At 59.1% G+C, this 131,092-nt stretch overlaps 1 protein-coding gene across 3 annotated transcripts; it reads right to left on the reverse strand.

Moving 5' to 3' along the window:
* Positions 1-49,611: 49,611 nt before the first annotated feature.
* On the reverse strand, positions 49,612-120,552 carry OLFM2 (olfactomedin 2). Of its 3 annotated transcripts, none has more exons than XM_065419465.1 (7): positions 120,436-120,552; positions 100,710-100,715; positions 87,307-87,456; positions 73,500-73,655; positions 59,112-59,331; positions 55,105-55,211; positions 49,612-50,289 (listed from the first exon to the last, which is right to left on the reverse strand). In XM_065419465.1, the coding sequence occupies exons 1-7, from the start codon at positions 120,550-120,552 to the stop codon at positions 49,612-49,614; spliced, it is 1,434 nt and encodes a 477-aa protein (XP_065275537.1). The 3 variants fall into 3 exon arrangements, with proteins under 3 accessions (XP_065275537.1, XP_065275535.1, XP_065275536.1); XM_065419463.1 differs by lacking the exon at positions 100,710-100,715 and adding an exon at positions 116,319-116,344 and having other exon boundaries at positions 87,307-87,442; positions 120,415-120,552; XM_065419464.1 differs by lacking the exon at positions 100,710-100,715 and having other exon boundaries at positions 120,415-120,552.
* Positions 120,553-131,092: the final 10,540 nt, after the last annotated feature.

The raw sequence follows: 131,092 nt of genomic DNA on the forward strand, positions 1-131,092 counted from the left end.
CTAAGCTCCAGAGGTCCCAGGTTCGATCCCGCCCGCCGACGACTGGGGTCTGTTGGTGTTACACAGTGCCCTCTGGAGCCCTTCACTGCGGGTGATTCCCTGACCGTTTTCCTCGGCCCGACTCCCTGGGAACCCAGGAATTCGAGCAGTTGATTAAGTGCCACTTTGACTGCGGATGCACAGACTGTCCCTGGGCGGCGTGAGATGCTGCAGCAGCAGCTGGTGGATTTGACTGAGCCAAGCCATGGGGTTTTCAGCTTGCCAGAGGGGCAGAAAGCACCGTTCAGAGAATCCAGCAAGAGCTTGTGTTTGCGCAACTGGGGCCCCGACCCAATCAGTGGCGCTGGCAAATCTGGTGCCAGCCCTACTTTCTGCTGCTGGGTGGGGGCGGGAAATCCCTGAGGAGCTGACCTCGGCTCTTTCCTTCCCAGCAGCAAGCACAGCAGGCAACTGGCATGAAAAATGGGGGAAGGCCAGATGTGGGCAAGAGGACACCAGCTCCAGCTCCCTGTCCCAGCCTGGCGTGGGGAGCTGTGTCCCTGCCCTGGCCGCGCAGACCAGGGGCCGTGCCTCTGCCAGGGAGCTGGCAGTGGGCTTGGTAACAGAAGAGGGGCTGGCAGTGCGCAGGGTGGATGGCGCGGTCCTGTCACACGGGGTGGTGCTCCCCTGCCTCTCGGACGCACCCGGGGATGAGCTGCTGCCGCGCTGCCAAGGCTAGGTAAGGCCCTGGACAGGTTAACGTGGAGCCTGGATTCCCTCGGCAACTGATCATCCTGCTCCTGGGGGGAGAAACCAGGTCCCCTGACCCCTGGCAATCACTTTGTTCAGAGCAGTGCTGCCCACACAGGGAAACTGATCCCAATGCTTTCTGGACACGTGCCGCTCGGTTAATTAACACCGAGGCTCTGCTGCACAGTGGCAAAGGCAGGGGGTCTGTTGCATTGCTCAGAGGAGAGATTTGTTTTGCCGCTGCTCAGCGTCCCAGCGGAGGGCAGGGACTGGAGCAAGTTGGAGGCTCTGGGCCCCATTGCCAGTGATGCTCGGGACCCTTCAGACAGCCCCTGTAGTGTGACGTGTGTGGGAACAGCCCCCTGAGACTCCCCCCCGGGCAGGGGCTCCCTGGCTGGGATGGAGCTGACGTAAGGGCCAAGCTGCGGCTGTTCTCTGCTTCCCAGGCGCCGGAGGTGACAGAGCGTGAGCTCCTCCCGTCTCTTTGGGGATTTCAAGGGACAGGCCCACCATTCGCTGAGTGCAGACTCTGGGGCTGTCTGCACACAACCCTGCACTGGTTTGGTTCAGCCAGTGCAACCGCCCCGTGTGGACGCCCTTATTTCAATTTCAGAGCGACTTGTCTCCGTTCAGACTATCCATGTTCCTGACTGACGTCAACGAAACAGAAATAAGCCCGGTTTAAAACAAAATGTGGCCTGTGGCATCGGGTTAACAAAACCAATATGAAATCGGACCTTTTGTTCAACCGGTGCAGCTCTGCTTCGTCTTCAGGAGAAAAACAGGCCAATGGGGTTAAATCACTTTGAAAGTTGGCTGAGTTAAATCAGTCCCTCCCCTCTGAGTGCGGGCTCGGATTTCAGTGTCAGAGTGACACGCATCGATTTAGCTAGCACCAGGAGTCGATTTCTTCGTGAGTCGTAAGTAAATGGCTATCCTGCCTCTGCAAACCGGAATGGGTCTCCATGCACACAAGGGGACTTCACTGATTTAACTAAACCAGTTTAGTCAGATTTCTAAGTTTCCCTTAGTCCCACGGGTGCAATTTTCCCATGTAGACAAGGCCCCTTCCCCCCGGAACACCCTCCCAGCTGCCCACGGCTGTGTCCGAGCAGCAGGGGCGCTGAGCTCTGGACAGAAGGGGTTTGGCCGGGTTTGTGCCCCCCCCCCATGTGCTTTGGAAGCGAGGTGCCGGTGCAGGCAGCCCGGTCTCCGGAGGCTTTCCTCAGGCAGCCGGCATTCCCGGGGATGTCGATATTATAACCCAGCTCCTTCCCTTCTCCCCGAAGGGATCAGACGGTGGGTTGATGAGATGCAGGCTTGATTATCGGCAGCTTCCCTGCCTGTGATTGATGGGGTGCTGACGGCTCCCAGGCTAGGCCTGCTCTTCAAGGAGACTGCGCTTTTGTCAATGCAGCTCATTGCAAAGAGACGCAGGAGCCACCTGGTGGGATAGACGCCTGAGCTTGCCCTGTTCTGCCCTGTCCCCCACCCGGCCTCTCCCTGCGCCAGCCAACTGAGGGGCGCCTTTGGAACAGGATGGCTGAGAGCAGCTGATTGGAAGTGACAAAGCACTCAATGCCCAGATGGAAATGGCTCCTCATCAAAGCGGCGTGGTTAGCAGAGATCAATGGTAGCGCGGCGGGGCGGCAGAGGAGCTGAGGATGAGGAAATCGGAAAAAAGGAGGGGGGGATTATCTGCACTGCTCCTGCTGCAGTTCTCCCTGCAGCTCCAAGGCCACAGCTCTCTCCTAGGAGGCGTCAGCTGAGCTGCCCCCGAGAGCTCACACAGGGCTCTGGGGTAGAGCAGGGACTTGCACCCCCATCTCCTGAGTCCCAGGGCCTCAATCACAAACCCTCCTCTGTTAGCTTCCTGGGACTCTGAAAACTTTGTCACTGGATCAGGACAGAATTAAGGGCGGCATCAAATGGACTCTCAGAGAAGAGTTCCCAGGCCTGTTGTTTCCGCAGCGCTGCCCGAGAGATTCGTGGATTTGTAGGACTGAGCCAGGTCTGGGAGCTTCCGTGGTCCCTCTGGCTGGTGCAATAGCCCTCAGCAGACTGCGCGTCTCATCCCCAGTCAGCCACACACACAGACACACCCTTAACTTTCTGCACGCAGAACCCTAGCAATGTCGGGCTGGAAGAGACCTGGAGAGGCCAGGTCATCTAGGCTTTCCCGCTTGCTGAGGCAGGACCAGTAAACCTGGATCACCCCTGACAGGTGTTTGTCCAGCCTGTTCCTAAACACCTCCCGTGATGGGGATTCTACAACCCCCTGGGTAACCTATTCCGGTGCTTAGTTAGCCTTAGAGTTCGAATGTTTCTCCTGGTATCTAACCTAAATCTCTCTCACTGCCAACCAAGTCAAGTTTGTCTTCTCCTACCCTTGCTGGATGTGAAGAGCGATCGATCACCATCCTGTTTATAACAACCTTGTCCACCCCCGAAGACTGATGTTATGTCCCCCTTTCAGCCTCCTCTTCTCTAGACTAAACATGAGCCAGCCTTTTAATATTTCCTCACAGGTCTGGTTTTGTTCCTCTCCTCTGACTCTCCAGTTTGTCCCCATCTATCTTAGAGCCCAGTGGACAGAGGTCTCCAGCTGAGGCCTCCCCAGTGCCGAGCCGAGCGTGACAGTTACTGCCCATGTCGTAGATATGACGTTCCTGCCCCTACAGCACCACTTGGGTCCTGCTGGCTTCAGTGGGAGGAACATGCTCAAATGCTTTGCTGAATTGGGGCCTCAGAAATCCAGCCCACATCAGTGTGGGATTCCACCCCAGGTCCGTAGTACCAGGCAGCTATGGTGTGTCAGGACAGCCAATGGAGCTCTCTTTCTCTGCCAACGTACTCAGCATGTTTTATGAGTCCAGAGCATTGCGGGGAGCTCCTTGCCAGGCTGGGGGGGAGACAGGCAGAGAAATCTCTTGGGAAGTAGCCCACGTCTCATGCTCCGTCCCCTCCGCTGTATATTTACCGACTAGCCCCTGCGGGAACCAGACATTCTCACCTGGATCAGGACTGTCTGAGAGAAGCCCCTGAGGCTCCAGGAATGTTAATTTCCTTGGAGAGCAAACATCCCAGGCCTGTGGCGGGGGAGTGAGCTATAATTTATATCCCCAGCTCTGCCAGCACCGTGCCGGGGTAGACTTGGAATGAGCATCTCATCTGTATTCCGGGCTGCGGCCTGCTGGGCTCTCACGGAGCAAATTCCAGCTGAAGCTCATGAATAAACTCTCTTTGGCACAAGGGAAGTTTTATTCATAGCTCACTTCGTGAGCCACCGAAATGAACACCCCCCCCCCCCTGATTTATCGTTAATCTCAACGGTTAACGCTGAGAGGCTGTGGGTGAATTTCAGGCGTAGTTTAGCTCCCAAGGCGGGGGGAGGGGCGGCACCCAAAATGCATCTCTTTAGCCACATGCTCCCCACCGAGGGCTGAGACTTCACCCAGGACCTGCCCCTCTCTGCCGCCGTTGGCTGAAGGGGGGTGAAGGGGCCCCCATGACCCAAGGTGCCCAACTGCCTTTCAGCCTGGCTTTACAGGCACAGTCAGGCCCGTGTCACAGACCGGGAAGTCCAAGGGGCAAGAATGGAAACCGTCTCTAGTCTCAAGTGGGGAGGGAGAAGGTGTTTCCTGACTTGTTTCCTTGTGGGTGAGGCCCTGAATTGTGACCCAGGAGAGCTGGAGTCTGTTCCTACCTCTGCTGCCGATGCCCTGTGTCTCTCTGGGCTCCGTTCCGTGCTGTGGAGTGGGGGTGATGAGCCGTCTGGCAGCGTTTCTGGGCAGGGACGCTCTCGCCCTGCGTCTTTGTGCCCCTGCCTCTCTGATCCATCCGCAGACACCTGGCTGCAAACCCAGCCAGGTGAATCTGTTCGCTCCTGTTGCCGTGAGCATCATCTGGTGCACAGCCCAGCGAGTGACTTTTGTGCGAACTGCAGCAGAGGGCCTGCCTGGGCCCTGCCTTCTGGTTCTTTTCCCACGTGCAAAGAGGGAGCAAAGCGAATGTGCTTTGTTCAGCAATGAGGACGTCCCTGTTCTGTGCCCCGAAACGTTCCTGGGCTGTAACGGGACCCCTTTTCCTCAGGACAAGGAGCCGAGGGGCTGTGGCGTGTAAAGTCTGACATCCCTCGGCTTCTCAGGAACGGCACCTGAGCTGCAAACCTTCCCCTGGGCTTTACAAAGGGTGTAATTTCTTCCCTTCTCTGCGGGGCACTGACGTGCCTACGCGCCAGGCGCTGGTCACAAGCAATGGCCAAAGTGACGACGGGGGCCTGATTTAGGACACCGTAATGGGGTCTGAGTTCCACAAAACGCTGCGTGCCCGGCCTTTGGAAATCAGCCTCCTTCAAGGTGTCTGAGAGCTGGCGTCTGTTCCCAGTTCTCCTCCTGACTCCCAGCTCAGTGCTTTCTCCACGGGGCTGCCTCCGGGACTCTGGCAGGGATTCCTGAGTCACTTCGCCTGTCCCCAGCCCTCTGGTGTCACCGCGCGAGGAACTGGAAAGAGCAGAACGTTCTGCCGTGAGCAGGGAACACGCTTTGTTTGCGTGTGGCCATTTCCCCCCCACTTCACTTTGACAGGGCTCTATCCGTGTCTAAAGCCTGACCCGTTTGTCCTCCTCTTGAGTTGCTTGCAGACCGTGTTTGTGTGCCCTGCATTTAAAGGGATCAGTAGAGGTCTGGTTATGCTAATCTGCCCAGCAGCTCTCTGGATCCTAAACACTGCACCCGGATTAGCAACGTCACACTCAATATCCCGCATCCTTCATCCCCGTCCGTGTTCCCCCCACCCCACACACACACACTCGCCGAGGCTGTACGTAACCTTGCAAACTCTGCGCTTTGTTCTGGCTTCCAGGGCGCCGCGGATAAAAACCAACAGCTGTTAACATTCAGGGAAGCAGCAGGTTCTTCTTACTGCGGATGTAGGCGTGACTGGAGCGGCTATCCCTTCCGAAGTCTTTTCAGGAAAGAGAAGCCACTTAGATGCTGCTGTGGCAGAGTGGCCGGCCCCATTCCCCTCCCCCCACCTTGGTTAAATCTCAGGGACACAGACAGACAATTATAAAGTTAGCAACACACTGGCGTGTAGCTCCGTGGCCCTTGCAGAGGGTTTTGTGTCTGAATTCACCAGGAACAGCAGGTCCTCTGGGCCTGCTCCTTTAATCTTCATTTGCTGCACAATTAAGTCTAAGTGCATTCAACATTCCAGCCTTTTCAATGGCCCATGGGCCCTGCTTCACAGAGAGATTCCCCCCCACGCAGTCGTACGTTATCCTGGAATTGTGTTTGGATTCTCACCGATGAGGTGGAAGATTGTTGGAGGAGAGCCAGCCGGGGAACTGGGAGGCAGGACAGTGACGCCACATTACACCGTTTTTATGGCAGCACCTAAGGAACCTAACGGAGATCTGGGCTTCCTGGGGCCGGGTGCCGCACAGCCACAGTCAGAGACGGCGCCGTGCCCAAAAAGCTTACGGTCTAAATATCAATCCAAAGGGAGGGGAAAAGAGCTGTGAATGAACCTCAATTATCCCCCGTTGCAGACGGAGAACTGAGGCCCTAGACTAAGGTCTAGGTTTGCTGAAAAGCTGTGGCGTCCGAGCATGTGAACAACCTGGACCTAAGTGACTTGCCTGAGGTCACACAGCAAGTCTGTGGCAGAGCCGGGCATTGCAGCCAGGTCGCCTAAGTCCCAGCCCAGGCCCTTCCCCACAAGCCAGGCCTCCATCGCTGCTTGACCAGCCATTAACACGGGAGAGTATCGTTTTGCTGAGCTAAGGCACACTTTCAGGCGTGTATCTGTGATGTAGGTGCCTGCCTCCCATTTTCCAAGGGGACCAAGGTGCTGCGCTGCCCTGCGTGGCACTGAAAGGCAGGGGGCGTTGAGCTGCCAAGGGGCAGATTTTCGGAGGTATTTAGGCACCTAACGCTGCAGTGAGGGGCCAGTGGGGTTGTGAGAAGCGCCCGAGCACTTAAATCCATGGGAGTCAGGCGCCCCGTTGGCTTCGGTGCTTTGAAAACCACAAGGCGTGGGTGTATCTCTCTAAAGGCTATTGAAAGTCTGACTCTTTGGCACCTAAACCTCCCTGACTTTCAGTGAGACTGAGGCGCCTAACTCACACCTCAGCTCCTAAATCCCATAGGCGTTTTGGGAAACATTCCCCGCCCCCGAACAGCCTGGCTGGGCTGGTGGGATAATAATGCATGTCCTGCTCTTTGCAAACCTAATAACAATTATGCCATTCGGGGCAAAGGGCACCAGCTCTGTCTTCGGGTTGTCTGGTGCCCTGGCCCCGGATCAGCCACTAGTCTACTTTGAGAATGAAGCTACCCCCTTCCTTTGCCTGGTGTGACTGCATTACCCCCTCCTCTGGCGCTGGCCCGGGGCCCGCCGGGGAGGCAGGAGAATGTGATTGCCTTCCCCAGAATGTAGATTGAAACGCATTCAATTTTTTAGTCTTCCCCTAACCAATCTCCCAGCCCTGACAGCTGGCTACAGCGCCTGCATCCTGAGCAGCTCCTCACGCCTGCGAACCATCAAAGGAGAGGCTGGTAATAAAGTGGCTGCAGGTCTGTTTGCTTAGCTATTCCAGTGGCATCCTCGGGGGAAAGCAACGGGAATTGTCTCTGAAAGCCTGGGGCTGACCATCCTGCCCCTGCTCATATATACTTGTGTCTCCAGCGGGGCTCTGTGCACGCCAGGCTGGGTCACAACACTCCGGCTCTCTGCAGCCTCAGAGACTAGAAGCAGAAGGGGGGAGAGAAGAGAAGGGCCAGGGTGTTCAAAGGCGCTGAAGTGTCCAACTCTCACTGAATTTCACTGGCTTGCAAAGTCCATTGGGAAACCCCGCCTGACTCAGGCGCAGGGGGTGAGCCCAGGGTGGTGTGCTGGTGTTGGGATATATAAATAGATATCTCAATACTGTGACAAAGTGGGACTGTTCTTAATGTTTCCTCTGAATACTGTGTGGGTGCCTCAGTTTCCCCTATGCATTTCTTAAGTCTCTAGGGGGTGAGATTGTTGCAGAGCAAAGGGCCAGTGCACATAAATGGCCGACACTCTATCCCTGGCAACAAATGGCTGGGGCCCTTCCCCCCTGTAAGGTGATAGCTAAATGTGTTGGAGAACAAAGAGATCAGGTGACCTCCTGGCCCGGGAAAGGGACAAAGCCCAGAGGAGGAGGGGCTGGAGGGTGAGTTCGTTTGGAGCTAGCTGGGGATGAGGAGTGAAGTGCAGACGTGGGTGTCTGGCTCGCTGCCCCCCAGGATGGACACGGCTGTGGGGTCCTGCTCTTTGTACCTACAAGCTCTGTTTTAGACCATGTTCCTGTCATCTAATAAACCTCTGTTTTACTGTCTGGTTAAGAGTCAAGTCTGACTGCGAAGTGGGGGTGCAGGACCCTCTGGCTTCCCCAGGACCCCGCCTGGGCGGACTCACTGTGGGAAGCGCACGGAGGGGCATATGCTGAATGCTCCAAAGTCAGACCCAGGAAGGTGAAGCCGTGTGAGCTTCTTGCCCTGAAGACAGTCTGCTCACAGAGAGGAGACTTCCCCAGAGTCCTGACTGGCTTCATAGGGAGCAGATCCAGAACAGCGCCCGGGGACTCCGTGACAAATACACATTGTGATTAATATATCCATGTAATACTTCCCGGCTCTCCGAGCTCTGGTCAAGTGTAGGTTGTCTCTTGGTCTATCCAAGGCCGTGATCAAGTGTCTTGATGTTTTTGGTCTTTTGGCCTCGAGATGAAAACCTTGCCTTTGGTTCTGGGACCTTGAAGTGAAAAATTTGTCTATGTTATAGGGCATTGAGGCCTGGTGTGAATGATGCGTGCTTGACATGAATGTGTGCGTTGCAAGTTAGCAACCCAAGCAAGGACTTAAGGTCAAGGACTATTAGAACTCTTTGTGCAAAACCAATCTTATGTTCTGAGAAAAATACGGAAAATCATTCAAAAGGAAATAACACCAGCTGGACGGATATAAAATTCCTGTTAGACCCGCAATAGCGGTCTCCCTTCGGGATGGGAAGCAGGCAGATACCGGACACAGTGTTGGTATATAATACTCTAAATGCTCTTTATTGATTACAAAACAAACCTTACTCACTTCACATTCACACCCCTACCATACTGTATCAGAGTCCAAAGATTAGAATGGTCCCGATGGCCAGTCAAGGTTCCTTTAGTCCGGATAAGATCATAAGATGTGGGGAGCTGGCAAAAACCACATCTATATTCACACGGGATTCTGGATCAATAAACGACTCCAATTTGCAGAAATCATAGGCACCCATTTATAGTCCATTCTGTTGCGTCATCGGTTGTTTGCCTTTGTTTACTAGGCCTTCTACCCGCACAATTCCAAAGAGACAGTCCTGGGCGGGCCACCATGATCCAAGGGGGGCCAGTTCCTGCAATTCTTATACGATTTTATATCCTGCCCTCTACCTCCTTGGGCTGGGGTGTTTTGTCCTCTACCAGGACCTCTTCCTCTCTCACGGTATCCTGCTCTATAAGCACTCTCATTGGAATATGTTATTGCTTCAACAAAAGGTACTCTGGGTTTCAATCCTTTTACCTGGCTTCCCCCTTTCATCATTCGTCGGCATACTATCTAGTGCTCCAGTGCATCTATAAGTTAACCCCTCATCCTGGGCTGCTTGGTTCACCAAATTAGTAGACATCGCTAATAAATTTCTGTCCAATCCTTCAAACACATTGTCTCGGAGTGTGGGGGAGTCAGGGCCCTGCACCCCCCCACTTCCTGCGATTCACCGGGACTCTCAGCCAGCCAGTAACACAGAAGGTTTATTAGACAACAGGAACACAGTCTAAAACAGAGCTTGTAGATACAGAAAACAGGACCCCTCAGCCGGGTCCACCTTGGGGGATGGGGAGCCCAGACCCAGGTTCTGGGCCTCCCCCTGTCTCCCCAGCCAGCTTCAAACTAAAACTCCCTCCAGCCGTTTCACCCAGCCACACACCCCGGCCCCTCCTCCAGCCTTTGTCCAGTTTCCCAGGCAGAAGATGTCCCCTGGCCCCAGCCCCCTCCTGGGATCAGGGTACGTACTGGCCTTCAAGTGAAGTCACCCCCTTATATCCCACCAGCATCTAGTATCAACGCAGACAGTAAACTAGTAAAACTCCCACGCAACATTCCCAGGTTAATACTCCCGACTCCATCACATCCATCATTCCAAAATTCCCTCTGATTCAAATCACCTGCCATCAAAGAATCAGCTGTGACGTGTCTGGCGGCCTCCGCCCTGGGATTAGTCACCAGTTGTATTTCTCCGGCCAATAATCCCAGTGTTATTCTCTTTAACAGGTAATCCCTGGATAAATCTCCAGGCTTCATGTAATCTGCACTGGATAACAGCTTCCTGGGTCTGTGACCTCTCTCTCTACCTAACAGCGTAATAAATCGTGGTATCAGCTGGTGTGCTTCTGGCTGCCTGTCCAAAGCATTTTTCACTCGATCTACTGCCTGTCTAATTTCTCCAGCAGTAGCTGCCCTGATTAACCTGTAAGATTCACTCATATTTAAATTCTCTGTTCCTCCTAACTCTGCCCACTGTACTAGACATGTAGCTAATTTTTTCATATTCACTGGGCCTAATGACTTTCCCATCAACTGTAAGTCTGACGAACTCACAGGAATTATTAATGTTTGCTCTGACTGTATCTCCCCCGCTGCATCCTTAATGGTTGATCTCCGTTCTGTCATTGCTACAGACTTTTCTGGCTTAGGCTCTCCTGGCCAGTTTCTTATTTCTTCCCTCAATTTAGTATAAAGCCCCTCTCGCGGTTGGCCAAATTCCCTTTTCTCTTGACCCCTTTGCAGATCCTCCCCACACCAAATATCATTGGAATCCAAATCCAAATCCAAATCTCTCTCTTTTTGACACACAGCCGCAACTTGCAGCTCCTGTATTTTCACTTGCTTTTTCAATGCGGCTACAGTTTTCTGGCACCAAGTGTGAGAAACGCTTGTGACCTCCTCTTCCTTAGTCAAATCTTGAATTAACTGTTTCATTCCTATCACTTGATGGTCTAATTTATCTTTGTCTGCTTTAATCTTTTCCCAATCCATCAGGCTTTTCTCCAATTCCCTGTTTTATTTCCCCATTTGTTCTACCTGAGTTTGCATTATCTGTGCCTGCCTCACTTCCCGCTCCAAATTTTCCTGGCAAGTTTTAAAATTCTCTTGTAATGTTTGTAACTCTCGGAAAATAAGATGGTTTTTGCACAAAGAGTTCTAATAGTCCTTGACCTTAAGTCCTTGCTTGGGTTGCTAACTTGCAATGCACACATTCATGTCAAGCACGTGTCATTCATACCAGGCCTCAATGCCCTATAACATATTACATGGATATATGAATCACAATGTGTATTGAGATGTATACATATATCCCAGCACTGGGGTGGGTAACACACGTGGTCTGGGGCAGCAGAAAGAGCTCCTTCTCTTAACAATCAGAATAAACATAAATGAACCAGGGCAGCTGCTAATGCAAAGGGGGGGGGTGAAACACTCCCATTCCCGCTGGGTAGCCTTTTACACTCACTTTGCAGGAGACAGAGGGCAACCTGGAGAGCAGGTGTACCAGCCCCAAAGAGCTTACAGGGTAAGTAGCTTGTTCACACTAAAAAAAGAACAGGAGTACTTGTGGCACCTTAGAGACTAACAAATTTATTAGAGCATAAGCTTTCGTGGGCTACAGCCCACTTCTTCGGATGCATATAGAATGGAACATATATTGAGGAGATATATATACACATACAGAGAGCATGAACAGGTGGGAGTTGTCTTACCAACTCTGAGAGGCCAAGTAAGTAAGAGAAAAAAAACTTTTGAAGTGATAATCAAGATAGCCAGTATAGACAGTTTGATAAGAAGTGTGAGAATACTTACAAGGGGAGATAGATTCAATGTTTGTAATGGCTCAGCCATTCCCGGTCCTTATTTAATCCTGTGTTGATTGTATCTAGTTTGCATATCAATTCCAGCTCAGCAGTCTCTCGTTGGCGTCTGTTTTTGAAGTTTTTCTGTTGTAAGATAGCCACCCGCAGGTCTGTCAAAGAATGGCCAGACAGGTTAAAGTGTTCTCCCACTGGTTTTTGAGTATTATGATTCCTGATGTCAGATTGGTGTCCATTAATTCTTTTGCGTAGAGACTGTTCGGTTTGGCCAATGTACATGGCAGAGGGGCATTGCTGGCACATGATGGCATATATCACATTGGTAGATGTGCAGGTGAACGAACCCCTGATGGTATGGCTGATGTGATTAGTTCCTATGATGATGTCACTTGAATAGATATGTGGACAGAGTTGGCATCGGGCTTTGTTACAAGGATAGGTTCCTGGGTCAGTGTTTTTGTTCAGTGATGTGTGGTTGCTGGTGAGTATTTGCTTTAGGTTGGGGGGTTGTCTGTAAGCAAGGACAAGTCTGTCTCCCAAGATCTGTGAGAATGAGGGATCATCTTTCAGGATAGGTTGTAGATCTTTGCTGATGTGCTGGAGAGGTTTCATCATGTGGTGCATAAATCGCTGGGATCAGAAACGTTCTGTCAGGGGGTGGATTCCGCTGGGCTTTTCTTGGGGAGATCACCCCTCCCCCCCGCATTATCACCCCTCCCCCCCGCATTTCCATCCCTCATTATGGGGATTTGTTCACACAGACCACACTTCAATGCAGCAGTCGTGTCCTGGGGACGTCCCTTCACAGGCCGTCTCAATGCCTCAGCTCCGTTCCCATAAGGACCACAGCGGGGCAGCTTCCCCAGCCACTGCTGACATGCAAACCAAGGCTTCACGCCTTGCAATGGCCCAAGGAGCCCAGCGTGAGATCAGCGGCGTCAGTGAAGAATGTCTCCGTTAATTCGCTGACCCATAGGCAGGTGTGTGACTCTGCGTGTGCTTTTGGGCACGTGTGTGTGTGTGTGTGCCACACACGACTGCCATCTGAAAAATGAGTTGTTGCCATAGAAGTGAGTCGCAGTGGATAGTGCTGAAGACAGGAGCAATAGTGATAACACAGAAACTGTGTGTGTGTGTGCGTAACACTGTGTGTGTGTGTGTGTGTGCGTGTGCGCAAGCGAGCAACACATGGCTGCAAACAAAAACAAGCGCTGGCTCTCGACACAGCAGCGGGGACCAGTGAAGGCAGTGGCAGTGCTGGTGACAGAAACGTTCGGCGGGGTGTGATGGGGTCATTCATTTAGCCAGCGCAATAACTCGCAGCTGGAGAGGAAATCACGGCTCAGCCTGACGTCATGAGCGAGGAGGGTCTGGAAGCAGCCAGGCCCCAGCTCTCCCGGCGTGGAACTAATTGGCAGGTTTCTCTGACCGCGGCCATTCAGCCCAGGTGGGGATCCATAGCTATCAATTACCTCCGGCGCTGATCAGTCCTTTCGGCTGAACGTTCCCTGCTTCTGACGGATGATAAAGGCCTCCCGGCGGCTGGGACTGGCGGTGGCCTTAGAAACACAAGGGGGTCCCTACAGGGGCAAACAGATACTGGAAGGCAGCATGAAGAGCGATTTACAGTCCAGCCGAGGGCAATTGCTTGAGGTTTGGTGCTTTCCTTTACGGGGACTGTTTTAAAGGTGACAGTTATACGCGCCTGCTGTGAACCGCTTCCCGTCCATAAATAAGCCTCAATTATCACGCTCACACTGCATTTGTTAGGGGAAGGTCCCTGGCGGGCTGTGAAGGGAGCAGCGGCTGCAAACACAACAATAAGTCTCTGCTGTAAACATGATTAGTGTGTATCCCCGTGCAGGCGGGAACGGAGGCAGATCTATAGCTGCTTAATGATGAAGCAGGTTATTAATGGGGGACTCGGTGTTCCATGAGCTGATTTCCCTTCTGGCTGCGATTCCAGCCGGTCTCGGAGCAAGCGTCACACAAAAGCTGTTTGGAGTTTGCAAAGTTAACATCCAGGGTCTCCCAGGCATCTGAGCCACAGCAGGGTGTGACGAAGTGGGACTGTTCTTAATGTTTCCTCTGAATACTGTGTGGGTGCCTCAGTTTCCCTATGCATGTCTTAAGTCTCCAGTGTGCATACATGGTCGACACTCTGTATCCTAGCAACAAATGGCTGGGGCCCCTTCCCCCTTGCAAGGTGATAGCTAAAGGTGAACAAAGAGATCAGGTGACCTCCTGGCCCGGGAAAGACAAAGGCCAGAGAGGAGGGGCTGGAGGGGGTTTCAGTTTGGAGCTGACTGGGGACTAGGAGTGAGGGCAGATGGGGTTGTCTGGCTCGCTGGGCCCCAGGATGGATCTGGCTGAGGGATCCGGTTCTCTGGACCTACAAGCTCTGTTTTAGACCGTGTTCCTGTCATCTAATAAATCTCTGTTTTACTGGGTGGCTGAGAGTCATGTCTGACTGCGAAGTGGGGGGTGCAGGACCCTCTGGCTTCCCCAGGACCCGGCCTGGGCGGACTCGCTGTGGGAAGCGCACGGAGGGGCATATGCTGAATGCTCCGGGGTCAGACCCAGGAGGTGAAGCCGTGTGAGCTTCTTGCCCTGAAGACAGTCTGCTCCGAGGGAGAGGAGGCTCCCCAAAGTCCTGCCTGGCTTTGTTGGGAGAAGTTCCAGAGCATCGCCTGGGGACTCCGTGACACAGGGCATGTGGGAAAACAGTGCTTGCAGTTGTGAGCCTGAGAGATCTGGCTTCAGGTCCTGGCTCTGCCATGGACGCCCTTGGGCAAGCTGCTGCATCTCTCTGTACCTAGTGATCCTTCCTTTCTTCTGTCCCATTGTCCAGTTAGACTGTAAGCTGCTGCTGGGGCCAGGGACTGTCTCTCACGCTGGGTCCGTGCAGTGCTTGGCACAGTGGGGGCCCTTGCGCTAACAAGCCTCCAGGCACTGCTAGAATGGGCTCACATAACGTTGCATCGCTGTCTTTTCTGGAGAGTTTCAAAAGCAAGCGAGGTCTCCTAACCGCACAACACCAGAGGGGTGTTTGCGTGTGGATACACACACATCTGCACAAGCCCTGACACATTCGGTGCTAACAAGAAGGAGCGGGGCTGTTCTCAGCGTCTGCTGATGCTTCCCAGGACATGGGAGCTGTCAGCTGTCCAGGGAGCTGTGCGGATTCTTCACCCAGTCTCAGGCATTTTGGAAATCCCTTCATCTTACGTGGGCTTTTAATCAAGGCGCCTGAGTTTCTGAACTGCTCAGTCGCGGCTCAGGCTGAGCCCCGCCAGGAGAATTCTGCGGCTCCTGCAGCACGTTTCCAGATTGAGCTCGCTAGCTTCCCCCGCCCGGTCCCCAGCTGCGATTTTACTTGAATAACCAACTCGGCTCCTGTTCGGTTTGATCCTTTGCAAGAATGACAACAAGCTGCAAAACCCCGTTCGCAGAATAAGTCATTGAGGGACGAGGCTAGGGAGGGAGCCTGTTTTCCAGAAGAGTTTCTACATGTGCAAGGCTTGTCTTTGTGGGCGGTAAGGCCTAGTCTAATACACAAGGGGGGAAAGGAGGTGGTTTCCATCTTAACAGAAATCTCAGCTGTAGGAAGCAGTTGAGCACTGGAGCAGCCGCTGCACTGTACCGCTCCTGGTGAGTGGTTCACTACATCGTAGCCACATTGACTGGTGTTAGTAGTCGTAGCACCATCAACGGAGATTGGGGACCCCGTCGGGCCAGGTGCTGTGCAGACACAGAGCGAGAGAGACAGTCGCTGCCCATAGAGTGCACTGTAGACAAACACAGGAAAGATCAATAGCCCCATTTTACAGATGGGGAAACTGAGAAGCAGAGAGGTGAAGGCGAAGGCTGGGGCTGGGAACTAGGGGGCGCCATTTCCATTGGATTTGACCCCCGCAGGGTCCTTTAGGAACCCCTGGCCAGCTCACAGAGGCACTGTGGGACCTTACAAGAACGGAGGAAGCCCAGGTGGTAGCCTGGACTCCGGAGACTGTGACACGGAGCTAACACCTCTGCCCTGCCTCCCAGGTGGGTTGTGAGGATACACCCACTGGGGATGGAGCTGTGTATGTACCTAAGAGAGATGCTGCCCATTGGAGAATGCTGTGACAGTGTAAACAGCATGGAGGGGAAGGAATTTGTAAAGATTTAGCTCCCGGAGGGTTCCACGCTGACTGGGCCTGCGGCTGTGCTAGTGGTGAAAGTGCTGAAGACAAAATTCCACCAGTAAAGCAATTCTGGCCGTGTGCGTTCACACCGGGGCACCTTTCTCCTTGGCACGCCCCCTCCTGCTCACGCCTCTGAAACCAGTGCTATTCCCCACGTGGCAGCAGCTATGCTGGAGAGAGCTGGGCTCATTGCATTGACTGGCTTCCTCTGACGCCGCCGACGTTGTTGTTATTAATCAGAATTACAGTAGCCACAATGGACATCAGGGCCCCATCGCGCCGGGCGCTGCACAGATGCCATCTGAGATCGAAGCTGCATTGCGCCAGGTGCTGCAAACAGCCTGGCTGAGACCGGGGCTCATGTTGTGCCAGGCGCTGCCCAGACCCCCCAACCAGGATCGGAGCCTCGTTGTTCCAGAGGCTGCCCAGACGCAGAGCGAGAGGCAGGCCCTGCCCCAAGCCATCCCAGGCGGTACAGACAAAGGATGGGCAAACAGAAGGGTCGTGAGTCCAGTTTACAGGCTGGGGGAGAAGAAGCCCAGAGACATGCGGGGACTTGCCAGGGCCACACGGGGTGTCTGTGGCAAAGCCAGGAAGTGAATTCAGGTTCCTAAGTTCCATTTTAGGGTGTGAACAACAGGACCAGCGTGTCCAAAGGGACCCTGCTCCCACCCCAGAGCTGGCAGCCCCCAGCCCCAGCTGGCCTGAGAGGAGGTTCAGCAGGGCAGCTGGAGTCTGAACCGGCAGGTGCAGGAGCTGACCGTTACTCCCAGGCGCCTATGCCTGGCAGCCTGGGTAAATTATTGTGGCGCGTAAGGCGCCATGGAGGGAATTACAACATACAGGGGCATTACGCAGGAACCAGCGGAGCGTGTTGCAGCCTGAGCTGGAATAGAGACATCGCTGTCACATCCTCTGGCTCCTTCCCCTGCCCCACTCCTCGTCCCTGATTTAACATGTGTGGCGAGTCTTTGAGCGCAGAGAAGTGCCCGGCCCCATCGCTATGGATCCAGCCTCACCAGCCCGTGTGGTTAGCAAGATGGGGAAATATTCCATCTGGCTGCACCAGGCTCTGCGGGGTCATTGCAGGGTAAGAAAAATTTAGTGGTTCCCCCTCTTCCCCCACACAGCTCGGGGCTGGTCTAATGTTGTTTATTATGCTAGCAACTAGGAGTCCAGTCATAGACCAGGTGCTAGGTGCTGTAGTGCCTAGGCACTCCAGCCACGGACTAGGACCCCGCTGTGCTAGGGGCTGTACATTGTTTATTAGGTGTATTACAGTAGTGCCTAGGTGGTCCAGCCATGGACCAGGCCCCTGCTGCGCTAGGGGCTGTACATTGTGTATTAGGTGTATTACGGTAGTGCCTAGGTGCCCAGACAGAGACCAGGACCCCGCTGTGCTAGGGGCTGTACATTGTGTATTAGGTGTATTACGGTAGTGCCTAGGTGCCCAGACAGAGACCAGGACCCCGCTGTGCTAGGGGCTGTACAAACTCAGAGCAAAGACCCTGCCCTGACCTAAGTCTAAGACAAGAGACGACAGGTACAGCCAGACAACGGGGAGCACAACGAAACAACAGCCACTATTAAGCAGCGTTACAGGGTGCGGGCTCCATCCACAATCTGGCCCTGGATCAAAACTCCATTTTCAGTCTCACCATGTGTTCTTGCGGGGCGGCTGCACCTGCCCGCTTGGCTGGTCTAATCACAGTGATTTAGCTTCAGTTGCTGCTGACGCAGCAGTAAATGGAAAGACGCCGCCCGCGTGCGCCTGACCGTGGCTGTGCCAGGCCTGGAAACCTTGTAGGGAGGAGGGTACAGAGCTCGGCAAGCCGGGCAGGCCCCAGGGTTTCCAGCTCCTGCAATAGCAGTGGGCAGGGGCAGGGGAGTGACCGGAATGGAGGCCGTGTTAGCTCCGGCGGCAGCACAATTCATTCCCCAGCCTTAGGCAGAGACGGCGCCATAAATCACCTGGCTCCACCGCTGCGGAGCTGAGCATTTAAAGGCGCGTGTGCGATGCAAACCCCATGGACGCCATCGCTCAGCGAGCGCCGGGGGCGGGAGGGGGGGAGACAGGCTCCGGGAGGGAGAGCAAGTCACAGGGAGATGCTGGAGGGACCAGTGGGGTCTAGGCGGCATCGGCAGAGCTAGGCATGGAGGGAGCCCAGGGCTGGGGTAGCAGGGGGTTTGTGAGTCAGGATTGAGGGGCAGCACCAGAGCTATGTGCATGTTGTGGGGGGAACCCCCAGCTTTGCCGGTGCCCCTCAATCCCGACCCGCAGCCCCCTGCTGTCCCAGCCCTGGGTTCCCCCCACAGCACCTCTACTGCTGCCCTTGTCTTCACCGCCCCACGGCGCCAGCCTCTTCCTGTCAGTTCTCCCCTCACAGGAAACGGGTCATTAGGATTCACGGCTCTTTACAGACTCCTGGGAATTCGCCTCCCGTTTCCTACAGAGCTTTGTATCCCCAGCGCCCTGGGTGAGGGCAGGCCGCCCCTGCCCCTCTGCAGAGGAGGACAAAAGGCCTCGGACACATCCCAGCGGGGCTGTGGGTGGACCGGGCCTGACGTTCTCTGGGCTCCCCGCCTAGGAGCAGCTGGGCCAGGCCCTGCCGGCTAATGCACCCGGGTCTGGGGGGGCTGGCGCGTTGTTCCACACAGGGCAGGCACCCTGGGAGCGCGGCTAGAGCCTGGCGGACCGATGGCCTCCACTGACCCCTATGAAACACCCTGCACATGACACATGTAAGGCCCCGGCGGCTGCTGGGGTGCGAGAGAAGGTCATGAGTCTCCCCGTCGGGCTCTGCCCTATGTCCCGAGGCGAGGGCCGTGGCTGGCAGAGCTGGGGGCTGGAGTTTTCACCCCGAGAGGAGGGGCAAAAGGGCTGCAGCTTGGGGAAGCGGCTCCTCTTGCAGGCAGCTCCCAGCAGAGGCGCAGGGCTGCGAGGGTGGGCGTGTTATGGCTTGTATGGCGGGGACCACAGGCTGTGTCCCAGGGCCCTGTCTCTGTCCCTCGCTCGCCATCGGGACCTCTAGGTGCGCCTGTGAGCCAGGCATGAACAATCCCAGCTCTGCAGCGGTCAGGGAGGAAAGAATGGTTTAATATTTCTTCTCGGATTCCTAGCTACAGTCCGGGGCTGGGGGGGCGGCGTGAGGGGAACAGCCCCCCCAGCCGTGGTATGGCTCATGCCTGGTGCAGATTCAGCTGCAGCTCTGCTCAGCCCCATCCTGGTAATGTCCTGGCTCTCCCACACGTTCTCTGTGTGAGGGGCCCTATTGGCCCCATGTGCTACCTGCTCACTCGCAGCGTCCCCCTTCCTCTCACCGCCGTCTGCTGCGAATCAGACTCCTCCGGCAGCCCGTAACGCCGGCGCGGCCAGGAGAGACACGGCAGCCGGGGTGGGGGGCGCGATCGCGGATGCTCTGCCACAGATGGCTGGTTAAATGCTGTCCATTAGCGCCGGGGAGGGGGGGACATGCACGGAGACAACAGCTCTGCTCCACGGAGCGGCGGCAGTAATTAGAGAGAGCGATGGGCTGGCTGCATTCAAAGCCACTTAAATGTGGGAAAACCCTCTGTGTCCCCGGCTTATGCATGCGCTGCACCAGCTCCTCAGCGTCGCGCCTGTCCGAGGGGCGAGGGACCCCTGCCCTGACCCACGCCAGGCGCCCAGCGCAGGAGCTGCGATGACATTGACTCGCTTGGGCAATAAGGCTCATTTGCAGCCCAGGTGTCCTGGGAAAGACACGTCCTTCCCCACACTACCCCCTGGCAGTGGGTGCAGGCAAAGGATGCCAGGGCTAGGTACGTGCTGGCGAGGGGGCCCAGGGATCAGAGTAACAAGATACCATGGTGGGTATCGAACCCAGGACCACTGGCGCCTGTTTGCGTCAAGCACACACCTCAGATGCAGCAGCCGCTAGAGGGCCAGGTGGATGGGTGCACTCTGCCGTGGGAAAGGGAGGGCGTCTGGCCATGAGCTAGTCCATTGGGGCCCGGTTTTCCAAAGTGCTCAGTTCGGGACATGCTTTGGAAATCCAGCCCTGGGAGTCCCCACCCAAAGGGGCCTGTTCCAAGCCAAACCAGCGAGCCGCCCACACCGTGACACTCGCAGGTTACAGAGATTTGCCTGGCTGGGGGGCTGCAGGCCCCTTTGCGAGCACAGCCCCGGGGGTGGAAATCCAGGAACACACTTTGTCCCAGGTGCAGTGAGATGAGGCGTGTGCATTGCAGCTGCTTGCACTGGGCCTGGGCTGTGTCCTTTACGTTCGCCCAGCGCTGGGCTCTGTCTACCCCGCCTGCCCTGCACAACACAGACAAATCGACAGAGCTAACGAACCCCTCGCTCGCCCTCCCGCCTTCCCGGCGGAGCCTTTCCAAAGTCTCAGCCCGATCAATCCTCATTACATAAGCTCAGGATCTCAGCGCGGCCCAGAACCAACGTGGCATTTCGTGCCGGCTTGCAGCTGGCTCCGTCCTTGTGCTGAAGGTCGGGAGTGACCGCAGTCAAAGGAAGCCGGCAGCGGGAAGGGCGGAGCGGCACTTGCAGGCAGACTCGGGCTGGGTTCTGGGTCGATGGACAGACAGCGGGGGCTGCTATCCTGCAGTGCAGGGGTAGCTGGCAGCACAGGGATCCTGTCTGTCCACTCAGCAGCTGCTAGAGGCCAAGCCAGAAGAGCCCATTAGCTCCAGCCTGGCCTGCCTAGCACGGCTCCCAGGGATTCCTGCACCGCACGAGAGACGTGCTCAGCACCGGTCACCTGTGGTCCAGCTACCGTAGCTCAGGCTGGTCCTTCTCGGGCTCCTCGGCTAAGCCAGGTGAGCTCACGGCCGTGACACCCGCCGCCGGGGCCGGCTTTAGCTGCCAGCTCAGCACCCCCCGCCCGGGGCTGTTCGGGAACTCAGGTGCACACGTTCAAACCTGGCTCCCGGGGCGGGTGCTGAGCCCCTCTGGAGGACTGGGCCCTGGGTGTTTCTGCGCCTTGGGCCGGTGGGGCCCAGTTTGCTGCAAGACGCCCTCTTTTGTGACACCGCTAGCATGGGGCTGTTCTGTGAGCGGGGGCTGGATTGGGGCACAGGACACCTGGGTTCTAGTCCCAGTGCTGACCCGGTGTGTGAGCTGGGCAAATCCCTGTCCCTCTCTGTGCGTCTGCCTCCCCTCCCCACCACGTCTAGTTAGACGGAGCACGTCGGGGGCGCCGGGTGCCACGGGGCCTCACTGCGATGCCGACACCAAACAATAACTGGATTTGCATTTAAATCTCCTAAACCCAGCGGGATGCCTCAGCGGGGGCGGGGCTGAATCAGCAGCAGCAGCGGCACTGCGTAGGGTTTTTATCACCCACAGCCGGGACGGGGAGATTTAGAGGAAGCCACCAGCCCCAGCAGCAGGGGTGCGGCCTGGCCCGGCACACACCAAAGGGACTTTATGGCTGCTCCGGCAGAGGCGTAATGAAGAGCCATCCCTATGGCTGAGTCAGCTTGGAAGGACACGTCGGACTTTTAGGGCCTCTTCCCACAGGCAGGACACCAGGGATGACCCCAGGCTGGGGTGCTGCTTCCAGGGCCTATCTGCCACATGCGATGCGCTCAGTGCTGGGGGGGAGCGCATCACCCCGCACCCTGAGCCCAGTGGGCCAGACTGGAACAGGAGCTTTGCGGCTGCATGAGGTGCAGGGTAGGGGCCCTGGCAGTGCTGGCTGTTTGGGTCCCTCTCTGGGGCATTCACCCGTCCCCCACCCCCATGACCTGCCTTTGGTGGCCCCTGAGCCCCACTCCTTCAGCTGACCAGGTGGCGTCGCGAAGGCCCTGCGGCCATGGGCAGAGCTGCTGGCCCTCGCTCCACAGCATGTTTATTTAGGGCCCCGCCGGCACGGGTGCCACTGATGCGCTGGTTTCACACTGGAAGCCGCTCCACAGGCCAGAGTTGATAGCGGCTGAAATATGGCCCCATTGCTCCAGCTGGTGAAATACCCGGCAGAACCCGGACTCAGCGCTGCTCTCCCCTGGCCAGGCACAAGGCTCCTGCACCGCGGCTTGGCGGGGAGCAGTCCCTTTGGGTGGCTCCAATTCATTCTGCTGTGGGGCTGGGGGCTGCAGGACGCCACCTCTGAGCGGGGGCAGCCTAAGGGCTCACGGGCTGCTCATTTCACTGTGCCCACCTGGGGGCTGGCACAGGTGGTTAAACTGGTGCTTGTATCTCCGGTTCCTGTCCGGTGGGTTTATCCCTGACAGGTAGCCGCGGAAGCGCGTTGCTCTGTCTGCACTGGGTCCCTCGTCTATTAATGTGTTCTATCCGGAGACTGGCTCTCTTCATTAGCTCCTGTCACTCCAGGGCTATAAAGAACTGTAATTGCTACAGATTGGTGCCTGCTTGGTCTTCAGCTCTCCCCTCCTCTCCTGGGCTTTGGGGAGTCGCTGTGTGTCTGGGCAGCACCCGGCGCGACGGGGCCCCGATCTCGGTCACCGTGCGTCTGGGCAGCGCCTGGCCCAACGGGGCCCCGATCTCGGTTGCTGTCGGTCGCCATGCGTCTGGGCAGTGCCCGGCGCGACGGGGCCCCCGATCTCGGTCGCCATGCGTCTGGGCAGTGCCCGGCCCGACGGGGCCCCGATCTCGGTCACCGTGCGTCTGGGCAGCGCCTGGCCCAACGGGGCCCCGATCTCGGTTGCTGTCGGTCGCCATGCGTCTGGGCAGTGCCTGGCGCGACGGGGCCCCCGATCTCGGTCGCCATGCGTTTGGGCAGTGCCCGGCCCGACGGGGCCCCCGATCTCGGTCGCCATGCGTCTGGGCAGCGCCTGGCCCAACGGGGCCCCGATCTCGGTTGCTGTCGGTCGCCATGCGTCTGGGCAGTGCCTGGCGCGACGGGGCCCCCGATCTCGGTCGCCATGCGTCTGGGCAGTGCCCGGCCCGACGGGGCCCCCGATCTCGGTCGCCGTGCGTCTGGGCAGCGCCCGGCCCGACGGGGCCCCGATCTCGGTCGCCGTGTGTCTGGGCAGTGTCCGGCGCGACGGGGCCCCGATCTCGGTCGCCGTGTGTCTGGGCAGCGCCCGGCCCGACGGGGCCCCGATCTCGGTCGCCGTGTGTCTGGGCAGCGTCCGGCGCGACGGGGCCCCGATCTCGGTCGCCGTGTGTCTGGGCAGCGCCCGGCCCGACGGGGCCCCGATCTCGGTCGCCGTGTGTCTGGGCAGCGTCCGGCGCGACGGGGCCCCGATCTCGGTCGCCGTGTGTCTGGGCAGCGCCCGGCCCGACGGGGCCCCCAATCTCGATCGTTGTGTGTCTGGGCAGCGCCCGGCGCGACGGGGCCCCAATCTCGGTCGCCGTGTGTCTGGGCAGCGCCCGGCCCGACGGGGCCCCCGATCTCGATCGCTGTGTGTCTGGGCAGCGCCCGGCGCGACGGGGCCCCGATCTCGGTCGCCGTGTGTCTGGGCAGCACCCGGCCCGACGGGGCCCCGATCTCGGTCGCTGTGTGTCTGGGCAGCGCCCGGCGCGACGTGGCCCCAATCTCGGTCGCTGTGTGTCTGGGCAGCGCCCGGCCCGACGGGGCCCCGATCTCGGTCGCCGTGCGTCTGGGCAGCGTAACTTTGCTTCATCTTTCTCCTGTCCCCTCCATGAGAGGATCCTGTTTCTGGTGCTGGCTCCAAGCACTCCCCGTTCCGATGCTTTGAGGGCCAGGAGCTTGCAGTAACACACACACACAGTCCCAAGCACAAGCGCAAACACACACACACAGAGGCACAAACGCACACATCTAGAGATGCAGCTGGCAGAAGCAATAGGAACACCACGGTTGTACTGCAGAGCGCACTGGTTCTCCCAGTGTCCCCCCAGTTCCATGCCAGCCCCCCTTCCAACTAGCAATACAGAGATCAGGGCCCCGTCGCGCCGGGTGCTGCACAGACCCCGGCCAAGATCGGGGCCCCATCGTGCCGGGCGCTGCCCAGACCCCGGCCGAGATCGGGGCCCTGTCGTGCCGGGCGCTGCCCAGACCCCGGCCGAGATCGGGGCCCTGTCGTGCCGGGCGCTGCCCAGACCCCGGCCGAGATCGGGGCCCCGTCGTGCTGGGCACTGCCCAGACCCCGACCCATAAAGGATGGAAACATACATACTTGTTGTGGATGATGTTAGATCGCGAGTCCTACAGAGGACAGCTCGCTGACTTACCAGATCAGCGGTCGGGGTCACCGGTGTGGTCAGACGTTGGCTGCGTGTGTTCATTCAGCGCGCTGGCCCTGCTCTGCGCAGGTCACGGAGACAGCAGACCTCAATTAAACTGCCCAATAAATCCACAGACTCGGTTTCCAGCGAAGGCGCCCAGCCAGGTTTATTCGTGACGGTGCACGGTAATCGCACCCGGCAGACTCTACGAGGAGACTACGCGTACGCCCGTGACAATGGACCAGCTCAGTCCGTGGTGGGACTTTCCATTTCCCCCTCAGCTGGACAAAGACACCCCCTCTGAGATACCTCTTTATACCCCAATACAAACAAGTTAGTTCTGCCCCTCTTACATAGTTAGTTACTGCCCCGAGGTCGCCAGTGTACAGGTTGGTTCGATTAAAACATCTCCCTTACGTACTGTCGTCCTGACCTGCTCTTTTAGGAGGGGTCAGTGCGTTCCTGTTATCCTTGGGGAATGTGTCTGCACCAGCCACGATATCCGGATGTCCTGGTACCATATGATAGCGGGATGTGTTTGCCTGAGCGCTCTGTGCCTAGCACTTCTTAGGAATGTGTATTTCTGCAATATCAGCCCTGTTCTTCCAGAGTCTGTGAGCAGGTTCTGCCTCCTACCCGGCCTCTGATACAAGGGCTCTTGTCTCTGCCTACTACACTTGTTCAATGAAAGCCGAGTGTCTGATGTCACCATGAGTTGGGGCCCCGTGCACAGGCCTATGGTGTACCTGGATTGAGGAGGGGGGGCTCTCTAGGTGCCCAGAGAGATGGAAGCAGCCCCCCCCACACACACACACATTGTCTGTAGCGCTGCACTTTTCCAGCTCCCCACTGTCAGGGCCCCCATCCTTGCACTAGCTGAGCCCCACACTCCGCCGTGCATTTGTCCCCTGGGGGGCACCCCCCACGTTACAGCTGGGCTCGGCGCCTGGGCAGACGCCGGGACCCCCCCAAGGTCACACGAACCGTCAGCAGCAGGAAACTGAACCCAGGTGTCCTGGGCCCTGGGAATGATGTTGCACCCTCTCGTCAATGACTGGTTGATAAAACAGGTGGAGCCGGGCCACCCTAATCCCTGGGCCGCCTTCCTGCCCCTTTTCCCACCCCCCAAGGGCAAAGGAAGGGGGCCGGGTGTGTTTCCTTGGTACCCCCCAAACACTGCCTGGGGCATGTTCTCCAAATCGATACCTGCAAAGAGCAGCTTTATCCCTTCTCATGCTGCTGTTGCTATAGTGACGCTAAGATCCCTCCTCGCAGAACAAACTTTATAGCAAACGTGGAGACTGGGAGAGCCCGCCCCCCGCCAATGCCTCAGCAGGGACATGAACTCTGGGCTCCCTCGGCAGGGGGTGCTCCAGGCTCTCCAGCACCCGGCACCTTGCACCAGCACGTGCAAACTAGGTGCGAAATGCTGCTGAGCCAGCATCACACTGGTGTTCAGAGCCGCACCACAGTCTGTCTGGTTCTCTCAAAGCCCCAGCCCCTGTGCCCGGCCCACATTCACAGCTCAGCTTGGGCGTGAAAAACAAACTGGGGAGGAAGTTTCTGCCCCTTGGGACCGCAGAGAAAAGTGCGGGAACGTGGCCCCGGCAGGCTCAGGAACTGGACAGTGAGTGGAAGGAACCTGCTGATGATGATTCATTTTATGATTTCATGATGTGGGCACCAGGCACAGGGCAATGCAGAACCAGGCCCTGCCTGCACTCTTACCCCAGAGCTCCCAGTCCTTTGCCCCCCGCTAATCTGGGAACACCGGCTCCTGGTATGACCCCGCCACGGCTCTGCAGCCCTTGGTGCTAAAGCAAATGACGGCTGGGAAGCCGGGGTCGTTCAGCGCCATGGCCAGCACCTGTGTGTAGCCAGACAGAGCTTGCGTCTTTCGCCAGCAGCACCGAGCCGGCTTGGGAACCCCTGGACCCACAGACCCCGATTCCCTTCCACCCAGCACCGTCCACAGCCACTGCACTAGGGCAGGGTGGGCACAAAGTGCCACTGTTCGCACCCAGGGTCATGTCCCACCCCCTCTGGCTGGGCCCCGGGCAGCCGTCAGCCCATTACACCCGCTTGGCGTCTCTGTGAAACCCAGGCAGCAGTAGCAGAGACCAGCCCAGGCAGCAAAAGCGGGGCCGTGGGCTCGGAGAACTAGCCCGCGCTGACTCCACCAGAGCAGGCTGCCTGTAGCCACCACGCAGAGAGGCTACGCCCAGGAGCCCTGCCCTTGGGCCCATGGCAAAGTGGGAGCGTGTGCACACGTAAAGGTGTGCATGCACGACGTGAGCGTGTTAGTGACTGCACACAGGGGTGTGCGGGGGCTGTGCATTGTATCCTGGGGGGGGAGAGGCCCGGCCTTTCTAACTAGCCCAGGCTGATGCGAGGCACGGCGGTAACGGGTTTGTGGGCGTTGTGTTTGCACTGTCCCCCATTTCCTCTGGGGAGGCGCCTGCGAGTTTAACGCCGTCATTTGTTCCGGGGAAACATAACCAGGCGGCTGTGCTTTGCCAACCCCCCCAGGAATCGCAGAAGGCCGAGCCTGATCAGGGTACCGGCAGCCAGGCTCCCCGGAGACACAGGTCTACGGCCCAGCAGCAGCTAGGGGATTCGCCCCTGTGCAAAGGCCCCAGTGCAGTCCCCGTGCAGCCTGGGCTCATTCTTCACAGGGAGAGCGGCTGGGAAGGGGGCGGCAGGGCTGAGAGGCAGCAGACAGGGCGTTGTGCAGGCTGAGCGCGTCCGGGCTCTGATGTCGGGTTGTCGATCGATAGCGCTGCCGGCGTCCTCATTTGGAAAACAAGGCTTCGCAGCACCTTGCGGCAGGAGCGTGCGGGGGAATCGATCAGTGGGGGCTGCAAGGACGGGGTGGCCGGTCAGGGCAGAGTGGGGCTGTCACCCCCAGTGACCGGCCCCGGCTGCAAGGAGCCGTGGGGCCCAAATCTCTGCAGCCAGCTGGCACCTCGCGGCTGCCTCGCCAGAGAGGAGGTGGCCCGACCTGCTGCTCCAGAAGGCTGGGCTCTGAGCACCCGCGAGGGCCTGGGACAGTCCTGCTGGGCTGGGCTCTAGGACACACAGGCAGAGAAATCAGCCGCACCTCCCCATGCTCAGACGCCGCCCTGGGTCCCCACTCAGTTCCAAACAGCTGCCCAGGGCAGCCTGGGCTGACCCTGCTGCACGGCCCTGCTCCAGTCCTGGCACCCAGGTCTGTCACGTCCTTGTCAGCACCAGCATGAAGCGCTGCTGTGCTGGGCTTTGGTGCAGCATCACCAGCTGTGCTGGGAGAACCGGTGCCCTCAGCCCCTGGCCAATGCCACTAGCCCTGCAATGCCACAGCCTGCCCCTACCCCTGCCCCTTCATCCCCCCCACACCCACCGGCCTCTCTCCAGCGCCTCCTGAGGGGGGGTGGGACGCTATGAACTAGCCCCCTGCACGCTCAGGCTGGGGGCGTTGCTCCAAGTGTTCCTGGCAGAGCCGGCTGCACAGAGCTTAGTAGGTGGCAATTGGGAGCCCCCATCTGTCTGGGCCCCATGCACAGGGGGTGGGGTGGGGGGCGTTAGAGCCCCCAGGGCCCAGACGGGAGGCCCCACAGCACCTCCCAGCTACTGGGCCAGTTTGTCTGGCCTAGCAGCTGCTTTGCCCCTTGGAGGAGAATTTCATGAACTCAATTTATCTGCAAACGCTACCTGGCTCCTTCCCTCCCCAACCCAGCCCCCCCCCCCCAGTAATAATGCTGGGCACACCCACATGCACTGTGCACCCCCCACACACACGCCACAAACACCCCCCCACACACACACACACGGGGGACACATTCATTGGGTGCACACACGCACACGCACACACACACACTCTCTCTCTCTCTCCTGCATGGTGCTTTGCAATCACCACAACCATTTAATCTCTCCTAGCAGCCAATAGCTAACAAATTAAAGCTCTTTGCAGGGCGGTGGCTCTCTGGACTCAAGAGCAGCAGCTGCCGCTCCAACCCAGCGCTAGATTAATATTCATGCCCACAGCTTGTTTAGCTCCCGCAATTACCAAGCCGGGGAGTTTTGGCTGGGCCCTAATTGCTAAACAACTGGCTGGGGGCGTCTTGTTTACTGTGTGCTGCCCGGGAGCAGGAGCGGATTGCCACGCCGCTGATTACATTTTGAATTTGCCCTTTTACAAGAATGCTGTCCCGGCTCGCAGGGAACGAGGTGGGGGCTGGGAACGGTGCTGTACAGCAGAGAGCAGGGATTGCCCTGCATACGCCATAACCTGTCAATGCTTGAAGCACCTTCCTGTGCAGAACAGGAGTCGTAATGGGAGAGCAGCCTTGGTGGCTACAGGGCACTTGCCCCGCTGCTCTGAACTGCCTGGTGAGTGCTCCGTGACCCAGTCTCTTGCCTTCCCCCGGTGCTCCTCCCTCAGGTGCTCAGCCCACCCCCTGGATCCTCTGTCCATAGAGAGCCACTTCCGCTCCCTGATGTCCTGGCTGGGGAAACCAGCCACCTGCCCCAGCGAATCAGCGGAGCCCACTTACCCCTCTGCCAGCAGGAGCGGTGCCTGCCGACGGGCACTGAGGGGCTTGGGGAAATGCAGCCGGCTTGGTACCGCACACCGCTGGGACACTGACAATCGCACAGACCGTCTAGTACTGGCCTGACTGCGACGCCCAGACACCCCACTGTGCTGGGTGCTGCCTCAAAGAACTCCCAGCCGCGCCAGACCCGTTTCACACCCGGAGAGATCCAGGCTGGATTTTCAAAGGCACCTGGGCTGGGCCATTCTCTGACCCTCGGTGACCTGTCCAAGGTCACAGCCGGCATCTGCAGCACTGTCAGGAATCAAATACAGAAGACCCGAGAATCCGTCCAGTCTCGTAGCCCCACGACTGTTCTTCCCCAAGGCCGTCAAGCAGCCAGCCCAGGCCATTTTCCCGCTGTAGATTTCTCTGCCGGAGGCTGAGCGGGGCTGGGCGGGTGTTTCATGGCCTGTCCCCTCCCCGGTGAGATTCCAGGCAAGGTGGGTGATACACCCGACCCCGGGCCAGCATTTCATGGGGTTCAGAGGGCGAAGCAGCAGCAGAAAGGCCAGTAACCTGCAGCCGCCCCTGGGGCAGCCCGGCTACGCAGCGCTTGCTCCGCCGTTTCCTGACTGGGTGGGAAGTTTCACAGCCAAAAAGAGCAATAAAGAAGCGACAGACACACAGGCTGGCTCTGGGCAGCATGCTCCCCGCCCCCGCCCGGCTGTGTTTAATAACGGTTTCCCCGAGACGTGAGGAGCTGGCTGGTGTTTCTCTCGCTCACCGTCTCCAGCAGCCCACGCATTCCTGGCAGCAAATTAAACTCCCTGCCCGCCCAGGGAGCCCAGGCGCAGCGGGAACTGGAGCCAGCGGGGAGCCCAGCTGCCCTGCTAACAGGTGGGGGGCGAGCAGAGCGCAGCAGGGGCTGGGCTGAGCCGCAGAGCGGAAAGGCATTGCTCCAGGGGCAGCGGCACCCTGCAGGGCGAGCCTCAGCTCACTGCTGGGTCCGGTGCACGGGGGCGACTGCCACTCTCTGAGCCCAAACACCAGCAGTTCGCACTCCGCTCTCACTGCAGCTGCCAGGCCCCTGGAAATGGAGTCCATTGGACAGGCTCAGGGTGGCTGGGGAGGGAGGTGTGAAGCCAGGTGCCTGGGGGATTTTCTGGTGCCGCCGGCATTCCCCGTGGGCTCCCGGCCGCCTGCCCAGAAAGAGGGGTAACGTAGGGGGGACAGGCAGCTTCAGCCAGGCTCTGGTGGGACTGAGCTGTGAGTCCCTTCCAGCAAGTGCATTTTAACCCTTTCCTGTCCTGGCTGCATGATGCAGCACCATCGGTGCTCACGGCCCACGGGGACCTGCCTTCCCAAGCGCTCAGCGCCTGCACTGGGGGCTGGAGCCAGGTCAGGGCGCTTAGAGCAGCCTCTCTTCTCTTTAAATCTGTGGCACACAACTGGAGCAACCCTGCCGTGTGGGACCTGCCCTGCTCCAGCCAGGGCTGCAACCATGGAGCATGTGGCTGCCGAGAGCCGGGGAGGGCGGGTGCTGGAGGGAGCGGCAGCTCTAAGAGCCCACACGGATTCTGCAGGGCGCTCCCTGTCCTGCAGCCGTGGTGCCAGCATACGCCCTGGCCCAGCTCTCCGCACAGGGACCAAGGCTGCTGTCCTGCTGGAATTGGGCAGGCTTCATGGGCCAGAGCCTGAGCTGCCGGACGTCAGCGCTGCTGACTTCCAAGAAGGGCTGGATGGCGGCTGGTGGACGCCCCCGTGCATGGTACCTGGGCAGGGATTCTGCGCTGAAAGCCCAACAGCTGCCAACAGGGATAAATGCAAAGTAATGCACTTTGGAAAACATCATCCCAACTCTACCTATACAATGATGTGATCTAAATTAGCAGTTACCACTCAAGAAAGAGATCTCGGAGTCATTGTGGAGAGTTCTCTGAAAACATCCACTCCATGCACAGCGGCAGTCAAAAAAGCAAACACAATGTTGGGAATCATTAAGAAAGGGATAGATAATAAGACAGAAAATATCACATTGCCTCTATATAAATCCATGGTACGCCCACAGCTTGAATACTGCGTGCAGATGTGACTGCTCCGTCTCAAAACAGATATATTGGAATTGGAAAAGGTTCAGAAACAAGGGCAACAAAAATGATTAGGGGGATGGAACAGATTCTGTATGAGGAGAGATTAATAAGACTGGGACTTTTCATCTTGGAAAAGAGACGACTAAGGTGGGAGATGATAGAGGTCTATAAAATCATGACTGGTGTGGAGAAAGTAAATAGGGAAGTGTTATTTACTCCTTCTCATAACACAAGAACTAGAGGTCACCAAATTAAATTAATAGGCAGCAGGTTTAAAACGAACAAAAGAAAGTATTTCTTCACACAACGCACAGTCAACCTATGGAACTCCTTGCCAGAGGATATTGTGAAGACCAAGACTATAACAGGGTTCAAAAAGAACTCAATAAATTCATGGAGGGTAGGTCCATCAATGGCTATTAGCCAGGATGGGCAGGGATGGTGTCCCTAGTCTCTGCTAGAAGCTGGGAGTGGGTGACAGGGGATGGATCACTTGATGATTCCCTGTTCTGTTCATTCCCTCTGGGGCACCTGGCACTGGCCACTGTCGGCAGACAGGATACTGGGCTAGATGGACCTTTGGTCTGATCCAGTCTGGCCATTCTTATGTTCTTATGGGAATTCTGCAGTGTTCTATGCTCCAGAACTGCCCCCTTTCTGTGGGGCGGTCACATCCCAGCCTGACCATGGCCTCCGCAGTGGGTCTGGAGGAGGCGGCAAACAGGCAGCGAGAAAGGAAGGTTTCAAAGGTCCTGCAGGACTAGCATTGCTGCGAGGCCCAGCCAGATATTGGAGTGCAGAGCGACTCCTGGGAGAGAAGGCTGCTCCTCTGAGTGCCGATCAATAGCAGTCGAGCTCCTTGGTAATTTACCTATCGCCAGCGGAGAAGGAAATAATGAAGAGGCCGGCAGGGGCACGAGCACGCCCTAGGGAGGCGAAGACCCGGCTGCTGTCCGCCAGTTACTGCAATGGCGCTGGAGTGCAAGGCTGATTCAGGCTCATCTCCCCCTCCGGCAGCGTAGTGGGGCCAGAAGGGATCTCTGCCCGTGCTGGCCACACACTGGCTGGCACCGAAGTGGTGTGGCTGGCTCTGTGCCAGCCCTGCCCAGGGTAGAGGGCATGAATGCACTGGGCTGTAGTGCTAGTCCCCGGTGCTGGTCCCTTTGGGGCATACGGGGACCAGGCACAACTTAGAGCAGCGAGAGGCAGGAGGCATGGGGCGCTGGACCTAGGACTCCTGGGTTCTGTTTCTAGCTCCAAGCTGCTCCCCATCTCAGTCTTGGTTTCTCCTCCTGCCTTTTGCCTGATTAGACTGTCAGTTCATTCAGTGTCTGTGTTGCATCCAGCACAACGGGCCCCTGATCTCAGCTGTGCCCTGACGCTCCCATCCCCGAGCCTCCGGCCCCGGGACATGACGAGTCCCCTCCCTGTTAAAAGGTGAGCTCGTCCCAGCTACACTCCGGGGCGCGATTCAGCCACTGCAGTGTCGGGACCACCCCAGCACGGCTGCTGCTGCGACACGTCATCGCCGTGGTTCGCACAGCTAGCCAGTAAAAGGGCGATGATTTACAGTCGCACTTGGAAGCAACTTACGCTCCTCTCCTGGCACATTAGGCCGGTGGGAAGCAGAGGGCTCGTTAAAAGGAAATTGATTAATCCTCTAGCCTGCAGTGTCTTTTCTCGAGAGAGCAGCAGCGCAGGTGACACCAAGCTCACAGGGGTCACTTCTACTTGATGTCTCACATTTCAGCAGCACCTACCTAGCACCCCCCATCCAAGACAAGGCTGAACCATGCGGGGAGCTTGCCCAGACAGAGGCTGAGACGGGCCCTGCCCTGAAGAGGCTGCACCCTAAGCAGCCAGAGGAAGGATTAGCGCCAGAGAACCGAGCCCCAGAGAAGCCTCGAACTTAACCCAGCTCTCTGGAATCTCAGCCCAGTTCCTGAGCCGCCACCAGGCCAGCCTGCCTCTCCTTGCAGCCCCAGCTCAGCCTCCCCTTTCGTGAGCCGGGCAGCGGGGCGCCCAGGCCAGCGGGACAATGAAGCCCTTCCACCGGGAAAAACCGTTAAAAGCAAACTTTGCCAACAGTCTCTCTCTGGCCGCCGTTACCCGCTGCCTCTGCAGCTGCATCACACACCCAGGCAGGGCTCAGCACAATCAATTTCCTTCCCTCATGCATGAAGCTGGAAAATTAATGACCAGAGAGGAAGAGTGGCCCTGGTGTAACTCTGGCGACAATGATTAGTGGGACCACCTGGGGAACCCGTGATTAAAGCCCAGCGCGGCTGTGGAGGCGTGGCTGGGATCCAAACACCAGCAGAAACCCAGTGTCACGTGGGGGGTTGCAGCAGCAGCAAGGGTCTGAAAGCAGCTGCCTCACTGCCCAGGGAAAGGACGGTGCCCACCGAGAGCCACCGAACCAAACGGTACGCCCTGGGGACGATGGAAACCACTGCAAGCCAGGGGGAGCAGCCGCCCCCCAGCCCCAGCCCCAGATCGGCCGTGAGGAGGCAGAAGTCTCTGGCCAGAGTGGACGGACGGCAGCAGGTGAACGTGGCTCCAGGGGCAGCACCATGAACGCGGTGGGCACCCATAGCCGGGGCTTTGCCGCGGTGACAGACCCTCCCCCGCATGGGGATAATGACTGTCCACAGTCACAGCATTGCTGGGAGGAGAGAAACACCCCCCCCCCCCCCCGAGCGGTACAACCAGAAACTGGCTCCTGCCCCCCGAAAGGAGAACCAGGCCCATTCTGGGTACAGCCTTGTGCCCCGCGCGCTGCTCGCTATGGCTGGGACTCACCCCGGCATGAGGCCGTGCCCCCCCGTCCCCCCAGGCAGGACATGGAGCTAGGCCCAGCAAAGCCCCCTTGAGCGCTGATACTTCATCCCTGGGCACCTCCAGCATGGCCTGGCCGTCTGGAATAAGTGTCAGGAAGGGACGGGGTGGCCCCCGGGGGTTCTCTCCCCCCTCCCAGTCTGGAACTATGGGGAACATGACCAGGGTGCTTTGCTGTTCTCGGCCTGGAAGTTGGGGTGATTAATTCTCCCCCCCCCCCCACCCCAGCCTGCACCTCGGCTAGCTGCAGCCCTGCCGCTATAAAAACCTTCGGTGGAGGAAGGCAGGAGTCCCAGCCCACTGGCCCCTCTCCTCCGTTCCTCTGCGCCCGGCGTCGATGGCCATCACCGCTCCTGCGATAACAACGCCCCCGACTGATTCCTGGTGCGTTCTCACACGACAGTGCGGAGCCCTCTACGCCCTCCTGCCTGCGCTTCGCTGCCGCCTCCCGTGAATTCCCAGGGCGGCTCTCCCGGGCTGGCACGGGTGGCATTCCTAAGAGAGGCAGACGCCCAGTTCAGGGACCGTGCCTGGTGTGCATGCGCGTGCACAGCTCGCTTACACGCCTGGAGCTTGGCCACACCCTCTCTCTTGCACACTCCCCTCTGCCCCTCTCCGCGCCAGCCCTCGCTGCTCACACTAGAGCGGAGTTGGCAGCCGGGTGGAGCCAGGCTCCCGATCGAAACCCCCCCTCCAGTTCGGGAGTGAGTCCCAAAGCCCAGCTGGGCTCTGCATGCAGACGGCCACCGGGGCACGCCCAAATCTTGGCCCCTATAACCAACAGCTGTTGGAAAATGGCACCGTAGTGCCAAGGCATGGCCCACCACCTGTCGCCATCCTGGGGCAAAGGAGACAGAGCGGGTTTCACCATTCCCCCAGCGGCCCCCTGGCTTGGAGGAGTAACAACAAACACCAAGTACCTAGTTTCCATCAGCTGCACCCCCACTATACAAATTGTTCCAGCCCCCCCTTGTTGTACTTAAAGTACTGCACAGGATCTTCTCAGGGGGAGTAAGGCAAAGCGCCACATTCATTGGTAATACATGTATCAATCCACACTGTATCACTTAGAAAAGTTAGATGCCTGCAAGTCACCAGGGCCTGATGAAATGCATCCTAGAATACTCAAGGAGCTAATAGAGGAGGTATCTGAGCCTCTAGCTATTATCTTTGGAAAATCATGGGAGACGGGAGAGATTCCAGAAGACTGGAAAAGGGCAAATATAGTGCCCATCTATAAAAAGGGAAATAAAAACAACCCAGGAAACTACAGACCAGTTAGTTTAACTTCTGTGCCAGGGAAGATAATGGAGCAAGTAATTAAGGAAATCATCTGCAAACACTTGGAAGGTGGTAAGATGATAGGGAACAGCCAGCATGGATTTGTAAAGAACAAATCATGTCAAACCAATCTGATAGCTTTCTTCGATAGGATAACGAGTCTTGTGGATAAGGGAGAAGCTGTGGATGTGGTATACCTAGACTTTAGTAAGGCATTTGATACGGTCTCGCATGATATTCTTATCGACAAACTAGGCAAATACAATTTAGATGGGGCTACTATAAGGTGGGTGCATAACTGGCTGGATAACCGTACTCAGAGAGTTGTTATTAATGGTTCCCAATCCTGCTGGAAAGGCATAACGAGTGGGGTTCCGCAGGGGTCTGTTTTGGGACCGGCTCTGTTCAATATCTTCATTAACGACTTAGATATTGGCATAGAAAGTACGCTTATTAAGTTTGCGGATGATACCAAACTGGGAGGGATTGCAACTGCTTTGGAGGACAGGGTCATAATTCAAAATGATCTGGACAAATTGGAGAAATGGTCTGAGTTAAACAGGATGAAGTTTAACAAAGACAAATGCAAAGTGCTCCACTTAGGAAGAAAAAATCAGTTTCACACATACAGAATGGGAAGAGACTGTCTAGGAAGGAGTACAGCAGAAAGGGATCTAGGGGTTATAGTGGACCACAAGCTAAATATGAGTCAACAGTGTGATGCTGTTGCAAAAAAAGCAAACATGATTCTGGGATGTATTAACAGGTGTGTTGTGAGCAAGACACGAGAAGTCATTCTTCCGCTCTACTCTGCTCTGGTTAGGCCTCAGCTGGAGTATTGTGTCCAGTTCTGGGCACCGCATTTCAAGAAAGATGTGGAGAAATTGGAAAGGGTCCAGAGAAGAGCAACAAGAATGATTAAAGGTCTTGAGAACATGACCTATGAAGGAAGGCTGAAAGAATTGGGTTTGTTTAGTTTGGAAAAGAGAAGACTGAGAGGGGACATGATAGCAGTTTTCAGGTATCTAAAAGGGTGTCATAAGGAGGAGGGAGAAAACTTGTTCACCTTAGCCTCTAAGGATAGAACAAGAAGCAATGGGCTTAAACTGCAGCAAGGGAGGTCTAGGTTGGACATTAGGAAAAAGTTCCTAACTGTCAGGGTGGTTAAACACTGGAATAAATTGCCTAGGGAGGTTGTGGAACCTCCATCTCTGGAGATATTTAAGAGTAGGTTAGATAAATGTCTATCAGGGATGGTCTAGACAGTATTTGGTCCTGCCATGCGGGCAGGGGACTGGACTCGATGACCTCTCGAGGTCCCTTCCAGTCCTTGAATCTATGAATCTATATGCATATGAGATATTACATTCAGGCACTCACACACTCACACACACACACACACTCTCCGTCTTGTTGTTACCAACTAGTTGCTCCCCTTAACTTCACTGGCCAAGTCAGTTAGATGGGGGAGGGGTGGAGCCGGGCTTCTGCTGATCCGGATCGATGCTCCCATGTTGACAAGACGAGACCCAGGGTCCTCTGCAAGACACCTCACATTTATAGCAGCTTCCCTCTCATGCAAATCTATACCAGATTAAAAACCTGTATCTGTGTCTGTTGGTCCTTTGTGCTGCTTCTTTCTGGGTGTTGTCCCAATGCTGTTCAAAGAGGGTGTTTTCAAAAGAAGGTGCTCACTTCTAACCCCCCAGGCGGTCAATATGTCTGCTCTTCTTTAGTGAGCCCACTTGACAAGTTTTATTGTCCTTGGGTCTGGCTTCCATCCCCTCTCCAACTGTTGCAGCTGTCTGGAGGTGCTGCCTTCCACGCCTTCCTCATTCACACCTCGTTCATTCAACAGGGCAATTGATTACAAGGGGGTGGGGAGTAGGGTGACCAGATGTCCGGATTTTATAGGGACAGTCCCGATATTTGGGGCTTTGTCTTATATAGGCGCCTATTACTTCCCCACCCCCGTCCCGATTTTTCACACTTGCTGTGTGGTCACCCTAGTGGGGAGATCTTATTCTACTCCTAGCAAAAATACTTTTTTTTAACATTATACCAAGGCTCAATACAAAGTTTTCTATATAAGGATCTGATACAAAGTTGTATGGAAATAGAGGCATAATACAAAGTCATATGAAAGTTATGTGAAAATGCTTAATGCAGAGATTTATCTACACCCTGCACTCAGCGCCCCTAGGCCAGAACCCCCCTGCTCCAGCAAGTCCTGCTGCGCCAGGCTCTGGCCTGACCAAAGCCAGGGCTGGGAGCGGGACAAGGAGCGCTTGGCAGGACTCACTCGCCGCTAGCACGGCCAGAAGGGACCACTGGGATCAGCTAGGCAGCTCTCCGGCATCGCACCGGCCCAGAATCGTTCCTAGTGCAGCTCTCCCCGAAAAACAGCCAGGCTTGATGTGGTCAGCATTGGAGAATCCACCCCAACCCTGGGTAAGTTGTTCCGATGGTTAATTTTGAACGGTGAGAGAAATTAACACCCGATTTCCAGTCACAATTTGTCTGGCTTCAACTTCCAGCCGTTGGCTCAGGTTAGATCCTCCCCGGCTAGACGGACCCGTTGACATATTTAGCTATTTATAGACTGGCATCAAGTCACCCCCGAACCTTCTCACTAGATGAAGCTTCGCGACTAATACACTGGACCCTTGCTAGAACGCGGGATTTGGGATCCACGTGCGGGACCACGTTAACCACATTAAAATGTATTTCAATGAAAGTAATTAAATTTGGGATCCATGGCCATGACCGCGTTATATGCGAATTCGTGCTATATAGACGCGCGTTCCAGCGAGGGTCCGGTGTAATTTAATCCTTCTCGTAGCTCTTCTCTGAGCCCTCTCCGATCTATCAGCCTCCGTCCCCCCAGAACTGGACACCCTCTTCCAGCAGGGAGAGTGTCTCGGAGTGTGGGGGAGTCCGGGCCCTGCACCCCCGGCTTCCTGCGATTCCCCGGGACTCTCAGCCAGCCAGTAACACAGAAGGTTTATTAGGCGACAGGAACACAGTCCCAAGCAGGGCGTGTAGGTACAACCAGGACCCCTCAATCAAGTCCTTCTGGGGGGTTCAGGGAGCTTAGACCCCAGCTTGGGGTTCCCTGCGTTGCACCACCCAGCCCAAACTGACACTAAAAACTCCTCCAGCATCTCTCTCCCCCCTCCCCTCAGCTCCTCCTCTCCTTTGTCCCTCTCCCGGGCAGGTGTCACTTCTCCCAGCCCCCTCCTGGGTCAGGTTACAGCTCAGGTAGCTTCCTGCAAGGGAAGTCCCCCATCCCCAGTGTAACCCCCCTGCAACATTCCCAGGTCAAATCCACCCGCTCCCTGATCTGTCACAGATGGCACCAGCACAGCAGCCCCTTCTGCTCTCGCTGCCTGGCTTTCTGCCAGCCCCTGCCTCTGGGCTCCACCTTCAATTAGTGCTTCTCCATCAGGCCTAGGGCTCCCCCCAGGTGCAGCCTAGTGGGTTACTTCGCCCCTCCTGAGCCACTGTAAATTACCCCTTTGGGGGTGGGGTGAGCACCCCGTCACACAGCCAGACGACGGGGACGGAGCATGTGATGGTCTGTTTGTTCCCTCTGGGGCACCTGGCACTGGCCGCTGTCAGTCACAGGAGACTGGGCTGGATGGACCCTTGGTCTGACCCAGTCTGGCCGTTCAACAGAGAAGTGACCCAGGCTGGACTGCCCCTGGGGACACACCCGTGCAGTGAGGATTCCCTGTGGACAGTTACCTTAGGGCACCTGTCAGTTCGCTGAGCCGGCTTTTAACCATTCAACGTGTGCCATGGGATTGGCGGGTTTTTAAATCAAAATATTGCGCGTCCCAAGACAACTGCCCTGTGTAAACCTAAGTGTATTGTGCCAACACTGTTACCTTTAACAACCCAACTTGAGATCTCGTCCCAGGAAGCCAGCCGTCAGCCTGACAGGTGCGACTGTCCCCAGACCCACGACGATCGGCTTACTCCTCCAGGAAAGCTGAGAAAGAGGCCCAGCTCCTGGTGACTCGTCCGCTGCTTTGGCCAGTACGGGCACTGCCCACTCCAGAGCCAGAACAAACAAAGCCAAACCTCTCTACGGCTGCTAAAAAATCCCCAGTTCGGACTCCGAAATGTCCCTGCCTTTTAATGGGGCTGTGAGACGAGGCATTTCCTGCCGGGGACGCTAGGCTGGCCACAGGTCGGAGTGCTGCGCCCCTGCTCGGCAGATCTTTTCCCAGCCTCTGTGAGAATTGCCGGGAGTCCCCCAGGTGCTGAGAGACAAGAGCCCTGGTCAGGCTGGAGCAAGCCCGACGGGAGGAAGAGGAAGCTGCCGAGGAGGGAAAGCCCTGGCCGCAGTGTAGCGCTTTGGTTTGAGGGAGGAGAGGGGTGTGCTGGATTGCTTCCTTCAATACCCCCCTAGCCCATGTCCCTGCTCCTGCACCTTGCCTGCATCTGCACCGTTTCCCCCGCCGCTGGCCTGACAGAGCCAAGCCACTGCAGCGTTCTCGCCAGGGGACCCTCCGCCCGAGCCCCAGGGCAGCTGGGAGGGCCATTCCCAGACACATCCCCACTAGCCCTGGCACCTAAAATGACAGCGGGGCTGCCTGCGTGCACACCCAGGGGATTAGGAGGCTCGCCCCAGCTGCGGTGGCCAGGCAACTATTTTTAGGTGCTAGTGCAGGTCTTTGCAGACTGGAAATGGCGCCTCCCAGCTGCGGGGTTGACACATCTGCAGAGACATGAATTTAGCTTCGCGTGTGGAAGGAGCATGGGCCCCCTTCTGTGGACCAGGCCCAGAGAGAGAGTCTCCCGCTGCAGCAGAGCCAGGAATTGAACCGAAATCTCCCGTGTGCAGCCCACAGCTTTGCGCACAGCATCCGCGAGCGCACACGTGCTTTAACCTACGGCTCTCGGCGTGCATTACAATTGCTGACACCAACGCCCAGGACAGGAGTCCCTAGTTCTCATGGGTGGAAACTGAGGGGCAGGTGGGTAGATGACGTAGCCAAGGTCACAGAGAGAGTGTCAGTGGCAGAGATAAAAATCTCTCTGCCTGCAACTTGAGTACTTGGATTTCTGTCCCTGGACGCGGCCCTGCAGCACGTGGAGGGCTGGACATTGCTCGGGCATCCCAAGCGCTGCCTCCTCTGTCCCAACTTGCCGATTCCTCGTCAATTGGATTAAATTTTGCATTTAAAGGAGGCCGCGGCAAACACAAGCCAGCCCAGCACAGAGGCGGGAAGGAGCCGGGCTCTCACCAACATCTGAGCAGAGTGCCCAGGTCTCCGGTCTCCAAAACCCTCCCAGCTGCTTCTCCAGCACATAAGCACATAATGGGATTAGCAGGGATTAGCCGCTTATCCCCCCTTGAGCGGGGAGCCAACAGGCCATGGACCAGCCAGCCTCTCCTCGCTTCAATCCAAACGCGGCCCAGCATCAGGATAAGGGAGGGGTCCAGAACTCAGCCCACAAGCAGCTGGTGCTATCAGGAGCCCACAGCATTCTAGGAAAGCCAGGGAAAAGTGTTCCCAATAAATATACGGGCCAGATTCACCATTGGCCTGCACCTCATTGTGCCACCATTTCCACCAGTGCAAAGTGCCAAGCACATCCAGAGCAGAACAGCAGGGCCTGACATCCCCCTGGCTCCAGTGCAAACGGGGGCACAAGTTGCAGGGAAGTGGCAAATTAGGCTCTAAAAAGGGGGGGGGGCAGCCCTGGAGCATAAACTGTAGGGAGCCCCCAGCCCTGGGGCTGGGAGGCACTAGATGCGCACAGGAGTTGAACTGGGGGTGCACAGTCAACCTGTGGAACTCCTTGCCTGAGGAGGTTGTGAAGGCTAGGACTAACAGGGTTTAAAAGAGAACTGGATACATTCATGGAGGTTAATGGCTATTAGCCAGGACGGGTAAGGAATGGTGTCCCTAGCCTCTGTGTGTCGGAGGATGGAGATGGACGGCAGGGGAGAGATCACTTGATCATTACCTGTTAGGTTCACTCCCTCTGGGACACCTGGCATTGGCCACTGTCGGTAGACAGGATACTGGGCTGGATGGACCTTTGGTCTGACCCAGTATGGCCGTTATGTTCTCCTCAGCCCCACCAAAGGATAAGTTCTGCCTGCCCGGTGTGGTGCTGCTCACTGTCGATGGTGCAGACATTGCACTACTGTTATGCGGTGCCAGTGGTACTCTCGGGCTTTGATCCAGAGACCACCACAGACAGGCCTGTGCCTCGCACCCTCCTGCGGGCTCTGAAAGGATCCGTTCCAGCCCCTTTCGGTAGTAAAGCTACCGCCCAAAGCAATAGGCCGCATGGCTGCTCAGAGATAAGCCAGGTGGACTGAGGGGTTTTCCCTGCTTGCAAACGAAGGGGTTCGGAGACCGGTAGCATGTTGCTGTTGGCGAGAGAAAGCCGGAGGAATGGTGAGCAGGCATCTGGAGGAGCCGATCCGGGGAGAGGGGGGCCTGGGGGCTGTTCTGCAGGATGTCTCCCCGCTGATGACGTAGGAGGCAGGTGAAACCAGGCTGAGATTCCAGGCACCGAAGCAGGTTGGCGGCATCCTGGCTTGGAGGGATCTCTCCTGCCTCACAGCCCTGAGCACGGAAATCAGTCACAGGCCTCGTTCCCCCCCCACCTCTCTACAGCGGCGCTGGGGGGCAGCCGTTCCCATCGCCCCCAAGGGTTACAATTTGGTTCAGTGACTCTCGGCACCCCCCTTGCACAAACTGTTCCAGCTCCCCTGCCGCTCGGGCTAGAACTGCTCTGCAAGCAGCCACTGCAGCTGGGAAGGGAACCCGGCCTCCCCCACCTCTAGCCCCATGGCTGGAGTCTGGGCCAGGCCGGCTATTCCCCAGCCGCTCCTCCACTGCTAATTGTTTTGTAAATAATTAAACTTTTATCCTGAATTATTCACAGCCTCCTTAATATCAATGCTCTGTCTCGTGGAAGAATCCATTATCTCTGCCAAGCCAGGCTGCTGCTGCCGACTCCCTGTGCTGGCCGAGGGGACTCCGTTCCCTTCCCCACACGCCCCCCCCCAGTCGGCGCTAGCGAAAGGTTCTGGATTCTCAGCCCTAGAGGCTGGATCCTGCTGGTTACACCGACTGGGCAAGCTCCCCCCGTCTGCCCCCACAACAAAAGCCCCACAGCCAGGGGCAGTAGGGTGACCAGACATCAAGTGTAAAAAAATCGGGACAGGGGTGGGGGGTAATAGGAGCCTATATAACAAAAAGACCCCAAAATTGGGACTGTCCCTATAAAATCGGGACATCTGGTCACCCCAGGGGGCAGCCACCCTGGCCTATTCACCCTTTGCCTTCGCTGCAAAGGCCAAGTGCATTTGGGTGCTGGGGCCCACCCAGCTCCGCTAACGCGGGGGCCATCTCTGCGACTGGCCTTAGCAGTGCCGGAGAGGGGAAGGGCGCCTGCCCCCCCGCTGTCAGCGACCCCCAGAGCCGCCTGCCCACCCGCGCGGCTGCAGCACAAGCCAGTCACTGACTGAAGGTGCCTTGAACCTCCCTTCGGAGTCCGGCTGTCAGAGATTCCGAGGCCAGAGGGACAGCTGTGACCTGCGGCCCGACATGGCCCCAAAATAATCCCACTTGCCTCTAGAGCAGATCTGGCAGGAGTCCAGCGTCCACTCCCGGGCTCCAGCTCTGATGGGAGCCTGAAGGTCTAACGCACCCCCCCGGCCCAGTCACCCCTCGGGGTGGGGCTGTTACGTCCTTGATAACTGGCCTCAGGCGCTGGGTGCCTTGCAAGCAGCTAGCGTTGAAAGAATTACTCTCTGCAGACCCCCACCCCCACCCCTCCGGCCCATGTGAGCTGCCCTTAAACCCAGCATGTTCCTGTCTTAGTGCTGCTGGGCCAGAGCCTCCCTTCGAGCCCCCGCGCGGCCGCCCAGAACGGTAGCCATCCCATTGGATGACATTAATTTGCAATAGCTGCCGTATCAAAAACGGCTGAACCCAAAGCTGAATCTTGCGCTAAATAGCAATAAAAGCCACAAATGGATTTTAAAGGACCCATTTAAGTTTTGTTCAGCCCAACAGGAGCCACTGAGCCGAGACCTGCCCGAGATTTTATCATGGGAGACTGAGCCCCCAGAGATGACGACAGCGTTAGACTGGTTATTCCCTCAGACACTGAGCAGCGGTCGCAGACGCCTGAGGAGGACGTTACTTAGTATGTCTGCTCCAGTGGGTAGGGAACTGGGCTGGAAGCCAGGACACCTGGGTTCTAGTCCCAGTGCTGCCGCGTGTCGCTGGCCTCTCTCCCATCGAGTCAGGGTGTACACCTGGCAAGACAGCCCAGCCTCTGAGGCAGGGCTGTCTTGCCAGGTGTGCGTGCAGCGCCTGGCGTTACGGGGGGCTGATTTTGGTTGTACTGCCGTAGTGCGAATGACAACAATTTGCGCGGTCAAAGCAGTGTGTGGGCATTAGTTAGCTGATCTCCACCAGCCCACTCCTGTGAGATGTCACCATCACGGTCACCCCTAGAGGAGACTGGGGACCCACTGCACCGGCCTGTGGGGCAGAGACTGTTTGTTCATTCTCTGAGCACCTGATACAGTGGAGCTCGAGTCTTTGATTAGGGCCCCTAGGTACTATTGCATTGTTAATATCCCCACAGTACAGACTGGGAAACTGAGTCACAGAACAGAGGCAGGATAGGAACTCAAAGCCACCTGCCTCCTGGCCCTGTGCCCATTCCTCCACAGCACGCTGCCTGAGACAGGGCAGCCTCCCGGGGAGAAACAGTTGCCTCTTTGGACGGGGTGTGTAGAGAGTTTCTGCCTCCCATGTCAGATATTTCCAGCTGCAGAGATGAGCAACATGCTGCTAAGCACCAGACTGTTCTCTTGCTGTGTGCCCAGGAAACAATCCTCAGGGTGGATTTCCTACCAAAACCCCCCCTGCGATGCCCCCCCCCCGAGTCGAGTAGCGCAGCCGCTAGAAACTCGACCCCGCGGTACCCTAAAGCCAGCGGGCGCCAGGTCTCTCAGAGCAGAGCCGTTCACTCTCAGCTCAGTCACGGCTGGCAAGTTCTAGGCTCTACCGGAAACCCTTCTGCCAAGGGGCCCGGCAGCCTCGAGGGGCCCTTTAACAAGGCTGGCTGGAGCCGCTAGCCAGTCTCCCTGGTACTCCTGCTCTGAGAATGAAATAAATGCAACCCAGTGCTCTGGTCGCCCGCCCCATCCTGGCCATGCTGCCCACAGAACAGGGGAAATGAAACGCCAGAGGAGAATATGGGAAACTCGAGAGATGATTACGGCCTCGGGCTAAGGAAACCCAGGCTGATGTGCCAGGAGTCCCTTGAACTCTCAGCCCACCTCCTCCACCTGGTACCCGGTTCACAGGAGCAGCTGTTCAGAGCTTTCTGGCTCCTCCTGCCCAGTCTCACCCTATGGTGTGGCTGCAGGCTCAGCTCATCCCCCTTCCGTGATCACTGCCATGTTACCTCCTCGAGGAGCTGGCTTGGCAACCTTGCACCCAGCACCACAACACCCATGCACCCACCTTGCAACGTTTGTTCAACGTCACTGCTCTGCGTGAGCCAGGCCCAGGCTGCTAGTCCCACTTTATAAGCAGGAACTAAGCCTCACAAGGGCTGAACTCAGAGCCTTAACCAAGATCATGCACAGTCTACAACACAGAAAAGGGGACCCTAGCTTCCAAGTCCTAAACTAGTGTCTATAACCACTCCACCAGCCTCCCTCTCACCCCTACTAACTCATTCAAACAATGAAAACAAACTAACCCAACAAACCCCTTACCTGAGAGAATCAGCACTCACATGACAACCCTTTCCTGTTTTACTGCTAGCCACACACCACGGCCCAGCTGTGCACGACTGGGATTATGGTTAGGGCGACCCCTCACTCAGGGTATATTTCATACTGTTCTTTGGCCCTTTTGCTGCACATTCAGGAGAACCGAATTCCATTCCTCACCACTCCAAACTTAAATGAATTTTTACCAAAATGACCAAAACTTTCACAGTGGGATGGTGGGTAACAAAAATGCAAATGAAGCCTGGGCCCGCTCCACTTTTTCCCTTAGACACCAGCAGGGGGCAGGATAGAGACAGCTTAGGTCCAGATCCTCCCATTAGTTTCCCTGGGAGCTGAACAACCTAAATACCCGTAGTCCTCAGAGCCCCCGGTATGGGGCTTACATCAGTCTTTGGCTAATGGCCGTGCTCCCACGCTAGGGGTGCGCATGGATCAGGACAGTCTCACTGCGAGTCCCTGGTACGGGGGGGTTGCCTCCGCGCAGAGAGATTCTCTGGTACCAGCTGAAATCCACTAGCAACATCAGGGCTGGCGGCCCCAGCAAACGTCTCCTTCACGGTTAAACACCAAGGAGAGAGGCCCACGCGGAAAGGGGAGGAGGGGACAGTGGTTGCTGAGGTGAGGATCCCCCTTGACTGTCACTCGGCTGGGGACGCAGCTCGTCAGAAATGAGCTGGGCCCTGAATCCCCCTTATTCATTGGCCGTCCCTGACAGCCTGGGTAATTGTTTCCCTGCAGACGTCACCCTTCACCAAAATCAATTAAAAAGAAAAACAATCCTGCTCTGTGGTTTGCCCGGCTCTAGCGCAGGCTACATGCACTGCTGCAGTCCCATTTATCTCAGCCTCAGCTCAGAGCCGGCGTGTGGTTAAGGTACTGACCTGACTTGGGAGAGCTGCCTTCAGTTCCCAGCTCTGCCCCCAACCCCCCGGGGGGCCGTGGGCAAGTCACCACCGCTTTGCTGGGGCTCGGTCCCACACCTCTGCCTTTGGCTGGTCGGTTTAGAGGGGAAGCTCTGGGAGCCAGGACCATCTGTCACTCTGCATGGCCCCAGCCTCGGTCAGCGGTTGTAGACACCACAGCTACCTACAACTCCTCGCCTGCTCCTTCCACCCAGTGGCCCTTCTGGTCTGGTTCTTCTGAGGAAGAAGCTATTTATAAATTCTCTCCCTTTTCTGATGTTCCCCAGCGCGGTTATAATATCCCTGGCATTGGAACGCGGTGCATTAAACAAGCCCATAAACCACAGCTCCAGCACCCACCAGGCCCTCAGACAGGCTGGTGGCGCATCAGCTGGTGAAGATGGGCCGTTAATGCGCCCTGGAATACCGGAGCCGCGTCCTGGCACTGCGTCATACAGAGCAATGAAGCCCTTTGGAGCTGGCAGGGTGATTGCAGCCAGCGCAGTCCTGCAAGCCCAGCCCGGCTGCGGCACGAACAAGCATCAGGGAACAGAATCACCTCCCAGGGGCCCTGATTGCAAGCAAGTTACTCCTAGGAACCGGCTGTGGGCCCAGCACCAGGCCTGGCCCCCCACCCCAAATACCTTATCCTGGGCAGGGCCTGGCCCAGGGTCACTAATTACTTTGCACTTCAGCCCTCGGCCTCACCAAGTGGACCATTGGTTCAGAATACAGACTTGGCAGATAGATAGATAGATAGATAGATAGATAGATAGATAGATAGATAGATAGATAGATAGATAGATAGATAGATAGATAGATAGATAGATAGATAGATAGATAGATAGATAGATAGAGGGTGTATGGGGATAGATAGATAGATAGATAGGATGGGGATAGACAGACAGATGGGTGTATGGGGATAGATGGATAGATGGGGGGGTGGATGGGGCTAGATAGATAGAGGGGGGATGGGGATAGACAGACAGATGGGGTGTCCATGAGGATAGATAGATCGATCGATCGATCATGGGGCTGGCTGAGCCTTTTGCCAGGGGGTGACACGTATTACTTACACGGCAGCAAGGGGGCGCCAGTGACCCCCGATTCTGGCACGCCCGGCTCCGGCTCAGACAGGCCACACCTGGCGGGGTCACGGGAGGAGGGGGAGGGAGATGGCACGTGGCCCGGGCTGGTACAGGGACTCAGCACACATGGCACCAGAGCGCACAGGCATCAGTGCTGCCAGGCTGCGCTAAGGAGCCAGGTCTGGCCCAGGGCAGGAGTCCCGCTCGACTGCGTCACGGGCCACACAGCCGCCTCTATCTCCTCCAGCCCCACATGGCCGCCTCTGGCTAGCCAAGCCGCCGGGTTTCCATCGCTCTGAGCACAGAGCCGCATGAGCGCCCTAGGAGCCCCTCCGTCGCCCTCCCGAGCCGAGCTGGGGCGGCTATTGGAAGCCGGTGGCTCGGTTTAGGCGCAGCCAGGACAGCGGCGTTGCGACTGGCTGGATCTCTAGTCCCTGGGGGGCAGGGACCCGCTGGAGTGAAATTGTCTGGCCCTCAGCCTCGTCGGGGGCCATACAGCAGATGTGGCTCTCGAGAACCGGCCCAGTGAGAATAAATCCATTGGGGACAAACCCAGGCATGATGCTGGGCCTGAGCCAGGGCCCAGCGCCCTCCTGTGGCGCCGAGTGCCGCTCTCCTGATCACACCAACAAGCGACAGCGTCTTCGCAGGCTAACAAGTGTCCAGGCGGTTGTGCTGAGCCTTTTCTGCCGCGCTGGGAGCGTCCCCGGGCAGACAGTGCGGGGGAAGGCCTGGCAGTGGAGGCTGGAGGATTATTGCTTGCCGAGGAGTGGGCGGCACATAATCCCTCAGAGCTGGGTTTAGCTGCACTCAGGCACCCCACTGCCCCCACACTGCTAATCCTGGGATCAGGTCCAGGCTGCTGGTGCAAAGAGGAGTTTGAGCGAGCGTCGCAGGGTATCTGAGCCAGTCTGTGTTCATCGTCCATCCCCTGCACCCCAGTGAGCCTGTCCGCAGCCTGCGTGTGCTGGGAGCTTTGGAGCCTGGCCCCTGGAGAACGTGGGCTTTGCCTTTCTCCTACTGGGGCTTCCCTCCCTGCTCTCCAAATGAGGGACCCCTCCAGCAAACAGCCTCTGCAAACAGAACAACCGGGGAACGGCACGATTCAGCCCCCGGCCAAATGTCACTGTTTCCGCAGCTAAACTCGTCCATTCACTTTACATCGAGCTCCCAATGCAAAGGGAGTCAGTTCTGCAGGGAAAGATGGGATGTGCCAGACTCAAGCAAGGCAGATCCAGCAGTGCCCAGGACCAGACAGTGTCCTCTTAACTGAGCGGGAGTCAGTTTTACTACCAGAGACCCTTGAGGCCCCAGCTGAGACCTCAGCCCCGTCGGTCCAGGCGCTGCCCAGACACACGGCGACCGGGATCGGGGCCCCGTCGGGCCAGGCGCTGCCCAGACACACGGCGACCGAGATCGGGGCCCCGTCGCACCGGGCGCTGCCCTGACACACAGACCGGGATTGGGGCCCCGTCGCGCCGGGCGCTGCCCAGACACACGGCAACCGAGATCGGGGCCCCGTCGCACCGGGCGCTGCCCTGACACACAGACCGGGATCGGGGCCCCGTCGCGCCGGGTGCTGCCCAGACACACGGCGACCGAGATCGGGGCCCCGTCGCACCGGGCGCTGCCCTGACACACAGACCGGGATCGGGGCCCCGTCGCGCCGGGTGCTGCCCAGACACACGGCGACCGAGATCGGGGCCCCGTCGGGCCAGGCGCTGCCCAGACACACGGCGACCGAGATCGGGGCCCCGTCGCACCAGGTGCTGCCCAGACACACAGACCGGGATCGGGGCCCCGTCAGGCCGGGCGCTGCCCAGACACACGGCGACCGAGATCGGGGCCCCGTCGCACCGGGCGCTGCCCAGACAGACAGACCGGGATCGGGGCCCCGTCGCACCAGGTGCTGCCCAGACACACGGCGACCGGGATCGGGGCCCCGTCGGGCCAGGCGCTGCCCAGACACACGGCGACCGAGATCGGGGCCCCGTCGCACCAGGTGCTGCCCAGACACACAGACCGGGATCGGGGCCCCATCAGGCCGGGCGCTGCCCAGACACACAGACCGGGATCGGGCCCCTGTCAGGCTGGGCGCTGCTGAGGAGGAGAAACACCCCGTGTATGGGGGGCAGCCAGAGGCCCAGACGCCACGTACGCCCCATGCATGTTATCAGCTGTAGAGGGGTACCACCAAGGAGCCCCAGTCCTGGAGCAAGACCCCATTGTGTAGACGCCGTACGGCATGTATTGGGTGTATTACAGTAGTGCCTGGAAGCCCCAGTCACGGGCCAGACCCCGCTGTGCTGGTCCCTCTGCGCAGAACTACTACAAGAGAACAGAAATGTTACAATCCGTGGCGCAGTCAGCCTAACGCAGCCACCAGCGAGGACTCTGGGTGACATGGGAATAACTCAATAATAACAAGGTGCTAGTTCTGTTATCGTATTTTTATGTCTGGGTTTTCATACTGACCAGTAGTTTACCCATAGAGCATTTTAAAATCGATCCTTTCTAACGCTTGCCAGTATTTTACTTGCAAGTATCATTTTTAACATTTATCATTTGAGTTGTATACATTTTATCTCTCTCATTTTTACATTTACCATTATTCTAGCTGGGTACGTGTGTGCTTCGGTGCTCAGCTTAACGGCTGCTATTATTTCAATATTTAACTTTGGCTGTCGAATTTTTACATTTCTCACCCCTCTGGTTATATACACTAGGTGTATAATGCACTTTTTAATGTTTGTGTGCAACTCTCACGTATTTCTATATTTACAGGGGTGAATTCCCCACGGGAATTAGAATCCCGCGTCCCCTGCACAGAAGCAGAGAGGCATGGCCACAACCGGAAAGAAAAGGCACAAGCTCCATTAAATGTCAAAGAGATCATTTTTATTTGCCACCAAATATAAAATAAAATAAAATAAAATAATTGGCCTTGGCTCCAATGAAAGCAGACGAGATCCATGCGTCATGTCAACCACAGGAAGAAAGAAAAAAAACACAAAGAAGAACCTCTGGGCTTTGCTTCATGAAAAGAACGGTCGATCCCGAAGTGTAAAAAAAGAAAGAGCGAAGAACCGAGTCTGGCAGCGGTTTCACAACTCGCCCGAAGTCTTTATGACATGGAAGAGCGTGACGTTGTACACGACCTGGTGGCCATTGTTCCACGTGTACAGCACCCTCTCCCGCGGGTTGTAGTCCAGCATGGAGATGTGGGAGTACTGGTTGTGGAATGGGATGTCCGTGTACTCGTAGCTAGAAGTGTTTGTGTAGTAGGCAAAATAGATCTTGGCCCCGGCCAGGTGGGAGTTTGTGACGTAGAGGGTGCCGCAGATCATGAAGGACTCGCCAGCACTGCGCTTGGGGTAGCCAGTGTCCCAACTGCGCAGGATCTCCAGCGTCTGCGGGTCCACCTTGCTCACCACGATGTTGCCGGCGTTCTGGTTGGTGGTGTAGACCGCCCACAGCCCGTTCTCGTCCACCATGAAGTCGATGTCGGAGAAGCCCCCCCAGGAGTAGGGGAAGGTGTTGTTGTAGCCGGCACTGTTCAGGCTGCGCTGCACCAGCACGCTCCGCGAGCGGAAGTGGTACTTCACCACGATGTTGCTCTGGTACTTGTTGTAGTAGAGGGAGCCGTTGAAGACCACGTGGCCCGTCCCGGCCCAGGGGTGCGGCAGCAGGTGCTGCACGAAGTTCTGGCCCGTGATGAAGTCATTCAGGGTCCGGAACTCCAGCACCCGGCGCCCCTTGTAGTAACCGTCCATGTACCAGACCTGGGCGGGAGAGACCAGCCACGTGGTTAGAGGGGGGCAGTGGATCCCGGGGGAAATTCACCCCTGTGTGGGGCCCAGACCCCCCCGGCCCCCAACCCCGTGTGCAGCCTGGGCCCCTCACCCCGTGTGCGACCCAGCACAAGGCCTGGGCCCCCCCAGCCCCTGGGCGTCTTTCCAGCCCCTGCGCTGCAGCGGCATCAGCACGGCCGCCTCCCCCACGCCGCTCCCTCCCCGCACGGAGCAATGACTCCCCGGGCTCCCAGCCCTGCCTGCCTGGGCAGCTCCCCACGCCAGAGCAGGACTTGGAGGTTTCATGAATTCCTGGAGCTGCAGCCCAGGCTGAGTACAGGCAGGAGCCTTTGGGGCCGGCCAAGCCGGGGCTAACCCAGCCGGCAGCCCCCCGGCCTGTCACACCGGCTTAAATGTTTAGAGAAGAATGAAAGGGGAGCGGGCGCGAGCGCCCCCCTGAGCCCCGCAATGCTGGGCCCCGCGTAGACCCCCAGTAAAGTCTATTGGCAAAGGCCCTGCCTGCTGAACGGCAGCTCCACGCATTAAACCTCAGGTGGAAACAGGAGAGAGCCGGGCAGAGACGCCAGCTCCAGCTTCTGGCCGAGCTGAGGGACCCCGGCTCCTCAGCAGGGCTTACTGCCGTCATCTCCACCTGTGCAACCCACGTGACAGGCAGCCACGGGTCTGTGAACACTCCCGAGTCTGGCCCCGAAACCAGGCGATTGCTTTTAACACGAACCCTTCGGGTTCTTTTCCGTTGCCTGGATCTCGAGGTCTCCGGGGTCCATCCGGTAACCCCCAGGGCTGTTTTTTTAATGGAAGCTGAAGGTCTCCGTCGCTTTCACAAGAAGCGCTGAGCACTCTGTGCTAGCACCTCGCGCAGGCCAGGCTCGACGCGGCCGGCGGCCCCTGATCTCGGCGGGATGAGTGTCACTAACAGGAGACGTGCAGAGCCCGGGCGAAGGGACTTGACAGAAGAGTCCCGCCCTGCCTGGATGAGGGGAGGCTGAATAAGCCATCCCTGCCCTCGCTGCTTGGCCCCAGCATGAGCAGTGAGGGGAAGAAGCTCTCTGCCCCTGGGCACCGGGCCCGGCACGCACCCTGCAGCTCTTGGGCCAGTCCCAGCGCTTGCCGCTCCACGGCAGAGAGACGTGGCCCTGCCCCACGCCGCTGCAAACAGGACGCTCTGCTGGGTGCGTCGCTGCCGCAGCGTTCGGGGTCTCCCAGCAATAGGGAGAGAGAAATCCAACGAGGACTGGGGAGCAGACGATTCCCCACAGGCCGGTCGGGGGGGAGGGGGGGGGCAGGGCCTGGTGCTGGCTGGCTTGCTGGCCTTGGGCGTTATTCCATGCCTGTTTCAGGCCCCAGGGAATAGGGGAGGAAGGGGTGTAACACACGGCAGCCCCGGGGACTTTACGAAGGCTACGCCCATTTGTGCTAGCTGAGGATCTGGCCCCAGGGGCCCGACCCACCGCCCGGCCCCTTGCACAGCCATGTATGCCAGTGAAAGTGAGTGGCCCCCCCAGCAGGGTGCTGACTGGGGACACGAGGCCCAGGGCAGCAGAGAACGGAGCCCCGTGCGCTCGCACCCCCAATCTTAGCACAGTTCTACGTTGTGGCTGGAAATGCCACTGACCCCCAATTGGCCCAGCCAGCCCTGCTCCCCGAGCGCCAGCGCCGGGCTGAGCCCGGAGTCCAGGCACAAAGGATGCCCAATCCCCACTGGATGCTGGGGAGAGTCACTGGGGCTTGGGGGCTGGTTTGGTCCTTTGAGACTCCCCCAGGCCTCTGCCCATCTGGTTTGAAAACGCAAACCCCACAATCAATAAAAGGCCAATTGCTCTGCCGCATGTTAGAAATCCAATTTCTCCCAGCGGCCATCCATCAGCCCCTGCCGCTCCCCCGAGCCATACATAAAAACGTGCCATTTGCAGTGACACGCAGCTCTCCCATCCATCCTGAGCCCTTGCTAATGAGCCAGGCAGCTCGAGCTGCCAGCACCGGCCACGCTCCCACGCAGATCCAGAGCTACGGTGGCCTGAACTCTGGCCTCCTGGAAGCCTCTCTTCCTTCATGAATTCAAATGACCAGCAGCCCCGGCTACATCTCCATTGGTTACCAGCCACGCCGGGTGTGCTTTCGCTCTGCTTCGGGTGGGTGCTGGGACAGCACTGCTGTGCGACGACACACCCACTAAGCAATTCTTGGGGTCACCCCTGTAGTATCGCCAGCATCGGGCCCTGACGTGCTGGGTGCTGCCGACGCAGAGCGAGAGACAGCCCCGCCGGTCTGAACAGGAAAAGGAGACAAGGGAATGATGCTTGTCCTGAGGCCCAGAGAAAAGTGACTTGCCCAAGTGCTGGGAAAGAATCCAAGAGTTCCCTGCTCTAAACCCAGACCCCTCTCCTCAAGTCAGGGCTGGAGCCCAGGAGTCCCGGCTTCCCTCCCTCGATGCAGGAATAGAACCCAGGAGTCCTGGCTTCCCTCCCTCGATGCAGGAATAGAACCCAGGAGTCCTGGCTCCCAGTTTCACGTCCTCAAGCACTAGGTTCAGTCCCTCTCTTTGACAGCTTATGGCCTTTGCAGCTGGTGGGGGTTGCCGAGGACTCCTCCAAGCCCGGAGGCTCTGGGCTCCAAGGGTCACTGATTAACACGAAAAATTGGATGAGCAGCGCGCGGGGAGCAGCACCCACATGCGGGCAGCAACATAACATTGCGCCAGCTCTGGCAAGACTCCACCACTGGCTTGAGTGTGGAGGGCCTGGTCTAGCGCAGTCCCACAGCTGCCTGGACGCAGCCTCTGCTCTCCTCTGGGGCCCGGGGCTGGGCTGTGTGTGGCAGGGGGTGGGTGTGCAGGGCTGGCCGTCTGCTCCAGCTGGCACCATCCCTACACAAACAGCCCTCGCCTGGAAGGGCCAGGGCAGTGAAGCACCGTTGCATGGAGCGGAGAGCAAACACCCTCTGCAAAACGCCAGCTCCCCAGGCATGCGGGGCCAGGTGCATCGCCACCGGGAAATGCACAGAACCATGCGCCCCTCTGGGTAACTTCCCCGCTCCCCCAATCCTGCTTCTGAGGCAGCACCCATCACTAGCAGACGTGTCCCCAGGTGCGATGCACAGCCCCATGGAGCCCCGCCCCCTGCAGCCAGCCTGCTACAACGGGAACAGCTCTGCCACCGGCTCCAGCACGCCTCTGGCTGTGTTTACAAGGCCCTGGCTACAGGCCTGCATGGCCAGCAGGGGCGTCCCTCATATAACCAAGGAAGGACATACAGAGAAGTAAGGCCCCGATTCCCCCTGCACGCGGCCACGCGTGATCCTGCACTGAAGTAACTCACGGCGCGAGCTGCAGCCGTTGGCGTTAGTCTGGCCCCAGTTTCCAAGTCAACAAGGCCTAGGGTATCTTTAGGCTTCAAGACACCATCGCCGGGGGGCATGCAGCACGCTTCCCTGCCCCCACCCCCTTCCTAGTACATGTTCCCAGTGCCAGGTGATGCCAGCGGAGGGTCTAACCCGCTTTGTACCAACGTGTGGCCAGAGGTTACTCCTAGCGCCAGGCTCACTCTCCGGCTACGCACGTGGGACACGCTGCTAGGGGGCACCCAACACCGTTTGCAGGAGGTGCAACAGAAAGACAATTAATGAGAGAGATGTGGAATTAGAAACAGGAGCCTCTGCTTCTGCTCCACATTGTTAATATCCTCCAGCGTGCAGCCCTGGCCCTCCTGGCAGAAAAGCTGGGGTGCTGGGGTGCTTGGCTGCCGAAAAGGGCTGGCATCTCTCACGGGGACTGGGATTTCTTTACACTAGTAATTGCCTCTCTCGAGCTCTGCTGGGCTCGCTGCGCTGAGACGCTGAGCTCTGCAGAAGGAAGACGCTGCACCTTTACGGGTGTTTCCCAGAGTTTTATTAGCTCTCCCCACCCTCCACAGTCTACAACGTTAAACGGGTTTTCGCTCTTTCTGCAGACCGAACGCTTGGCGAAGTTTTAAGAACTAAAGCGGCACCATGATAGAAATGCCTGGTGTGCCTGATTTCAGAGCTGGCTGAGCGTCACCCCCCCCCCCCCCCCCCCGCCAGGCTCATCTCCTCTGGCCACTGTTACAGGCGGTTTTTAAGGGGTGTGTGTTTCCCATTGCCTGGATTAAAGGCTGGACTGGCCCTGGGCACGGAAATAGACAGAGGGGGGCTGGAATTGTCACAAGAGCTCCTTGTCCAGGATCGGGGCCAGCAATTCTTTAGGCCAGGGGTTTTCAAACTGGGGGTCGTGACCCCTCAGGGGGTCATGAGGTTATTACATGGGGGTCACGAGCTGTCAGCCTCCACTTCCAGCATTTATAACAGAGTTAAATTTAAAAAAAGTGTTTTTACTTCATAAGGGGGTCGCACACACAGGCTGGCTGTGTGAACGGGGTCACCAGTTCAAAAGTTTGAGAACCGCTGTTTAGGCACCGGAATAAGTGGCCAGATTGTCTGACGCGCCCAGCACGGCAGATCCACGCTGGGTGCTGAGCTCCTGGGAAAACCCTGCCTTGAGTGGCGCGTCAGGAGCTGCTGAGAGATCCGGTCCCGACTGCGGGTGCTGCCCCCTACTTGGGGGCTGGAGATCAGACCCCTTCCTCCACGGTGTGCACCCAAAACGGCCATGGAAGCCTTGGCCTGCAGCCGTCTGAGGCTTTGCAGAGTGATGCAAGCCACGTGGGTGGCTTGCATGGGGAGAGGAACCATGGGAAGGCGAGGCAGCCCCCGGACTCTTCCCGGCCCCAGCCCGGCACTCACCCGCCAGCGCAAGCCCTCAGAACTCACCCTGCTGTCGGCGCTGGGAGCCATGGTGTCGGTCATCCACGATCCGAACCGGGATCCCGACGCCCGGATGGTGATGGGGTTACTGACACCCGTCAGCTTCCCGCAGCCTGCGGCAGGACAGAGAGAACGGTTACAGGAGAGAAACCTGCCCAACCGCTGAGGCGGGCGGGGATCAGTGGGGGGCAGAGCAGGGTGCGTGGGAGGGGGCTGGGACTACAGTGACAGAGACCCCTCCACGCTCGGCAGCCTCCTGTCCGGGCTGTGCAGTGCTTTGAGAATGTCCCCTACCGACAGCCAGCCGGTTGGTGCCTCCCCGAGCCAGGTAGATGCTGCTCCTGTCCCTGCTTGCATCCCTCACCAGAACTGGGCGCGGTGGGGGAACGTTCGTCCCACCCGTGGCAGCAGCAGCGTCCAGCCGCACAGCAAGGCTAGCGGTGTGTTCTTACATCAGGCCAGTCCCCCGGTGGGCGCTCTGCCTCTGATTGCAGCTGGCTGCCCTGGGCCTGTGTGAACCCGACGCCTCCCCCAGCATGCGCGTGTCTCTGGCACACCGGGTGAAATCGGCGGGAGGACGGCAGCACAGGCATTTGCACCAGTGTAACTGAATCCCTTTCAACCCTGATTTCTGTTAAAGCAGTGCGACTTTGGGGGGAAAGGCACCCCCATCTCCACGAGGACCCCCAGATCCCAGGACAGAGCTAGACAGGAACTGGCTCGAGTCAGCCCCCGTCTTCAGCGGGTGTAAGTTACTGGAGCCCTGGTGCCTTCGAGGGGGCGCTATCGATTCCGGCCAGCGGAGGCTGATGTCTGTACAAGGCTCCTCGCTCTCCCAGTCGATCTTGACCCCTGGGATTCACGTCCAGGCAAAGCAGGGACCTTCCTGGGGGTTTGTGGCCTCGAGCCTGATCTCAGTTAATCCAGTGTGGATCTGGAGTAACCGGATTCACACAGGCGTAATTACAATCCGGGTCCCTCTCCATTGTCACTGATCCAGCTGAGAGCTGGATCCCAGATTTTGTTCTGCCTGGTGAAATCAAACCCTAAAACCACAGCTCAGAAGGGAGCAGGCCCAAGCGCCTCAACAGGCGATGCACAAAACCTCCAAAAAACACCAGCAAGATCGGCTGAAAATCCCACATGCAAATACTACTTTGCTTCGGGCTAATTCGTCAACACCTGGAGCCTTGTACCTGACTTTTCACTGCCCTGTGCACAGCTCCCCCCACCCTGGTGAGGGAGTGGCAGGGCCTGAGCCAAGAGGACAGGGGGCAGTGGTCAGGGCACGACCCTAGGCCTTGGGAGACATGCTCTGCAACAGACTCCCTGTGTGACCTGGGGCAAGTCACTTAGCCCCTCTGTGCCTCAGTCCCTGTCTGTGCAATGGGGACACCAGCTCTGCTTCGCTGGGGAGGGGCAGAAAGACCCCTCCAAACCCCCATCTATAACCCGCTCATATTGCTAGGGGTCAGAGCAGCGGGCGACCAGGCTGCCTTGTATACACCAGCCTTCATGTGCCACCCCCCCGTCCCTGTACAGCGCCGGTAGCCACCGAGACAGAGCAGGGCTGGGTCCTGCCTACCCCGGTTATGACAATATTAAAGCAGAGACGAGCCCTGCTGTTCTGGGTGCTGCCCAGGCCCTGACCGAGATCAGGGCACCAGCCGTGCCAAGTGCTGCACGGACGGAGAGCGAGGGACAGCCCCGGCTCCAGAGAGTGAAGTGTCAGGGTTAGAACCCAGCTCTCCCGCTTCCCAGCCCAGCACCACACTGGCTCATCACACACATGGGTTCACTGGGGAAGCTCAGCATGGGAGATCCCAGGGGAGTTTTCAGGAAAACATCCTGATTCCCTCGGGCTCTGCATGGGGCAGCTGTTCCCGCCAGCGTAGAGCAGGCACAAAACAATCCCGTTCCGCCCCTGCTCTGCACGGGCGCCAGGGTCTAAGCATTAGCACTCGAAAGGGCTCAGCAGAGCGGCAAATCAGCCACGTGGACGCCTGGGTGCACTGGGACAGCTCCCAGCATCTGCCGCCTGCATCCAGACAAGCGGTTGGCAGCAGGGAGTGAGCAGAGCAGTGAGTCCTACCCGCAAACTGCCTCTGTCTCGAGACCCAGGCCTCAGGGCGGCATCCCAAGGCCAGCCCAGCCCAACCGAAGCCCCTGCCACCCTTGGCTACTGTTGTATTTGGATTTCTAGCTTGGAGCAGCAAAGCCCGTGGGCTGGGCTCCTTGACAGTGAGACACCGGTGAAAAGCAGCCGTTCCCAGCCCGCATCGGAGGGCAAGCAGAGACCCAAGCTGAGAGGGGAAAGCCAGGCAGCCCGGCAGAGCCGTCTGCTCATCAGAGCTCCGTGCGAGGGCTGCCCCGGCTTCACGGGGAACATGGCGCCCCCGGTTACAGAAGAGAAATGGAGATTACAGGCCCCTCCTTGAGCAATTCTCCTCCCCGCCCCAACCTCTCCTCCTGGCTCTCATCTCAGGCTGGTCTTGCCCAGGGAAAGTGCTCGGGGGGCAGGGAATGCACCCGGGTCTCTTGTCTGCTGGGTGACCTGTCACTGATCACTTCCCCTCTCTGTGCCTGCCCCCTGCCACGCCCACTGAATGCCCAGACGGGAAGGGATGGTCTCGTGCTGTGCCTAGCACGGTGGGCCGCGGCGATGCAAATAACACTGTAGGAATAAACGCTGGGCTGCTCTCAGCATGGGCCGACCCCGAACAATAGAGTCGTCTTCCAGGCCAAGGCTCAGCTGGATCTTCGGTTCTCCCTATCTCATAGCAAAGGGACACTCAGCGAGACAGGAAGGTGGCAAGCTCAAAGGCAGTGAGGAGGAAACACAGTTTCTGTTGGCCAGTGGAACTCTCTCCCACAAGGTGTTGCTGACACCGAGTTCAGCAGGGTTCACAAAAGGGTTGGACATTCAGACGATACACAGACTATCCACTAAACCAGCAGGTGCTCTGGAAAACTTCCTGCTTCAGGGTATAACTACTGGGGGTCAGGGAGGGTTTCCCTGAGGGCAGATTATCCCATCGCTGCCTCCTGCAGGGCTCCATACGACTTCTGACACTGCTGGAGACGGGCCCGGGCTGGATGGGCTCCAGTCTGCTCGCTCTGCCCGTGCCCTCTGCGGAGTCTAACCCGGCTGTCTGGCATCAGTCCCCTAGCGCTGCCCTCTCTCCAGCCTGGCGGGATGTCTGCCCCCTGGACCCTGGCTGGGGCTCAGCTGAGGAGCACGTGGGAGCGAATCAGCTGTCAGCTCAGCCCCAATAAAGATGGCAGGAGGGTGACACCGTCCCAGGCGCTTTGCAACGGGAGCTGGCACTCCCGGCGCCCTTCGCTGGGGGGGCCCAGGGGAATTCCCGTCACTCTCCTCGTCTGGCCCTGGCGTCCAAACGTGACAGAGGAGCCTGGGCGTCCCCAGACACGGGTCACTGGGGCCAGGCTCCTGGAACCAGACTCAGAAACCTGCATCACCTTCCTCTGGCAGCACCTCCCCTGCTCTAACCCACCAGACCCTGCTTCCCTCCCACAGCTGGGAGAGAACCCAGGAGTCCTGGCTCCCAGCCCTCCCCTGCTCTCACCCATCAGACCCCACTCCCTTCCCAGAGGTGGGCAGAGAACCCAGGATTCCGGGCTCCCAGCCCCCCCTGCTCTAACCCATCAGACCCTGCTTCCCTCCCACAGCTGGGAGAGAACCCAGGAGTCCGGGCTCCCAGCCCCCCTGCGCTAACCCCTAGACCCCACTCCCCTGTGTGTAGAAACAATGCAGGGAGTGAGATTACCCAGACAGGGAACCCTGCGCTCACTCAGCAAGCGGAAGCCACACCCAATGGACGTGAAAGAGGCACTTTCATGCCCCCCACCCCCCGAGCCCTCCCTCTTGGCCCGCAACCGCGTGGCACACTCAGCGTGAGCCCTTTGGAAGCAGAGAGGGGAGCCCCTGGGTGCTGTCCCAGGCGTGTGAGAGAGAGGAAGGAAAGGGAGGAAAAGGCAGCTGCGTTCCATACCCAATTTCTGCATACAGGCATGTAACCGCGCCTCCAGGACCAGCACCCTCTGCTGCAGCTCCTCATAGTCATACGCGCCCATCTCCTCCTGGATTGCCAGCAAGCTCCCCGAGACGTTCCTCACCTCCTCCTTCAGCTGCACGATCATTTTCGTGTCCGCTTTGTATTGATCCAGGACGGGGATCAGAGGCAGCAGCTCCGTCATTTTGTCCTTCAGCTCCTGTCAACGTGGCCAGAGGAATCGGTGAAGGGAAAAATGCAACCTCTCAACAGCAGCCAGGTCCCTCTCCCTGTGCCCCCTTTGGACAGGCATGCATCACTCACCCCCCTGCCACACACACACACACACACACTCCCCCTACCTACCGCCCGCCCGGCTGCCTCTGCTTCCCGGCCAGCACCAGCGGTTTCCAACATCCCTTACTAGCCTTCAAGTTTTAGCCCCCAGACACGACTTAAAGTACGTGTAGGTCACTAGTGCCTGCACACCCCACATCCCAGCTCCACTGTGCCGGGCGCTGCCCAGACACACAGCGACCGAGATCAGGGCTCCGTCGGGCCGGGCGCTGCCCAGACACACAGCGACCGAGATCAGGGCCCCGTCGGGCTGGGCACTGCACAGACACACAGTGACGGAGATCGGGGCCCCATCACATTGGGCGCTGCAGACAATCCCTGCCCTGAAAAATTCCCAGCCTAAGAGCTTGTCTACGTGAGAAAATTGCACCAGTTTCACATTCAGTGTGATTCTGAACTGATTTGGTTAAACTGACACAAAAGGCCGTGTGGACGCACACCCTTTGTTTCACACCAGGCTGATGCTGGCTTGGGGTAAGTCAATCAGGAATCGGTTCCAGCGAAGGGGAAGTACGATGCTGATGAAATAAGACTCTTCTGACCAGATGAAGAGCACGGCCCCACATACGCTGACCTCCTTTGCAGCGCTGGCCAGATGGGCTTCAGCCTTAACCTTTCCCAGGGGTGAAATTCACCCTGAGCGCATGAGATCAGGACAAGGCCTGGATGCCCCCTGATAGGACCTGGCACATCTTAAGTCTCCTCGGGGCTGAAGTGGGGTTTAAGTGGTGCCCAGATGTCCCATGCGGCCTCTGCCCAGTGCCAACGTCAGGCTCGGCACAGAGGAGGGCTCCACGGCCTCAAGTCCCCCCAACCCCTCCCCGCTCTGGCCGACTCCCTCTCTGAACCCCCAGCCTCCCCGGTGGCTACCCTGCACTCCTGGCTCCCCGGAAGGCAACGCCTGTAACACAGAAACCCTGCAGCTCTCCTGCTCGCCGCAGTCCCTCTCTCACCTCCCCCTAATGAAGATCAAGAGGCCTGTGCGCGGTTTACCTCAGGCATGATAATGATGACAGAGCTCTGGCACCATCATTAAGGGCTCATTAATATGCCAGAGGCAGGTTCCGGCCCCTGGGTTAGAAATTAATAATAATTACAATACTTAGCACTTTGCATCTTCCAAGCAGTCGGTGAATAGGAGCTAATTAATCTTCTGCAATCTGTGTTGCTGTCTCTGTGTTACAGGGGAGAAGGGGCTCACCCAAGGTCACAAAGGGAGTCAGTGTCGGAACCCACTCGGCCTGGATGGCTCGTTTGGAAAAATCCGCGCTAGCTCAACCACAAGATATGGGCTGGGTACATAAACCACACAGGGAAATTCTATGTCCTGTGTCCCGCAGGAGCTCTGACTAGGTGATCCAAACGATTCTTTCTGGCCCTAAAAATCGATGAAACTCAGCACCTCCCAGAGCACATGGCTGGTGAAGAGCAAACTACCAGCAGCGTTGGCCAAGGTCTGGAAGACAGCTTACAACAAGAGACAGTGAAGAGGTGACTTGGCCCCAGAAGTCCCCATGGGGAGAAGATCCCCGGAGCACAGGGCAATGGAACCCAGCCAACAAAGACAGACCAGAACCCTGGGGCTGGAAGCAGAGGCCTGACAGGACACGGAGGGGAGGAATGAACCCCGGCAGAGTTTTACTAACGGATGCGGTGAATCCATGGACGCTTTTCTCGGCTCACTAGCACCTGTATTTCGACGGACCTCGGGGGAGGTGCTCCATTGACACCGCTGTCTGCCCGGCAGCTGGAGGGGAGCAGTGGCCGGCTTGGAGAGACCCACGGGCGCTAGTTTTGATCAAGCTGGAGCGCTAAAACCAACAGTACAGCCACGGCAGTGCGGGCGCCAGGCCGGCCAGGCCGCCTGCCCAAGCATGACCTCATTCGCAACTCTCACTATGTTCCCAGTGGGGAGCCCAGGCTGCCGCCCACACCGCTGTCTCTGCACGACGGCCTTCCGCGAGCTCCACGCTGAGCGGGGGCGGGAAACGCCGCGCCTCCGGCTGCAGAGCCGGCTCCCTTTCCCGTCCGACGGCGGGGGCCGAGCTGTTCGCTGCCCTTCCCCGTTTACACAGTGCCAAGCAGATCAGAGCAGCGATGATCTGCACTCACTCTGCGCTGGTATAAGTGGCGGCACAAGGTGCTGGGCACCGGAGAAACTGGCCTTTGGTGGCTGGCGACAGGATCCCCGTGGGAGGGGAGCTCTGGTCTGCACTACGCAGCCAGCCAAAGTGCTCCCATGGGCCTGTCTGCACTCGGGGGCCGGTCCTCCTCCTCCCACCGACCCCAGGAGAACAGTGGTGTTACCAGGGGGGAGAGGGAGGGAGAGGGCCATGGGCTTGCTCGTTCCCACTGCTTCTCTGAGTCCAGACGCTGCTGCGCGTGGTGCTTTGTGCCCCCCAGCACATTTCCATGATTTCAGCCGTCCCACGCCGGTGGCGAGACACTGTGCAGGTCATTTCCTCTGCCCTCCCCAGCTCCCTGCATCTTACAGGCCTGCGCTGTGTCCTGGGCAAGGCTGGCTGCACAGAGCGACACCACACCGAGCCCTGGAAAGCCGGCCCAGTAATTGCTGCTGCATTTTTTATGACCGCTGCTGGAGTGGAGAGTGTGAAAGAGAAGGCCCTGGAATGAGCGGAGCTGCCAGGATCCAGCCTCAGGGACAGGCGGGGGGAGGGCAGTGCCAGCGGGGGGGGGGGGAGGTGTGTGTGCGTGTGCGCGCGCAGTGAGGAGGGGGCAATGCAATAACACTGGGTGTGTGCATGCAGCTGTGATCTAGATGCACAACAACGCCTGACTTGAAATCACGGAAAAATACCCTTCAACGAGGGGAGATAAAGCCAGTGACCAACATCACCGTCCAGGATGACGGGACTGAATCCGCCATGGAGCTAAATGCAGACGGCTGCAGCTGAGCGGGAATGAGTCAGGCTCCCGGCTCCCAGCTGAACGTCCCTCTGCGAGTGGAAAAACCCAGGCTGGGCTCTGCAGGCAGCCAGCAGCCCTGAGAATTAATTGCCACCCCGTGGGAGTCAACATTCACAGCAAGAGCTGGGGCGGGGGGAGGGAGCGAGTGAGGGACTCCATCCTGCGGATTGACTCCTTGGCACTCCACCCCCCCGCGGCCAAGCCCTGAGACCCTGCATCCGAGCACAGAGACAACCCCCATTGAAACCAACAGGAACCGTGTGTCCAGACCCGGCCTATGGAGACAGGCGCTTCCAGAACACGCTGAGCTCTCAAGGGGACAGTCAGAGCCCTGGTCTCGGTGGTGCTACACGGACACCTCAACCGAGATCAGGGCCTCAGCGTGCCAGGGGCTGCGCCGATGGAGAAAGAGAGACAGTCCCTGTGCCAAAGAGCTCTCTGGGCATGGAGGGAGGCAGTGACTTGGCCAAGGTCACCAGCAGAGCCAGGACTACCAGGAGTCCTGCCAAGGGCCCCACCCAAGGGAACGCGCTGCCTCCTGCGATGCCAGGAGCCCGTGGACGGCAGCAGAGATGGTTTAACGGCAGCAGAGCTGGGGAGCTGCTGGGAACTCCAGGGCTGGAGAAAGGCTTCGGGGCACGTGCTGGTGCTTCAGGAAGCAGCCGAGCAAAGCTCCCTCCAGGCACGAGGCTGGGGGGGGGGGGGCCTGTCACTGAGCTCCCCCCCCTGACAGTCCAGAAGCTGCAATTCCAGGCCCTTGCCCAAGGTTCGTGTCACTCACCCTGGGCTGCTCCACAGAGGCCCCATTGTGTACAGACACCCCCGTCCCTCCATGCCAGCCTCAGGTGCCATCTCTGGGCTTGCCAGGGCACGGGCTTGGCATGGACAGGCGACTGCTGCTGCACCAGCTGCCTCCCCCTTCGCCTACCATGCCTGCCTCTGCCCAGTGAGTGGCCGCGGCCGGACGCACATCTAATCGGAGATGCCGCGGGCTCCCCGGGAACAACGCCCCGCCCACACCATGCACCGGAGGCGCTGCGTGTTACTTGCCTTCGGTCTCGGGGCCGCGGGCAGGCTGGAGACTCGCGCCCCTGGAGCGCTGCTCTTTGAAACCGGGTGATAAATCTGCCAGGCAAGAGCACAACGAAGATGCAGGGGTGAGGGGGAAACGGACAAGTGACCCCCCGGCGGGAACCAGCTGCTCTGCTCGGGGCAGTTCTCCAGCCTGAGCACAGCACCTATGTCCTGGTGTTTGAGCTTTTAGGGTACATCTACACTGCAATTCCAAACCCGCGGCTGGCCGGTGCCAGCTGACTCGGGCTCCAGGGGCTGTCTAATTGCGGCGTGGATGTCTGGGCTCTGGGACTCTCCTCGCACTCCTTGACCCTGCCAGGTCAAGTATTCCCTGTCAACATCCCGACTCACACGCACAAACATTTGCTTGGCGCAGCCTCCTCCTGGTTTTATCGCACATGTGAGGGGAGGGGGCTCGGCAAGAGTCTCTGCCTGCGAAGCAGGGTCACCTTGGGGGAACGGTGGAGAATCATTGAGCAAGAGGAAATGTTCTCGTTCGTCAGTTTCAGGATCTTGGTGGAGCCGTGGGAGGTAGGAAGGCCGTACTGGCGAAGAGCCGGCGATTTCACTGCCAAGAAGGAGCCCCTGTGATTACACAGCCTGCCCTGAACCACATAGGCCAGAGAACTCACCCCGTGAGGCCGGCCCCCAGCCCCAAACATCCCTAGTAAAAGCAGCTGTTACTTACTCCTTCTCGTAACACAAGAACTAGGGGTCACCCAATGGAACTAATGGGCCGCAGGTTTAAAACAAACAAAGGAAGTATTTCTTCACACAACGCACAGTCAACCCATGGAACTCCTTGCCAGAGGATGTTGTGAAGACCAAGACTAGAACAGGGTTCAAAAAGAAACTCGAGAAGTTCATGGAGAGTAGGTCCATCAATGGCTATTAGCCAGGATGGGCAGGGCTGGTGTCCCTAGCCTCTATTTGCCAGAAGCTGGGAATGGGCGACAGGGGATGGATCACTGGATGATTCCCTGTTCTGTTCATTCCCTCTGGGGCACCTGGCATCGGCCACTGTCGGCAGGCAGGACACTGGGCTGGATGGACCCTTGCTCTGACCCAGTCTGGCCGTTCTTACGTTTTGAGCTACAGCCTCGGAGCACAGGCTTCCTCTTCCCCACCAGCCACCAGCCGCTCTGGTTAACAGCAAACTCTGCCCGCCTGTGCTAGGGCGCTGGATTTGCTGAGGGCGGGTCTGCACTTCCAACGCTGCATCGGCCCTGCGGCAGCACTTTGGAGAAGACGCTCCTACGCCACCGCGCGAGCTCCTGCAGTTACTGGTGTCGGGAGACGTCCTGCTGCTGCCATCGCGCTGCGCACACCAGGGGCAGGTCGGTATAACAATGCGCTCGTTTCTCATCCCCCCGAGCGACCCAGTTGTACCAATGTACGTCCGTAGTGCGGCCCTGGCCTGAGAGTCACCTCCCTGGGCTGAGGCAGGAGGGGTTGTGCCGAGCAGATCTCGGCATTGGCTCCCCCTGGGCCATGCTGACCTGGGCCTGGCTGGAAATCGCTCTCCACGTCGCCTCCACTCAAGGACTCCATAAATCCACCTGCCTTTCAGCAAGCGTCTCCTCGCCCTCAGCAGCCCCACGAGGCCGGGAGACGACAGCGATTCCCCTTCTCTTTCCTGCATGTTACTGCGTCTCTGCGGTGCTTAACAGCGAGCGAGCCAGGGCCCACAGCTCTCACCTCACGCAGCTGCAAAGCAAGCCGGAGGGACCTCGCCTGGCAGCAGTCGGGTCCCAGACCTGCCAGGGCCTCTTCCCTTGATTTATGCTTTGACAGCTGGCCCTGGACCTGAGCCATCAGCCCCGGAGGGCGGCGAGGTTTAGCCAGCACCATGCCGGGCTCCCTCCGGAGCTGGGCAGGAGGGAGTGCTCAGAGGAATGGCCTGGTATCCCGTCTCCACCAGGGGCCAGCACCAGCTGCTCCAGAGACAGGGGCATGAAGCCCCACGGAGGCAGCACTGGGATAATCTGCCCCCTGGGGAAGTCCCCCCATGACCTCTGGATGTTAGAGGTTGGAAGCAGGAGAATTCAAGGCCATTCCCGAGTGCCTGTTTCCATAATTCCCACTGGCCTACGAGACATGCCCCCGTCCTGCACAGCCAGAGGAATCTCCATTTGGCTCCTCTGTCCCTGCAGCCGGAACAGACACGGCCGGGTACCAACCTGCCTGCCTCACCCTGCCCGTTGTCCCTCACCCCCACGTACACCCCCATCCCTCCACAGCTCACCTCTGCCCAAGGCGAGACAGAGGCTGTGACGCAGTAGGGAGCAGGGGGGCGGGGAGGGGGAGATTGACCTGGGAATGTCGTCTAGTTTTACTGGCAACAGAGGGTCCTGTGGCACCTTTAAGACTAACAGAAGTATTGGGAGCATAAGCTTTCGTGGGTAAGAACCTCACTTCTTCAGATGCACTTGCACGAAAGTTTATGCTCCCAATACTTCTGTTAGTCTTAAAGGTGCCACAGGACCCTCTGTTGCTTTTTACAGATTCAGACTAACACGGCTACCCCTCTGATACTAGTTTTACTGGGACTGTCTGCATTGGGGATGGGATAGCAGGGGATGATTTTACTTGAGAGTTACCTGAGCTTGTAACCTGAGCCAGGAAGGGGGTGGTGCCAGGTGACACCTTTGCCCGGGAAACTGGACAAAGGGAGGGGAGGAGCTGGGGGAAGGGGGAGAGAGACGGCTAGAGGGGTTTTGTTTTCAGTCTTGGGCTGGGTGGGGTCTAAGCTCCCTAAACCCCCCAGAAGGACTTGACTAAGGGGTCCTGGTTGTACCTACACGCTCTGCTTGGGACTGCGTTCCTGTCGTCTAATAAACCTTCTGTTTTACTGGCTGGCTGAGAGTCACGGTGAATCGCAGGAAGCCAGGGGTGCAGGGTCCTGACTTCCCCACACTTCGTGACAGAGACCCAAAACGAGACATGTAAGAATAGGTGTCTACATATGGCCCCTTGCTAGCACGGGGATGGGCGCATCCATATCTAATGGGACAGAGAGATAGCAGGGGTGGCAGGGTGCGTGCGTGGGGACAGACAGACAGCTATACGGGTGTGAATGGGGGCAGACAGAGAGACGATAGCTGTACCCAGCTGAGGCTCCTTTGCCAGTGAATTGACGGATCTGTACAACCCCATTCTCCTACATCAGGCTCCCTTCTGCAGGCAGCTGGTGCTGGGCCCTGGGGGCTGTGTCCTGCCAGCTGGCCGGGGGGCTGTCCTGACCCCTGCCCTCCCTGCAGCCTGGCAGACCCGCCCCAGTGAAGCAGGAAGGGATCCCACAGAGCGGGGAGACCTTCCCTAACCTGGCTGCAGCACTGGGGACGGCCCGTCTCAGCAGCCAGGGACAGGGGCTTGCAGGCTTTGCTGGGAGAATAGCTCCAGCTCCGGCTCCTCTCTCCCCCCCTAACGCAGGCGGCTCTGACCCAGAGCCCGATCGAATCCCAGCCCCACTTTGCTCCCCGCTGCTGCTGGCAATGCCGGTGCCAATAACCGCGAGGAGGCGGCTGCCTGGTGACAGGCAGCAGCCCCGAGCCCCGCGGCAGCTGGGAAGGGTTTCAGCCATTCCACGTAGCCTGGCAACACACAGCCTTCCCCGGGGCCCCACCCGCCAGGACTGGGAGCAGTGGACCCCGCGGGTAATTAACGGCGCTTCACGCGCCCCGGGAGGAGGGCCAGAGTCCCTAGCCCCACCCTACAGGGGGAAACTGAGGCACCGAGTGGTGATGTTACTTAACCACAGTCACATGGGAAAAGAGCAGAAAAGAACCCAGGAGTCCTGCCTCCAAGCGCCTTGCTCTTATCCACTACAACACGGACCCCGCCCGGAGCCGAATTAGAGCCCAGCGGCTCCCTATTGCCAGTCCCCGCTCTCGCCACTAGACGCACCCTTCACGGGCCGGCCGGGCAGCTGGGTTACTAAGGCTGGCGCGGCATGACGCAGATCTGGGAGGCCCAGATGACAGACAGACAGACAGGTGTGTAAGGGCTGGACAGACAGACACTGGCCTGGGGAACGGGACTGCCCAGAGCACCCTTGGAGGGGGGGGGCGGCTATTTAGGATTTCTGTCTCTGACCCTGCTCAGCCCCAAGCTCATCCCTGGGGGTTGGGGCACCCCCCAGTGCCCGTCTCAGCACAGGGTGCACCTCACGTGGGGTCAATTAGGCACAAATGCCTGGGTCACTGAGACCCCCATGCTCCTGTCCCAGCTGCAGTGGGGAGATTGCAGCTCCTGGCCGCTCCGCTGCCTGGTGGCTCTGGCTGGGTTACAGTTCCTCTCCCATCTGCTGCAGAAATCAACAGCTATTACTCCCAGCAAATGGTTTCTAATCACAGCAGCTCACCAGCACCTGAAAAACGACTGGGGGAAGGTGATTGAATGGAGAAGAGGCTGGGGAGGCGGCCGGGCTGCAGTCATTTATCAGCACAGATTCCTCCCCAGGGGCTGCAGGGAAAAGCATTTGTTTGTTTACTTCTTTTTAATTGCAAATGCGGGGCCCTTCTCCCGGTGTCAGCCTGGCGCTGGCCCAGGGCCCTGCCTCCTCTGCCGACTCCTGAGCTGAGCTGGTGGAGGCAGGACCAAAGGGCTCCTGGCAAGAGCTGAGCGGCAGGGGCTTGCCTGTAAAGGTGCAGCGTTAACTCCAGCCCCAGACGTACCAGTCTAGTGTGACCTCCTGTGGGCCAGAGAGCACCCCCACGAGCCCGGCATCCCGAGAATCCCCTGCACCTCTAGGTCAGCTGTTCCAACGGTCAGTCCCCTCACTGGTATAAACATGTGCCTTCGTTCTACGCTGAATTCGTCTGGTGCCGGCTTCCAGCCGTTGGCTCTTGCTCTGCCCTTGTCTGCGATCGGAAATCTCCTCCCCACGTAGGCACTTCTAGGCCGTGATCAAGCCGCCCTGTAACCTTCTCTTCAGTAAGTCAAGCAGATTATCCTTTCGCAGTCAGGCAGGTTTCTCAGACCTCGAGTCCGTCTCCTGTGAACGCTCTCCAACTTCGCAGCCCCCTTTGCTAACACTATGACGCCAGCAATGGATGCTGATTTTTGCAGTTGGGATTTGCAAAGCTGGGGAAGGCTCGTGGCCATGCAGAAGACGCTAGAGAAAAAGAAAATAGCATGGCGGAGGCCGCAGACCATGGGAGAATAAGCAACAGGGAACATGCCCGTATTGGCCAGCAGAAATGGGACAAGGTAGCCCGGCAGGGTCTTTCCAGCTGTAATGGCCATGGGTCTCGGAGCTCCTCTGCACGCGGTCACTGCAGACAGCCCAAGAGACGGGACCTCACCTTGTCGCCTCCCCTGTGAAATCTGTTTCATGCTCTGCCCGGGGCTGGCAAGCCGTCACCTTTCACCGGACCCCGCCATGCCATGCCAGGCTCCATGGCACCATCTCCAGAAGGATCAGTAATCCACACGAACCCAGCAGGGGCTTTGTCCGTCTCCAGCGCACATGGGAGGTGAACAGCATACTACAGATACTAGCCGGAGGAGCTGCTCCCTTAGCTCATGTGGCAGCTCAACCACTGACATTTTCACACGCAACTGGGTGGCCCAGTTGATCTCCAGGGACACGCACTTACCACAGCGTCCCTTTGAGGCAGCTCACCACTCGGGGTCCCAAACGGCGGCTTTCACAATCAGGCATCACTTTGAAAACATCGCGTGCTGAAGGCCGTGGGTCCAGACTCTGCTAATGACGCCAGCTGAAGTTTGCCAGGTCGGGGGGCTGAGGTGGGGAGAGGGGGGAGTTCTGAATGTACATATCGGCTGTCGGAGCATCTCTAGCCGAGCTGGAATGAAAATGCAGCTGAACCCCAAGGCACCCCCTGCACACATGGCTGCCGCGTCCCCTTTCAGCGCTTTCGATGCTCACGGAATAGACGCCCGCCTCTGCTGCAGAGTGGAATGACGGGCTCCTGAAGGGTCTGTCTGTACCTGTCGCGCTTTGATTCCACCGAGCAGGACTGTTCAAAGCACCGTCGGGGGAGAAAACAGGATGAAATATTCATGTGTGCGGCTCGCTAACAGGCAGGTGGCAGCTCTGGGTAAGGATGCCACAAGCTCCCTCATTAGGGAGGAAGAGATGTGAAAACAACTTTCCAGCCAACATCTCACTCTCGGCAGCTCCCGTCCCTTCTGTGGGAGACAGCTCCTCCACCTCGCAAGCCCGATAGCACTACGCGTTCCTGGCAGAGGCACCAAGGACACAGGGATGGCCAGACCGGAGCAGCTCCAGGCTCCATCTACCCTAGTATCCCGTCATCTAGAGTGACCATCACTAGCTGCTTCACAGCTAGGTGTGTCCCCCCCCTGCAGTCGGCAGAGTCGGGGGGCAGCAGGCAGGGGTGTGCCTAGGGCAGGCCAGCCATGGGAGGGTGCAGGGAGCCTGTCTTTGGGGAGTGGGCGATGGGAACAGGCCCAGGGCAGCCACATTACAGGTTGACTGAGATCCGTGGGCCTCCCTAGTCACGGGCACGTGACTGCAGCATTCACCTTCTGTTGCCGCTGCTCGTGTGGGGTGAAATTCGCCCCCAGGCAGTGGGCCAGTCAAAGGCCTTAAACCCAGCAGGATCCAGAACCCCCAGAACCCGACAGGGACAAACTCCTCCAAAAACAGGCCTGTCCGGTTTAAACCTGGATGACTGGCCTGCCTATGGGGACACCGGACCATCATCGCTGTACCAGCGAGGACTCCAGATGGACATGTCTGATCCTGCTTCGTCTTCCCCTCCCTCGTGTGACCATACCCCACCCCCCACCCAGTCTTCCCCCTGTCCTCTCCGTCAGCTGTTCGCTGATCCTGGAATCAGGTGCCCTGCCCGGCACCGCATGGCGAGATGAGACGGCCCGGCCAGCTCCTCCCAGCCAGACAAGGACCAGTGGAGGGACCTGACGACATCCCTGACCAGGGAGGTGAGCCGGGGTCCAGAGGAACAGCTGTTGTGGGTGACCCGCCAGCCCAACACATCCCTCTGTGACAGAGCAGCCGCCCTGCATTCGGAGAACAAAAGCCGTATTTCCCCATCTTTACAGGCCTAGTGCTGCTCCCCCTCCTGGGTCTGGTTGGTCAAAAGCAGCCAGGTGCCCACCGCTCCCAGCCCAGAACTGACCACTGCTTCCTTCCCCACCTCGGAGGGCTGGACAGCATGAGACGCTCACCGATATCCAGTCTCCGAAGAGAGACGGCGATAGGCTGGGGTTACGTTTGCTTTCAATCTTCACTCAGTTCAATTTCAAACTGCCTTTTGCTTGGGTTTCATTCCTTCCCCCAGCACAATTCTCATCCCAGCGCGTTTGCCATGGCACTGAGCAGGCTGCGGTCTCCGGGCCAGCCCCGAAGGGGGGGGGGGGGGGGGAAGATGGGGGCAGGCCTGGTGCTGGCCCATCCCCTGGAGTGAATTTCACTCACCAGGTGCAAGGCCCCAACCTACCTCATCCTCCTTCGAGGCATTTTTGGTGCCTGCAGCCGCCCCTCAGGAGCTCGCCCGCTAGCCGGGATCTCCTGGAAGCCGCTGACCTAGACCAATCCTCAGCCTCCGGCTCCCATCAACTGATGCTTTTCTTTCCATTTCTCGCCAGGGCCCTGATTCCCAGCCGGCGTCCTTGGGCCACAACTCCTGCCTCTTGACAGGATCGTATTCCACTCCCAGGGGCCTGGCACCTGCTGCTGTGATTAAACCCACCAAGACATTTGCTACAGCTCAGATGTTTAATCACTGTCTCGTCTCTGCGACTGTCAGCTCCGGGTGCCCGCTCTGCCTGCGCTTCCTTTGGCCAGGTTTCAGCATTCGGCACTGGCTGCGCCGGAGACACAAACACACTTTGTCTGTCAGGCTCATGCTGACGGCTTCAGAAAGAACCCCATTCCCTGGCTGGGGGCTTGCAGGGGGAGAGGGAAGGTCCCGGGCATAGGGATCAGCCAGGTGCTCACTCGGGGTTTGGTCACAGAGTGCTCCCATGATGGCACATGGCAGCTGGTTGTCACTTGCGGGGTAGCAATAGCACATTTGCTTGGACAGAGCCCTGTGTCATTGACTCATGCATTTATTTAAGGACACCTAAATGTGGCTAAGGCTCTGGACTGGGAATAGAGACCCGGGCACGGTGATTCCACTCCCCGCCCCTTCTTGGCTAGGTGTGATTTTCCCACCGACATCTCTCTGCTGGTAAGAAGCTCCAGTGTAGAAGCAATTCTACCACCAGGCATAGGTGCCGACTCAGTGGGTGCTCCGGGACTGGAGCACCCAGGGAAAAAAATTGGTGGGTGCTCAGTACCCACCAGCAGCTCCCCGTGGCCCCACCCCCCTGCTCCAGCTCACCTCCACCTCCTCCGTGAGTGCACCACCGCGGCCTGCTTCTTCCCCCTCTCTCCCAGCGCTTGCGCCACGAAACAGCTGATTCGCGGGGCAGGGAGGGAGGGGGGAGGAGGGGGAATGCGGTGCGCTGGGGGAGGAGGCGGGGCTGGGGCGGGGATTTGGGGAAGGGATCCAATAGGGGCAGGGAGGGGGCGGAGTTAGGGCGGGGCCTTTGGGGAGGGGGTTGGAATGGGGGTGGGGGCCAGGGGCGGGGATGGGGTGGAGTCGGGGCGGGGACAGGGGGCGCAGGCACCCACCGGCGCCAGAGAAAGTTGGTGCCTAGGCCACCAGGAAAGCACATAAGGCAGCAGAGAGCAGAATAAGCGACACTACCATAAGTGCTTTTAACACAGACAGAACTGCCTACACGGACATGCCACAGCCACGCCGCCGCAGCGTTTGAAGATGCTACGTTCGGCCAGCAGCAGGGGTCTCCCACCGGCGCAGGCACTCCCCTCCCTGAGAGGCAGTAGCGAGGCTGTCAGGAGAATTCTGTCTACACCAGGGGCTAGGTTGGTTTAACCACTGTGACAAAGTTCCTCCTCTATCTTGGAGGGTCCTGCGCTTATTTGCGGATTTTCTTGCCTCAGAGATTCACCATGTGGGTTGGGGAACAGCCCAGAGACCTTCCCCTCTGGGAGAACCCACAGTCCAGGTCAATTGGGAGGTTTGGGGGGAACCCGGGCCCGCCCTCTACTCCGGGTTCCAGCCCAGGGCCCTATGGACTGCAGCTGTCTATAGTGCCTTCTGTAACAGCTGCATGACAGCTACAACTCCCTGGGCTACTTCCCCATGGCCTCCTCCAAACACCTTCCTTATTCTCACCACAGGACCTTCCTCCTGCTGTCTGATAACGCTTGTGCTCCTCAGTCCTCCGGCAGCACACCCACTCACTCTCAGGTCCTTGCGCCTCTTGCTCCCAGCTCCTCACAGTCGCACCACAAACTGAAGTGAGCTCCTTTTAAAACCCAGGTGCCCTGATTAGCCTGCCTTAATTGATTCTAGCAGCTTCTTCTTAATTGGCTCCAGGTGTCCTAATTAGCCTGCCTGCCTTAACTGGTTCTAGCAGGTTCCTGATTCCTCTAGTGCAGCCCCTGCTCTGGTCACTCAGGGAACAGAAAACTACTCATCCAGTGACCAGTATATTTGCCCTCTACCAGATTCCTGTACCCCACTGGTCTGGGTCTGTCACACCACGTTGCTCGGGGGCGCGGATTTTTCACGCCCCTGAGCGACGCAGTTATACGGCCCCAAATTCCTAGCGCCAACTGGACCTAGGGCAGTTTGTGGCTGGCATGTTAGAGCAGCAGGACATGAGCACAGACAAGGCCTTAGTCTGCCTTGTCCATTGGACTGTCTCGCACTGTGTCTGTGCAGCACCTGGCGCCATGGGGTGCTGGTCGCAGTTGGTGCCTCTGGGCACTCCTAGCAGATGCAGAATGGGATTTTCAAAGCCACCTCGATGCCCAAATCCCACCAAGGCCTGGGCATCACTTACGCCTCCCTGCCTCTTGCCCCATATCCTCAGCTGTATCCACATAACAGCGGCACCCAGCCCTGTGCTCCAGGCACTCCTGGCGTAGCTGATAGCGCCAAAGGGCAGCAGTACCAGACAGCTAGACCACTGGCAAACGGGAATCTGCAAAGGGTTTACCTGGAAGCTTTTAGTGTTCAGGCTTTTCTGGCTTTCGGTGGCCACCTTCAGCCTGGAATCCAGCCCCTTCATGAGGGACTCCGTGTTGCGCACATACTGCAGGTCGCGGTAGGTTCTCAGGTCCAGCACCTCCATGGACTGGGAGATGTTCTGCACCTGGAAAAGCCAAATGGAGCGGTGAGAGCAGGGGCTCTCCTGAGTCATGCAGCCCCTCCTTCCCAGAGCAGCGCTGGGGACCGGTACAGGCGAGCACAAGCGGTGCATTCGTGGGACACGCGCTTTCTCTCTCAAGCTCCATTCCCGGGGGTTTCTCTCCAACATAAGCTGAAGTTCTGCAGAAGTTCAGCACGATTTCTACTTCCTGAAGCCCGGAGCTCAGGACCCGCAGGATTGTCCAGCTCCTTCCCCAACGTGCAAAACAACCCAGCTCCATGCAATATAGATCCCAAATCGTAGTTCAGTGCTGACGAGAGCGGGGGAAGAGTTGGCCACCGGAATTGTTCTGAGTGTTATTAATAAGGGCCCGGGAACAGAACGAAGCTCTGATTTAATACCAGCGCTCCAGGGAGATGCCTCATTAGCGCCGCACTCCTCTGCCTTCCCTGGGAAGGCTGCAGGTGACTTTTCCATTTGGATTCTGCACAGAGTTGGCCAGAATTGATTTGATACACCCTGCTCCCTTCCCTGATCTCAGTTTAATTAACGAGGCCCTCTCCCAGCTCTGCACCTCCTGCCCATAATGAAAAGATGATTGTGCTAAATGAATTACAGGCATGCAAGGAGAAAGCATCTTCGCTCCGCACCAGAGAGATGGGGAAGTGAGCAGGCAGCTGGCCTGGCAGCATCGGCACCATTAGTCACTCATTGGAGCATATTCACTGCATCCAGCTCCCCTCCTCCTTTTGATCACACTAAGTGTGGGAGCAGATTCTCACTTACAACCAGGCCTGTTTGTGCTGCCAGCACCGTGCAAAGGGGTTACCGGGTGAGTGACAATGAGGCCTGTTATACGCGAGCCACAGGGCAGCAGGAGTGTGTGCGCGCAGGGGGTTGTTTGAATCCATTCATCTCAACGAGTGGATGGCAATTGGGTTACAGCCAGAAGCTTTGTGATTGTTTTTTTTAAACAAACGTTTAGATTCTGGGCACTGCATTGGAACCTGCCGGAGAGCCTTGTGCCCGAGGCGGGAGTGTGAATTAGCAGGTAGGGCGCTGGATGGAGACTCAGCAGATCTGCCTTCTATTCCCAGCCTCTCTGGGCCCCTTTTTCTTTTGTCCGTCTTATCTAGTCACCCTGTGAGTTTGTTAGGGTCAAGGAACCGTCTCTCCCTACTAGGGCTGGGCGCATCGCCGACTGGAACAGCCATGAACGGACCAAAGAAAAAAAACGTTTCACTTTGTGTCAAATGGAAGCGGAATTTGGGGTGACTTTGGGTCTGTTCCAGAGCGAGGATTTCAACCTGCGTCTCCCACCTCCCAGGTGAGCACCCTAACCCCCGAGAAATCATGAGCCCAGGGGGTTAGGGAGCAACACTCCCCCCCATCTCCTCCTCCCGCAGCCCTTTTACGAGTGGCCAAAACTATTCAGGTCAGAGTCACAAATCAGTTCAAGTCAACCACAACTGCATTTTTCGCTGAATAAAATATTCTTCGGAGAAATTTCACCCAGGTCTACTCTGTGTGCGTGAGCAGCCCCCAGCACACGGGGCCGGCCTAGCTGCTGGCGAACGGACTGCAGAGGGGCACTCCGTCCTGGGACAGCCGGCCCCACACCGCGCTGCTGACCCCGAACATACGTGTCACACAGCACAGGCGAACGGACTGCAGAGGGGCACTCCGTCCTGGGACAGCCGGCCCCACACCGCGCTGCTGACCCCGAACATACGTGTCACACAGCACAGGCGAACGGACTGCAGAGGGGCACTCCGTCCTGGGACAGCCGGCCCCACACCGCGCTGCTGACCCCGAACATACGTGTCACACAGCACAGGCGAACGGACTGCAGAGGGGCACTCCGTCCTGGGACAGCCGGCCCCACACCGCGCTGCTGACCCCGAACATACGTGTCACACAGCACAGGCGGGTCCATGCTACAGAGGGAGCGGGCGAGCTGGGGAGAGGAAACGAAGCACACAGGATACGTCACTGGTTCCCAGTTCATCCCCGCGCGCCAGCTCAGGTTCAATGCTGGCTCGGTTTATGCAGCCACACTTTGAAAGGGGCGAGTTCATGGGCTGTTTAATTCCCGGTGTGGCAGTGATGTCTCTGGGCTGCTTCTGCCCCAGTGCCCTGGTCCCACCCTGCACCCCATGGGAGGAGGACGGGACAGCGGCAATTCACGCCGCTACCGCCCTGGGCTGGGGAACGAGCAATTCCCACGCCCAGCGTTACGGGCGTGTAAACCCTGTGACAAGTGGCTCCAAACCCCAGGCAGGGCCAGGCTTCCTCGGCACCTGGCTAGACACCGACGTACCCATAGAAATGGTGACACTGAAACTGCAGGGCCCAGTGCCAGGTCAGACACACATCCCTGCTGCCCCTTGGGCCAGCCCCCCCCACCCGCTTGGGCCAGGCCAGACACACATCCCTGCTGTCCCTTGGGCCAGCCCCCCTCACCCGCTCGGGCCAGGCCCAGACACCCCCACCTGCTCCCCCTCAGGCCAGGCCCACCCTCCCCCTTGGGCCAGGCCCAGATGCCCCCACCTGCTCCCCCTCGGGCCAGGCCCACCCTCCCCCTTGGGCCAGGCCCAGACGCCCCCACCTGCTCCCCCTCGGGCCAGCCCTCCCCACCCGCTCGGGCCAGGCCAGACACCCCCCTCGCCCCGCTCCTCCTCAGGCCAGGCCCATAGCGCACGCTAGTCCCATTTAGGGATTTAAATGAGGCCTTGGCCGAGCAGGGTCAGTTCCCCCGAAGGGCTGCCCCTGCCTGTCAGTAGCGTAGCTAGTGGGGTGCAGGGGAAGCAGCCGCTTCACCTTAGCACATTTTCCAAAAGCGGAGCCCACGCTCCGCTCTGAAGCTTGGTCTGCCCGGCGGCGCTGGGCTCCTGCAGGCAAGGGAGGGCGGCACGGCCGGAGGAGCCATGGGGAGGGGGCGGCACGGCCGGAGGAGCCATGGGGAGGGGGCGGCACGGCCGGAGGAGCCATGGGGAGGGGGCGCAGCATGGCGGCCCGCAACTCCCCCCCCCCCCCCCCCGCAGACAACTTTGATGCACTGACCGGGTCCCGGGGCGCCCCCGGGGCAGGGAGGGTCTCCCCCGCCTCCTCGCGGCAGCCACACCGGGCGGACCCGCGGCTGGTCACTCCCAGCAGGAGCCTCGGCGCCGCCCTCGGCTCACCGGAATAAAGCTCCACCAAGGAGGGGAGAGCGCTTCCCCCCTCCCGCCGCGGCCTCTCAGCGCGACCCACCCACAGCCAGGCTCCGCCAGCAGCCCAGGGCAGGGCAGCGCCCCCGGGCTGAGCGGGCGAGCCGGGCTGCAGCTCGCTCGGACCGCGCCTGGCGGGGCTCACTGCCTTCTGCTCCCACCCCCCAAGGGTAGGGCCAGCGCTGAGCCTGGGCTGGCACTGCATGCGGCGAGCCCCTCCGAGGCAGTGACAGCGGGGTTTGCTGCTCTCTGCTGCTGGCTGGGCCGGGCCTAGGGGCCGGGCCCCGGAAAGAAGCAGCGGAAGGACAGGCAGCAGACTCCCAGGCTCTCCTGGTCCCGGGGGCAACTCCAGCCCCCTCTGCACAGAGAGCCCGGGGGACCCCAGCCCACGGCACTCCCATCCCCGGTAACCTCTCCCCAAGCTCCATACCCTGTGTACCCCTCCCATGTACCCTGTGCCCCTGCCGTTCCTTCCCCTTCACCTCCCCTCGTATCCCCGTCCTCTGCCACCCTCCCTACATCCTCCCCTCCACCTCCCCTCAAGTCAAACCCCCTGTCCCCCTCCCTCCACATCCTCCCCTTCACCTCCCCTCGTACCCCCGTCCTCTGCCACCCTCCCTACATCCTCCCCTCCACCTCCCCTCAAGTCAAACCCCCTGTTCCCCTCCCTCCACATCCTCCCCTTCACCTCCCCTCGTACCCCCGTCCTCTGCCACCCTCCCTACATCCTCCCCTCCACCTCCCCTCAAGTCAAACCCCGTTCCCCTCCCTCCACATCCTCCCCTCCACCTCCCCTCGTACCCCCGTCCTCCACCTCCCCTCAAGTCAAACCCCCTGTCCCCCTCCCTCCACATCCTCCCCTTTACCTCCCCTCAACCCCCCGTCCTCTGCCAGCCTTCCTCTACAGCCATGGGGGGGGGGCAGCGCGGCCAGAGGAGCGAGGGGGGGCGTAGCATGGCCGCAGTGTGGCCGGAGGAGCCAGCCAAGGGGGGGGCACAGCGTGGCCGGAGGAGCCAGGGGGAGCACCTTTTTAATGTTTGCTCCCCCTGCTCTTAGAACCTGGCTACGCCACTGCTGCCTGGTACTCGTAACGCAGCAGCGTCCCGGCAGAGGAAAGTTTGCCGTAATTGCACAGCAGCGGAACACAGGCGCTGGCCGCAGATCTCCAGCTCTGTGTCCCGTGAGGAAGGGTCACGCTGCAGCCTGATTTCCCTATCCTCTGCCTGCCCCGGGCTCTCTCTTTTCCTGCTTTCCTCTGCCAGGCTGTGGTGAGCATCCGCTCCCCCGCCACACGCTGCAGCAGTGTCCGTAGCCCGGGGTGAGCAATTGTTACAAGACGCGTGTGAAGATCTTTGCAAATGCAATTTGCTTGCTCACTTGGCTGCGCGTGGTGTCTCGGCCTGGCTGGCGCATTGCCCCCGTGCACCGGTTCTGGATAGACAAACCGCCGGCTGAGCGAGAGGTGGCTCTGAGCGGACTGCTACCGCAGAGAGCAGCACCCAGGTCGCTAGCAACGCCCATCCATCAGCGGGTATTTAACAAACACCAGCTTTCCTCCCAAAGGCCAGGACAGAGCAGCTACAGGCGGCTAAATCAATACAGCACTGAGTTGTGACACACTCCGGTTGCACCTACAGGCTCCCAGGGAGACCAGGGGCCTGTTGTGCCGGGCGCTCTGCAGAGACGGAGATGGACAGAAATTCCACCCCAGCCGGAGGGACTGAATTCTGTCTAAGGCACCACCCAGAGCCAGGCAGAGACGCTCTCTGGCCCAGGCAAAGCAGGAGGTGATCCTGGTCTAGTGCCTGGCCCCCGGGAAGATCCCTCCCTGCCGATTAGCTGAGAACACTCCTCTTCCATGTATAAAATCCCGTCTTTCGTTCAGGGGCTGCAGCTGTTCTTTGGTTCTTAAACCACCCGAGTGCACCTTTCTTGTGGGCTTTGATTCTTTCATTTTATCGGCCGCAGCCGCTAAAATTAGTTTATTTCAGCACCTTAACGAGACGAGAACACAGCCACGTTCCGTCAATGGTTATTTATTTATTAACAGGGGCCCTGTTGGTGTTTACGGTGCGGCTGCAGCCTCTGAAGGCTTCAGAGCCGTTTTGCAGCAAGTTATAATAAAAGTTTAATCGTTTTTGTGTGTGTGAATGTATAAAGAGCGGAGAGGAAATAAAAGGAAAGCCGCCTGCTCGTGGACTCTGCCCACCGCAGACGGGGGAATTGAGACCAGTTAGAAAACTTAATAGCTTTTAATAACATTTACCGCAGTAAAGCGACCCAGGGGGCGATTCCTACGTGGGGAGAGAGGGCAGGTCTCTCTCTGCAGCACCTCGCAGAGAAGCAACGCAACCTCCAGAGACTGCATCTGCCTGCGGAGCACCGCCAGGCCCCCCGGGAGTCCAACCTTGCGGCAAGCCCCCCCAGACATCCCACACTAAGCAGGATGGGAGACCTCCAAAGGCGGCGAAAGTCTCGGCGGCACAGCAAACGTGCAGAGCTTAGCACCATGGGCACGTCTGCACTGCAATCGGAGGTGTGAATGCAGCACAGGTAGCCATAGCGCAGTTAGCTCGGAGCCAGCCAGCTCCGGGAACAGGAGCCGGGCGGTGTGACTGCTCCAGTGCAGGCTCAGGGTCCCAGGCGGGGCTGTACGCTCGTGCTGCTATTGTTTTCCACGCTAGCTAGGTCCAGGGCAGCTCAGGGGTCTGCATGTGCTGCAGTCACAGCTCGCACGGCAGTGGAGACAATCCCCGTGTCTCTGCTGGAAGTCCAGGGGGAAGCAGGTCACTGGAGCCAGGTCCTGGGGGGCACCCTAACCCCTCCACTGCCCTTCCCCTAGAAACGTCAGCTCCGTGTGCACCCTGGTGTCCCCCTTCCTGGCTCTGCCAGAATGCTACAGAGAGTTGTCGTCAGCGAGCGCTGGGCTGTGGTCACAGCTCCAGCCTGGGAATCCTGCACATCCTGCTAGCTTTGTGACCTCGTCCCTCCCACGCCGGCCAGGTCTCATCTTTGGGACTGTCGTGCAGTATGTGTTTGTACAGCTCCTAGCGCAGCGGGGCACCATCGTGGCGAGCCTCTGGCATGACTGCAATGTGGATATTAAACAACCACCACTAACACCCTAGCGCTGGTGTGATCGCTGCCACGCCAGGGCCTGAACTGGGGGCCTCCGGAGCTACGCACATGAGCTGCTACAGCTGTAACAGGCACACGGGGGACCCCTAACACTCGCTCGCCAGCGGCTTACACTCACACCATTGCTTCGGCTGCAGCCTTCCTCATGCAACCAAAACCCACTCGCGCGGATGCAGCCCCAGGCAGGGCAGAGAGCAGTGTTCATAATTCATCAGGGGGCCCCCCACCCCCAACTTGGGTCTGGCCCGCTGCTAGGGAGTGCTGGGGCACTGCAGGAACCTGTCAGGCCCACTGTCAAATTGAGCCCCCGCCGTCCACTTTCCACAAGCGCTCACAGGGTTAACCCTAGTGTCCGTCTCTTCTTAATCCTTAGCCAACCAGGGGCAAGAATTACACCTTGCCGGGAACAGGTTAGTGCCCTGGGTGCCCCTCGGCGGGTCAGATCCTACTTCCCCCGTAGCACATTCCGAATGCCGGAGTCCCCTCTGCGCCCTGCCGTTAAACTGACCCTGCCGCTCACCCAAGAAGTAGCTGCATGTTAGCGGTGGGTGAAGTGCCCCTTGTGTGTATCTGGAAGGCTCCACTGGGCTGGGCGCTGCGCACGTTGCCCCAGAGTTTACAAGCTAGGTAGACAAAGGCAAGATTACGGGTGGCCCCATGTTTACACCGGGGGGAGCTGAGACCCGCAGATTTGCCCACCGTCACATACACAGTCAGCAGCAAAGCTGGGAAGCGAGACCAGATCTCCTGCATCCCCGCCCAGTGCTTCAATCCGCCAGGCCAGCCGGCCCCTCAGCTCCCCGGTAACAGCCCACGCGGTGAGCGGCGCTGTCAACGTATATGAGTCTCTCACAACGAAGGCTGCACCGGCAGCAGGATCTCTCGTCCGTCTCCCCTCCCCACACATCGAACACGGGTCCTTCATTTCACAGCTCTCCCATCTCCTGCCATCCCAGCTGCTGCTGAGAGGAACAGACTGCTGGCAAAATGGGCAGCGTGGCTGCGAAGAGACGTCCCCTTCCAACACGCTGGGAGGAGATGCTGTTCCCCAGGCCCCTCCGTCGGGCTGCAGGGAGCTCGCGTCGAACGTTGCATCACACCGCCAGGGCTTTGCACACAGGCAGACGGGTGGTTCGGGCGACAGCCTCCGCTCGATACCGGCGCTTAGCTGGGATGTTACCGACGGAGCTGTGCAGAGGCCAGCTCGCGCTCTCGCTCGCTGCTTCCAAGCTATCTTAATTCCTGCCAAGGTCAGGGGCTGACTTCCCTTCACCACCACCTGAGCCCTCCTGCCACTCGGGGAAGATTTATGGGTCTTTATTATTTAGTTTGTGCCTCTCCAGGTCAGTGGTGCGCCGTGCCGAATGCACAGCGCACCGCAGACTCCCTGGGAAATGCCTCCATCGCTTTCCCTAGCTCTCATCACTGGGGCTGCAGACTGGGAGCATTTATCTGGGTCTGTGCAGACGTGGGAGCTCATCTCCCTGCCAGATCTCCTGCCGTCAGCGTCTGCAGCCCCTCACGTGAGCAACAGGCACCCAAGGAGCAGAGCCGACTAGGGAAAACCACGTCCATACGTTCCACTCTGGACTTGCCGTCCAAAGCCTGGAACACGAGGCCCAGGCTCCCAGTGGGCGAGGGCAGAACAGATCCAGGCACCTCGGTCACTCGATCTTCTCTCCATGCCGCGTGGAGCTGGGCTGGATGGCTCGGCAGGGGATCGCCAGTCGTGGCTGCCCTGGGCTGTCCTGAGCTGGGTGAAATGAGGGAGTTGGGGGGTAAGGAACAGTTTGCTGCACACAGCGGCGAGATCTACCGGCCCGGGACTCCAGACCCCCGGATTCTTTCCCAGCTCTGTGACCTTAGGCCAGTGCTCTGCTCTTTGGGGCAGGGCCCGTCTTCCTGGCGTCTGGGCAGCTGTGGGCACAACGGGGCTGTGACGAAGATCCCAGCTGAGGCCGCTGGGTGTGTTGTAATGCAGATGTGCTAAGATCTCCGAGAACATGGCGATGCGGGAGCAGGCTTTCACACGTGGCTGCGTGACGATGAACACGTGAAAGTAAGCGTGTCCCAGTTTCCAGGGAAGCGGTGCGCTCACCCCTCCAGCGAGGGCAGTGGCAGCTCGGAGAACCAGGACACACCTCCAGCCAGGCACCTGCGTTTGGAAAGGGTTGTCCCTGTCCCTCAGGCAGAGCCGGCTTTCCATGGAGCGAATATAGCTTAACACACGAAAGCCAGTCGAGATTACAGCCAGCATTGCAATAAGCAACAAACGCCCAATGCTCAGCCCTACACCAGAGCCAAAAAGGATTTAAACCCGCTTAAAAATACTCAGGCCCAGGCCCTGCCAGTCACCCATCGCGGGAGAAGCAGGCATGACCCTGCCCAGGGCCCAACTGTGGAGTCACCCCGTCCCATCTGTCCCGCAGGGGAAAGAAAACTGCCCTGTTCTCCTCACTCCAAACCCAACCCACTGACTCCGCCCAGACAGGGCTTGTTTCCCTGCGCAGCTCCTGGGACGCACCCCACGGGGAGGGCTGCAGGCAGCACCTCCGAGCTTGGGCAAGGTCACCTGGAGAAACATCGCTGCACTGGTCCGGAGGAGTCCGAGGCAGCGAGACCAAGGGGGCCTGCATCTCGGAGAGCAGCACTCCCTCCCCTCTGCCCACTGCGCACAAAATGATAGCAGCGTCTCCACGGAGGGGAGCAGCTGTTCCAGAAATCACGAAGGATCCCTCCCCCCCACACACACACACACACGCCGCCCCGGCAGTGGGGCTCAGAGCCACCCGCTCCCGAGACATTCAGCACGTGACACTCCAGGCGAGGGCTCTTCAGCTCCCCGGTGCTCACGCCGAGGGATCAGGTTAATGGGACGTTCTCCCCAGCCGCACACGGCAAGATGCAATCGCCAGGGGCCGCGTACAAGCAAGACACCTCTGCAGCAGGCGCAGCCCCACCCATCCACATTGCTATATGCCTTACGTGAGCGTCCGAGAGTCCCCAGGTGAGCACCGAGCCCTAGCCAGAGGGAGAGCCAGCCCTGCCCTGAAGAGGTGACAGGGACGGAGCGGTGCAAAGAGGAGAAGTGACTTCCCCCGGCTCACCCAGCAGGTCAATGAAGAGCCCCCAGCTCTTCTGTGCCCCCCGGACTGCCCCGCCGGCAAGCTTCAAACCCGAGAGAATGACAGGGTCCACGGTGGGGATGTCACACCTCTCTCTGGGCAAGCAGCGGGGTCACGGGCAAGAGCAGCACCCCAGGGTAGCTGGCACATGGCGCTGGCAGTTCCTATGCCCCTAGATAGGACTCGCTCTGCGGCGGTGCCTCTCCGAGGTCTGCGTAGCCCGGGGGGGGGGGGGGGGGGGGCGAGGAGACGGACTGTGGAAACGCGGCCGAGTCTTGTGGGTCAAACACTGCCCATGCGTGGAGGCGGCGCGGGAGCAATGCCAGCTCTGCGGACTCCCTGGGGGACGTTAGCTGAGCTCCCGCATCTCTCCGGGCTCCGTCCCCCACTGTAACAGAGGGGCAGCAGCGTGTCCGCGTCTCTTCAGCCTGAAGCTCTTCGGGGCAGCGGCTCTCTTGCCGTGTAGCTGCGCAGCGCTGGGTGCTGGGACCCAGACGTCTTGTGTCCCTCCCCCCCCCCGTCTGTCCGCACCCATCACGCCGACCAACTTGGCCCGTGCGCGGCCGCCTCTTCGCCGGTAGCTTTAGCTGGGCTCCGTGGGTTAAAGCCGGCAGGGATGCGCCAAGCCCAGCTGCACCCCGCCTCTAACGGCAGGGGAGACACCCCTGAGGGCCTCAGCCAGAGCACCTGTGAACCTGGGGCTCCCGAACCTCTGCACCGTCCTTTGACACCGCGCTGTGCGCTTGTCTGCCCGGCCCCACCGTGCAAAGTCATTCCTAGTCTCACTGCCAGTTAGCAGCCGGGAAAGGTGAGGAGCAGAGAGGAGCCAGTCCCTATTCCCGCCCCACTTCTCCTGTTGTTATTAGGCGTTATTCGCCCTGCCCGAGATCTGCCGTGCCAGGCGCTGCACGGACACAAAGCGACAGACAGTCCCTGCCCCACGGCGCTCAGAGCCTAAACAGACAGGAGGGGATGGGAAACAGAGGCAGAGATTTCCAGAGCTGCTGAGCACCCACAAATCTTAAGGGATGGGAGCTGCACGTGCTCAGAAATCGGCTGCTCTTACCTGAGGCTCCAGCAGGGCTCCTGGAATCGCTTTTGGAGACCGAGCCCCAGGCTGGGAAAACGTGATCCAGGCTCCCACGCTGGACCCTTTGCCCCCGAGGAGCCACAGAGGCACGGTGCCTTCATTCAGGCACCCTGCGCTGGGAGGTGGTGGGGTGCAGCGAATAGGGGTGTGAACCTGGATTCTACACCCAGCTCTGACGCCCACCCACTGGGCGAGCTTGGGTGGGACACGTCCCCTCTGTGTGCCCGCCTCCCTTCCCACCCTTTGTCTCCCTCATGAGCGTCTCGCCCCAGGGTATGGCCAGCACCTCGCACAACCAGGCCTCTGGAAATTGCCTGCTCTTGTGCTGAAATAACTTTTTCCTGGAACAAGCTGAACCATTGCAAATAATCAATAGCGATTTGCCTCTAATCTCCCTCTTAGCTGGAGATTTATCTCTGTATCTGGCCTGAGAGTCCTAGTCTCGAAGGCAGATGATAAAATCAGCTGCTGCCTTGTTCAAAAAACAAACCATTTTCCTGGGAGGGGACCCTGCCTGGCCTCCAGCGCATTTGCCTTATGGGGCTGCCGGCTGAAAAACGTTTTGGATTAACTTCTCGTCAGGTTTAACCTTTATCACAACAGGCAGGCTCATTTCGCGCAGGGCCCACGATCAGTGTTTGATTGCTTTGCCCACCAACCTCCTCACTCCCATGTTCCCAGACACACAATGACCCGAGCTGGTGATAATAACAATTCACTGCAGTCATGTTACGTCTGATAGCAGCCCTTCATCATTCGAATGGCCATGGAGAACCAGGACATCCCCATCTCCGCGTCTCACACGGAATGTAAAGGCATTAAAGATGCTAATGCCGGCAAATAGCCACTTTCCCCACAGATGGGGGGGGGGGCAGAGATAGAGAGAGCGCTGCCCTCATTTTCAGCTATGGTGATGAATAGCCAGCTAGCCAGAGGGTCTGAGGCTAGGTGGACAGAGCAGAGAGAGGGGTAGGTAGCGAGGGAATTGGAGAACTGGTCTGAATTCAACAAGATGAAATTCAGTAAAGAGAAGTGCAAAGTCCTACACCTAGGAAGGAAAATTCAGATGCACGATTCCAGCGTGGGGTACCTGCCCAGTACTGCTGCAAAGAGCTTGGGATTCTAGTGGGTCCCAAATCGAAGGAGTCAACAACGTGATGCAGTTGCAAAAAAGGCAAATATCAGTCTGGGCCGTATGAACAGACATGTCGCCTGCTGCACATGGGAGGTCACTGTCCTGCCCTCAGCTGCAGCCCTGCTCCCATTTCTGGGCAGCTGTAGGAAAGCTGTGAACACACTGGGGAGCAACTTAGCAGCAAAGATGATCCAAGATTTAGAAAACCTGACGCATGAGACGAGGTACAAAACACCCGGGCACATTTAGTCCTGAGGAAAGAAGGTTCAGCAGGGATCTGATAACAGTCTTCAAATCCGTTACCGGCTTTTGCAGAGAGGACAGTGATCAATGTTTCTCCCTGGGCACCGGAGGTAGGACAAGACGCGGTGGGTTTAATCTGCAGCCAGGCTGGTGTCACGGAGTGTGGGGGGACACAAGGCCCTGCACCCCCGGCTTCCTGCGATTTACCATGACTCTCAGCCAGCCAGTAAAGCAGAAGGTTTATTTAGACGACAGGAACACAGTCCAAGACAGGTCTTGCAGGCACAGACGACAGGACCCCCCTCAGTTAGGTCCATCTTGGGGTCCCAGGGCACCACAGCCCCCTTGGGGGGTCAGAGCCCCATCTGCCTCCCAGCCCTTCCATCAGCCAGCTCTGAAAACTCTCTCCCCAGCCTTTGTTCAGTTTCCCGGGCCAAGGTGTCACCTGGCCTCTAACCCCTTCCTGGGTTCTCACGTTACATGCTCAGGTATCTTCCCTCAAGGCCAGTCTCCCATCCCCCAATGCAGACCGTCCTAGCCAACCTCCCCTCTCAGCATTCAAAGACCACATTAAGAACAGTCCCAGTTCATCACAGCTGGATATTAGGAAACCTGCCTAATTCCCTAGGGAGTGAAGCTCTGTGAGAGGTTCCCAAGGCGGTTGGGGAAGCCCCGTCACTGGAGGTGGACAAACCCACGTCAGGGCGGCTCTGGGTTTACTCACTCCTGCCTCAATGCCGGGTACCGGATGTGACTTCTCGAGGTCCCTCCCAGCCCCACCTTTCCGGGATTCGGCGGGAGCTCGCTTGCCCTGTCTCTCGCTCTGGGTCTGCCCAACGCCCAGCACAACAGGGCCCTGATCGCTGGCTGGCACCACCAGCTGCTATTACAAGAGCAGTCACCAGGGTGAACATCTGGCCCCTAGCGCTCAGGTGGGGTGTGGGCCTTTACCTGCACTCTGCAGGGGGCTGCTTCTCACCCCTCCAGGCCTGGCTCTAGGGGGAGGAGGCCGTTCCCCACTGTTTCACCATGTCACGCTGACAGAGGGACTCACGCCCGCCCCAAGCGCCACCCACCCCTCTGCTCCCCGCCAGCCGCTCCCGCGTGCTGGTGCTGCATTAACAGCGCCAAGCACGGCCACAAATCCGGGGACCCGCCCCTCCCTGATCTGACTAATAAATACATTATTTGCAGGTTCAGAGTCAATAACAAGTTGGCTTCCCTGGCAGGAAGCGCCAGGATTAATTGCATTCAAATCGACTAGGATGGATTTGCTGCTCACCCTCCATTAGGAGCGACACGGGCCCCATTTGCATGTCATTAGTGGAGGGAAGGGAACGCCTGCCTGGCTCTCCCCCCTCTCCCCCACCCTCTGAGCATGTCCATGGCGGCACTGGGCTTCCGGCTCAAAGCAGCCGGCTTCCAACATTTGCACGGGGCCGGAGAAAAACCACTGCAATTAGTGTGTTGGGGAAGTGGGTGTTAAGGACTTCCAGGGACGTGGGTATTTCCCAGGGCAGGGAAAGACCAAGTCACCGCTCCACACCCATTCCTATCGGTGCAGAGGCGAGGAGGCGCGCCGCGGCACACGGCTGCAAGGGGCAGCTGGGACAGGCTCCACACCACCCTGACGGCCGGGGGACTCGGCCAGCCGGTCCGTGCAGAGGCCGCGTAACCCCAGGTCTGCGTGCAGGAGTGAAGCCGAGTCTCTTACCTTTTCCATCAGCTGCCGGAGCTGCCGGCTGCGCAGGTCTCGGGAGCAGGTGCCCTGCACCGGGATGACCGCTGTGCAGAGGCATTTGCCATCGGGGGCTTGAGCGGAGGTGTAAACTTGCCAGCCGTCATCGGGGCTTTGGAAGAGAGTCTGCAACAGAGAGGGAGGAGACTTATCGGCCTGACTTACCCCACGGCTGCTGCGCTCTCTCGAAGTCCAAGGACACTCTGTGCACTGGATCCCCCTTTGGCGACCCCCTCCGAGAATTCGAATAGATTGGCGAGGCGCGATTTCCCTTTACAAAAGCCGGGATCTCTTCCCCACCACACTGTGGCTACCTACGTCTCTGACCATTCTGTCAATCGATTGGCCTGGGACTGAAGTCAGGCTCACCGGCCTGCGATTGCCAGGATCCCCTCTGGAGCCTTTGTAAAAATCTCCACTCATCGGGAACAGAGGCTGATTTAAGCGAGAGGTTACACCCCACCGTTAGTTCTGCAGTCTCAGATCTGAGTTCCCTCAGAACTTGTGCTTAAATACCATCTGTTCCTCAGGACTTCCTACTTCAGGTTGTTCTAAAATCTCCTCAACTGACACCTCAGTCTGGGACAGTTCCTCAGATCCGTCACCTAAACCGAATGGCTCAGATGTGAGAGTCTCCCTCCCGTCAATCTTCTGCAGTGAAGATTGACGCGGCTTCTCTGCAATGGCCTGGTCTTCCTTGAGGGCTCCTTTAGCACCTCGATTGTCCAGGGGCCTCACTGATTGTTTGGCAGCTTCCTGCTGCTGATGCACTTAACAAAAATGTTGCTGTTAGTTTTTATCTTTTGCTAGTTGCCCTTCAAATTCTTTTTTGGCCTTCCTAATTATACTTTTACACTTGACTTGCCTGAGTTCATGCTCCTTTCTATTTTCCTCTGTAGGATTTGACTTCCAATTTTTAAAGGATGCCTTTTTGCCTCTAACTGCCTCTCCTACTGTGTTGTTTAGCCATGGTGGCATTTTTTGGTCTTTTCTTTTTAATTTGGAATATGCATTTAGTTTGAGCCTCTTTATGGTGTTTTTAAGACGTGTCCATGCAGCTTGCAGGCATTTCACTCGTGACTGTTCCTGTTAATTTCCCTTTAACTAGCTCCTTCAATTTTGTGTAGTTCCCCTTTTTAAAGTCAAATGCTACTGCGGTGGGTTTTTTGGTATTTCCCCCCCGCAAGGATGTTACATTTAATTACATCATGGTTGCTATTACTGAGCAGTTCAGCTACGTGCACCTCTTGGACCAGATCCTGTGCACCACTTAGGACTAAATCAAGAATTGCCTCTCCCCCCTGTGGGTTCCAGGACGGGCGGCTCCAAGAAGCACTCATTAATGGGGTCTAGAAATTTTATCTCTGCATCCCATCCTGAGGTGACGTTCCCAGTCCATATGGGGATAGTTGAAATCCCTCATTATTATCCAGTTTTCTATTTCTGTAGCCCTCTACTCTCCCTGGCATTTCACAATCACCGTCACACTGCGGATCAGGTGGTCGGCTGTACATCCCTACTGCTAGACCCTTATTATTCAAGCAGGGAATTTCTATCCAGAGAGGTTCTATGGTACCATTAGAGGCATTTAAGATTTTTACTACATTTCACTCACACACCACCACCCCCACCAGCACGACCTCGTCTGTCATTCCTGTACAGTTGGTACCCTGGCATTCCCAGGTCCCACTGAGGGTCATTGTTCCATCCAGTGTCTATGATGCCTGTTACATCCGTATCCTCATTTAGTACCAGGCACTCCGGTTCAACCAGCTTAGTATTTAGACTTCTTGTACTTGTACACAAGCACTAATAAAATGTGTCCATATTTTGGCGTCTGCCTTCACGGGATGTAACTGAATGGGACTGGTTTTCATTTGACTGTTTCTCTTCAGTTCCTACCAGTCCTCTATCAACGTCTATCCTCTCCTTGTTACTAGGAATTAGAGAATCCCCTTCAATAAATACTCCCCAAGGGATGGCTCTGTCCGAACCGTGTGCTCCTCTGCGTCTGTCGGCTTCCCCCAGCCCTTCGGTCAAAAACTCCTCCACAACCTTTTTAATTTTCCAGGCCACCAATCTGGTTCCGGTTGGGTTTAGGTGGAGCCCATCCTGCCTCTGGAGGCTCCTCCTTTGCCAAGTTAATAAACCTAAACCCCTCCTCCGAACACCATCTCACCCGCGCATCGAGACCCTGTGGCTCTGCCTGTCTGCCCGGCCCCGCGCATGGAGCTGGAAACATCACCAGATACCTGCTACCTGCCAGTTCTTAATCCTAGGGGTGACGTTCCGGGCAAAGCCCTACTGGTGCCTGTCCCACGACTGCAGGCTCATGGCTAGAGCTGGCAGCCATCGCCTGGGATCCCGGCACTCCATGGACACCTTGTGGCCTTTGACGTCACGCTCAGACCCATTTCTGACCCAAAGGGTTGACGCAGGGGCTGGCAGTAGGGAGGAGAAAGAAGGGGAGGGTGGAGTTAGGCTAGGAGAAGTCAGAGATGTGGCTGGCAACCTAACGCATCATAAATCCCCTGGCTGCAACGCAGACTTCCTAGTCACTCCTTCTCTGTGCCTCCTTTCCCCGGGACAACGCGGATACCAGCCCTGCCCTGCCCTGCCCCAGGGATGTCAGGGTAAATACAGTAGAGAGGGTGAGACTCAGGCACCAGAGAAGGGGGGGCAGAGAGTGAGTCAGGGGCTCAGCTTCCGACAGAATTCCCAGATGAGCTGGATGCTTCATTAGGAACCTTTTAAACACCCCCTAAATTAATGGTTTTTCTCTGTGTGTCAGACACACGCGACTCCATCCTCCCTTTCCGGGCAAGGATTAAGGTGCAAATTAACACCGGTTGCTCCTGCAGGGCCAAGCGCACAGAGAGCCCGGCCCAGACGCAGGAATGGGGCAGGCTGGTGAAACCGGCGCCATCTGCCGTGACGGGCACATCCCCCAGCCTGGCAGATGCCCGCGTGACAGCTGGGAGCACATAGCGTCTGTGTAAATATTTATCAGTGCAAGTGCAAAGAGACCTGTGAGGTGTGTACCCGCCCACTCTCGGTGCTGTACGATAAACAGGAACGTGACGCGGGAGCTAACCGTGGGATAACACCCATGGAGAGGGCTGCAAACATCGTACAGGCCCCGCGCGAGACCAAGGCCCCCACGATGATGGGCTCCCACAGAGCGAGAGGTGCCCCCTGCCCAGAGAACTCACTGCCTGGGGAAGGATCAGTTCCCCATTTTACAGAAGGGGCTCGGAGAGTCCCAGCCACAAATCAAACCCAGGTCGCCTGCGTCCTGATCCAGCCTCTTCTCCTCGCACCGGCCTTGCTGACACGGCGAGCTGCAAAGCCCCTGAAGCCAGTGGGACTTTGCCCTGACTCCGGCGAGATTTGGCCCAGGGCCGAAGGGCAGGAACAGGGAGCAACGGCCCCACGGCACTGACCCTGCGGGGTTTATCGGAGTTCCACCTCCTGGCTTTTTCCCACCAGGCCCTCTGGCTCTCCAAACACCGGTGCTGCACTGTTATGCTCTGTTACTGAACCTTTGCGGGGGTCAGCCTTGGGCTGTGCGAAGGATGGGCATTATCTGCCACCCAAAATTCTAAACAAAGAAAAATTCATTTGCTTTGAGGTTTGTCATGTAACATTTCAATTTTTTAAAGAAATGAAAATGAGTCAAGTACTGAACATTCGTTTTGTTTCATTTTTTTGCATCCTCCCCCCCTCCCCTTTCTCTGGGGAAAAAAGGGAAAGAAAGAAGGGGGAGGGGAAAAAAACCAACAATATGAAAAACGAAACTTTTCCATTTTTCAAAAACTAAATATCTGATTTGAAACAAGAGAAAATGAAAGTTTTCATTTTCCTTTTAGCTTGTATTGAAAAAATGCAAAGAACATGATTTTTTGGTCAAAATTTACACTTTGTCCTAAAAGCCTTTTTCTGCCACAAAAAAACACCCCAAAAGTCACTTGCCTTTCTCTGGCTCTCAGCCCCCTGCCTGGGAGAGGGGGAAATAGCGCCGCCCTAGCGGACAGTGAAGAGAAACACATTACGAGATTGTGAGGTGCTCAGATACTGCGGCCATGGGGCCTGATAAGTACCCACAACACCGAGGCTGCAAACACCATGGTTTAGCTCGTTGGCAGGACCAGACCCACGCAATGTCCCCTCTGTGTTTTAAACATTCCCGCCTCTATTCTCGTCCCCGGGCCCAATTCCCACTCGGATGGGACCCCGGGGCGAATTATCACTTTCCCGTCCCCAGAACTGGTTCCCACTCGGCCGGGACCCCAGGGCGGATTATCACTTTCCCGTCCCCGGGCCCGGTTCCCACTCGGACGGGACCCCGGGGCGGATTATCACTTTCCCGTCCCCAGGACTGGTTCCCACTCGGCCGGGACCCCAGGGCGGATTATCACTTTCCCGTCCCCGGGCCCGGTTCCCACTCGGACGGGACCCCGGGGCGGATTATCACTTTCCCGTCCCCGGGACCGGTTCCCATTCGGCCGGGACCCTGGGGCGGATTATCACTTTCTAACCAATGCCAACGTGTGGAACACGAGGGGGGCTGGAGCTCTCCTTCCAGGCCAGCTCTGAGAGCTGCTAACTGGGGCCTGACGTACTTTGTACGTCCCAGCTCTCCAATGCTAAGTGCTGCAGCTTCCATCGCTCTGCTCCTTCACCCCCAGCCCGGGTCCTTTCGCAGGCCCCTGGCGGACGAGCTGGGAGTGGGGGCCCGGCCAGGCCCTCTACCGGGGGACGCTCCATTGTGAAGAAGCACGGCCTTTATTTCATCCGCTCTAGTCACTTCCACAGCGAACGTCGGGGGGGGGGACCCCGAGCCAGAGCGCAGGGGAAGGGGAGGCGCTGAATGGGCAACAGAGCTGCACTTAACGGGCGAGGACAGAATAGGTCAGGCCACAACTCATTACGCCAGGGCGGCGTCTCCCGGAGCTGCAGCAGCAGCTAAAAATAGGAGGCGGCTCCGTGAACAGCAGGATTCCAGTTATGGATCAGCAAAACCCCCGACCGCTGCCACTTGCACAGGGCTGGCCCCTGCGGCTCGCTCTCGGTCCTGCCATCCCCCTCCGAGGGCAAACGCCCCTCAGCTGCGCGGCCTGGCATGCTACAGCTCCCCCCGCCCGGCCCGGCTCCAGCGGCACCGGGGCCGACAGAGCAGCTCCCCCCGCCCGGCCCGGCTCCAGCGGCACCGGGGCCGACAAAGCAGCTCCCCCCGCCCGGCCCGGCTCCAGCGGCACCGGGGCCGACAGAGCAGCTCCCCCCGCCCGGCCCGGCTCCAGCGGCACGGGGGCCGACAGAGCAGCTCCCCCCGCCCGGCTCCAACGGCCCCGGGGCCGACAGAGCAGCTCCCCCCGCCCGGCTCCAACGGCCCCGGGGCCGACAGAGCAGCTCCCCCCGCCCGGCTCCAACGGCCCCGGGGCCGACAGAGCAGCTCCCCCCGCCCGGCTCCAGCGGCACGGGGGCCGACAGAGCAGCTCCCCCCGCCCGGCTCCAGCGGCACGGGGGCCGACAGAGCAGCTCCCCCCGCCCGGCCCGAGCGGCTCCAGCGGCACGGGGGCCGACAGAGCAGCTCCCCCCGCCCGGCCCGAGCGGCTCCAGCGGCCCCGGGGCCGACAGAGCAGCTCCCCCCGCCCGGCCCGAGCGGCTCCAGCGGCCCCGGGGCCGACAGAGCAGCTCCCCCCGCCCGGCCCGAGCGGCTCCAGCGGCCCCGGGGCCGACAGAGCAGCTCCCCCCGCCCGGCCCGAGCGGCTCCAGCGGCCCCGGGGCCGACAGAGCAGCTCCCCCCGCCCGGCCCCGAGCGGCTCCAGCGGCCCCGGGGCCGACAGAGCAGCTCCCCCCGAGCGGCTCCAGCGGCCCCGGGGCCGACAGAGCAGCTCCCCCCGCCCGGCTCCAGCGGCCCCGGGGCCGACAGAGCAGCTCCCCCCGCCCGGCTCCAGCGGCCCCGGGGCCGACAGAGCAGCTCCCCCCGCCCGGCTCCAGCGGCCCCGGGGCCGACAGAGCAGCTCCCCCCGCCCGGCTCCAGCGGCCCCGGGGCCGACAGAGCAGCTCCCCCCGCCCGGCTCCAGCGGCCCCGGGGCCGACAGAGCAGCTCCCCCCGCCCGGCTCCAGCGGCCCCGGGGCCGACAGAGCAGCTCCCCCCGCCCGGCTCCAGCAGCGCCGGAACCGACAGAGCAGCTCCCCCCGCCCGGCTCCAGCAGCACCGGGGCCGAGAGAGCAGCTCCCCAAGCAGCAGGGCCTGTATCGCTCTGGGCCAGAGGCAGGCTCGTAACCTAGGCAGCAGGAAGGTCGGATACCTGTGGGGCAGGCCCTGGTCTGGGGCTTGTGATGCAGGCCCACACTCCAGAGGGCTGGAGTCTCTCTCATGCCTCGCGCTGCCATTGACACTGGTGCAAACTGCTACCAAAGGCATCACAGGCGTATCGGGGCCCCTCGGAGCCCCAGGCACAGAGCATCCTCCCCCGGCGCTAGGCACGGTACAAACTCTGACCGAGAAGACACAGCCCCCTGTACGCTCCCTCCGCGCTGGGGAACTGACGGCACAAGGCAGCAAAGGAGACCCAGGCCCGCAGGCGACAAGAAGATTAATCCTCATTTTGTTGCAAGCCCAGAATTCCCTGCTTGGGGCAGGGCTGCCAACGCCAGGAGATGTTATAAACACCGCTGGGGTTCTGCACACTCGCCGCCTCCTCTCGAGCCCCCACGGCCGTGCTTGGGCCACAGGTCTGGGCGTTCCGCCACAGATTGCCCCACTCCGTTTCTTTTGCCAGTTCAGTTTAATCGATGAACAGGGGCTGGGAGGGGAATATAACGAATGGTTTTTAATCTGAAACGTGGATCTGTCCTGCATCCGGACGACTCCGCATTAACGGCTGGCCAAAGCCCCCCGCTAGCTGAACGACGCCTTTCCATATGATGCTGCCGGCAGGCTCCGGGAAGGCAGCCAAAAGTTGTCCTGTACCCAGGAAGTCCTGGAGAACTCACGGCTTGGAATTCCTCGTGGAAGAGCAGTTAGATGAGGCTGTTTTACCCCACCTGCCTTTGCATAAAGTCACTGGGGCAGACAGAAAACAGCCTTATTCCTGGAACGTCTCCGGCCTGGCCGTGAGCTCCCTTTCTTCTTGCCGGGGCTGGGCAGACAGCTGTAGTGGTGAAGTAAAGGAACGCAGCCCTTTGCCAGTATGTGGCGCAGACACAGCGACGGAGTCGCACACCGCGGCAGGTTCCGGGAGCAGATCGCCCCAGCTCAGCAGCGCAGTACAAGGGGTGAAGATCACCCTCCCCCCCAGGCCGCCGGACGAGAGCTACACTCACAGGAGAAGCCTGGGAACTCTGTGCTGCGTGGCTTGCTGAGTGTTTGGGTCGCACCTTCCAGAGCAGAGGGTGTGTGCGATTTTCTTCCCTTTGTTCAATTCTGGGGACCCTGTGACGTTATTGACATAAACTGGGACCATATAGATCATTGTTGCAACCAAGGTCCTGTAGTGGCACCCAAATCTTGTATAAAGGGGGTCAAATGGGGTGTCTAAGACAAGGTTATGGTTTACTGGTTATGATTATGCTGTCTATATGTGTGTATCAGTTTTGTAGTTGAAGTTATGAATCTTGGCTCTATACTGTCTGTATGGCAAACTTATGCTGTGCTTCTGGGTGACATCCCAGACAAGCTGGGATTAGCTCTGCCTAGCCTGCTTGATGGCCCATTAAGGACCATCAGCTATACAATGGACCCATTGAGAGAAGGCCAATATGCCTTCAGACTCAGCAAAGTATGCAGGGACTGGCCCATGTGACTCCAGGCTCCATTTTGCTGTAATTTTCCACAGTGAGAACAAAGAGGTGTTCTTACACCTGGAAAAGACTATATAAGGCTGATGCCTCATCTCCATCTTGTCTTCAATCCTGCTTCATACCTCTGGAGGAACTTTGCTACAAGCTGAAGCTTTGAACAAAGGACTGAGGACCCATCCCAGCGGGGGATGTATTCCAGAGACTTGATTTGAACCTGCAGTTTATTCTATCGCTGCTGCAAGCCTGAACCAAGAACTTTGCCATTACTGTGTGTCATTGATTCCATTTAACCAATTCTAACTCTCATCTCTATCTTTTTCCTTTTATGAATAAACCTTTAGATTTTAGATTCTAAAGGATTGGCAACAGCGTGATTTGTGGGTAAGATCTGATTTGTATATTGACCTGGGTCTGGGGCTTGGTCCTTTGGGATCAGGAGAACCTTTTTCTTTTACTGGGGTATTGGTTTTCATAACCATTCGTCCCCATAACGAGTGGCACTGGTGGTAATACTAGGAAACTGGAGTGTCTAAGGAGATTGCTTGTGAGACTTGCGGTTAGCCAGTGGGGTGAGACCGAAGTCCTCCTAGTCTGGCTGGTTTGGTTTGCCTTAGAGGTGGAAAAAACCCCAGCCTTGGGCTGTAACTGCCCTGTTTGAGCAATTTGTCCTGAGTTGGCACTCTCAGTTGGGTTCCGCCAGAACCGCATCGTCACAGACCCCCCCCACACACGACCTGGGGCGAGTCGCTGCAGCTCTCGGTTCTCCACCTGTACCACACGGATGATCATTCTGCCTTGTCCACGTAGGTCGCAAACTCGCTGGGGGCCAAGGCTCTTTCTGAGTCCATGCAGCACCTGGTACCGGGGACCCGGATCTCCACGGGGACCACAGGTCTGCTGCTAACAACAACCGGCACTACCGCAGGGTGGAAAGGGAGCACCTGAATCCCACCGGCTCTGGCTAAGAGCGGACAGGCGGAAGCAGCACCTCAGGGATGCGTTTCTAGGCCAGTCTCCCGACTGGCGTACCTGCACTGACTCGAAGGGAATCTGGCCCGGTGTTTCCCCGGTGGCGACCGTCTGCGCCTGGTAGAGGAACGAGACAATTTCCCCACAGCCCTGAACCGTCCGTGTCTCGTGCTGACACCTGAACGACGCGCGGCGCCTTAGGGGGAAGGAGGAGAGCGAAAACTGCAAAACTCAGCCCCTTTTAGCTAACAGTAATGGGATTGATGTTCCAGTAATTCCCTGTGCAGAGGTGACTCTCCCCGCAGGGGAGAAAAGCTACACGAACAAATTGGTAATTTATTCCCTCTAATTTCAGGTCCCTTTGCACACGCTTGAGGAGCCCGCCACGCCTGAAGTGACAAAGCCCTGCTCATCATAGACCGGCGGAGACGCCACCCCGGAGCCTGGGCAAACACTTCCCTGCCTGCACGGAGGCCATAAGCAGTGAGAACAGTGTCACAGAGTCCCCGGGCGATGCTCTGGAACTGCTCCCTATGAAGCCAGTCAGGACTCTGGTGAAGTCTCCTCTCTCTGAGCAGACTGTCTTCAGGGCAAGAAGCTCACACGGCTTCACCTTCCTGGGTCTCTCCTGGGAGCATTCAGCATCCTCTGCCCCTCCATGCGCTTCCCACAGCGAGTCTGCCCTGGCGGGGTCCTGGGGAAGCCAGAGGGTCCTGCACCCCCACTTCGCAGTCAGACGTGATGTGACGAAGTGGGGGATTTTCTTGTTTGTTTTCTTGTTTTCGGTGGGGTTTCAATGGTTTGCATGCAGAGGGGGTGGGACTCAGTTTCCCTGGGTGTTACTGGTTTAACGAGGTGAGGGGAGAGGGACTTTGTTGTTACAGAGTACCGGAGAGGGAACGTGGGACCCCAGCCAATGGCCTGGAGGATGGATACCCCAGCGACCGGTGACCTAACCAGCCGGTTCCAGCCAGAGGACAGAAGCGAGGAGAGGAGGCCCCAGTTTACGACCCTGTTTACCTGGAGAGAAGACAATGGGCAGAGGCGGGGCCTGGGGCCGGGGATCTCAGAGGCCCAGCTGGGAGCAGGGGGGCTCTGGGCTGGAGAGGGGGAGCAGGCAGAGCCCACCTGGATGCAGAGAGACTGGGATGTGCTGGGCTGAGGGAGGCCAGGCCTGAGGCCCTGAGAGTTTCCTGTGCTGTGTTCAACTCTCAATAAATCCTCCTGTTTTATGCTGGCTGAGAGTCACTCCGGTCTAGAGAACAGGGTTGCATCAACCCCTTCGGGGGTGGAGGCCCCAGGGGGGCAGAGCGAGGGGACTCCCTGAGGGGGCCCACGGCAGAGACAGACGTGCTAAGGCTCAGAGAGGTGCGGCTCCAGGAGATGGAGGGGCCTGACCCCGAGAGAGAGTGGACCCCCGAGAAGGGCTGTCGCACTGAAAGGGGCACCCCCCACGCACCACACGGGGCCAAGAGTGGGCACGATCTGTGAGTCCGTGACTTTTAGCCAGCCAGTAAAACAGAGGTTCATTAGATGACAGAAACACGATCTAAAACAGAGCTTGTAGGTACAGAGAACAGGACCCCTCAGCCGGGTCCATTTTGGGGGGCAGTGAGCCAGACACCCACGTCTGCACTTCACTCCACAGTCCCCAGTTAGCTCCAAACTGACTTCCCCTCCAGCCCCTCCTCCTCTGGGCTTTGTCCCTTTCCGGGCCAGGAGGTCACCTGATTCCTCTGTTCTTCAACACCTTTAGCTATCACCTTGCAGGGGGGAAGGGCCCCGGCCATTAGTTGCCAGGAGACAGAGTGTCGGCCATTTATGCACACTGGCCTTTATCCCACCACCTAGAGACTTAAGAAATGCATAGGGGAAACTGAAGCACCCCTACAGTATTCAGAGGAAACATTAAGAACAGTCCCACTTCGTCACAAACGGACTGACGAAGGAACGGCAATTAGGACGGAGCCTTTTAGGAGGAGGCAGGGGACTAATCAGCTGTTTCAGTCCCTGCTCCTCGAGGGTGAATACAGGGCCCGGCCCCCCGAGATCCCTCAGCCTGGGGCAGGGCCCTGCACAAGGTGCAGCACGGCTAAAGTGGGGCCTAGCCCCTGCCCACGGGTGAAGGGCTGAGGCCTCGTGCTGGGCCCTGCCCCGGGTGTGAATTTCTGCCCTATAGGGACCCATCCTATTCCATTATATCAGCTGGGGGTGCTGCCCACAGGCCGCAGTGGTGTGACCAGGCCCCTGCTGCCATGTGCTCGCTGCAAGACGCCCACAACAGGGAGCCAGGCGGTGTGAACAGGATCATGAAAACGCAGTGCCACACACACACACCCCGATTTCTCTCATTCACCCCACACCTCCGCACTCCCTGTCCCCTCTCTGATTTCTAGGCACAGACACACCGGTCCCTCCCGCGGCAGCGACCAGCCGGGTCCCCCATCACGTCGGTCAGGGCCATGCTCCTGCACCACCCAGCGCCGCTGCAGGCCTTGCGCCCGGGCCCGTCTCCACGACCGGCGCCCCCACGGTCTCGGCCCCCGCTCGTCACGCTCTCGCCCATCAAGGTGGAGTCCTGCCAGCACAGCAGCTTTGCTGGCACCCCCTCCACGGGTCACACGTGCAGCCTGGCCCAGCTGCCCTGCCCAGCCACGGCTCGTCCCGGCAGTCCGCCCTGGGGGCCAGGCAGGCAGCTGGGACTAGGGAGATGGTTCGGTTCCTGGCTCTGCTACTGACTCCCTGTGTGACCATGGGCAGATCACTTAATAGCGCTGTGCCTCCGTCCCCTCGTCAGTACAAAGGGGTAAGAATCTTTCCCCTGCAGTGAAATCAAGGCCAAAGCAGCTGGCACAGGGGCCAGCGGGCAGCTCTGGGCGAGCTGCAGCCTCAGACCGGCCCCGTGTCCCCTGCTCATGAGGAACGACATCGGAGGCTCTCACTGGGCAGAATTTTCCAAAGCACCTTCGGAGCCTAAGCCCCATACAATCAGGCTCCTTAATTCCTTAGGCACATGCAAACATGTTCCCCGTTCCCCATGGAGAGACCAGAACCTCCCCCTCCTGGGCAGAGCACCGAGCAGCCTGCAGGAAGGGCCTCCGACGCCAGTCGCGGCTCAGCGGGCACCAGCAGAGACGAGGAGTTTCGTCGGAAGGAGAATATCCAGAGTTACCCCCGTGAGCGTTAAAACAACAGGACACGCCGGAGTCCTGGCTGGGCTGCTGCTCCGGGGCGCAGGCTGACCACCAGGCGCAGGTTACCCCATGCACTTTCCTCGGCAGCCGGAGAGCACAGACTAGGCTGGATGGCCCCTGCCTTGAGCCAGTCTGGCAAACCTCTGCTCCCCCCTCGTCTCTAGTCTCCTATGGGGCAGCCTCGCCCCAATCCCCCATCTCCCCGTTCAGGGCGCCAGGCCGATCCCAGCACGTTTTCTTAGCCGATGGCTGCAACTGAGCCGCATACCAGGCCCCGCTGGGCCAGCAGTGGCGATTCCCCGTGCAGCTTGTGGAAAGAGAGGCGTGTACGCCAAGAGGAGATGCCCCTTCCTTCCCCGCCTGCCTGATTTATTCATGCCATGAGCCGGCATTTCTGCGCTGGGTCGTTTTACATTTCCTAGGCAATTCATAATTATTAATTATGAAAATCAACAGCAAACTCGTCTCTCTCAGCTGCCACTGCACTGGGCCGGGCAGAGACAAATGACCCGGTGCCTGTAACGAGCCGGGGACGATATTTTACTCAGCAGGCAGTGGCTTTAACATCACGTTTCACATGGGAAGGGATTGATTGGACACAGCGCAGGATAAAACTGCTCTCAAATCTCCAGCCCAATGGATAGAAATTCATGGGCGGTGGGGTAACATGCTCCCTTCATATACTGCATCCCTGAGTCATCGCAGGGGAGCTCACTGGAGAATTCCCGCAGTAGCGGGACTGCCCACGCTCCTCCAGCCCAGGCCCTGCCTCTGTCGGCAGCACACGGGTAATTCGCCCCGCTTTCCCCAAGCGACGTCCAGGCACCCGGGGACAAGGAAAGCCGTGTCAGGCACCAATGGAGTTTAGCCCCGGGCTAAGCAAGTCGCTGCTTTCCTGGCCCTTGGCAGCATCCCTGCTTGCTGGAGTCAGAGCAAACCTCCCATGAGAGCTGCCAGGAGGCCGGATGGTTAAAGCACTAGGCTGGGGCGCAGGAGATCTGGGTTCAAGTGGGGCAGAGCCCTCTGCTTTGTCTGTGAGCTGTGGGGGCAGGGGCTGTCTGTCCCCGTCTGTGCAGCGCCCCGATCTCAGCCGGGGCTCCGAGGTGCGACCGTCAGCGAACAACGGGCCCGGCCGTAGTGGTGATTTGAGCTCTAACCCTGCCTGTCCCCTTCTCCAGCCACAAGCGAAGGAGACTGATTCTTCTTTCCGGGCATCTCTTCACTTTGAGCTGCCGGCTGAACTGTCACAAGGGTGGGGCCGCGGTTTCAGCGCACGAACAAGGGCAGGGTGGATTTCACAATGAACCTTTGGGGAAAAAGTGAGATTTCAAACCCAGGGCCTCTCTGTTCTCCACCCCACCAAACCTTCCCCTATTTATAGCCTCTTCCCTTGGGGCGTCACCTCACATCTGGCTGCACCAGATGGGTCCGGAGTCAGGCACTGTGTCGTGCAATTCTGCCTGGGATCAGCGTTTTCTCCCGGAGGAGGGGGTCACAGCTGTGTGGGCAAGGCCCAGTCCGCACAAACCCAGCGGTGAACCCCCTGGGCGGACACACCTACTTCAATTCAAAGCAGGCTTCTTGTCCTGTGATTGTCTAGCGCCGGCACTGCTGGGCCGACGCCTCCAGCTGCTGCCACGGTAGAGAAATAATTAGAAGCTATGCCTGCAATTTAAGGACCGTTACGCAGGGCTGAGCAGGAACAGAAACCAAGGGCAAGCGGCTTCCTGCAGCAGCCTCCCACCAAGTTACTACTCCTTCCTGTCCTCTCTCCACACAGTTGTGATGAGCTGTGTTGGGCAGGGAGGGGGAGGGACTGGGGTGCTGGGGTGTGTTTGTGCACACGCATTGTGTGTTTGTGCACACGCATTGTGTGTGCATACGGCAATCCCTGCAGAAATAACTCCGCCCAAGTCCTCCCCGCAATCTCTTCTCAGCGCTGTCGAGCCGGGGAGCCAGATCTCCGGGTAATGGCCGTTTAGGAAGGAGGCAGATCTGAATAGCGATGTTCACTTACTGCTATGACAGGTGAATTAATATGATGCATAATTATCAGATGTACTTGTCAGGAAAGACTTAATGCCAACAGCGCTCTGCCTGACATCGCCCGGGCGCTGGAGAACAGGGCCGTGCCCTTTCTCGTCGGAGCTGACGCACGACACAATCCTCCGACTGGATAAGCCGCCGTGTCTTACGGAAGGTATTAACCAACACGGCAAACAGGGAAATATCTCCCTCGCCCACCAAGCCTCACTGCCCAGTGTGCGGGCCAAGGCTCAGGGGAAGCACTGGCAGGTCGGTGACGCACGTGGAGAGGAAAGTGGCACCAATTTTTCCTGAGCCGTGTGTGTGTGTGTGTGCGCGCGCCCTACGGACACAAGACGGGTCCCGAACGGGCTGGAGGGCGTTCATCACACAGCAAACTGGGCACCACACGCCATCTACCCCAGATCCGCCTCCCAGAGCTGGGAGCAGAACCCAGCAGTCAGCACGGACTCCAGGCCTCACCCCACTCTAGCCGCTAGACCCCACTCCCCTCCCAGACCTGGGAGCAGAACCCAGCAGTCCTGCTCCAGGCATTACAGCCCATTGGCCCCCACTGTGGTACAACAGACAAATCTATTTGCCATGCAGCAGGAATCAGCACCCGGGGCCCCAGAAGTCCCTGAATCCAGACTTGCTTGGACAGGGGTTCCCCCGCGCCCGTCTCATCCTAGCATCAGCCACCCCAGAGCCTGCGTAGCCAGAGGGCTCCAGTACTTCCCGGTCCTCACGCCGAAGCCTGCAAGCTCCCTGTGCCCTGAGCGCCAGCCAGGGCCAGCTCACCCATCCACCCCTCCAGAACAGAACACAACAGCCCCCGTTCACAACCCTCCCCGTCTTGCACTTGGGGCAGATTTAAGAGGCTTTAAGCCCGTCCTCCGTGTCTGGGACCGGCAATGTAAAGCGGAGCAGCCCCAGGGCTGCTGTAACTCCAACTCTGTCACCACGGGAGGCGCTGGGAAGCTGAGGAGACCTGTAGACTATGAATCTGGGCCCAACATTTTAGGAAGGTGCTGAAGTCCCCCAGACTGCCATGCGTTGCTGAATCAGGGCCATGTCCCTGAGCTGCCCCCTGTGCTGTGGGTGGGGCCTGACTGACAGCTCCATGGGGGGAGGGTTCTCAGGGGGCCGTGTCCACTCTGGGGCCTTTAGCCTCACTGACAGCTGGTCCTGGCGATTCCCTTTTAACCCCCATCGAGGGGTTCCCCGCACACGAACGTCTGAAACCAGCTGGAGACGCCAGACGGAGATTTCCAGCACCCAGTTCCAGGGCCAGGGGAGCAGCTCGTCGCCCTCTGCCCAGGCCCCAGCCTCTGCACAGCGCTGGAAATTCCTCCACAGCGCAGCAGGGAGGACCGGGCCCCAGCACACGGGTCCTGCAGCCCGTCAGGCCTTTCTGGTCCCAGAGTCGGCTCCCCTCTTACCGCCCGCGCCCCCTCCTAGCTGCACCGTGACCCAAGGAGCAGTTAGGATCTAGCAGGCGGCACGCAAGGCTGCCTGCAGCTCATCTCGCTCGCTGCTCTCCGGACGAGGCGGGGAAGGCGACCGCTGCAGCAGCTGCAGCTCGGTGCCCAGGAGGCGGGGCCATGCACCCGCTGAAGAGCGACAGTCCACGGCACAACGCCTCCCGCTACAGCCTCCCGCTGCTCCGAGGGCACGGTCCCAGCTGACGTCTCCATGTGCTCAAGGTGTGTCTGTGCAGCACTCACAGCCCAGAGCGCCTGGCTCGGCCGCAGGGCTAACGGTAGCCGGCAGGGCTCTGAATCTCACACGCCAGGCTCCAGCCCAAGCAGCACTGTCCACACGGCTGCTTTCAGCCCTGCAAGCCTGAGCCAATCGACCCAGGCTCTGAGACTCCCTGCCCCAGCTTCCCTTTGCAGTGTAGACGCGCTCACTGCTGCTGCAGCCAGAGGGGCCGCGGTGCCAGGCCCACCTACCAACGGGCTGGGAATTAGTCTGGCTCCTTGGCCGCGGTAGCCGCCGGCAGCGGCTCAGAGAGCGCTGGGTGAACTCGAGCAGAGAAGGAAGCAGTTCCTCCACCAGTGCCGGACGTCCGGACACCAAAAGGCCCCGCGCCCCTCACTGCAGAGGCGGCTGGGAAGCGACAACGAACCGCCTGCGGGAACTCGTTTCTGGCTGCGACACCGGCTGATAGTCCGGGCGAGTCCCTGCCGTGAGCTGGGGTGGGTGGCTACCACCTGCTGCTGTGCCAGGCCACGGTGCCGCCCAAGCCCAGGGGGTTGGCTGGCAGCAGGAACCCCTGGGCACGCCACGGGCTGCGCCACGCAGGGCGTCAGGCCAGTGTGAGTCTCTCGCAATCTGTGAGCTTCCCCCACCACCGGCAACCGACTCCTCTGGGGAATGGTCCTGCGCAGCCCACTTGGCCCCGAGGAGGCAGGATAGATGGGACCCAGGACGCCTGGGTTCTATACCAGGCTCCGCCGCTGGCTCCCCCTGTGACCTTGGGTGAGCTCTTGAGGGTCAGGTTTTCGAAAGTTCAGCTCCCAAGCAGAGGCCGGTTTCCCTCTCGGGCCGTTTTACTGCCTGGGCACTGAGCGCGAGGGGCAGGTGCCGAGCCCCCGGAAGCCCAGCCTGTGGGCTCTGGGGATGCTGCGAGGGGACGCTCCTCCGGGGGCACTGGGGCGACCTGAGCCAGTGCCGCACAGACATAGACCGAGCTTTGCAATACAAACACCCAGCCAGAGCCAGGCTCTGTCTGACCCCAGGGCCAGCCGCAGAGGGCACTCTGGGCTCAGCCCGCTGGTTCTGCCCACTTCCGCAGGAGAATGGAGCGCACGGGATGCAGTATTTATCCCCTTAAAGCCCCTCCCCTTCTGCCCGCACTCGGCAGGAAGCGCCTGCTGCCGCAGCATGAGCACCCTGCACCAGCAGCTCGTCACATTACCGGGACAGGGGGTATTGATTAGCAGCAGCCAATGGATGGGAAATCAATGCGGGATGGAGCTGCACGCAGGCCCTTTCTCATCCAGGCTGTTGGCAGCCAGGCCAGAGAGATGAACCCGCTGCTGCATTCATCAGCGTGGGAAAGCCAGGAACGTTCACCCCTGCGCATGGCGGCAGGGCTGGAAGAGGAGCCAGGCAGCTGCTGTGCGATTGCTCATGCGGATTTTCCCTGCAGGCGAGCTGCAGCCAGGGCCCCTCTATTGGCTAATTGCCTCCCGACCGGCATCAAGGCACAGGCACAAGAGACCCCGTTATCAGGGCACGGTTGCAGCTTTCCTCCTGAAACGTCAGTCCCTAGCGCTTGAGATCGTGAGACTGAAAAACATGAGCTGAGCGTCACTAATGCAGCGACGCTGCCTGGGTCTGCAGAGAGCCTGAGCCCACTGCTCTGAGAGGGGGAGCTGCCCCCCGTGTGACTACTGTAGCAATTATTCTAGCCTTGGTCTGATTCAGTCCAGCGGGTCCCACCCCCCGTGACTGTATTACATGCTCCCAACACAGCCCTGGTTAGCCGCACTTTGCGTACAGCAAAATAAATAAATAAATAAATAAACAAAATAACCCACATCCCAGCTGACATGTCCCAGGGTGCCACATCCCGGCAGGCCATTTCCTGTCACATTCCTTCACGCCAAGTGCCAGGCCGGGGTGTGACAGGAGCCTGTAACGTGATGCGACAACGTGGCAAAGAGATGTGCAGAGACAAGGGGTTGCTGAGAAATGCAGCTGCTAGGAGAGAGATGTCTTGGAGAGTCTGCTGCCTGCCAAGCGTCTCCGTGACAACTCACCGTGGGGCGGGGGCAGCTGCAGAGAACAAAGGACTCTCGCTGTTCCACAATCCGGTACCTCAGCTGGGACGGGGCGAAAAAGGAAATTTTCATTGCGGGAAATTTCAGGGGGGGGGGGGAGAAATGGTTTTCCCCCTCAAAATTTCCAGCATTTTTTCGCCTTTTTGGATGAAAACCCCCAAACTGAAAACTTAGATTTTGAAACCAGAAAAATTCAATGGGGGGGGGGGGGGAGGAGAGGGGGTTTGTTTTGTTTTCTCCTCCATCCTCCTCCCCCATTTCTAATGTTTGAAACAAAAGGATTCCATTCAAACAGAGTGGAACTTTTCCGATCATTTTCTTTCCTTTCAGCCATGAACCAAAATATCCAGGAAGACACAAACCTTGCCACAGAAATGCTTCTTTCTTCCAGAAAGCCATTTCACGCTCTGACCCCCCCTAAATCCTGTGCGGCCTCAGACGAGCAGCAGCTCCGGCACCAAGGAGATATTTGCTTTGGGGCACTCCTCGGCACGCGGGAACCGTTCTGCTGTTGCAGGGGGGGGACTCGTTGGAAGGGACCCATGCACAGATCGTTTACAAAGGGGTAAGAAATGCTGAAAGCATGTTGCAGGCGGGGGTAGCCTGTGTCCGGAGACGGTTCCATAGGAACACGGGACTGGAAGGGGCCTCTAGGGTCACTGAGCCCTGCACCCACAGGCAGCCCTGCTGCAGCAGCCCGGTGGGGACCTCAGCAAGCTCCATCCTCCTGGAGTCACGGATTGACACGGGCAGAACGGAGCATGAGACCCTCCAGTCCGACCTCCTGTGTAGCGCAGGCCAGAGAATCTCACCCGGCACCCCTGCCCCGAGCCCAATACCAGGGAAATAGCCTCAGTCGTATTAATTAGCTGTATGGTGGAAGCACCCAAGAGACCCAGCCATGGCCCAGGCCCCACTGTGCCAGGTGCTGTACGTTATACATTAGCCAGCTCCCACACTCCGGGCAGGAAGGGATACCCCAGCCTCCTGGGGGCGCAGCTCCCCCCTGCCATGGGCCCCACGCAGCCGTTTGCACAAGCACAGACTACCGGGGGCACAACGGAAACCGACCTCACCAGGACCCCACGGCTTGGCTGTGGCAGGTATAATTACCACCACAAGAACCTCAGAGCTGCCACCTGGGGCAGCCCATGGTCCGTTCGCACAGTGCCCTGTGTCCGACAGTGGCCAGGAACAGAACTTCAGGGGGATGCACAGACCTGGGCAACTGTGAAGTGAGCCTTCCACTCCCGGCTCCTGGCAATCGGAGGTTTACGGTCATCCCCAGCATGCAGCTGCAGCCCTGACCTGGCTAGCAGCTACTGATGGACCCATCCATCATGAACTTATCTCCTCCTTTTTCAAACCCAGTTATACTTTTGGCCTTCACAGCATCCCCGGCAAGGAGTTCCACAGGTTAACCGTGCATTGTGTGAAGAAATACTTCCTTTTGTTTGTATTAAAACTTGCTGCCTGTCCAGTTGCTTGGGTGACCCCTGGCTCTTGTATTTTTGTTTGCAGTGCCATGATACCCTTCTGAGATGGGGGGGGGGGTCAGAACTGGGCACAGTACGCAGGCGAACCAGGGATTTATATAGTGGCAGGATGACATTTTTTCTCCTGTCTAAGAGTCCCTATCATATCGTGAGCCTTTCTGACCGCGTCTGGACCCTGCGCGGCCACTCCCCCAGAACAATCCCCGGTGAGTCCAAGACCTTTTGCGTGGGTGCTCCCAGCTCATTTAGAATTCAGCCCTGTCCTCTCCAGAGCCACCCTTTCGATAAGGGTCAGCTATGACCTGCCGCCTCCTCGAGACTGGACAGGCCCAGTTCTCAGGCTTTCCTCACAGGTCGTGTTTTCTAAATCGCTGCTCCCTGGCGCCTTCCAGAGGGCAGTGGACACCGAACGCCCCTTACTCCAGTGGGTCAGAGAATCAGCCTCTGCCAGGGGCCAAGCCCCCCATTCACATCACCAGTCCTAGAGAGGCACCAACTGAGATCGGGGCCCCGTCGTGCCGGGCGCTGCACGGACACTGCAGGGTCTCAATGCATGGACGAGACGACGGTGTAGGGAGGAGGGGGTCCAATTTATTAGGAACTGGGGTAACTTTTGGGAAAGGGGGAGCTTATACAGGAAGGATGGGCTCCACCTAAACCAGATTGTAACCAATTGCTGGCACTTAAAATTAAAAAGCTCGTTGAGCAGTTTTTAAACTAAAGGCTGGGGGAAAGCCGAGCGGTGCGGAAGAGCACGTGGTTTGGATAGAGACATCCCTTAGGGGGAGGATCTACTAATGGAGATCCTCTATGTCCTAGTAAGGAGGAGAGGACGGATGATAAAATACAGGTAGGGTCTGATGAGAAACAGTCAAATGAAAAAAAGTCTCATTCAATTACATCATGTAATGGGAGACAGCTACAAAGTGACAGATTTTTAAAGTGCTTCTATACCAATGCTAGAAGTCTAAATAATAAGATGGGTGAACTAGAGTTCCTCGTATTAAACGAGGATATTGATACAACAGGCATCACAGAAACTTGGTGGAATGAGGATAATCAATGGGACACAGTAATACCAGGGTACAAAATATATCAGGACGACAGAACAGGTCATGGGGGAGGGGGGAAGTGGCATTATATGTGAAAGAAAGCGAAGAATCAAATGAAGTTAAAATCTTGAATGAACCAAACTGTACCATAGAATCGCTATGGATAGTAATTCCATGCTCTAATAAGAAGAATATAGCAGTAGGGATATATTACCGACCAGGATGGTGACAATGACTGTGAAATGCTCAGGGAGATTAGAGAGTCTAGAACAATAAAAAGTCAATAATAATGGGGGATTTCAACTATCCCCATATTGACTGGGTACATGTCACCTCAGGACGGGATGCAGAGATAAAGTTTCTTGACACCTTAAATGACTGCTTCTTGGAGCAGCCAGTCCTGGAACCCACAAGAGGAGAGGCAATTCTTGATTTAGTCCTAAGTGGAGCACGGGATCTGGTCCAAGAGGTGAATATAGCTGGACCACTTGGTAATAGTGACCATAATATAATAAAATGTAACATCCCGGTGGTGGGGAAAACACCACAGCGGCCCAACACAACAGCATTTAATTTCAGAAAGGGGAACTGCACAAAATGTGGAGGTTAGTTAAACAGAAATTAAAAGGTACAGCACCGAAAGTGAAATCCCTGCAAGCTGCATGGAAACTTTTTAAAGACACCATAATAGAGGCTCAACTTAAATGTATACCCCACATTAAAAAACACAGTAAGAGAACCAAAAAAGTGTCACTGTGGCTAAACAACAAAGTAAGAGCAGTAGTGAGAGACAAAAAAGCATTCTTTAAAAAGTGGAAGTTAAATCCTAGTGAGGAAAATAGGAAGGAGCATAAACTCTGGCAAATGAAATGTAAAAATATAATTAGGAAGGCCAAAAAAGAATTTGAAGAACAGCTAGCCAAAGACTCAAAAAGTAATAGCAAAAATAATTTTAAGTACATCAGAAGCAGGAAGCCTGCTAAACAACCAGTGGGGCCACTGGACGATCGAGATGCTAAAGCAGCACTCAAGGGCGATAAGGCCATTGTGGAGAAACTAAATGAATTATCTGCATTGGTCTTCACGGCTGAGGATGTGAGGGAGATTCCCAAACCTGAGCCATTCTTTTTAGGTGACAAATCTGAGGAACTGTCCCAGATTGAGGTGTCATTAGAGAAGGTTTTGGAACAAACTGATAAACTAAACAGTAATAAGTCACCAGGACCAGATGGGATTCACCCAAGAGATCTGAAGGAACTCAAATGTCAAATTGCAGAACTACTAACTGTGGTTTGTAACGTATCATTTAAATCAGCTTCTGTACCAGATGACTGGAGGATAGCTAATGTGACGCCAATTTTTAAAAAGGGCTCCAGAGGTGATCCTGGCAATTACAGGCCAGTAAGCCTGACTTCAGTATCAGGCAAACTGGTTGAAACTATAATAAAGAACAAAATTGTCAGACACAGAGATGAACATAATTTGTTGGGGAAGAGTCAACATGGTTTTTATGAAGGGAAATCATGCCTCACCAATCTACCAGAATTCTTTGAGGGGGTCAACAAGCATGTGGACAAGGGGGATCCAGTGGACATAGTGTATTTAGATTTTCAGAAAGCCTTTGACAAGGCCCCTCACCAAAGGCTCTTAAGCAAAGTAAGCTGTCATGGGATAAGAGGGAAGGTTCTCTCATGGATTGGTAACTGGTTAAAAGACAGGAAACAAAGGGTAGGAATAACTAGCCAGTTTTCACAATGGAGAGAGATAAATAGTGGTGTCCCCCAGGGGTCTGTACTGGGCCCAATTCTATTCAATATAATCATAAATGATCTGGAAAAAGGAGCAAACAGGGAGGTGGCAAAATTTGCAGATGATACAAAATTGCTCAAGATAGTCAAGTCCCAGGCAGACTGTGAAGAGCTAAAAAAGGATCTTTTAAAACTGGGTGACTGGGCAAGAAAAAGGGAGATGAAATCAATGTTGATAAATGCAAAGTAATGCACATTGGAAAACATAATCCCAGCTTTACATATAAAATGAGGGGGTCTAAATTAGCTGTTACCACTCAAGAAAGAGATCTTGGAGTCATTGTGGAGAGTTCTCTGAAAACATCCACTCAAGGCACAGTGGCAGTCAAAAAAGTGAACAGAATGTTGGGAATCACTAAGAAAGGGACACATAATAAGACAGAAAATATCATATTGGCTCTGTATAAAGCCATGGGACGCCCACATCTTGAATAGTGTGTGCAGATGTGGTAGCCCCATCTCAAAAAAGAGAAATTGGAATTGGAAAAGGTTCAGAAATGGGCAACAAAAATGTTTAGGGGTATAGAACAGCTTCTGTATGAGGAGAGATTAATAAGACTGGGACTTTTCAGTTTGGAAAAGAGACGACTAAGGGGGGATAGGGATAGAGGTTTATAAAATCATGACTGGTGTGGAGAAAGTAAATAAGGAAGTGTTACTTACTCCTTCTCCTGACACATGAACTAGGGGTCACCAAATGAAATTAATAGGCAGCAGGTTTAAAACAAATAAAAGGAAGTATTTTTTCACACAACGTACAGCCAACCTGTGGAACTCTTTGCCAGAGGATATTGTAAAGGCCAAGACTATAACAGGGTTCAAAAAAGAACTAGAAAAGTTCATGGAGGGTAGGTCCATCAATGGCTATTAGCCAGGATGGGCAGGGATGGTGTCCCTAGCCTCTGTTTGCCAGAAGCAGGGAGTGGGCGACAGGAGAGAGATCACTGGATGATTCCCTGTTCTGTTCATTCCCTCTGGGGCACCTGGCATTGGCCACTGTCGGCAGACAGGACACTGGGCTAGATGGGACTTTGGTCTGACCCAGTCTGACCGTTCTGACACAGGGAGAGCCAGACCCTGCCCCAAAGGGTCGAGAGAGGTCGCCTGGGGCACCCAGCAGCAGACCGAGCTCCCAACTCCCAGCCCAGTGCCCTCCCCCCAGACCACGTTGCCTCGTGTGAAACAGCTGCTCTATCCTAGTCCAGCAGGGGCTGCATGTCAGTCGTGGGCAAAAAGATGGGGCCAGACCCCCCACTGCCCTCCCCCCTTGTTTGCGCTAGTGCAGAGGGTGCGTGCTCCTTGCACTAGTGTGAAGGACTGCACAAGGCAGCTGAGAATCTGTCCCCAGAGCTAAGGCCTGAGCGCCGTTCAGGAGCACACGGGTGACACGGCCTCTTCCAGCCACATCAGCAGCGTTCCTTCATCCTGAGTAATGATTTTACAAGGAACACCACCGAGTGCCTAGCGATTAGCCAATTACTGTAAAGCAACGACTGCTTCGCTGGGGTGACGCTAATTACCCTGCCACACAAGCACCGACTGTGTAATCCCGGGGCGGTTCCGCTTGACACGAGCCAGCCCAGGGCCAGAGCCACAGGCAAAGCTGCCCGGGCCGAGCCGGCTGCATTCGGGCCCGAAACACGACTCTGGGCACTTGGGAGCTGGGGTCTGGCCATTCGCAGGGGCGCACATGGGACACGTTTGCTGCATGAGCGACCGGGGCGAGCAGCAGGTGCTCGGTGCTCCTGGAGAGCAGGTTGTGGACTAAACTGGTGCCGCATCAAGGGACCCCGCTGAGTGGCGACATGGGACTGGGCACTGCTCCGCGGGCAAGTCACTCCCCCAGCCAGTGCCCTGCTGCCCCATTCAGCCGGTGAGCTCTTCAAGGCCAGGGCCAAAACTGCGCCCTGGCCAGGGCTGTGAAATGTCAGCGCCGGACGGGTCCCACCTGGGTCTGGTGCACGGCCCCTAGGCATCCAGTGCTGCCCCCTCAGAGACCGGCTAAGGCAATTCCTGTGCTGGGCGACGCACAGGGACACAATCCGTGCGAAGGTCGCGCACGAGGCCTTTGAAGCAAGGAGGGGAACCAAAGGAAGGAAACAGACTGAGCTGACCGGTGGAGGAAGGGGGCTCTGCTCCGGGCACTGTGCTAGAGCGCCAGGCCAAGAGCGGGGCCCACGGGAGAGGAAGCATTCCCCACACGGCCCCAGCCTGCCAGCCCAGCTTACTGCGGGATCATTCGAGGCAGCCGTGGCTAACTAGGCTCAAGTGGAGAGACGGGACGTGCCCGGGAGGGGGCAGGAGACCCCGGGGAGAGCCAGTGAGGCTCCCAGAGACACTCCAGCCCAGCAATCGCTGGTGGGGGGGATCCCCAACGGGGCATCGGCACCAGTGCTGCAGAGGGGCAGGCGTGCCAGGCACAGGGACAGACAGAGCCGTCCGTCAGGCTGGAGCGTGGCATTGGTCCAGGCTTGTCACTGCAGGGTCCCACTAGCTCCAGGCCCTCCCTAGAGGCAGCCATGGACAGCGAGGGCAGAGAGGCAGGGGCCTGCTCGCCCAAGGCGCTGCATAGAGAGCGACAGTGCCAAGGAACATCCGTCTCGCAATAGACCAAGGGGAAACTGAGGCACGGAGACACGGCACTCAAAGGAGGGAGCAGCACACACGTCTCCTCACATGACGCTGGCAAAGGGAGAGGCTCAGAGCTCTGAATTAGCACCAGCGCCAGGCCCAGACTGAGCCCCAGCATGACAGGCCCCACCCCCACCGCAGCCGGGCGCTCCTGCCCCGAGGGGCCGGACAGCGCAAGTGCCCCCTCAGGCGTCACCGGCCAGCGTCAGACCCAGTTCCCACGGACCCCGGGGACAGCGTCGGAGAGGCCTGGGGCCACGCCTGGAGGGAACACGCCTAATTCACTGCTTCTTGCATCTGAAGAAGTGAGGTTCTTATCCACGAAAGCTTATGCTCCCAATACTTCTGTTAGTCTTAAAGGTGCCACAGGACCCTCTGTTGCTTCTAACACAGCGTTTGAGCGCAGTGAAGGGCCAGGGGCCGTCTCTGGGGGCCCCATGGCAGCAGCTGCAAACTGGCGCCGTTAGAACTCGGAGCTAATCACAAAACAGGCGACGAGGCTGCAAGTGCTCGTGACATGCAACCCCCCCATCTGTGACACGGGGAACCATGGGAACCCTGCGGACCCACTGCGGGAGGGCAGGGGAGGGCGTGTGGGGCTCGCACCCCACACCTGGGGGGATGCCCCGTCCCAACAGAGCCCAGGGCTGCCGGGCAGTTCTCTGCTCTGGTGCGGACGCTGCCCGCGGCCCAGGGGAATGGCCGCCGGGGGCTCACTCCTGACGCCTGGGCCAACTGGTGCTGTGTGAACAAGGGCCAGGCGGCCTCCTGCTTCGGAGCCCAGCCCAGCGCCAGGGAGACGCCCGCTCGTTGTTTAGCCGCTTTGACTAAACCGGGCTCCTGCAGGCGGCAGGGCTGGGAGAGTCTGGCCCTGGCGTTCACAAGGCAGCTGGCTGTAGAGCATGCGGGGGCAGCTACATCAGCCCAGGAATCAGAGGCCAGGAGGGACGTGCCAGCCTGGAGCCCAGGGCTGGGCAAGGCCGAGACGCCCCAGCGTGGGGCAGATGCGTTGACGCCTGCCGGCAGCCCAGAGACAACATGGCTCCCACCCCAGCTCCGCGGAGATCCCCCATCAGGCCTTTCCAGCCCAACAGAAAAAGGGTCGTTTGCCACATTAGACCAACAGCTCTTCGGACCAGGGACTGAGCCCAGATCACCGGGTCTCCACAGTACCTGGGCCCACAATCGTTCCAGTGTTTGTCGCCCCCTGTGGCAGGGCTGTTACCCCCATTGTACAGATAGGAACTGAGGTGCAGAGAGGCCGAGGGATGTGCCCAAGGTCACCCAGGGAGTCAGCGGCAGAGCCAGGAATCAAATAGGGAAGGTTTGGGGCCAGCGCTCTGCAGGGTCATATCAGATGGTGCCTGCCGGCCATCGAGTCCTAAGAACCACTGTCCCATCTGTCCTCTCTGCGAGGGCAGAGACCTCAGCTGCCTTGTGTCCACTGGAAACCCCCTTGGCTGATGGCAGCCTCCGTGCAGAGACCCAGGTGGCGAGTCCTCCCACTTCCTGGCCTAAACTCTGGTACAGTATAAAAAGCTGCTAAGCAGCAGCTGGGTTCCACCCCAGAGGTGGCTGCGTCTCAGGGTGGCTGGAGCCATCCCCATAGAGGGCTGCTATGAGGGGGAGGGGTAACGTGCTGCGCACCGGGGAGCCAGCACGCCACGTGAACACACACGCAGTCATCACTGCCATTATAATAACGGCCAGACTGGGTCAGAGCAAAGGTCCATCTAGCCCAGTGTCTGGTCTCTGACAGTGGCCAGTGCCAGGTGCCCCAGGGGGAACGGACAGAACAGGGAATCATCAAGTGACCCATCCCCTGTCGCCCAGTCCCAGCTTCTGGCACATAGAGGCCAGGGACACCATCCCTGCCCATCCTGCCAATAGCCATTGATGGACCTGTCCTCCATGACCTTTTCTAGTTCTTTTTTGAACCCTGTTATAGTCTTGGCCTTCACAATATCCTCTGGCAAAGAGTTCCACAGGTTGACTGTACGTTGTGTGAAGAAATACTTCCTTTTGTTTGTTTATTAATTTCATTTGGTGACCCCTAGTTCTTGTGTTATGAGAAGGAGTAAATAACACTTCCCTATTTACTTTCTCCACACCAGTCATGATTTTATAGACCTCATTACAGCAATGAAATACACCGAGCAAGGTCGGACCGAACACGAAGCCAACGACACCTCAACCATGAATGAGAAAATGGGAGAGGCAGGATGGTCCGCTGGCCTGGGACTCAGGCCTCCTGGGTTCTACTCTTGGCTCTGGCAGTGCCCTGCTCTGTGCCTCAGTTTCCCCTCCCACCCTGTCTCTTCGGACTCTGAGCTCTTTGGGGCGGGGTCCGTCTCTTGCTGTCTCTGCAACACCTGGCACAGCAGGCCCCCCACCCCCCATCTCAGTCAGGGTCTCTAGGTATCACTGGAATAGCTACAATCTCATCTCCCGTGTCAGACACTGCCGACTCCAAAGAGGGGCTCATGCACAGGATCTCAGAGTACGTACAAGGTTAAGATGCACTGCCCAGTTTCCCACCTGGTACCCAGCCAGCCAAGGGGTCCCGCTTGGGGGGCAGGCAGCAGCTCCGCCCCGCGCTCTCCCCCAAGCTGATGGCTTGCCCAGTACTTTCCCGTTTGGGGCAGCACGCAGCATTTCCCCGCGATCCGGAGGTATTTCCACGCAGAAGGACGGCAGCCTGCAGGCTTTTAATAGCATTAGCATGCAGCTGCTCTCCGGGAAAGGCAGGAGCTGGCATGGGGTCGCCTGCGTCAGCTCTTAACGTGGAAGGAAAATCTGCTGCCAGGAGCAGTTATTGGCTGGCTGGAGCCAGATGCGCTGGGAGGATGTTTGGCAGGAGCAGCAGCCTGGGGCGCAGAGGCAGGGCAGAGAGCCGGAGCCCCCAAAGCCAGGAGAACGGAGAGGCTACCAGGGGTACGATTGTGCTGGCCCCTTGTGCCCAGCCAGAGGGAGAGCCGGCGGGCTGTGCTCCCCCTGACGTCTGTCGGGAGGGCCAAGCGCGAGGAGGAAGAATCCAAAGACAAACCCAGATGGAGCCGCTGCGGGAGCCGCGTTGGCTCCCGGAAGTTGGAATTAAACAATGCTGATGCCTTTGAAGACAAGTCTGATCATCTGGAGAAGAATCACCCAACTAGCCAAACGCATGCCCACGGAGGTGACCTTCCCCAGCTTAGCTCTCTACCTGGGACAGCACAAGCAGGGGACACGGAGATCAGGACTCCTGGGTTCTTCCGTGCTCTGCCAACGACTCCATCTGTGCTCATGGGCGAGTCACTTAACCTCTCCATGGGGACAACGGTCTGATCCAGCTTTGAGGGCTCTGGATGAAGGCTGCCAAAGCTACCAGGGGCAGCAGGAGCTGGGCACCCAAAACTCCTCCTCCTCCAGCCCCCGTCTGTGTGGGGGTCTCAGGCCATTTCTGCCGTACTGGGAGAGCCAGCAACATGGAGCTCAGCAGAGCCGCTAGCCAGGGATCCAGCCCGGCCTGCATTACCTCAGTGGACCCACAAATAACAGTGGGCTTGTGGCTACATGGTCCACTCTAGACAAGGACTGAGAGCCAGGACACCTGTGTCAATTCCTGGGTCTGCCACAGACTTGTTTACATTACAGCAGCATCTAGACAACCGAAATCGGGTCCCCGTCACGCCGGGCGCTGCCCAGACACACGGCGACCGAGATCGGGGCCCCGTCGGGCCAGGCACTGCCCAGACACACGGCGACCACGATGTCTGTCTCTCTCTCTCTGTTTTGCCACAGTGGGGCGCTGATGCCCCGTTACAGCTGCTGCAGGAATGCAGATAGCGGAAGCACCAGTGGGTGTTTGCGTGAGAGCTGAGTTTACACGGCCTGTCCTCTGGCATGCTGGCGTCTGGCCCAGAGACGCACCTCGCAGCTCCAGGCTGTCCTGCACCGGGCTCCCCCAGGCTCCCGCAGGCCCCAGGAGCCCAGGCCCTGAGCAGGGAGATACGAGGAGCTGTCCAGAGCACAGCGGTCCTGAAACGCTGAGTTAACACCACCAGCAGGAGCCGCCCACGCGTGCCCAAGCCAGGGCAGGGCGGCACCAGGCTTCGGGCTGAGACCAAGCTGATGAGGGGTGTTTGATGGGCCAGAGGGGGTCTGGGGAGGGTGTGGGGAGGTGGGGGACTCTAGCCCTGCCCCCACAGGGCACCCCATTGGGAAACACGCCAACTCCACTGGCATCACCCCACCAAACCGCTTCGAGCCGCCGGCCAAGCCGAGCCACAGGTGCCCTGGCTACGGGGGGGGGGGGGGGAGGCTCCCGAAAGTCGGCGGACACAGGGGCCCCCCAACAGGGTGCTGCAAGCAGCCCCAGGGAGGTTCAGACCCAGAGCCCAGCAAGGCGCTTCTGGCTCAGCTCGCTGCAGGCCAGCCGGCATGGGGCCCGTGCAGCCGTGCGCTGCCCCCGCCCCCTCCACAGGAACAACCCGGGAACACACCCAAGGACCCGTGTGCAGGTCTGTGTGCACCGTGTGTGCACACATGCGTGTCCACGAGCCACTCCTGCTGCCCCGTCTCCCCCGCACACCACGGCAATCGCCAGGGAAAGCTGACACGGGCAGCAGGGGGTGGGACTGAGCTTCCCTCCCCAGAGGACAGCACGCTCAGCAAGGGGGGCTGCCCCCCACTCGACAGCTGTGGGGGGGGCGGCGCAGCGAGCGCCCCACAGGGAGGGACCGTGAGCAAAACGGGCTTCCCACGACAGCGAGAGATTTCAGGACGGACGGACGGGGCGGACAGAGAGCAATCAGAGCCCCGCTTGCTCCCCCAGCTGGCGTCGGAGCGAGGAGCAGGACACTGCCTCCCGGGGCCCCACGCTCCAGCCCCGGCCGTCGGGTGCATTGACACAGACTCACGGCAGGCAGCCGCCAGCACCGGGGAGGGAACCCAGGCATCCTGCGGGGAACCCAGGTGTCCTGCAGGCAGGCATGTGGATCGTTATTCCCTATGCAGCCGCCTCGCCGGCTTGATCAGCGCTAAGGCAGCCCGCGCTGCAGGGTGCTGCCAACCGCCACCGAACCGCGCCCGCCGAGCCGGGGCGTCAAACCAGCCTGGGCTAAACATTGCGACCTCCAACCGCCCCCACCCGAGCGCTTCCCCTCCATGCCGATCCCCCCCGCCCAGCAAGCTGCAGCCCCAGGAAGCCGCCTGCAACATGTGACCCCCCCCATGCTGGGGCCAGGCCCCCCAGCAGAGCCAAGGGAGTGGTGCCCACTCGCATCGGCACAGCCCCCGGCCCCCGATGGACCAGGCAGCTCGCACAAGGGACAAAGCAGCAATTTAGGGCTTGGGTGAGGGCTGGGGGGGGCCCTGGCTGCTTGGGGGGGGCAAGGAAGCTGTTACAATCTCCCCCCCGCCAGCTGGCCCCAGGGCGCTTTGCTCTCCAGGCTGCTCTCTGGGGCAGGGAAGATTCCCTCCACGATCGCTGTCCCACCCCTTCCACGGGGCCGGCCCCCACACAGTCCAACTCCTTCGGGGGACGGGTTTCCTTGGGGGGGCAGCACCCTCCTCCCCACCCTCCACACTCGTTAGCACTGTGCCTGGGGTTAACGAGGATCTGAGCAAGCCGGGCCGGCTTCACACCAGCCAGTTCCCCTGCGCTGCTCCCGATCCACACAGAATCAGGGCCCTTTTCTCCTCTCCAGCAGCGGCGGCAGGTCCCCCTGCAGCCCGCCCAGCCCCCTCACCTCCAGCTCCCCATCCCTGGCTCCCCCAGCCCCCTGCAGTGTCCCCCCCCAGCTCCTCCAGCCTGGGATCCCCCAGCCCCCTGCAGTCCCCCCGCCCCCCAGCTCCTCCAGCCTGGGATCCCCCAGCCCCCTGCAGTCCCCCACTCCCAGCCCCTCCAGCCCAGGATCCCCCAGCCCCCTGCAGTGTCCCCCCCCCAGCTCCTCCAGCCAGGATCCCCCAGCCCCTGCAGTCCGTCCTCCCCCCAGCTCCTGCAGTCCCCCCCAACAGCTCCTCCAGCCGGGATCCCCCAGCCCCTGCAGTCGTCCCCCCAGCTCCTCCAGCCTGGGATCCCCCAGCCCCTGCAGTCCCCCCCCAGCTCCTCCAGCCTGGGATCCCCCAGCCCCTGCAGTCCCCCCCAACAGCTCCTCCAGCCGGGATCCCCCAGCCCCTGCAGTCCCTCCCAACAGCTCCTCCAGCCGGGATCCCCCAGCCCCTGCAGTCCGTCCCGCCCCCCAGCTCCTCCAGCCGGGATCCCCCAGCCCCTGCAGTCCCCCCCCAGCTCCTCCAGCCGGGATCCCCCAGCCCCTGCAGTCCCCCCCCCAGCTCCTCCAGCCGGGATCCCCCAGCCCCTGCAGTCCCTCCCAGCGTGCTGAGGGGGTTTGAAGCAGACACGTTCGGTATCGGAGCGGTCGTGGGGGGGACCTGACACCTGGCTCGGGAAGGACACACGAGCCAAGACAGCTCCAGTCCCCGAGCGAACAATTCTCCCCAACGAGGCTCCAAGACGCACAGGAGGGAGGCGGAGGCGGAGGGCGCGTCCCATCGCAGACCCAGTGGCACGTCCCCAGCCCGCGGCTGCCCCGAGGGGCCCAGCCGCTGGCAGAGCTGGGACCCCCCGGGCCGGGGCCACAATTCAAGCCAGAGAAAGCGCAAAGTCTCTGGCGCATCCAGCGGGTGCAGAATCGACTCGGCCGGGCACGAAGCTGCCAGAGCGGGGGGGGGGGGGGGGGGGGGTTGTCCTCTTCTGGGGGGGGAGGCTTTTTCAGGCAATTAAGGAGCCTCAGGTGGGCCCCACCCAGCGCTGCCCCGCCAGAGCCAGCTGCCAAGGGCGGCAAGTGGCCGGCCGAGCCTGGGGCTGCTCAGGGGATGGAGATGCTCAGTGCGGCGCGAGTCACTTAACGAACTGGGGGGGGGGGGGGGCTGGATTATTGTTCGCTCAGTGCCTGCAGCACCTGCCTCCCAGAGGGGCCGGCCGGCGGGGTCACTGGCACGGCCCCATCAGCTCCCCTGCAGCAGCTGGGGGGCCACCAACCCCTCTCCTGGTCTCCCGCAGGGGCCGGGGGGGAACCACAGCAGGGACACTTCCCTCTCCAATTTGCCATGGGTGCAGGAGGGTCTGAAAATCCCACCCCACCCCACAAAGGGAACCGGAGCCAAAGGAGTCTGAAAACGCAGGAGCGCGACCGCGGGGCCCCAGCCCCGCTCAGCCCCATGCTCGGACAGACAGCCAGGAGAGAACACTGCAGCCAGTAAATCTGTAACAACCAGCCCCCTCCCCCCCGTCCCCAGCGATGGGGACCCACAGCACAGAGCAGCCGCTGGTCTGTTCTCCCCCCGGGGCTCCCGCCCTGCTCAGCCCCAGCGGCACAGCTCTCCGGGGGGCTCTCCATGCGAAGTGGGGGAGGCAGGGAGATGGACGGCGGGGGGGCAGGGAGCAGAGAGGCCGGGGCATCCCCCGCCAAGCTGGAGCAAAACACAGACAGCCCCGATAGGGTCCCTGCACAGGCTGCCGGACACGGACGGACCCTGACCCCCCGAGTCAGCTGCCCAGCAGCGTGCGGGGCACCCAGACGGACTGATACCCCCCCACCCACCCAGCCGCTCATGCAGACGGACGGACGCAGGCACGCAGATGGACAGACAGACACCCCCCAACTCACACACAGCCACTCATGAAGACACCCGGCCACGGGGCACCCAGATGGACAGACACTCCCCCCCACCCACCCAGCCGCTCGCGCAGACGGACGGACGCAGGCACGCAGATGGACAGACAGACACCCCCCAACTCACACACAGCCACTCATGAAGACAACCGGCCACGGGGCACCCGGACAGACACCCACACACACACAGCCGCTCCCGCAGACACCCGGCCACAGGGCACCCAGACGGACAGACACTCCCCCCCACCCACTCGCGCAGACGGACGGACGCAGGCACGCAGATGGACAGACAGACAGCCCGCAACTCACACACAGCCACTCATGCAGACACCCGGCCACGGGGCACCCGGACAGACACCCACACACACACAGCCACTCGTGCAGACACCCGGCCACGGGGCACCCGGACAGACACCCACACACACACAGCCACTCGTGCAGACACCCGGCCACGGGGCACCCAGATGGACGGACACCCACCCCCCAACACACACACAGCCGCTCCCACAGACACCCGGCGATGGGGCACCCGGATGGACAGACACCCCCCCAGACACAGCCGCTCCCGCAGACACCCGGCCATGGGGCACCCGGATGGACAGACACCCCCCCAGACACAGCCGCTCCTGCAGACCCCCGGCCACGGGGACTCACGATTTTCTCCGAGGTGCCGGCCCGGGAGATCGTGGTGCCGTTCAGCCCCACCAGGGAGGGCAGCGTCTGCGACATCCAGTTGGTGACCATGGCCATGGTGCTGAGCACGGCTCCGATCTTCAGCAGCGGCACGGTCATGTCGGCCCCTGCCTCATCCCCCCTCGGTGGGGCGGCAGCCTGCTTCCCGACCCTCGGCTCCCGGCCCAGGGAGCCCCCTCGTGCCCCCGCTCGCCAGCCGGCCCCCCGGCCTCCTCCGGGGCTGAGAGCGAGCCGGAGAGAGCCGCGCGGCTCCGCTCCCGTCCTTATAAAGCGCCCGGCTGGAGCGAACCCCCGCTCCGCTCCCCATCACTTCCAGCCGAGTGACGTCAGCTGGCGCTGGCCACGGGCCGGCCAGGCGGGGGGGGGCCGAGCAGACACGGCACCGGGAAGCCCTGGCCATCTGGCCCGGTCTCCGCGGAGCCCTGGGCTCCCAGAAGGGCAGCGGGGGGAGATGGGGGCTCGTCTCTGAGCCTCTAGCACCAGCCGGGAGCTTAGGGGGTTGTCGAGGAAACGGGCAGGAATCTGGGGAGGGGGGTTACAAGAGCTGAGGGGAAGGACACATCAAAGCGGTGAGATGGGGGGGCTGGTCACTGGGAAAGCATCGCACAGGGGGCCCTGTCAGTCACTTAGGACCTCGCCAATCGTCAGCCAGCTGCAGGGAGAGGCCCTGGCCCCACGTGGGGGCTCCGGGGGAGGGGGGGCCCTGCACCGCGTGGGGGCTCCGGGGGGAGGGGGACTCCTGCACCGCGTGGGGGCTCCGGGGGGGAGGGGGGGCCCCTGCACCGCGTGGGGGCTCCGGGGGGGAGGGGGGGGCCCCTGCACCGCGTGGGGGCTCCGGGGGGGAGGGGTAGCTAGCAGGATGGGAAGGGCCTGCCCCCCCCCCCCCCCCGGGTTGCCCCAGAGCAGGAGGGAGGGCGAATGGCTGACAAGGCCGGGACCCCAGGACCTTGCAGCCCCCACAGCCCAGCTGCTCCCTCCCTGGAAGGGACCAGACCCTGCTATTGCTGCTGACCCCCGCCCAAGCAGGGGAGAAAGTGCCCAGACACGCTGGTGATGGCACCGTACCGAGCCCAGACACAGGGGAACAGACCAGGCCACCTGGCCAGAGGCTGCTGCCAGAGATCTGCCGAGCCCTCCAGAAGGGGGGGGGGGGGGGTTTGCATCATTCGCAATTTTAATTGTAAACTCCCCCCCCCCCCCCGCTCAGCTCTGCCGGTGCCCCTCACTCCTGACCCGCAGCCCCTGCTAGGCCAGCCCTGGGCTCCCCCCAACCCAGTTCTGTCAGTCCCCCTCGATCGTAACTCTCCGCCCCTTCCCCCCCAGCTACCCCAGCCCGACCCGCCCCAGCCCGGTACAAACCCTGCGCCGAGTCTCCCCCGCCTGCCACCTGGGGCTGCTCCCCACAGGGGCTTCACGGAGCCAGACGCCGAGCGCATGGGGCAGGACACGGGTACTACCCCCGTCGTGCGGGGGGCGCCTGGGGCACCCTCGCTCAGCGGGGATGGGTCACAGGGCCAGGTGCCCGGCAGGCTGCGCTCCAGCCCTGCCCCTCCCCACTCCAGACAGCGGCCCCGGGGCCCGCACGCGCCCCCTCTCTGTCACTAGCGGGACTGGCCCCTTTGCCCCCCGGCTGCGGCGCTGTGACTGCAAGAGCCGGCTCAGAGGCGACGTGATCGTCCCCCCCCCAGCACCCCCACCCTGCACCTGCCTCAGCCCAGCCCTCTCCCCCCACCGGTTAGTTTCCAAGCCCGGCATCGCCACCTGCTGGCCACATGGACGTCTCGCTACCTCGGATCGGGCCAGAGAGCAGCTCCCTCTTCATGCTGGGACAGAACCCAGGAGTCCTGGCTCCAACCACTCGACCCCACTCCCCTCCCAGACCTACAGATAGAACCCAGGAGTCCGGGATCCTGCATCAACAGAACTCAGTACACAGGAAGGAGTGTTTGTTTTGTTCACATTAACATAATTTCTATGATGGGAGCCCCGTCGGGCCGGGCGCTGCCCAGACGCACAGGGACCGAGATCGGGGCCCCGTCGGGCCGGGCGCTGCCCAGACGCACAGGGACCGAGATCGGGGCCCCGTCGGGCCGGGCGCTGCCCAGACGCACAGGGACCGAGATCGGGGCCCCGTCGGGCCGGGCGCTGCCCAGACGCACAGGGACCGAGATCGGGGGCCCCGTCGGGCCGGGCGCTGCCCAGACGCACAGGGACCGAGATCGGGGGCCCCGTCGGGCCGGGCGCTGCCCAGACGCACAGGGACCGAGATCGGGGGCCCCGTCGGGCCGGGCGCTGCCCAGACGCACGGCGACCGAGATCGGGGGCCCCGTCGGGCCGGGCGCTGCCCAGACGCACGGCGACCGAGATCGGGGGCCCCGTCGGGCCGGGCGCTGCCCAGACGCACGGCGACCGAGATCGGGGGCCCCGTCGGGCCGGGCGCTGCCCAGACACACGGCGACCGAGATCGGGGGCCCCGTCGGGCCGGGCGCTGCCCAGACACACGGCGACCGAGATCGGGGGCCCCGTCGCGCCAGGAGCTGCCCAGACACACGGCGACCGAGATCGGGGGCCCCGTCGCGCCAGGAGCTGCCCAGACACATGGCGACCGAGATCAGGGCCCCATCGGGCCGGGCACTGCCCAGACACACGGCGACCGAGATCGGGGGCCCCGTCGCGCCGGACGCTGCCCAGACACACAGGGACTGAGATCGGGGGCCCCGTCAAGCCGGACGCTGCCCAGACACACAGCGACCGAGATCGGGGCCCCGTCGCGCCAGGCGCTGCCCAGACACACAGCAACCGAGACTGGGCCCCGTCGCGCCAGGCGCTGCCCAGACACACAGCAACCGAGATCGGGGGCCCCGTCGAGCCGGGCGCTGCCCAGACACACAGCGACCGAGATCGGGGCCCCGTCGAGCCGGGCGCTGCCCAGACACACAGCGACCGAGATCAGGGCCCCGTCGGGCCGGACGCTGCCCAGACACACAGCGACCGAGATCGGGGCCCCGTCGCGCCAGGCGCTGCCCAGACACACAGCAACCGAGACTGGGCCCCGTCGCGCCAGGCGCTGCCCAGACACACAGCAACTGAGATCAGGGCCCCGTCGCGCCGGACGCTGCCCAGACACACGGCGTCCGAGATCGGGGGCCCCGTCGGGCCGGGCGCTGCCCAGACACAGCAACAGACAGTCCTTGCCCTGGAGAGGTGTCAGTTGTGTGACTTCGGGCCCTGGCTCAGCACGATGTAATGCTCGGCACTTGGCTGAATCGGGGCCCCCGTCCTGAGTCCAGAATCCGGATTCCCAGTGCCCGGAGGGCGGCTGTGGCCGTTCCTCAGGCGGGGGGCTGGGCTGGGCTCCATCGCCATCCCCGTCCCCAGGGGCTGCTCTCCGAGGACGGGCTCCTTGGGGCTGAGCGCGCTTTGGACGTGCTCTCCGCCCCGCCTAGCGCTGGGAACCCAGACCAAGCCGGACTGAATGGTGCTGCAGTGCCACCTTGTGGGGACGTGCAGTCACTGCGCGTGCACACACAGCGAGACAGGGCCCATCTAGCCCGGTATCCCGGCTCCGACAGCAGCAGCACCACACACACACACACACACGCACACACAAGTCCCTAGCCCAGCCCAGGGCCCATCTAGCCCGGTATCCCGGCTCTGACAGCAGCACCGCACACACACATGCACACAAACACACACGCGCGCACACGAGTCCCTAGCCCAGCCCAGGGCCCATTTAGCCCAGTATCCCGGCTCTGACAGCAGCAGCAGCGCACACACACACACACACACACAAACGCATACGAGTTCCTAGCCCAGCCCAGGGCCCATCTAGCCCAGTATCCCGGCTCCAACAGCAGCAGTACCACGCTGTGGAGGAAGGCGCCCGGAGCCCTGCAAGTGGCAGCCGTGGGATTCTCGGCCCCAGGGAAGCCCCCTGCTGACCCCTGGGAGTTTGAGGTCTGGAAGCAGGGGGTCTCTGGCCCAGCCAGGCCTCTTGGGCCCGTTCTGCCCCTCGCTGCTTGTCAAGGCTGCTTCCCCACTTTGAACTTTAGGGTACAAATGTGGGGGCCTGCATGAGGACTTCTAAGCTTAACTACCAGCTTAGATCTGGTCCGCTGCCACCATTCCCAAAGCTAATTCCCTTCCCTGGAAAGCCTTCAGAAACCTTTCACCAATTCCCTGGTGAATACAGATCCAAACCCCTTGGATCTTAAAACAAGGAGAAAATAACCATCCCCCTCCTTTCCCCCACCAACTCCTGGTGAATACAGATCCAAACCCCTTGGATCTAAAAACAAGGAAAAATCAATCAGGTTCTTAAAAAGAAGGCTTTTAATTAAAGAAAAAGGTAAAAATCATCTCTGTAAAATCAGGATGGAAAATAACTTTACAGGGTAATCAAACTTAAAGAGCTCAGAGGACCTCCCTCTAGCCTCAGGTTCAAAGTACAGCAAACAAAGATAAACACTCTAGTAAAAGGTACATTTACAAGTTGAGAAAACAAAGTAAAACTAAGACGCCTTGCCTGGCTATTTACTTACAAGTTTGAAATAGGAGAGACTTGTTTAGAAAGATGTGGAGAACCTGGATTGATGTCTGGTCCCTCTCAGTCCCAAGAGCGAACAACCCCCAAAACAAAGAGCACAAACACAAGCTTTCCCCCCCCCCCCCAAGATTTGAAAGTATCTTGTCCCCTTATTGGTCCTTTGGGTCAGGTGTCAGCCAGGTTCTCCGAGCTTCTTAACCCTTTACAGGTAAAAGGATTTTGGAGTCTCTGGCCAGGAGGGATTTTATAGTACTGTACACAGGAGAGCTGTTACCCTTCCCTTTATAGTTATGACACTGCTCTAACTAAGGACGTTCTTGTTAGCCACAGAAACGACTGGTCCCTTTTCTCAGCCCTGCCCAGCTCTCGGCTGCACAGAGACTGTCAGTTCTTTGGGGCAGGGCCCGTCTCCATTCAGTGTCTGTGCCACGCCCTCACCCTGGGGCCCTGCCGTAACACCAGTAAACAGCACTCCTCAGCCTGGGTGAACCCTGTGGCAGAGAGTTCCACCGGCCCACGCCTCTTCCTCTCTCCCGTTTGGAACCTGCTGCCTTCCAGCCTCACTGAGCCTCACCCAGGCCACGGGGGCGGGAGCGAGACAGTCACCTTCTCTCCCCCATTTATTCATCATGCAAACCCCTGCACCAGGTGCCAGCACCGGCTACTTGGGCTCCGGCTCCCCCCATCAGTTGGGCGAGTGGAGGCGGCCCCAGGCCAGGCTGGCTGCAGGAGGCTCTTCCGAGTGCCTGGGGGGGGTGCAGTGGGGAGACAAGGATGAAGCCGAGGGAGCAGACTCCGGTGGGCAGAAAAACAGAGCCCGGGGGAGTAGGAGGGGCAAGGTGGGTGCAGCCCCCTCCCCCCAGGGCTCTGGGTGTGGTGCCTCAATCAGGCACACACACACACCCCCAGCCTCAGCTAGGCAGAGCTTGCAATGGGGTGAGACGCAGGGCAAGGGGGGAATCAGCGTCACTGCCCGGTGCAGCCACTTCCAGGCAGGGGGCAGGCAGGCGGTGCCCAGATGCTGCAGGAGGCTCCCCCCGAACCCCCTGGAACTGGCACCATGAGGGTCGAGGCCCAGAGGCCCCAGGTCTGTCCCATCTTCCCTGCCCCCGTGCCAGGCTGCATGCCAAGGACACTGCCCTGTGCGTGGTTGGTAGCAGCGCCGGACGCTGCAGCGCTGCCCTGCCCTGACTGAGGCGGGGCATCCTGGTGCCTGGTGCAGGCAGGGACCCAGCGAGCGTCAGGTGGCAGCAGCAGCCCGCGCGTCACACCAGCCAAGTCCCCGCGGGCGACAGGCTGGGGCTCAGCGGCCACGGAGTGCGGGCAGCACAGCTGTGCGCTGGTGTGATGGGGAGACCCTGCCCTGCCCCGGCCCCAGCCCCGCCCCCGCCCCTCTGCCGGCTCCCTCCCAGACCCTGCCCCGGACCCTTCACGCTGCCGCTTTGCTGTGCCCCGAGTGCCCAGCCCTGGCCCTCTCTCTGCAGAACTCTGGCCAGCTGGGGAAGAGAGACCCCCATGAGGGAAGCCCCTTGCCCCGCCTGGGGCACCCAGCTCCCGACGGGCGTCCCAGCAGCACCCACAATGCCCAGCCTGGCTGAAATACACACACCCGGCCCCGCTCTCTGGGTCGCTAGCAGGGAGATGGCACTGCCCATGGGGCCAAGGGAACGGGAGCTGGAGGCGCTGAGGTACCCGCCCCACGGAGGGGGCACAGACACCTACACGGGAAGTGTGTATTGTTACACTACAAGCCAGAGATCAGTGACCCCCTGTCACGGAGTCCCCGGGCGATGCTCTGGAACTGCTCCCCACAAAGCCAGTTAGGGCTTTGGGGAGCCTCCTCTCCCTTGGAGCAGACTGTCTTCAGGGCAAGAAGCTCACACGGCTTCACCTCCTGGGTCTCTCCTGGGAGCATTCAGCATATGCCCCTCCGTGCGCTTCCCACAGCGAGTCCGCCCAGGCGGGGTCCTGGGGAAGCCAGAGGGTCCTGCACCCCCACTTCGCAGTCAGACGTGACTCTCAGCCAGCCAGTAAAACAGAGGTTTATTAGATGACAGGAACATGGTCTAAAACAGAGCTTGTAGGTACAGAGAACCGGATCCCTCAGCCGGGTCCATTCTGGGGCCCAGCGAGCCAGACAACCCTGTCTGCACTTCACTCCTCGTCCCCAGCCAGCTCCAAACTGAAACCCCCTCCAGCCCCTCCTCCTCTGGGCTTTGTCTCTTTCCCAGGCCAGGAGGTCACCTGATCTCTTTGTTCACTTTTAGCTATTTCCTTGCAGGGGGGAAGGGCCACGGCCATTTGTTGCTAGGATACAGAGTGTCGGCCATGTATGCACACTGGAGACTTAAGAAATGCATAGGGGAAACTGAGGCACCCACCCAGTATTCAGAGGAAACATTAAGAACAGTCCCACTTCGTCACATCCCCCTCAGTGCCCAGCACCCAGCTCCAGCACCCACCCACCTCAGCCCTCACTGATTCTCTTCTAATTTGCCCAACCATAGTGTAATCACTGGGAATCTGCATGTAAATTGCTCGTTAATTCAGGCTCGTTATGTGGCATTTAGTGCCGTGCTGGGGAATGAAACACGGTCATAAGGAGAGAATGAGCAGGGAGGCAGCGCAGCTCCCGGGGGAGAGGAGAGTCAGACACATGCACACCCCCAAACTTGTCCATGGGCACCGGAGCCAGAGCGGGGCAAAGGCGCCCTCAGGAGACAGAGGCAGTCCCGAAGGGGTTACCAAAACAAACCGTCCGAGAGAAACCCGCGTCACTGGAGAAACCGAGCAGCCAATGGCCACGGACACTCAGCGACCCGGGGGCCCACGGACACTCAGCGACCCGGGGGCCCACGGACACTCAGCGACCCGGGGGCCCACGGACACTCAGCGACCCGGGGGCCCACGGACACTCAGCGACCCGGGGGCCCACGGACACTCAGCGACCCGGGGGCCCACGGACACTCAGCGACCCGGGGGCAGGCTGAGCAAAGGATGGGGGGGGCTCCCCCCCGGGAACTGACCAGCGAGGTCAGATGGAGACAGACGATGGAGTTTGAACACGGGGTGGCTACAACTCGGCTGGCTCCGGGCTGAGCAGCATGGACGGGGCTGCCCTACGGACCCCCGCGCTGCATCCGGGTGACTGACTGGGCGAGCATCCCTGCACATGCCGCACACTCGCTTTGCACGCCAGGCCCACCCGGCCCTCGCGCACCACTCCCAACCACCGCACGCTCGCTTTGCACGCCAGGCCCACCCGGCCCTCGCGCACCACTCCCAACCACCGCACGCTCGCTTTGCACGCCAGGCCCACCCAGCAGCGAGTAACACGCTCACTTTGCACAGGGGTGCGAGCGACAGCAGAACTAGGTGGAACCAGAGCACAGCACTAACGGGCTCAGATCGGAGGACACCCCACGCCCCCACGAAGCCTGTGCCTGAGGTGGGAGATCTCCCTGCCCCCACCCCCGGCCATAGAGGGGGCAAGGGGGGGGCTGAGCAGCGGCTGTCTAGCCAACCAAAGCCCCGGGCACGTCATACATATTCAGCAGACAGAGCCGATGCTGGCCAATGGCGGGCGAGCCTGCCCGGGTGAATATTCAGCAGGCCCAGCTGTCTAACCAGGAGCCCGGGAGCAGCTGCAGCCTCCAGGCCCTGGGACAGGGCTCGCAGGTGCCAGCTCTGCCAGGCTGACTCAGCCACCGCTCGGCTGCACGGGGTGGGGGCCAGGGCTGAGGCTGGGGGAGCCAGAGTCTGCAAAGAGCAGCTCAGGGACCCCCCCAGGGAGTCCAGCCCTGCAGGCAGCTGCAGATCTCGCCGGCCGCTCCGCGACAGAGCCCTGCCAGCTCCAGGCCGGGGGCGTCCCCTCCTCCCCCCACGGGGCTCTGGGCCTGGGCAGCACCTGGATTCTAGCCACTGGAGCCCACGGGGTTTACAGCCCGGCTTCCCGTGTGGCTTGGTGGGGGGGGGGGATTCCGGCCCAGGGCCGGTGCAGTGCCGCTGGCGGGGACCCATGGGAGGCATCGCTCGTGTTTAGAGCCAGGATCCCCCTTTCCTGGCAGCTCCTCTGGCCCAGGGACCCCCAGGCAGTGGGGCTGGGAGGGAGGCAGACCAGAGCAGTGGGGGGGCGCGGAGGCTCAGGGAGGGAAGAGCAGGGGAGGTTGGCTGTCAGAAGAGCCGGGCCTCTGGGGTCACAGCTCCCCCTGTGTGGACTCCGCCCTGCCCGACCTCCCGCAGCTGGCCCCAGGGACGCTGGGCTCCAGGCGACTGGTCACTGCAGACACTCAGCTGGACTCACCCCGGGGCCAGAGCCCTGGAGGCTGCGTGCCGTGCCCTGCCCGCCTGGCCCCTGGGGCACTAACGGGGCTGCTGCCAGGCCAGGGCTGAGGCTGGACTCTGGGATCAGGGACGCAGCTGCTGGGCCAAGCCCCGTTTCCTCCCTCGCCAGCTCCCACCGCGAGCCGGGCCCACCCATCACTGACACAGCCTGGGAGAGTCTCCCACTCAGGGTCACACGGGCGGGAGCCGGCCCTGAGGGGAGCCCTGCCCCCTCCTCATGCCATGCGCAAGCACAGGGCCAGGCTGGGGAGACCCCCACCCAGCTGTATGCATGGGGGCCCTGAGTTCAGCCCAGCTGGGGAGGGACCACTGCACCCAATGGGGGGCACACATCACAACGGCCAGACTGGGTCAGACCAAAAGTCTATCTAGCCCCGTATCCTGTCTGCCGACAGTGGCCAATGCCAGGTATCCCAGAGGGAGTGAACAGAACAGGGAATCACCAAGAGATCCATCCCCTGTCGCCCATTCCCAGCGTCTGGCAAACAGAGGCTAGGGACACCATCCCTGCCCAGCCTGGCTAATAGCCATTGATGGACCTGTCCTCCATGAATCTGTCTAGCTCCCTTTTGAACCCCGTTATAGTCTTGGCCTTCACAACATCCTCTGGCAAGGAGTTCCAGAGGTTGACAGCGCGTTGCATGAAAAAATACTTTCTTGTGTTTGTTTTACACCTGCTACCTATTAATTTCATTTGGTGTCCTCTTGTTCTTGTGTTATGAGAAGGAGTAAATAACACTTCCTTATTTACTTTCTCTATACCATTCATAATTTTATAGACCTCTATCATCTCCCCCCTTAGTCGTCTTTTTTCCAAGCTGAACAGTCCCAGTCTTATTAATCTCTCCTCATATGGAAGCCGTTCCAAACCCCTAATCATTTTTGTTGCCCTTCTCTGAACCTTTTCCAATTCTTCCACACAGGAGCTGAAGTCTGTGGGCACAGGAACGGTGGTTGGAACGGGACAGGGGGATGGGACTAGAGGAGGTGGGGGGGCAGGGAGATGGGGAAGGGGCTCCTGCACCAGCCCCCCATTTCAGACATTGCAGCTGCACAGAGCATCCACTCCCCCAAACTCCGGTTTCCCTCTCCCCAGAGTCCCCCCCCCCCCCCCATGTACAGCTGGGGCACCGAGGGCAGAGAGGGACCTAGAGAGACTGGGCCGGGCACACCCCCTGAATCCTGCGGGAAGAGACACCCCCCTCCCAATCGGCCCAGCATTGGGGCCCCGCTCTCACCCTGGCGTGGCCATTCCCACACAGAGGGACCAGATGCCCCTTGCTCTCAGCCGGGATCCTGCAGCCTTGGGAAGCTGGAGGCAGGAACCTGTCAAACCCCACGTGGGGCAGTGCTACCAACTCCCCACAACCCGAGCCCAGGGTCCCGGAGGATGGGCACGGATTTCCCCCTTTGCTGACAGGACAAGGCGGGAATTTTCTGTAATACTGTTATGAAGCTAATGCGTGCCTCAGTTTCCCTCTGTACTCTGCACTGCTACCCAGCGGGTGCAGCAGGGTTAAAGCTGCTCTTGGGGCAGAGAAGAGACGGGAGGGACAATGGGAGCACACACACAGACGCCCCTGCCCCCGAACTGAACCATGAACCCTACTAAGGCAGCACACGGGAACGGGGCCGGGCCCGAGAGGTGGCAGGAGGCCGGGGTGAGGATGGGTCTGCGGAGGGGCTCAGCAGCTCTCACCGGGACTGACAGAGCCGGAGATCCAGCCCAGACGGACCCACAGTAGCTTG

The sequence above is a fragment of the Emys orbicularis genome, chromosome 19 (genome assembly GCF_028017835.1).
Source record: "Emys orbicularis isolate rEmyOrb1 chromosome 19, rEmyOrb1.hap1, whole genome shotgun sequence".
In the NCBI taxonomy this organism is placed as follows: domain Eukaryota; kingdom Metazoa; phylum Chordata; order Testudines; family Emydidae; genus Emys; species Emys orbicularis.

Bases quoted from the DNA above. Each gene is read 5' to 3' on its own strand.
- OLFM2 (XM_065419463.1), bottom strand. From the start codon at position 120,552: ATGACCGTGCCGCTGCTGAAGATCGGAGCCGTGCTCAGCACCATGGCC. The intron at 116,345-120,414 runs GTGAGTCCCCGT...GGCGGCTCGAAG, and splicing joins CCGGCACCTCGGAGAAAATC to CGGTTTGGTGGGGTGATGCC. The intron at 73,656-87,306 runs GTAAGAGACTCG...TGGCTTTTCCAG, and splicing joins TCCGGCAGCTGATGGAAAAG to GTGCAGAACATCTCCCAGTC.